Raw genomic sequence first — 121,896 nt, 5'->3', positions numbered from 1 at the left:
TGTAAGTTTAGGTAACTTATCTACCTCTCTGGGTCTCAGTTTCCTGGTGCTAAAATGGTATTAAGGACAGAGCCTACCTCACAGGGCTATTGTGAGGATTCAGTGAACTGACATTTGCAAAACATTGAGGCACAGTAAGTGCCGGCTGGCTGGCGTTGGAGTTGGCAGTAGTTGTTAGTATTACTATTATTCCAAGGCACGGGAAGCACAGCGAGCTCCCTGGATCATCTACTTCCCATCCCCTTTCCTGCCTCCCTCCCCAGCTCTTGCAGGACCCTGCACCCAACAAGAGTGCCCAGCAGGGCAGAGGGGGATGCCCTCTCCTAGATTCTCTCTCCTGAACCATGCCCTCAATTTCCCACTTCTCCACAGGCCTCCTCACTGGCCTCCCTGCCTCCAGGTCCAGCCCCATCCTGTAACGGAGGGAGCTTGGAAAGGTCCCACCAGTCCTAACTCCCCAGCCCTATATTCAAGGCACTGCAAGATCTGATCCTTACTTACCTCTGAGGCTGGACCTTTCACTCCCACACCACTCTCCTGAACTTCTACGTTATTCCAATTGCCCCGGCCTTTGCTCCAGCCATTTCCCTCCTTAAGCAAGAGCGGTCACCTCTGCCTGACCCTAGACTGGGTCAGAGGCTCTCTTTCGCAAGATGTTTTTCCACCCCCAGGCAGGCTGAGACCCCAAGTAGGGGGCTGAATCAAAGTATCCACTGCCTCAGGGGGTTCCTTCCTTCTTAGGAAGGGCCTCCGCCCTTCCCTTAGCCCCGCCCCTCGCCTGCAGCCCGAGGCCGGCGAGTGGATAGATTCTCCAGCCCCCTTCGGGCTCCGCCCCTCTCTGATTTCAGAGTCCCGCGCTGGAGGGGGCGGAGACCGGGGGCGGGCCCTGCCTAGGCCCCGCCCAGGACCCGCCCCTCGAAGTGGGACCCTACCGGGGCTCCGCTGACGCCGCACTTCACGTGACGCAGGAGCCGGGAAAGCATGGCGGCGGCCACTGGGTGAGTGCTGCTGCTGTCCCGGGCCCTTGCCTCACGGCGCGGAGCGGGACCTCCCGGCTGCAGAGTGGGCGAGAGCCCCGCCGCCGGGCCGTGTCCTTGTTGGCCGCGCTGTGTGGCCGCGGGCCTCGCTTCTTCGCGAGGGTTGGGCGTCCGAGCGCCGGGCAGCAGGCTGCGTGTCTGGCCGCTGACCACTCCCCTCGGGCTCTTAGCCCCTCACCCGAACTCTGCAGCCCAGGTGGGGCCTCGGGTCGAGCGTGCGTTCACGGCCCCAACCCGCAGATGGGAAGACGGCGTTGCCAGGGCACCAGGACCCGGGTGCTCTCGGGCAGAAGGGAGTGTTTGAGATGAGCTTGGAATCCCCTCCCCAGCGGGATGCTTCCCTCCTTACTTCAGGGCCCAGATGTCAGCCCCTCAGGGAATCCTTCCCTGAGAACCTAGCCCACTCTCAGCACCACCTGGTAAATTATATCATACATCCAAAAAACAAAACTTGTTTCTCGGCTTCTCTCGATTTAGAGTGTGAGGCAGGGTTTTTGTCTGGTGCACTCCTAGGCATCTTTAGCATTTGCCTTGCACACAGTAGATGCTTCATAAATTCTACGGTAAATTATACTAATCCATGCTAAATGGATCTAGTAGACGAAAGTGTGGCTAGATGGGCTCACTGAAGCATTGGAGGATGTTCCAGATGAGGGAATATCTGGGCAAAGTTTGAGCGTTCAGAGTGCTCTGGTGACGGGACAGTGGAGTGCGTCCCTGTGCAGGAGGGCGTGGCGTCTCAGCCAGCGTTTCCAGACTTTGTCTTAAGGGACTGGAACCTTTCAAGGGGTCTCATCTGCTCAGATATGCCTTTTAGACAGTTATGCCCTGGGCTATGTATGTGTTCAGGGCAAGGCCCAATTATGGGGACATCATCTGGGCCTGGAGTTGCTGGGGGCTGGGAAGGGGACTGGTAGAGAGAGGACACTGCCCCAGATGCCAGGCTGGAATTGAGATCAGAATGGGGGAACCGGTAGACTAAACACATGTCTCTTTTTGGAAGGGAGGGAGAATGGCAGCAGAAAATGGCCCCCTCGATTGGCCCCCGAGGTTGGAAGAGCTTAGAACATACAAATCAAACACTGACTAGGCACCTCCTGTTGTATTCCAGGAACAGTACTGGGTCTACCCTTAGATGTTCATGGTCCACTGGGGCAGATGTCATCTGTCTGCCTCCAGTCTTGGTATGTACCATGGAAAGTTGTGGGTTCTGAGCTCAGGGGAGAGTGCAGTTAGGCTTCATGCCCTGGATGACATTTGTGCTGGTCCTTGAGCACCCCTAGGGCAGAGAACTGTGCTTGCAAAGTCCCATGTGAATGTCAAGGAATCCAGGGTAAGATCCTTGAACTCAGCCTGTGATCCTTGATCACATCTTAAAGAGAAGAGTGAGCAGTGGGTACAGGCCAGTGCCCAGATGTGGGTGAATTACCTCTATGGGTCACCAGGTGGTCACAGGACATTTGGGTTCAGGGATCCCTGCTGGCTTTGAGATCTGGTGCTCTCCTGAGGGTACAAGGGAGCCAGGCTGGTGATTGGATGGGTTGAGCATGGAGCTGGTTGGCTGGAAGGAGGGCCTGCTGAGTCTCTGGGCCACGGGGCAGTGAAACTCGGTGACAGGGGTCTTGGAGAGGTGTGTAAATTGAAGGGAGACCTGACAGATGCGCGTAGTTTGCAGAACTTAACAGGGTCTCTTTGGCAAAGGCCATCCTGGGTTGGTATGGATCGCCCTGCTGGACATTTTGAGCCCAGCAATTCCCATAGGTGGAAGAGGCTTTGAATATGTTCCAGCAAAGCCTGGTGCCCAGCTGCACACACAGGACAGGTGAGAGCGTCAGGCATAATGAGACACCGTCCCATCAGATCACAGCCACAGGCTCCCTGGGAGTTGGATCTGGTTGCCTGTAGAGTCCTTCTAGATCCTAGGCTGGGGGAAGCCGCGAGAGGCCAGGGAGACTGATTGTGTTCCATGTGACTTGGGGAAGAGTGGAAGCCCTAAGCTAGCATTTCAAGTTCAGCGAGAAACTTGAGATGCTCTTCTAAGGAGTGTTTCAGGGTTGATCCTGCTCTGTCCTGCTAGCCTGGGCAGGGACTTCGAGTTGGAAACAGAGGGTCGCACAGGCAGCCCCCAGAGGGTCTTCTGTGAGTTCATACCCTCCTGTACCCCCTCTCCCCCATCCCATGGTACTTGGTGAGGGGGGCCCTGCCTTCTTCTTGGGTTATGCCTTGAGCTTTCCATAGACAGAGTTGAGACTTCTCTGCTACAGCCAGACCTGCTGCATCTGCTTCCACGTGGCTTTTTCCGTTCTCCTCCTTTCTTTGCTCACTCACCTGCTGGCCCTGGAGTGCCCTCATTCTCTGACATGTTGTTCGCGTATCTGCAGGCCTGGCTCGGATGGTTCCTTCTCCTAAGAAGCCTTTCCTGGCCCCCTTCCCTCCTGACCTCCAGCCAAGGCTTCCGGTTCAGAACTCCAGAGAATCCCAGTTTTTCCCACTGGCAGGCTGCCCGTCATGATTGGAGGAGGAGTTGCCCCCCTTCCTGCCTCTGCCAGCATCCTTGGAGTGCAGGGACCGGTTCAGTTTGTCTCTCCAGGGCCACCTTGTGATTGGTGCTAGGCTACAGTGCCAAAAAGAATAAAAGGATTTAGTCCTCCACCTAAATTAGTCCACCTTTCCTGGCTTTCCAGGGGACTCTCAGTGATTGCAGAAAGGAGTTGTGGGTGGGAGTGGGAACACAACTCTCAATAGGATGAAGAAATATCTTTAATTCTTTTTTTTTTTGGTCTCTTTGCCATTTCTTGGGCCACTCCCGTGGCATATGGATGTTCCCAGGCTAGGGGTCGAATTGGAGCTCTAGCCGCCAGCCTACACCAGAGCCACAGCAACACGGGATCCGAGCCGCGTCTGCAACCTACACCACAGCTCACGGCAATGCCAGATCCTTAACCCACTGAGCAAGGCCAGGGATCGAACCCCAACCTCATAGTTCCTAGTCGGATTCATTAGCCACTGAGCCAGGACGGTAACTTCGAAATATCTTTAATTCTTTGAGTGACTCTCAGGGAACTGCTGCCCAGAGGGCCTTTGACTAGTGTGAAGCAGCAGGTGAGCTGCCCTTGGTGTGTACCTGTAGGGGTCATAGGTCATGCTGGAGTCAGCATTTCTGGAGAGCAAGTGTTTGGAGGATTCAGGTTATGGATCAAAGCCCATCCCCACCCTAAGATGAACTTTGTACTTGGAGCAGAGGCATCAGGCTGACCGTGGGGGCTGGGGAGGGGTGGGTCTGTGGGAGGCAGGCTGGCCACTGAGGGCCCCTTTGCCCTCCCAGGCCCTTCCCCAGGCCTGGTGTGACTCCACACAGGTCCCTGTGTGCACTTAGCCCCCTGACCCTCATCAGGAGAAAGGCAGGGTGACAGCAGCCACAAGGCCCCTCCAACCAGGGTGAGTGGGCTGGCCTCGCTGACAGTCAGCTAGAGGGCTCAGTGCCTGGCCTGAGCTGGAGGCTGAGGGTGAGGGAGCAGGCTGGTCCCTGGGCTGATCTCTCTTGCTGGGAACTTAGCAGTATGGTCCAATCCAGAAGGGGTGACACATTCTGATGCAGGGATCTTGTCCCTTGTCTGTGCTGTGGGCCCCTTGGGCATCAGTGAGGCCTTTGCATCCTTCTTAGCATGATGTTTTAAAATATATGAAATAGGGAGTTCTTGCTGTGGCACAGCAGGTTAAGAATCTGACTACAGTGGCTTGAGTTGCTGTGCAGGTGTGGGTTCAAACCCAGCCCAGTGCAGTGGGTTAAAGGATCTGGCATTGCTGCAGCTGTGGTCCCAGTTGGGGCTCGGATTCAGTCCCTGGCCTGGGAATTTTCCATATGCCATGAGTGCGGCCATTAAAAAAAATATATATGTGTGTGAAATAAAATACAGAGGATTACAAGGGAAGCCAATTATGTCGAAATTCAGTTATCAAGATGTTAAGGACCAGCATCTGCACACTATTGTATGTGGAATGGATGGTCAACAAGACCCACTGTATAGCACAGGGAACTCTAGTCAGAAATAACCTGCTTATATGATAACCTATATGGGAAAAGAATCTGAAAAAGGATAGGGGTATATGTATAACTGAATCACTTTGTCGTACAGCAGAAATTAACACAACGTTGACAATCAACTATACTTCAGTAAAATTTTTAAAAATTAAAGAAATTTGTGGTTAGTAATATACGCTTCTTGATTGACACATTTAGTAAAGACAGCAGGTCTAATAACCACCTTCATTTTGAAGTAGTGGGAGCAAAAGTCATATTTTGAGATACTGTGACATCAGTAATGTGACATGAAGAGTTCCCATCATGGTGCAGCGGAAACGAATCCAACTAGGAACCATGAAGTTGTGGGTTCGATCCCTGGCCTCGCTCAGTGGGTTAAGGACCTGGCGTTGCCGTGAGCTGTGGTGTAGGTCACAGATGTGACTCGGATCTGATGTTGCTGTGGCTGTGGCGTAGGCTGGCAACTGGAGCTCCAATTGAACCCCTAGCCTGGAAACCTCCATGTGCTGCAGGTGCAGCCCTTTAAAAAAAAAAAAAAAAAAAGAGTTCCCGTCGTGGCGCAGTGGTTAACGAATTCAACTAGGAACCATGAGGTTGCGGGTTCGGTCCCTGGCTTTGCTCAGTGGGTTAAGGATCCGGCGTTGCCGTGAGCTGTGGTGTAGATTGCAGACGCGGCTCAGATCCTGCGTTGCGGTGGCTCTGGCCTAGGCTGGCAACTACCGCTCCGATTCGACCCCTAGCCTGGGAACCTCCATATGCCGCAGGAGTGGCCCAAGAAAAGGCAAAGAGACAAAAAAAAAAGTGACATTAAAATACTTCTGATTTCTCTTGGTGATTGTTTCACGTATTGCTTGCTGGTACTGTTGTGGTTAGTTGCTTACATTAATAATTGAAGGAAATGTTAATTTGAATGTGATTAGGAAAATAAAAATATAATTTTTTTTTTCCCATCCAAGTAGATGGAGTCCCTAAATTCCAAGGGCCTTGGGTGAGAACACTACATGTGGCCACTGAGGACAAAGGAAGTGGTGGCTCAGCTTGTTCTGTGGGTCTCTTTGATACCCTGGAGCCTTTGCCCCCCAGCCCTGCTCTCTTCCCTGGGAGTTGCATGTGCCCTTGGCTGCCTGCAGTAAAGTGCGCCTTATTTACACTTGGACACGGGATGACCTGGCGTTTGCTGTTCCAATTCTAGGTGCCAGTTAACAGAGGCTCCAGCAGAAATCAGTTGGGGATGTTTTATTAGTGCTGCTTTTGCTGAACTTGCAGGGAAAAGCCACCTGCGATGGCTCTGGGCCCAACATTCTCTCTGAGGGGTTGGTTTATGTCACAAAGAATCAAAGGGCATGTCTCTATAAGCCTTGATTCTGGGGTGCCCTGCAGTAATGAATGACTGCAGCCATCGGCCTGCCTGGGGGCTCCCTGTGCTCTGTTCTGGCGGAGCCCTGTGGAGGATTAGCTAGTATTGTAGATTTTCTTTGCAATAGCAGCTGAGGATCACAGGGAGGGTACCTTATCAAGTCGCCTGTGTTGACCTGTGCTGCTTGGCCCTTGGGCCAGAAGGTTCCTGTCTAGGTGCCCTGAGGAATTTAGGTCTCTCAGAAGTTCTGGATAAGATGAAATCGGCTTCTGGGTGGGGACGTGGTGTGGTCCAGGAGGAACGAGTGGTACCCGGTGTGTTTAAGGAGGAAGCTGAGGCTTGGGGGTGGGGGAGGGGGAGTGAGGTGGGCGCGGCTCTGCAGGCGGAGGGCTGAGGTGAGTCATTTTCAGGCAGTTGTGCTGTTGAGTCTGCATCTCTGGCCCAGGCCATCTGCAGCAGTGCCTTGGTGGCATTCCCTCTGTGTCTTTGGGAGTCTGTAGAGACAAGGTTCTTCCTGGTGTCCACACCCGTGGGCTTTGCTGCGTAAGGGGAAAAAATGCGGGGCGTGGGGGACTCTGGACAGAGGTGCTGGTGGCTGCACTTTCAGTTCCTGCAGCACGGCCAGCTGGGTTGCAGTCCTGTTTCTAAGCTGTCACTGTTGCCCTTTCATCCTTATGGCTGAGCGTAGCAGGAAAGCCGCCTGCTTAGAGGAACCCTGGCCACTTGTGTCCCCCCCCACCCCACCCCCGACCCCACCAGGGAGTGAGTGAGGGCACGTGCTGGGGAGGGGCCCCAGAGGGAGGCTCTAGTCCTGTGATCATATGTGGGGTGGGCCAGGCCAGCCCAAGCGTTCAGCTTCCTGTCCCACTGGGCTGATGTAGCAACTTCTGATCAGCACAGCTGTGTGGGTGGCCCCAGGCTGTGACAGCTGTGCACTCAGCCAATATTTATTGAGCCCTTGCTGTGTGCCAAGCACAGTCCTGGGCCGGGGGCAGTGGTGACCAGAGCAGACCCAGATCTCCGTCTTCATGGGGTTTGCATTCTGGAGGGAGGAGTCGGACCTCACCAGTGAGCACCAGTCAGCATATATGTTGGAAGGCAAATGTGTCCATTCAGTAGAGACCTACCAGGCGGAGCCTCACTCCAAGGGCCGACTGAATGTGGGTCTGTTCGCAGATCTTTGGGCAGGTTAAGCATACCTGGGAGGAAGAGGAGACAAGCTCATCAGGAGCCAGTGAGGCCCCTGTGTGGGAAGGGCTGCCTGGCCCCTGCTGTGGCCTTGGTGGCCATTGTAGTTCCGGGTTCCCCCAGGGAGGGAGCTGGGGAGTGGATTCTCTGTCCAGCCCCTCCCCACACCCCACTGAGGATGTGGGTTCATTCCCTGGCATCCCTCAGTGGGTTAAGGATCTGGTGTTGCCATGAACCGTGGTGTAGGTTATAGACTTGGCTCAGATCCCACATTGCTGTGGTTGTGGTGTAGGCCAGCAGCTGTAGCTCTGATTTGACCCCTAGTCTGGGAACCTCCTTATGCTGCGGGTGCGGCCCTAAAAAAAAGCAAAAGAAAAAAAAAAAAAAGGAAGCCAGGGAAAACCATCCTGAGAAAAGCATTGGAGCCAAGATGAGCAGGACGTGTCACCTGCCTCTGAGGGTCCCTTGGCCAGCTGAGTGCCCTGAGGGGAGGGTCCATCTGCCCAGCTCTCACTGCTGTCCCAGGTAGAGGCCCCTCCCTCACACCGGCTCTGGGCTGTCCTTGACCTCGACCTCTACGCCCTCTGCCCAGACAGTCTGTAGGGCCTCCCTCTGCACATACCACACACCCCTGCCCAGCTCCTCCACTCTGGCTCCGGCCTTGCTAGGGGACTGGCCCGGGCCCTGGGACTGCACTTCTTCCATTTCATCCTTGATGCCGCACTGTTTTAGGTTCTGGGAAGGAGACAAGGTCCCTGCCCTCACAGAGTGGGCATTTTACCTGGAGAGACAACGAGCAAGTACACGAATACGGTCAGGCAGTGAGGCGTGCTCTGGAGAGAGGTGAAGAGTGTAGGGGGAGGTTTGGATGGTGTTGTTGGGAAAGCCTCCAGGGAAGAGGGGGCATTTCTGCAGAGGCCTGGTTCCCACGGGCTCTCTCCCGGGGGGCAGCAGCAGCAACGGCCCCCAGTGGTGTGATTTTGGAGTTTAGGGAAGAGCGAGACGCCTGTGGGCTCCCTCTGCACCTTGCGGCTGGAAATGAGCCTCCACTGTGTTCTAGGTGCACTGGGAAGCGGAGAGGGGTCGAGCAGGGGAGCACCTACTGGGACGTGCCCTTTTTAAGGTTCCCTCCACGGGGGTGCAGACCTGGCTGTGGGGGAAGCTGGGATTGGAGCAGCAGAGAGTTCCTTGCACTTGTCCGGGTGGGAGATGGAGGTGAGACGGAGGATGGAGGGGGGCCTGGAGGGGCTGGTGCTAGCTAGGCAGGGTTTCAGCAGAGACTGTGGCCTCCAGTGTCCCTGGCATCCAGGCCCCCTGAGGACTGGGCACCCACCTGCAGACTCAGGAGTGTGGGGTCACTGTATCCCCTACAGCGTAGGGAGGGGGTGGGCTGGGATCTGGTGGGGAGGGGTAGAATGAGGAGACCATGGGTGGCCAACACATGGGGACAGGCTTGGGTGACTTTTCAGAGGGTGTTGACGGCAAAGGGAGAGAGGAATTGACTGCTGGAGGGCACAGTGGTCAAGGGCAGTGCTTTTATTTATTTTTAGGATGGGTGAGGTTCCTGGGTGCCGGAATGCTGAGAATGATCCTGAGAGCGGAGGATCGATGGGGGAGCAACCCAGGAAGATGCGAGGGGGTGGGGCAGGCACCATCCCATCTGGGGGGAGGGAAGCTTCCAGTAGAAGCAGTGGCGTGAGGGGTCCTGAGGCAGGTGGGGTTTGGGGAGTGGGTGCTGGGAGGAGAGGCAGTATTTTCTCAGGGAAAAGGGAAGCCGGGGTGGCGGTGGGGAGAGACACCCACCTGCCCTGCAGGCCTGGCCCTGCCCGGCTGTGAGGTCTCAGCAGCTCACCCCTCGCTGGTGCTCGCCTCGGGGTCAGCACCCCAAGGGCTGCCACTCCCGGGGCCTGGACTCCCCCTCGCCCTGGGTTCCCCCTCCAGCCCGTGGTGCATACTAGCCTGGCTTGCTGAGTGCCCTGGGGTGTGTGTGGGGAGAGGGGAGGGATAGGTAGGTGTCCTGGCTCAGGTGAGGCTGCCAGGTCTATGATGTGCAAAGATGGCATCCTACAGGCATGTGGGCAGGGCTGCATTGTCCCCTGGGCCAGATGTCACGTGGATGGGAAGCTCCTTGAGGGCGGGAGCCGGGGAAGGTGTGCGTCTCCAAACCATTGCAGGCTCTCCCTCTGTGGGGCCACCTGCCCACATCACCACTTGTGATCCAGGGCTCAGGGACAGGAGGGGAGGGCATGGTTGACAAGGCTCTGTGGTTCTTGGGCGGCCCAGTGAGGGACAGTTTCTGGGTCACAAGCAGATGGAGGCCAGCCTGCTGTGTGCTGAGAGGGGTCCTGTGGTATGAAGGGGTCCGGTGATACTAACGGAAGCCTGCCTGGCTGTGTGTGTCTTTGCAGACCCTCGTTTTGGCTGGGCAATGAAACCCTGAAGGTGCCGCTGGCGCTGTTTGTCCTGAACAGGCGGCGCCTGTGTGAGCGGCTGCGGAAGAACCCCGTGGTGCAGGCCGGCTCTGTGGTGGTGCTGCAGGGCGGGGAGGAGACGCAGCGCTACTGCACTGACACTGGGGTCCTTTTCCGCCAGGTGAGCCCACCAGCAGCTTCCAGCATCTCTGAGTACGCACTGGGCTTCCTGTCAGCTGTCTGCCCTCCTCCGGCACCGAACTTGGTGGCCCTGGGCAGCTCTGCCCCCTGGGAGACCCTGAAGAAGCTCTCTGAAGGCAGGCCAAGGCTTGGGTCCCCAGGGAGGCCACAGTCCAGGGGATAGGGTGGGGTTGGGTGGGGCAGGCAGAGCCTTCTCAGCAGTGGCTGGGGCAGAGCTGTCACCAGCCAACCTCAGCTCTCTCAGGTCGGAGTACAGAGAGGTGATGGTCCAGGGGAGCAAGCAGGGATCTCTCAGGCCAAAGTACAGAGAGATGATAGTCCAGGGGAGCAAGCAGGAAAGGCTTCCTGGAGGAGGCATGTGAGCAAGGTCTGAGCAGGAGTCGGGGGCCTGGGCATTGGTCCCACTTTGGCTAGTGCTGACCCCGTGACCCTCTCTGGGTTTCGTGTCCTCCCCTGGGGAGTGATCCAGGGGCCCCTCGAGGTTCTGGAACCCTGTGGGGCAGCAGGTGGCCCAGCTGCAGGGAGCCACCCTGGATGTGGTTGCCTTGGCTGAGAATTGCTGGCACACTCAGTTTCTGGGAATGGGAACAAGGACAGTCACCAGGGGGCTCTCCCAGAAAGCCAGGGTGGCTCCGAGCTGGCCGCACTCATTGATCCTAGCATGGCAGCCACTTTATAGAAGAGGTGAACAGGCTCCGAGGGGAAATGACTTGCCGGAGGGTGAATTAGAACCCCATCTCCAGATGCCAAGTCTAATGCCCTCTTGTCCCTGCCACGCCCAGAACAAGGGGTCTGACACACTGGAACTCCCTGGGTGTAGGCAGAGCCCAGAGGACGTGGCCATCCAGCATCCAGGTCCGGGAAGAGGCAGGGGAGCAGGAGGGGAGCTGAACGTGGAGAGCGGATGGCAAGGTGTGGCCTTCCCAGCTGGACAGTGCCACCCCCTGCAGGGCACGGGCTGGCCGAGCTCCACTGCTGGGAGCCATAGTGTGGTATTTTCTCGGCGAGGGGCCTCCTCCTACCCGAGGGCTTCCCCCTGCCGCATCGTTCCTGCAGCTGCAAGCCTGCCGTCCCCTGGTCACTGGAGACGTGGCGGTCTGCATAAGTGCTCTCTGACTGGTCTCCATCTCGAGGCTCGAGGCTTCCATATTCTGCGGTTTAAGAAGCGATCTAAATTCAGCCGTTGGCTCCCTTACTGATGTTATGCGAGATTAATTTTAGAAAAGAGCCTCCTCCACTTCATACCTTTATAACGTTATTTTAGCCCCGTGTTTAATGCTAAACACTGAAGTCATCCGCTGCCCCGGGGGTGGGAGAAGGAAGGAAGCCGGCCTAAATGGAGGAATCCGTTTCTGAGCAGACATCCGGCCTGGGCGTCTAAGTCAAGGTGGCATCTTGCGGGCCTGCAGAGAGGTGAGGGTGGCAGGGGGGCCTGGGCAGGGCCACGCCGGACCCATGGTGCTCGCGGGCACCTGTGTCCTAGCCTGGCCTGGCAGGGGCCTGAGGGCTGGCGAGGTGGGCCTGAAACCTGCATCATCAAAGGAGGCTCAAAGCAGGGTCAGAGCAGCCAGCCAGGCTGCCCCCTCCCCAATCCTGGAAAGAGGAGACGGCAGCCCACAGCTGGCGTTGGGGGCAGGGTGCCGGGGCGGAGGGTGGTGTGGGGCTCAGTGGGCCCCAGCTGATTCTCTGGGGTGCAGGAAGGAAGGCTTTCGGTCGAGGGCCCCACCTTACTCCTTGCACCTCATGTTTCTATCCTGCTGACTGGGTGTACTATGTCCCCTGTTTCTGCCACAGGAGTCCTTCTTTCACTGGGCGTTTGGTGTCACCGAGCCAGGCTGCTACGGCGTGATTGACATAGACTCTGGGACATCCACTCTGTTCGTGCCCAGGCTTCCTCCCAGCCATGCCACCTGGATGGGAAAGTAAGGAGCCGTTCGGGGTGTGTGACCTGTCTGCTGACTGCTTGACTGGCTGGGGATGGGGGTGGGTACAGGGCCCAGCCTGGGGGTGGCAAAGGGGGAAGAGTAGCAAGAGGGCCCTGCCTATTAACAGCCTGGCCTGCTCTGGGCCAGAGACCTGTGCCCTTGATTGAGAAGGGGTGTCAGGGCTGGAGCCACAGACTGGGGTCCTATTTGTTCGGAATCTTGAAATTCTGCATTCCCAGCTTTGTCCAGAGATGCCTGAGGCTTGGACCCCAGTGGACCGTCACCTCCTGCATGGCGTCCGTGAGAGTGTGGTGGGGGCTGACTTGGATCAGGGAGGGCAGCCTGGGGCCCTTCTTTGAGGCCCATCACTGATGTTTGGGGTGTTATCGGATGCCTCCTGTGTGCCTGCTTTAGGGCTAAGCTACGCAGGGCCTGCCTCACTCGGCTTAAGGGAGACTGGGTCGTGCTCTAAGATTGTGCTCTAGGGTTGGGCTGTGTGCGAAGTGTGGGGCCAGAGGCCTGGGTGAAGCTGGAGGCTGCCTCCCCCATCATCTGTGATGCCTGCTGGCTTTATGGCCCTTGGCTGCGTCCACCTGTCCCCGGGGCCATCCTGCCTGCTCAGAGGCACTGAGGTGGAACTGTATTTAATTAGGGATGCTTGAGGTGACCAGAGGATCCTGCTAAATGCCCACCACCTTCCAGCATGTCATTTCTGCCAGGGGAGTGCTTATTCTGGGCTAATGTATAAATTGCAGTCTTTGCTGTCTTCCGTCCCCAAATACTCATTACCAGATAGGCTGGCAGGTCTGCGGTGGTTTGAATGACAAGGCACCTGGCTGCTGTAGGGACGTGGCTCTGTGCAGAGAGCCAGGGCAGGGCCCCCCAAACCTCCTCCTTTGTGTGCTGCCCGGCCCCACTGGCCCTTCAGTACAAACACCACAGCCTCCATGGTTGACCTGCTATGTACCTCTCCTGCCATCTCGGGGTAAGGGTTTCAGCTTTCAGTGGTTCTGCTCTAAGTCCACTTGGCAGGATCCCTGGCCCTGGGCCTTCAGCTTTGCTTTTTAAGCATAATCAGCAGCAGAAGAGAAGTGGGCTATGCTTCCCTTGGCAGGGTGTTTTCCTGGCGTGGCCTTGGGGAGGGATGGTGGGAAGTGGACCTGCCCCATCCAGCTGGCCTTTGGGGTTGATGGCTGGGTGGCCACATAGGTTATGGCCCTCCTGGAGGCCCCTGGGGCAGATGGCATAAATGTTCACCCCCAGCAGAGCGAGCAGGTGTCTAGGGACCCCCATGCTGGCTGAGGGTTGGCGCTGGAAAGTTGTACCGCCTTCTTCCCAGAGGGTGCGGCATTGGAGTGGCTGCAGGGGGTGGGGTGGGAGGAGGAGAGCTCCGTAGGCTGGATGCTACCCAGGCCTGGGGTGGGGTGGGCTGCATAGGGGGCTGGCAAGGGAGGTGTCTCCTCTGTCCTCTGGACCGCCCTGCGCATTTGGCTGCAGTGTGTCTGCTCCTGCAGAGTAGCCGGCCTCGGGTTTGGCCTGGGGTGGGCCCTCAGTGTCCATTTTGGTCCCTGCAGCTACATGAGCAGATCAGGAGATGTGCGTGCTCCTGGGAAGGCGGCTCCTGCCTCACCCAGCTCTTGTGTCCTCATCCTGTCGGGACCTTTTCCATCGAGCTTTATTTCTGTCTGAGTCCTATGATGAGTTTTAAAGAGGAAATGGGCTCAGTGTGGTGGCGTGGCCTGTGCAGTGTGGAAGCTTGCCTGAAGGCTCAGTGGGCCTCTTTGGGGAGCGGGTCTGGCCACCGTCTGGGCCTCTGATGCCCGATGTGTGGACCAGCAAAGATGCTCTGCATGAGGCTGTCGTCACGGCGATGGTCACTGGGGACAGTTATATTTGTGACACTGAACTGAGGCAGGGTGCTGGGGACAGGCAGCTTGTAACGTCCATAATGTTTGTGGCCATTCCCTGTGGAGAGCTAGAATCTTCCTTCCTGCTTGACGCGGTCAGGACCTGGGTGCCTGTCTCCCTAAGTGAATGTGGCCAGGTCCCTGTGTGACTCCTGAGGCTAGACTGTAAAGTGCGCTGTGGTCTCCATTTGGTTTGGTCCTCACTCCTGGGACGCTCGCCCTCCACCCAGCCGCCACGCGGCCAGGGCCCAGACTCCAGTACCATCCACTGAGCTGATGACTCCAGGACCCAGCCCTCTCAGGGATCAGGACAGAGCCGGACCTTTGGTCCACGAATGTGGTAAATGCTTTGTAACTCTCCTGCGTGTCAGGGTGGTTTGTCACAAAGCCCTGGTAACTGGAGGAGATTCCTGGTGAGAGTTTAGATCTGGTCTTGGCAAGAAGATTCTCCCAGAGCTCTTCCTGCCAGTAGTGTGTCCGGGAATAGCTGGGCCCCTGGGTGGCACCCTGGTGTTGGCCTGGCCGCCCTCTCAGCCTCCCTGGGGCCCTGCCTCCTGGCTCTGGGGCTGAGATGCCCACCACTCAGAGCAGCATGGCAGCCAGAGATGCTGCACCTGAGACGTGGGCGTGGACACTGGGGCGTTTCTGTCAGGAGGGGCTCTTCTGAGTGTCTGCTGCCTTTTATGCAGAGCTGACTCTCCCAAGAAGTCAGGGAGCACCTGTCCCCGGGAGGGGTGGGCAACCTCCAGGGCGTAGTCCCTGCCTCGGGAACTCCACTCTCCAGTGGGAAAACCGAAGCAGATCTCACCCTGCCTGCCCACAGCCAGCATCTGGGGACCCAAATGGTACCTGACTTGAGGGTTTAAAACCCAGCACCTGATTGCTCGGGGAGCAGCTGTTGGCACTTGGTTACCCTGGAGTGTCATCTTCAATAATACAGGAATGACATTCTGTGCTTTGGTCACAGCTAGGTTTCTAACACTGCTGTTATAGTTTCTCTAGTCTGTCCCTGCTTTGCCAGGGTGGCTGATTGTCCAGTGTGGACCTTTGAGGGCACCAACGGGTCTGCAGGGTGGGTCTCCCTGACGGCAAAGCTCCACATGCATGCTGAGCAGGCCAGTCCCAAGGGGCGCTCCGGCCCTACAGTGGAGAGCTGGCTTCTTGTCTTCTGCAGACCTGGCTCCCCTCCCTGCCCACCTGCACAGGCCTTTCCTTCCCTCTGCACTGGGGCCACCCTCTCCTAGTCCCCATGTCCTAAGCCTTCGGGGGAGGAGGCCCGATGGGAACAGGGCAATAGAGGGGGTTGGTTGTCTGGGGCTGGAGGTGGGGAGCGGCCAGATCTGATGTGTATAGCTGTTTCCAGACACAAATAATCAATAGGGCTGGAGTGAGCCTGATGGGATTACCTGGCCTTTGCAATCAAAACCCACCAGACTGAACATTTGACCTTCAGCTCCTCAGCTTCCTTTTGAGTCTCTATCTGACGGCTTTTGAAAATCCATCTGGCAGATAACTGCAATCCAAAGTCGCCCGGGGAAACAACACCCCCGTCTGCAGATCTGCCACTTCCTGTGTAAACAGCCTGTCCTGTTGTCAGGGTTGCAGACGCCGAGGCCCGCGCTCAGCCTGTTCCTCACCCCGGGCCTTTTTGGGGGCGAGAGTGTGGTAGCTTCTAATTTGTTTGTGTTTGGACTCATTGCTTACAAACGTCTGGTGCCTTTTTGGTGTGAGGGTATTTCCCAACATTTTGGTCAGAATCAGGCTCAGCGGATGGCAGTTTTGGCTGCTGGGGTGTCTGGGGTCCTCTGAGCAGGCAAGAAATCCCCTCTGTGACTCAGCACCCTGGGCAGCTGCAGCACCAAGAGAGGACGAGCGACTTGGGCCCGGCTGGAGCCTTTGAGTCTGGCCGTGCTCTGCTCCTGTCCCTGGCTGAGACCTCAGGCTTGGAGCCGGAGACAGTGTGGCTGGCAGGGGGCAGGGGTGGGGGGGGCGGTCTATGGAGAGGAGGGGGCTCTCTCCAGGGCTGAGGCCCTGAGCACAGCACTTTCTGGTATGGAAACCAAAGCGTGTGAGCTCTGGGGTGTGTGTATGCGTGTCTGCACTGTGTGTGTGGGGGGTGTGAGGAAGTATAGCATGGTATGTGTGGTGTAGTGTGTGTGGGTGTGTGGGGGGGTGGGGGGTGTGAGGTGGGGGGTGGGGTATGTGCCGTGTGTAGTGTAGGGTGTGTGTGGGGGTGCATGCTGTGGGGTAGGGTGTGTGTGAGGGGGTGGGGTGTGTGCCGTGTGTATGTGGAGAAGGGTGTGTGTGTGTCGGGGGTGCATATTGGCAGGGTGTGTATGTGGAGGGTGTGTGTGTTGCGAGGGAATGTGTGTGTGTTGAGGGGGGGTGTGGTTTTTCACACTCACTGCCCCCGACTCCGTACCCACCCCTAGGTTGCAGGAGGAGGCTGCCTCAGCCTGCCTGGTAGCCTGGCCCTGGCTCCGTCTGTCTTCCGGGAGGGTGCGTGGGCACTGCCAAGGGTGCAGGTTCAGGAAATTCCTTTGGCTCTTACCCCAGGCGGTTTGCAGGGAGCCCAATCCCGTGCAGCCCCAGGCCTGGCCAGGCATTTGCCAGAACTCTCAGCCGGGCACCTCTCCCGGGCTCCTCTGACCTCAGGCCTCCTCTTGATCACCTCTGCCTCCGGAGCGGGCCTCTCTGAGAAGTGCTGCCTTGCCCTCACAGTCACGGGAGCGGCTCCCAGGATCAGGCGCCCGCATAGCTCTGGAGAGCTCTGCTTTTCCCTGACAAGCTAACAGAGCCCCGAAATGGTTGCTGACTTCATTCCGGAACAAGTGCAGGGCATTGAGCAGGATGAGAGGCCGCGACGCTGTTTGCAGCTGCAGGCAGACTCTGGCGGGTGGAAATTGATAATGATGGCTGCAATTTGGTCCTATTACTTATTCATTAACCGTGTGCAGGTGGTCAGCTAATCGGCCAGACCTGCACTGGGAAGTTTTTTTCTGGAGGGCTCCATCGTATGTGCACCATGGGCATTAATTCAATGTCTCCTTTTCCCAGGAGGCCCCTCACAGGGTATTGACACTCACTGCACCAGCCCTGACCCTGAGCTCTGGGAAGGGCCTCCCTCATCCTAGTCTGGGCCCAGCTGCTGGTGGTGGAGAAGCCCGCCCCTGCTGGGTCTTCAGACACTGGCTTGCTTTCTTTCTTTTGTTTTTTTTCTTTAACTTTTTATGGCCACATCCATGGCATGTGGAAGTTCCCAGGCTAGGGGCTCAAATCAGAGCTGCAGCTCTGGCCTCGGCCACAGCCACAGCAATGCAGGATCCGAGCCGTGTCTGCGACCTGCACCACAGCTCACGGCAATGCTGGATCCTTAACCCACTGAGTGAAGCCAGGGATTGAACCCGCAGCCTCGTGGGTTCAAACCCCCAGTCAGGTTTGTTACTGCTGAGCCACGATGGGAGCTCCTTCTTGACCACATGAACCTCTTTGAGTGGAGCTCTCCCTCCTCTCTCCTGCCCAAGCTGTCCCTTCCTTTTGAAAGGAGAGTTTCTGGGCTGGGTTGGGCTTCCTGGCTGACCTACCCTCTCTCCTCCGGTTGCATCTACTTGGATCTCCCATGGGATGGGCTCCAGCCTGAGCTGCCCTACTGGACCCCACACTCCAGCCGGACAGCACACTGTGTGGCCACTGCCAGCCCGGCACTCAGTTGTCATAGAGCTGCCCAGGGACCTCTGCAGCCAGCTCTGCAGGGATCGTGTGAACCCACCACTCCTCCCGTCAACTCCAAATAGTGGCTGCCAAGCCTCTACTGTCTGGCTCGACGTGGCAGCCTGACACACTTATCCCTCAGGATGACATTTCAGTGATTTTTACTGTAACTGGTCTCAAAACAGGAAAGATAAGTACTGTTCAAACCTAATTATCGCTGTCCTTTAGGGAAAAAAAATGTGACATGCAGGGAGTTCCTCTTGTGGCTGAGGAGTAACGAACTCGACTAGCATCCATGAGGACACAGGTTCAATCCCTGGTCTCACTCCAAGAATCCGGCATTACCATCAGCTGTGGTATAGGCTACAGATGCAGCTCAGATCCTGCATTTCTGTGGCGGTGGTGTAGGCTGGCAGCTGTAGCTTCGATTGGACCCCTAGCCTGGGAACCCCTATATGCCGTGGGTATGGCCCTGAAAAGACCAAAAAAAAAAAAAAAAAAAAAGAACATGCAAAGTGCCAGAAAAGATGCCCATAGCTTTTAGGTTGCCAATGTCAAATGGCTATTCCTGATGAGATTCAGGCCTGTGGCTAGTTGAGCAGCTTGGGCCCTTGAGGCCCAGGTTGTGCTCTGGACTGTGTCATCCGATCTCACCGAGAAGGGCAAAGGGTGCTTGGTGGGGCTGATGCCTGAACTCACTTCCTGCTGGGCACCAGGATGGCAGCAGCTGGCTCTCCTGTGCGCTGGCTGGCTCTTGCCGTTCGTGGCCAGTGAAGTGGCTCACGGCTGGTAGGCAAGGGGTGGACAGGTGAGCGCATGGCCCTGGGACCACTCACAGATCACAGCTGCCTGTGTTCCCCTCTCCTTCGTCCCTCCTCCCCCTGCCTCCTTAGGTTCCACCTGGTTCAGACCTTGAGCTCAGGTCAAATGCAGGGCCTGTCCCCAGTTTCTAAAGTCTCTGGAGTCTCCACTGGGTCCTGGCTGCCGAGACTCCCGGGCAGGGCAGGCAGGCGCACATTTTCCAGGGACTCCCTTGCAGGATGGCTTGGGTGAGCTGGGAGGGTTAGGGTCCCTGAGGGGAGGGGAGGTGAAAAGCTCAGTGCCCAGTCTCACGACTAAGGCGCCCGCTGTAGGGATCTTGGAGGCTGGCCTCGCAAGCAGGTCCTTGGCTCCTCCTGAATCTTTCAGGAGTTCGCTTTTAATGCTGTCACAGCTGGAGGTGATGCAGAGACTGGGGACCAAAGGGGAACTGGGGACCTGCGGAGGATGCTGGGCTTCTCTCTTAGAGCTGGGACTGGAGCCGGGCAGTCAGAGTGAAGGTGGTGGTGCCACTGATGGCCCTGCCTCTTTCCCTTCTGGCCCAGGCATTTGTGCTCTGCTGAGAGTGCCACCCCTCAGTAGCAAAGGGTCAGTGAGCTCTTTGCAGTAAACCCAGGCACTGGGGCCTCCAGCATCCAGGCGAAGGTACTTATCATCAGTTCCTGCCCCACGTAGCTGCTTCAGGCAGTGCAAATGGAGGCACCAGACTTGGGCCATTTAACTTTGAAGTCCTGTCTCAAACAGAGAAGCTCATGTGGCTGGATTGTGTGGATTTATGTAATAATGGGAACGTGACACCCAGCGCCTTCTTCAGAGAAGCCAAGAGGGTTCTGGGGCCTGGTGTCACCCACTGGGGTGACCACTGCCTCCTAGCTCCCCTCCCGAGGCTGTGCATTCCTGCTGCTGGTCCCCGAGGCCCACCCGCATGTCTCTGGGTGGTGCTCTGTGCTCCGGCCACAGCCCAGTCTGGAATGCTTGTTTGGGTGGAGAGGAAATGGTGCAGGGCTTAGAGCGGGGAGTGGGAACCTGTCTCCTGGGCAGTGATGCTGGTCATTGGTGTTTTAAGGGCTGGTGGAGCCAGCTCTCAGAGCTGGCCATCTCCCAGTCCCAGCATGCTGTGCCTCTCTGGCCCCCCTGGGTCTCGCCCAGGCACACTGTCCTTGGCATCTCCATCTCCCTGTCATCCGCTCGCCCTGCAGAGCCCAGGAAGCCCGATCAGAAAACCATCTGCTGCTCCCTCTGAGGCCTCTTTCGGATCTGACACTCAGTGACTGGAATACCATGTGATCACAGGCAGGATGGGGCTGAATCCCCTGTGCTGATGTGGTGCTCAGGCGTGGGACGGCGCAGGACGGCATGCCTATGTCCCTAGACTTGGCTGGTGCTCCTGATGTGAGCTCTGTCACCAGCAGTGACAGTGACTCATCTGCTGACCTAGAGGCTGGGGGGTGGGGCTGCCATCCAGCATGCAGCCAGGACCAGGAGCCCTGCGGGAGGAAGGCAAAGGCTACCCAGCCTCCCCTAGCCTGGGTCTTTGTCTTTTCACGGGCTGATTTCTCAGGGACGATGAGTAAGCTTGAATGTTCCTCATCGCTGTGAGTAATACTGGTACTGACTTCTTTAAAGTGTTAATTTTTAAACTTTCCATTAAAGAGGTTCCGTGGGGGCTTGGGAGGCAGCTTATTTCACGCCCCAAAGAGTGGGGTGTGCTGGCTGGCTGCCTGGTGGCCTCTCGGTGGCAGTGGAGGGAGGTATGTCTGCAGCTGCTTACCCCGAGTGGCCAGGGTCACAGGCTCCAAGGAGGAGCCAAGGTCGGCTGGGGGAGGTGGAGGGAGGCAGGTGGGGCTCGGCCGTCACTCCTCACTCCATGGCTTAGTGCCCTCTGCCCCCCGAGCCTGTGTTGGGCAGACTGGCTTGGTGCCAGGTGCTGGGCTTGGTGCCAGGTGCTGGGCTTCCTGGCCTGGGCTTGGGGTGGGGAATGCAGCCTGGGCACCCCTGCTGCCAAACTCTGACCCTGGTGTTCCTTGTGCTTCCCTTTGAGGATCCACTCCAAGGAGCACTTCAAGGAGAAGTACGCCGTGGACGACGTCCATTATGCGGACGAGGTCAGTGGTGGCCGACCCCTCCTCTCTGGCGGCATAGGGCTTCCAGTCACCCCTCTGCTCCAGATTCCCTCGTCTCCCACTGCCGCAGCCTGGCTGGATGTCGCGAGACACCGCAGCCCGGCCACCAGCTGCTGTGGCAGTGCCCTTGTTCGGAGGGCGCTCAGGAACCGTGCTCCTCAGAGCTCCCCAGGAGGCCCCTCCTTTGCCCCAGGCGGTGCCTGACTCCGTGGCTGGAAGTGTCTGGTACCTGGGATGTGGCTGCTGAGCTGCACATGGGGTCTGGGGATTGGGGAGGGTATGTCTCTATGAAGGTCTGGTCTAAGGGCTCCCCAGACTCAGCTGGGCCCTTCCCACCAGCCCTGGCCAGCTGCAGATGCTGCAGTCAGAAAAGCCCCAGACTACGAGTGGCCCGGAGGAGGAGGGTGGGGTGGGGTTGGAGGTCCCTGGCTTTCATTGTCTTCCCAGCGTGGTTGCCCAGTGGTGTCGTGTGGCCTGGGTTGCCATGTGACTGTCCTCCCGGGGCTTTGAATCTGTCCCCAATCCAGGCAGTCAAAGGGGGCCACCCCTGACCTCCATTGCTGATAAAGCCGGGTTGTGGCAGAGGTGAGAGCATAGCCACTCACCTCTGTGGTCTCCTTGGAAACCAAGGGCCCCCGACACCAAACCACTGCCAGGCACACTGGAGGCTGCTCTGCTCTATCCCTGGATGCTGTCTTTGTTGCCTAGAACATAAACACTGGGAGGTGCCCTGGCCTGGCAGGATCAGCTGGACAGGGCCCCTCTGTACCACATTTGCCCAGACAGAAGTCGTCATACCCTGAGAGCCGGGGTGCAGGGTAGAAGCTGCTGGAGGAGCCAGCCAGCCAAGGCCCAGCAGCAGCACCCATGCCCCCACGCCTTCCCTTGGGCAGGACACAGGCTGTGTGGGAGAATGACGGCCCTGGGTGGGAGGCTGCTTCCCGGGCATCTAGGTCAGATACGCGGTGCTGGGCGGAACCAGCCTGGCTTGCTTGGGGGCAGACAGCTCACCTTGATGACTGCCCGTGCCCTGCCCCAGCAGGCTGGTGCCAGGACCATCCTCTACGGTGGACAGTCGTGCTTCTGTTCTGCCGTCCTGGAATGTGGTGCCCATTCTCTCTCCATGTCTACCCATCCTTCTGCCCCTCTGCTTTGGCAGGCGTATCGCTCCTGCCTCTAAACTGCATCTTAACATTATCACCTTTTGAGACCTTGACTCTCCAGGCCTTTTCCAGGGTGACACCTGGAGGGTGCAGCCTGGGACGGGCCCTGGGACACGGACCTTGTGCCGCAGCCCTCTGCATCCCCTGCCGACTCCCGTCTACACTGGCAACCCTGCCCTGCCTCTTGGGATCACTCGTGGACATGGTGGATCCTGGCTGTGTTCTGGTCTATACCCTGCCCTTTCCTGGTCTTTGTGGCTAAGGCCCAGTTCTTTCCCCCCAGAGTCTAGCGTCACACTCTTCCTGCCCAGTCCCCGGGACATGTGGGCATCAGAGCTGGTTGGGGTGGGAGCTGAGCTCAGTAGCCAGGGGCACACTCTGGTGCAGAAAGTGACCACACGGGCGGTTGGTCCTCCGTGTGGTGATGCCCAGTCAGCAGGGGCTTAAGAAGGAGTGCTCTTGACATCCCCAGGGCCACGGAGCCTGTATCTGCAGCACTTTCTGCCGGATTGAATTGTAGCGTGAAGGGGGCTTTTGCTGGATCTTTATTTTATGTCATGTGATTCAATCCCAGGTTTTTGGGGGGTGACTCATAGCATCAGAAGAGTCTGTTAATATACACATGATGTGTTCTCTAAGCCTCTTGGGTTTAGGATCTCAAATAGTCTGAACATTTATTTGTGTGCTTCTGATGAGGGCATTTGCCTCTTACCTTATGTGTCTTTCTTTTTTTTTTTTCTTTTTGCCTTTTTTAGGCTGCACCTGTGGCATATGGAGGTTCCCAGGCTAGGGGTCAAATCAGAGCTGTAGCTGCCAGCCTATACTACAGCCACAGCAACGCCAGATCCCAGCCACGTCTGCGACCTACACCACAGCTCAGGGCAACACTGGATTCCCTAATCCACTGAGCGAGGCTGGGGATTGAACCTGCAACCTCATGGATCCTAGTCAGGTTCTTAACCCGCTGAGCCACGGTGGGAACTCCTCATCTTGTATTTCTAAGTGCTGGAGAGGGAATGGTGCCCATCCTCAGGTCTGATTTTCTTCTGCCCCTCTGCTTTGGCAGGCGTATCTCTCCTGCCTCCAAACTGCATTTTAACATTATCACCTTTTGAGACCTTGACCCTCCAGGTCTTCTCCAGGGTGACACCTGGAGGGTGCAGCCTGGGACGAGTCCTGGGACACGGACCTGCCTTGCCTGGGACTCTGCCCACAGAGTCAGAATGTTTTTGTGCCACAGCCTCCCAGCCATAGCCTGACAGTGTTGCTTTTATGACTGGGGGAGGGAAGGGGAAATCAACTCCATTCACCCTGTGATTTCTGGGGCAAAGGAGAGCTGGCCTTCAAATGAGATGACACAGAGGAGGTCTTGAGTGTCAGAATAGGAACGCCTGTAATGATAGTGTAGAATTAGAGCCCACAGGCCAGCTAACTCTGAGTCTGTGTTTACGAAGCGGAATCCTAAGCTTCATAAATACAGAAGGCTTCAGCGGAGCTGAGAGCACAGGAGCTTTCTGCAGCCCCCGCTGTTATCGCTGCCACAGTTAATCGGTTTTGTCTTGGCTATTACCACCATGGTTCTTCTTGGAAACAAGGGCCCATGTGGACTGTGAGTCAGGTGCTTCACTCCAGGGTGGCACCTGCCGGTTCCGGTAACCTTGGCGTCTCCCTCTTGCTCTGGCCCCCGGTGGCCGCAGCTCTCACCCCATTACAGAGGAGGCCAAGGGTCAAAGCGGCAAAGGGCCCCGTCCACAGTCCCACAGCCAGGGCATCCCAGAGTTGGGATGCCAGCCAGAACCTTTGGACCCTGGAGGCTCTCCCTGCACCTCTGCTCCTGCCCTGTCAGCAGTGAGGGGATGCTGCAGGACACACCTGTGAAGGTGACGAGACTCCTAAGTGCCTTTGATTTTCTGTGGCTCGGATGGAGCATGGCAGTACAGACACCTGGGCTGGGAGGCCCTCGAGGTGCCTAGGGCCATTCCATCATGTGACAGGAAGCCCTTCGGGGATGGGCTCCCTGGCCAGGTCTAGGGTGCTCAGCCTGATCCAGCTTTGGGCAGCCGTGGCCATCCATACAAGTCACAGACTGGGAGCAGCTGACCCTTAACGCCTCTGAAAGAAGGCAGGAAGCCCCCCACCCCAGGCCATGCCTGTTGCTGGGTACCATGTGTAAAATACAGGTGTCTGAGGTAGCGAACCTGGCTGTCTAGTTCCCTTCCTCCCATAAGTGATCCTGAGTTTAACTATTGAGAAAGGAGGGGAGGCTCAGGAGAACGCTGAGAGGTGCTCCAGGCATTGCAGTGCAGACACTGGTTTCTATCAGGGGATAGGAGCTGGCCAGGTGGAGGGCACGTGTTGTGTTTTCCTCTCTGGCACCAGGCAGGTGTTGCCAGGGTCCCTGGTGCAAATGTAGGAGACCTTGGTGGCAGCACAGTGATGGATGCCCCTTGGCCCTTGGCCTCGGTAGGTAGAGGTATCAGGGAGTGGTGGGGTCTGCTCTCAGCCCTCTGAAGGGTCAGCTGGCCCAAGGTTGCTAGATACTCTGAGTGATCATGAGTAGCTGTCAATACACAGTGTTGGTGGTCTTTCCCGATGTTTACCTTTTAGAAACAAATCGAACGTTTAAATACCTTGCCGGCCACCAGTGTGCAGTCTTGTTTCAGACTGCCCCAAAAAAGGCTCACTTTTAAAAGCTTTGCTTTTAGCATGGTGAGGCCCAGCTCCTGGAGCAGTGCAGGCTCTCTTGACAGCACTGGTCACGGATTGTCCAGCCCCTTTTCCTGGATCGTCACCCTTGAAGAGTGGCCTCCAGGCCTGGTCGGAGCCCTGGGCACGAGGGTGCTCAGAGGGTCCGCGGGAAGCCTCTGGTTGTCCGCGGGGCTCTGCAGAGTTCCGTGTGTGCTGTCCGCTTTGACCTGCCGGTGCGGTGAGACTACCTGGGAAATTGGTGCTGAGGCTGGAAGCGAGGCATGGTTGTTTACCAGCACCGGTTTGTGAGAGCCCATGGGTCCCTGGTGACCACCGCTCCATGGAAATGAGGCTTTGGTTGACAGAACCAAGCTGTCCTGTGTGTGAAGCTGCTTTTCCAGCTGGGACGCATAGCTGCCTCGTCGCCTTCATTTCTGAGACACGGAATCAGGGTGTGCTGATGAGAGGGGAGCGCTAGTGGGTCTCCGTGGGGAAGGGCGGGTGCAGCCGCCCGATGGGGGCAGGTTTTGCAGCCGCAGTGGTAACTGGGGCCCACTCGAGGGGTCGTGATCAGTAATCGGCGCTGCCCTGCCAGGACCAGCAGACACCCGGCCTGCTGCGCTCGGCCTCCCTCCGGCTGCACATGGGGCAGCGCTGAGAGCAGGCTACGTTCTCCTCCATCATCCCCACCAGCACGTCCAGACTCGTAGCCAAGAGAAAAACCCATCAGCCCGTTATCCTGCTCCCCTCTCCCAAGGACAAGAGCACACACAATCCCCAAGGGCCTGCTCGCTCTCCAGTTCTGCCGCTGTAATTGATGGACCCGCTGCGTGCTGATGAATGCAGACCCTTCGGCCAACGTCACAGCACACGCAGGGCCTGACAGGTGCGGCTCCGCTTCCTTGTAATGGGCCACCCCCTCCTTGGGGAGTGCCAGCCACGCATCACCACGTGCTGCTTGTGCTCTGGTCATTCTCAGAGCAATTACTGAGCAGACGGGGTGGGCCCAGGGGGATGGAGCGCCAGACCTGCTGGCGGGAGGGTTGTTGGCACACATCCCGAGTCATCTGGCCGTGAGCATCAAAACCTTGACGGAGTATGGGGCTTCGCACCCAGCAGCTTCACTGGGTCACTTTTTTTGTTGTTGTTGTTTTTTCCCCAAGGGAATAATTTTCTTTAAATTTATCCTTTTTCTTTCTTTTTTTTTTTTTTCTGGCTGCCCGCAAGCCTGTGGAGGGAGATCCCTGGCCACAGTTGTGACCTACACCACAGCCGTAGCAAGACCGTATCCCACTATGCCAGGCCGGGGATCGAACCTGGGTCCTGGCACTGCAGAGGTGCCACCAATCCCGATGCGCCACAGTGGGAACTCCTAAGGAAATAATGACTTCTAAACCAGGCGGTGCATTTGGGCCTTGTTTATAATAATCATCATACATAATGTCACCGTCCAATAGAGGAATGAATAGATGAGCTACACTGAGCTGTCAAGAGAATATAACATGGCCACAGGTGTAGCTCTGGGCTGTGCTCTCTTTTGACTCTGAACCTGGGCAGATTAACCCGTAAGCTTTTTCACCAGTGAAATCTGGGCATTTGCAGCGCCAGCTTCATGGGTGGTTCCATGAGATGAGTCTGCAGTGACTGGCACAGGCCATGATCCAGGGCTCCCTGGACATTTATCTTCCCCCACAGTAGGGACTGGTAAAAATGGCGTATTTGAAGAATATTTAGTGACAGGAAATAAGTGTGTAACTCCATATGATCCAAATGTCATTACAGATCTCTGTTTTTATGTGTGGAGATAAAAAGTCTCAGGGGGATGGTTTTGTAGGTGTATTTTATCTTTTTATAGTGTTCAATATCTTCCAGGTTTTCTCTGGGAGCCTCTCAGTATTAAAAAGCACATACATACATATGTCAAAACTTATCAAGACGTGCATTTAAATATGTGCAGCGTGGAGTGTGTTGGTGATAGTGGTGATAGTGCAAGAAAGCTGTTGAAACAACAAACAAGTCCTCCTCACTCGCCCTGTGTCAGAATGTTAGAGTTTAGGGTGGGAGCGTAGGGAGGGGGTGTAAATACAGAAGGCCCTGAAGTGGCCAAGATGCAGAACAGACTGAAGGATGGGCTCAAGAGAGGAAGAAGAGGAGTTCCCACTGTGGCTCAGTGGGTTAAGAACCCAGCTAGTATCCATGAGGACACGGGTTCGATCCCTGGCCTCCCTCAGTGGGTTAAGGATCTGGTGTTGCCGCGCACTCTGGTGTAGATCACACAAGTGGCTCAGATCCCACGTTGCTGTGGCTGTGGTGCAGGCCAGCAGCTGTAGCTCCGATTTGACCCTTAGCCTGGAAACCTCCACACACTGCAGGTGCAGCCGTAAAAAGAAAAGAAAAAGAGAGAAGAAAGGGGTCCCAGGGGGATGGCAGGTACCCACAGGGTATGGATGTCATGGCTGATGCAGCATCGTGGGCACTTTGCCAAGGGAATGAGGGCAGTTGGGGGGCCAGTAGAGGCGGGGTGAACCAGCCCGCTGGTCCTGAGTACCAGTCGGTGAAGGGGCCTAGGTCCTGAGTACCAGTCGGTGAAGGGGCTCAGTTGGAGAGAAGGCATCGCGGGCAGTGGTGGGAGCCCCGGTGAAGGTGTGGGGACATGAGCTGGCGTGCGTGCTCGGTCAGAGGGTTGAATAGGAAGGGACCAGCCTGTGGGGGCCTGCGTGGGCTGTGGGAGGGACGGAGAGTGAGGAGGTGGGGTTGGGCCTGGCCAAGTCCACATGGTCAAGGAGATGAATGGGAGCAGGGAGGAGGGTGTCTGTCTACCTTGGGGACCAGAGGCTGGTTCAGCCAGTGCCTAAGAGATTTCACAGAACAGATTTTTCATGAGGGAGCTGGCAAATGAACAGAGGTGCTGGCCTTGGAGGGTGGGTGGGGCCAGCTGTTTGGAGCTGGGATCTGCCAGGGGCCTGGAGGTAGGGCAGCACATGGGGCCGTGTGCCAGGTTTAGGTTTGAATCCCTCTCTGCCACCTGAGAGCTGTGTGGTTTTCCGAAGTCCCATATTCTCTGTAGACTTCCTCTTGTAAGGATCTGTTCCATATGGACTCCGGTGTTCATTGCGGCACTATATCCAATAGCCAAGACATGGAAACAACTTAAATGCCCATCTACAGAAGAGTGGATAAAGAAGATGTGGTACAAAATACACAATGGAATATTATTCAGTCACTAAAAGGAAAGAAATAATGGCATTTGCAGCAACATGGATGGACCTAGAAATTATCATGCTAAATGAAGTCAGCTAATGAGACACTAACGTCATATGCAATCACTGACATGTCAAATCTAAAAAAAGGACACAGTGAACTTCTTTGCAGGACAGATGCTTACTCACAGACTTTGAAAAACTTATGTTTCCAAAGAAGACAGGTTGTGGGGGGTGGGCTAGGGGTTTGGGATGGAAATGCTATAAAATTGGCTTGTGATGCTCGTTGTACAACTCTAAATGTAAATAAAATTCATTGAGTTAAAATAAAATAAAAAACTATTAAAAAAGGACCTGCTCCATCCATGTGAGCCGTGACTGTTTAGTCATGCGGGTATGTCATCTCTATGACGATTCATCGGACGGCGCTAAAGTAGATTCTTCTTTCTGACCTTTCAGATCGCCAGCGTCCTGACATCACGGAGCCCCTCTGTCCTCCTCACTTTGGTGAGTGGCTGGCATCCAGGGACCGGGCAGGGTTTGAGTACAGGGAGGGAGGGGCTTTAGGGAGCCACTTGCCCCGGCGGAGGTCGGGCCGGGGGAAGGACTGAAAACTGAGAGCGATGGTCAGTAGGGACACCTCAGTCGGACCGGCCGAATGGGTCCAGGCCCACGTCCTTGATTCTCTAGTCACCCTGGGCTGGGCCGTGTCCTGTCCCAAGGCCCTAGTGACAAGATACCACATTCACTGCACTAGAGGACGTATTGTGTCCAGCTGTGCTCTCGGGGTTTGTGGATGGAGATTATCGGTTTGCTTCCATCCTGAGTTTCCTCGAGTGTTAATAGATTTTGATAATGACACCCTTTGCATCTGCCTGTGAGGGTGCGGGCTGTGTGTCATCAGATTTTGAACGTGGGGCACCGGGGGACCGAGGGCCTGCCGTAGCCTGGGCCGGGGCCGGGCAGGGGTGCACGGGGCACCCCAGCAGGGCAGTGGGGCACTTGGGCTGTGAAATGGTTCTGAGAAGAAGCCCGTTTTCTTACACCTCTGTGACCTTGGGGAGCTTCATCCATGAAGAGTGACCCCTCTCTCCTTGGTTAATTGATTTTTACAGAGAGAGTTTTTCTCGGTTATTTTTGTTAGCACTTCGCCTGGGGTCCTGTTCCCGCTCTGCTGTTTTAATGGCTGAGAAGAAAGGTTATGTTAGATGATTGTGGTCACGGAGGGGCCGGTGTGTTTTATTGGGGCTGCAGGGGATACAATTAGACAGGACCTGAAGGTCTGGAGGGAAGAACAGGTGTTTGAAAACTGGTGTTTTCCGCCTCCCCGGGCGGAACGACATTTTCCCCCGAGTCTTTTGTTTTGTCTAAGCTCCTCAGTTCCACTTGGAGTCTCCTTACACTTAGGAGAAAGGGGAGTCATGTCACACCGAGTCCCGGTGTCCCTGAGAAAGAGGCCCGTCTTGCCTGAGTTGGGTCACACCCGCCTCTCTGGAAGGGCTGGATTTGACAGGGCTTAGCGGGACACTGTCCATGGGGAGCGGGCCAGCTGGGAAGGTGGGGTGTGGTCGGCGGTGGTCCCAGCCCGAGCTCCTCTCACGCAGATGCCGCCTGAGCTGGGTCAGCAGACGGAGGAGGCCTTGCTTTCCCTGCTTTTCAAGTTGTAGCAGAGGAAGGAGGGCTGCCTCTGTGCTGGGACCCAGCTTAGAGTTACCGGAAAGGCAGGAAGGGATGAGTTGGCTGGGCTGGGGCGGGTCTTCCCCCTTCTTACCCAGTCCCCGTGGGGCAGGTCTGTGTCCTCACATTCCCTCTCTCTCCCCAGCGTGGCATCAACACCGACAGCGGCAGTGTCTGCAGGGAGGCCTCCTTCGAGGGCATCAGCAAGTGAGTCCTGGGCCCCGGGAACTGCCTCCTTTTGTCCTCCACCAGCTCGCACCCTTGCTAGTGGGCCTGGCCTCATCTACAAACTCCACCCAACATGGGCAAGGAGGAGGGGTTTGAGCGGGTATTTTGAGGAAATGCTTAGAAAAATAATTTGCCTGGAGTTCCCGCTGTGGCGCAGAGGGATTGGTGGGATCTTGGGAGCACTGAGACACAGGTTTGATCCCTGGCTGGGCACAGTAGGTTAAAGATCCCGTGTTGCTGTAGCTGCAGCTTAGGTCACACCAATGGCTCGGATTATCCCTGGTTTGGGAACTCCATATGCCACGGGGTGGCCAAAAAAGAGAAAAAAAAGAAAAAAATGGTTTGCCTAAATTCACTTTGACTTTAGGGATGGTTGTCGCTTTCCTGCCGAGCTCCATGGTGAAAGCACAGGTCCGCTGAGTGCTTCGGGAGCTCCCGCCCCAGGAGGCGGCTATTTTTCCTCCAGAGACCTGTCCTCAGCTCTGTGGGTTTTGTCTTATCAGTCCCCACCCCTCGCTCTAGCCCCTGACCTCTCCCAACCTGGCCCGCAACTCCTGGGTCCCCTGCTGCCCTGGTCCCAGTTTGCCGCCCTGCTGTCCGAGGAGCCCTTGAAGGGGGAGGCACCTGTCCCTCCGGGCTGCAGCGTCTCCATCCCCCGCCCCTCCCCTGGCACACGTACTCTGCGCCACCGTGTCCTCTGTTGTCCTTTGGTGGACCGAGGCGGTGGCAGAGGAAGCGCCGTATAATTATGTATGAGCCTGAGCCATGGGAGTTTGTGCGTATGTGTGATGTAGGGTGATTAGGAGGGATTAGGAGCTCATAAATATGTATCACTCTCCCCAGTGATAAGAGCGAGGGAGCTGGGGGAGCGGGTATCAGGTTTGCTTCTTTTCATCGCACAAATCTCCGTACCCCCTTGGGAGTTCCCCAGAGCGCCCCTGCCTCCCACACTGGTGGTGATGAGCCCAGGCCATGGAACTGCTGTCTCTCCCCAGGCCCTTGAGGGGGGTGGTATGGGGCGCAGCCGGCTGCTGCCTGTCTGAGTGAGCCTCCCCTGGTCCCCCAGCACTGCCTGGTACCGGTGCTCCTGTGCCCTGCTTCCCTGCCTCAACCAACACCGTGGGATGTCTCTGCTTCCCTGCGCTGGGCCTTTGGTCTCTGTCTTGTGGGAGGAAGCCCTGGTGGCTGCCACACCGATCGGTTCTATGACCTTGGCAGAACTTGCCCTCTGAGCCTTAGCTCCCCACCATGAACCCCGTGTAGCATGGTGCTGCTGGGACTTGCCCTGGGATGAAATAAGATCCTGCTCATCCAGAGCCTGGCATGGAGCTGGTGCTTAGTAAATAGTTGCCTGCAAGCAGATGCCCCCCTTGTGCTTGATGTCCCACTGGGCCTCAGTTTCCCCAGCTGTGTAGTGGGCTTGTGGACTCGAGGGTCTCTGATGATGACATTCCTGGATGTCAGTGAGCTGTGGGGCTTCTCATCTTGGCTTGGCACCCCCACCCCCGCCGCCAGCTGAGGTCTCTACTGCAGAGAATGCCTCCTCAGCACCCTGGGCACAGGGCTGGTGGGGGGTATGTCGAGTCTGGCTCCTGGCTGCTCCCTAAGGTTTTCTGGGGGGAAGGTGGGGGACGCCAGTGATGTCATCACTGTCAGTGGCTAGATCCCACTTCCCTGGGAGGAGTCCCCCTGTGAACCGGCCCCCTCCTCTGAGCAGACCCCAGCCTCTGTCCTTTCCTGCTACCTATGTACATGTGGCTTCTGCCAGGAGCCCAGAGAAGCCTGTGCTTGGCCAATATCCACCCCCTCTTCTCCCCATCCAGGCCATCAGCATTTGGAAGGCTTCTGGGAGAGCCCTAACTTTGCACAGCCCCTTAGGCACTGGGCTGGCCTGCTCCAAGCCATGGTCCAGCCCAGACTACAGGCTTCTCCCCAGGTGCCTCACTCCTGGGCCGAGCACCTGCCTCTTTGCTGAGGGGATTTGTGCCCACACCCACAGGTCGGCCTGAGTTGTCTGACTTGGCTGATGTACTGCAGGCGAGAGCCCTCCCGGGCGTCTCTGTCTCGGAGTCCCCTGGCCTGGCCATGTTACGCCCTCCCTCCTGTCCCCTCACAACTTGCTCTGGGCCTCACATCCCACTGTGGCACCCTTTGTGTGGCTCCGCTCTTAGAGGTCACTCCCCTGGGGTGCTGCTCAGGCCCTGCCTCCTACCCATCCCACTGCCAGCACCTCAGCGTGGCTGCCTCCTGGTCCGTGTGCCAGATGAGAGAGGCCCCTGTCCTCCAGAGCCAGGGTGACTCAGTGACCGCGTTCACCTGCCTGCTGTGAGCATCTGCAGCTGTTTGCAGGGATAATAATAGCCTGTTTGCTAAGTAAGATGAATCTTGCTGTCGTCCCACTTTCCAGTGCTCAACTGTGTCGATCACTGGTCGCTTCTCACTGCCCTAGTGAAGTGCCTTATTCCTGGAATTTGGGGTTTTGACCCTTTTGGACTTCCCTGCAGCACCTCCCATCAACCTGCTCTGGCACAAGTTTGGACTTTGGCCTCTTGATTTGTCAGCTGGCCCACCCCAGGCCACCTTTATCCCTTGGCCTGGGGACAGCAGGGAGGTTGTGGTGGAATAGTGGTCTCACCTGTCCACCCGTGCCAGGCTCTCCAGGCCCTGGTCTGGTTGGGTGGCCGGCCTGTGACCTTCAGGGTTGGTTGCTGCAGGTTGTCACCTTGCTGGGGCTGTGGGTTTGGTCCTGGGAGACCTCCGACCTCCCTCAGCTTCCCCAGATCAGGGCCAGGCCACCCGCTGCTCGTGGCAAGGAGCATGCCAGGTATCACAGTAATGGGGTCGGTAGAGGGCTGGGAGCAGGGAGGCAGAGGGGGATGTGGGGGTGTGGACATGCACTGGGATCTCCCCATGGTCTGGGGCCCCTGGACTCACTGAGGGGAGCTGGGGGGGCGGGATTATGCTGGGCTGAAAGGAGCAGGTAAGGACAGGCCTCGTGCCAAGTTTGACTGTGCTGGAATCGGCTCAGGGCCCCCGCTGTGGGCTCTGGCCAGAGGGTAGGGTCGGGAGCTCACTGCCAGGACCTGGTCCTCCCCTCAGCCCCAGGGCCAGGGCTGATCTGTTGGAGAGCATAATTCTGCAGAAAAGACAGCTTCTTCCTGTGGGCTGCGTGGTCCACAGCTGCCTGGAGCAGCTGGTTCCTGCAGCCCGGGAGCAAAAGCTGCACGATGAGCATCTGAAGAGGTTGGCTTGAGAGCAGGTTTTCCTGAGAGAGACAGACAGACAGACTCTGACTATGAAGGGAAAGAGATGATCTGTCGGGAGCCAGGTGGCCTGTGGGCCCTTCTGGCCTGAGACAGTTCTCTCCAAGGCAGGCAGACTGCCTGGGAGCCCTGGGTGGGGGCAGTGAGTCCAGACCGCTCTGTTTTCTGTCCTTGTCTGACAGTGAAATATGGTTGATGCTCTACATCAACCGGTTATTCAAGATAAGCGTATTTCTTATCTTTTGGCATTTACTGAAACTGCCTTGCGTATTTGAAGACAATTGGTTACAAATTAATTCAATTGAAATGAGCAGTTAAATACGAAATTGCTGAATTGGGGGGTTATTAATGCAAAAATATTAATATCCAGAGATGTGAATTTTTAAATCCAAGAAAGAGAGGGACATTATTAAAATTTGGCAGTTACAATAAAATGCCACTCCATGGTCTGGGGGCCAGTGGCTTTCTGGTTACTATTAACTTCTGTATCAAATTAACATTTAGGATTGGGCTTCTGATTATGGCCCATGGAAGCTTTATGAGTCTCCTGAAAAGACAAGAACCCACCCTAGCCCCCCAGCAAGGGTGGAAAGGGGGCCTTCCAGGGTCTCTTCTCCATTCTTGGGTTAGAAACTGCAGAGACAAGCCCACAGGCCAGGGCAGGGCTGGCTGGGCCTCCACTCTCACCCTCCATCACCTGGCCTGCAGGTAGAGCCCACCAAGGAGTGACCCTCTGCTTCCAGGACACTCCCCTGCCCCCATGGGGCTTTGGTGGGCTTTGTTGTTGTTGCACAATTTTTACATGCCCTTTGTAGAAAGCTGTAACTAGCACAGAGGCAAAAGCAGGGAATGTTCAAATTGGATTATCCCAAGTTAAACGGCTAACATTGTGGTGATTGTCTTTTGGGCTCTTCTGTGTCTGTCTGAGTGTGTTTTTGTGTCTGAGTGTGCATTTATGTAAGTGTGTGGGGTTTTGTATGTGTGTCTATTTTGGGGTAGGATCTTTGTGTGCTAATCTAAGTATATGTTTGTGGGTATATGTGTGTGTCTGGTTGTGTCTACTTGTGTCTGAGTGTGTGTGTTTGTGTGTGTGTGTGTCTGCCTGTGTCCATGAATATACATCTGTTGTCTCTGAGTGTGTGTCTATTGTCTACACATCTGTGTGAGTCTGCGTGTGCCTCTTTCCTAAGCGTATGCCTGCCTGTGTATGTCTTTGTGTTTGCATCTGTGTCTTTGAGCTGGGTCACTTTGCTGCTCGTGTGGGTGGGTGCATGTGTGTATTCATACGTACATTTTGTAAAGTGAGATTTTACTGACGTGTTTGGCTTCTGAGGAGAAAGGGCATTGCTTTTCCTAGCATCAACGTGACATTTGGCAGAATGGGAGACAGTCTATATTGCCATCTTTATTTATGTCATCTGCTGCTCTTTTCTTCACTCTGAGCCACAGTGGTTCTTTTTGCTATTTCACAAGTAGGGCTTGATTCTACAACATTTTGGTTGACCTTGAATTAAGCAGTGTTAGTTGTGTAGTTAGAGCTCCCCAGAGCTTTGAGGATCTGGGATCCCCCCAGCCTGCTTCTCTCTCCTCTCCCCTGTCCCTCCTGCAGCCAGGAGTGGGGGTGCCACCTGCACAACCATAGTATTAGATGGGTGTTTTCAAACACTGGTCAGTGAGGTCATGGAAAGTGCCCGGTTGGTCACAAACCTGCATGTCCTGTGTGTCATATCCTGACCCAAGCTGGAGCAGGGCTCGGAATTCTGAGCTTATAAAAGCTTCTCTGCTGAGGTCCATGCATGGTGCTGGGCTATGTTGCACTTCTCCAGTTTTCTCACTGATGGCTTGAGCTCTGGGTCACACGTGACACAAGCATCAGGGGTATCCCTCAGCCTGACCCTTTTGTCTCCTTTTTTTTTTTTTCCATTTGTAGTCTTCTGATTGAATAATAACTTGCAGCTTTGTAGATTTTTCTGTTGGATTTTATTGATTTCTGCTTTAAAATTTTTCTTTTATTTTCTTTAGGTTTTATTTGTTCTTTACCTTCTTGAGAAGAAGAAAGGGAGTAGGAGTTTAGATCATTGATTTTTTCAATGTTCTTTTCTACATTTATATATATAGTGTTTAGGGCTGTATATTTTCTTCTAAGCACTGCTTTGGTTTCATTTCACCGGTTATGATATTCCATGTTTTTATTCTCTAATGTCATTGTTATTTCATCTTTGAACAGTAGGTATTTAGAAGTTTATTGCTTAATTCCCGAGCAGTTTTGGATTTCATAGTTTTCTTGCTGTTAACAGTTTTCTGGTTTAATTCTACTGTAATCTATGTACTTGAACCCTTTGAAATTTATTGAAACTTCCAGCATATGATCATTTTATGCATGTTTCGTGTGTACTTGAAGAGACCATGTTGTCGGCAGTTGTTGTCTGTAGTGTTCTGTGTATATCAACCAAGTCAAGCTGGTTAATTATATTATTCCTACCCTCTACCTCTTTCTTTACTAATTTCTCTCATTCTGCCATCAGACGAGGTATGTGAAAATCTCAGACTGCTTGTGGATTTATCTGTTTTTCATTTCTGTCAGTTTTTTAAAATCAGTTGTATTGGAATCAAATTTACATACATAAAATTCATTTTATGTATAATTAAGTTTTTAAAAAGAGCTTAGGATATAGTTCACAAACCTTACAATTGACCCACTGAGACTGTACAATTAAATGCTTTTTGAATTTATAGATCTGTAAAATCATCATCACAATAACTTTTAGAACACCCAAAAAGAAACTCTGGCCCCTGGCAACCACTTAGCTACTTTCTGTCTCTGTAGATTTGCCTATTCTAGTATTTGATATAAATGGAATCATGCCGTATGTGGCCTTTTATATCTGGCTTCATTCACTTAGCATGTTTTCAAAATTCATCTGTGTCGTAGTGTGAATCAGTCACTTTGCTCATTTTTATGGCTGAAAAATATTCCAGTCTAGGGATATATTGGTTTCTGTTTGCATAATCTTTTTGTATCCTTTCACTTTCAATCTAGCTGTGTCTTTGAGTCTAAAGTATCTCTTTAGAGCGTATAGTTGAATCTTTCTTTTTTTCATCCATCCTGCCAATCCCTGCCTTTTAATTGGGAAATTTAACCCATTTACATCTAAAGTAATTACTGATTAGGAAGACCTTCCTTCTGCCTTTTTGTTATTAGTTTTCTGTATGTCATTCATTGTTTTTGTTCCTCAGTTTTTCTGTTAACTCCCTTCTTTTGTGTGTAGTCTAGCTTGCATCCATATCAACTTTATTTCAATAGCACACAAAACATAGGTTCCCTTTGTGCTGTTATTGAATACAGAGTGCATCTTTGTACATTTTGTGATGATCTGCACAGGTTTATACTTATTGCTTTATGCAGTTCTCTTTTAAATCAGAAAAAAAGGAGTTACAAACAAAAAAGACATTTACACTGTTCCTTTACTTGTGGTGTAATTACCTTTACCAGCACCCTTTTTTTCCTCATGTGGATTGCTTTGGGTTATTCTCTAATGGCCTTTCACTATCGTCTGAAAGAGTCCCTTCAGTATTTCTTACAGGATAGGTCTTCAAGTGATGAATTTTCTTAGTTTTTATTTATCTGGGACTGTTTTAATTTTTCTTTCATTTTCGAAGCATAGCTTTTTACTGGATATGGAATCTTGGTGACAGATTTTTTTTCTTTTATCACTTTGAATATATCATCCCATATTCTGCCTTCTGGTCTCTATAGTTTCTGATGAGAAATCAGCCATTAATCTTATTGAAGATCTTTGTAGGTAATGAATTTATTTTCTCTTATTGCTTGCAAGGTTTTCTTTTGACAGTTTGATTGTATGTCTGGGTGTGAATCTGTTTGAGTTTATCCTACTTGGAGTTCATTGAGCTTTGTGGATGTTTACATGCATGTTTGTCATTAAAGTTTTTGACGATTATGTTTTCAAATATTCTTCTGTTCCATTATCTCTGTCCTTTTCTTTTGGGACTCCTATTATGTATATGTTAATAAACTTTTTTTTTTTTTTTTTGGCTGTGCCCACAGCCTGCAGAACTTCCTGGCTGAGGGGTTGAAACTGAGCCACAGCAGTAACCTAAGCCAACACTGAGTCCTTAACCTGTGCTACCAGGGAACTCCCTGTATGTTACTATACTTAATGGTAGAGGCTATGCTGTCTGCCTGGTGAGGGTGGAGGATGGTGTTTTGCAGCCAGGCAGCTTGTTCTCCAACTGACTATACTTGGAGGACATGGCCCAGGCTACAGAGTTTGCTGCAAGAAATGAGCAGCAGGCCTTCTATTGTCCAGGGACTAATGCAGTTAGAACTTGGGGCCTTCTCTCAGTCAGTCCTTCTCTTGGTATATCCTGAATGAAGTATTTCTTCCTGGGGGATGATAGACCATTGACCAAATGGGCTTTAACTTGTTTTCTCTCCATAGGTTCAATGTCAACAATACCATTCTTCATCCGGAGATTGTGGAATGGTGAGTACGCTTGTGGCTGTTTGTTGTGCTCAGATCATGAAGGTGAGAGACCTGTTGTTCCCTCCCACTCCATCTCAGAGAATCCTTCAGACAAGCTGGTCTCTCTTAACCTCTTCTGGTTTTATTTGTTTGTTTGCCAGTTGGTCTGTTTTCCCAAGAGGGCATGAGTCACTCAAATGTCAGTTAAATTTCTCTTTTTCTTTATTTAGGAGTTAAAAAGAAAATTTACCATAAATGAGCCAAACTTTCATAGTTAAGTAGATAGTGAAAGGAATAAAAAGAAACATCGTATATAATCATATTACCAGAACGGTAAACATGTCTTCCTCATGTCACACGTACGTCTTGACTAGTTGGCATCCTTTATACTGTCATTTTTTGCCTACATTCTTTCCTTTTGTTACTGGAACCCCTACCTGCAGCATGGTTTCCATTGGGTCACAGCAGGGCAAGCTGCTTCCGATTGGGCATCACTTCTGTGGGCCCTGGAAGAGGCCCTCCTACTCTGATGTGCTACCAGCTTTCTTCCTAAGCCATCGAGTTGCTTTTTGATAGCACTGAAATGTGTTTTAGTTGTATGGCTGGTTGGGGACCTTGCTCACCTAGTCTTGGAGCTTGGGGTCACTGTGACCTGAGGATAAGTATAAGTTGGCTGGTGAGGTTGGGCGAAGCACAGAGTGGGGGAGAAGGGGAGTGTGATGCAGCTGAGGGACCACTTGTTCAAAGGCTGGAAATGAAAAAGTTTGGCGGCCAGCATAGAGCCACCTCCTGGGGCAGTGGCACCTGAGGTTGGTCAGAGAGGCGGATAGGGGCCAGCTGGACCCATGGTATCTGCCTGGACTTGGTCTTAAGACAAATGGGAACTGGGGAAAACCTTCAAGGACTTAAGCAGGAGAGTGGTAGGAGCAGGTTTGCATTTTTAAAAGTTGTGGCGCTGGAGTGGGAGTGGGCTGCCAGTTAGAAGGCTGCCGTGGGCTCCAGGTGGCCATGGAGTGGTGAATGACAATATTGACAGGAAGGGCAGGTAAAAGGAATGCTCCTGGGAGGAACTAGTGAAAGGTGGCATTGAAGGTGACTCTGGGTTTTTGTCCTGAATAGCTCGGTGGTGTGCCACCAAGATGAGGAGGTTGAGGGACCTGTTTGGGGTGTGTTGAGTTTGAGGCAGATGCCAGTGGGAGAGAGGCTGGGCCGGAGGTGACGAACTGAGGGCTGTTGACAGACATCGGCCTTGACCCTTGGAAGAGCTGGAGGGCAGGCTGGCCAGTAGCTCCGTCGGCAGCCCTGGCCCAGTGCCCATCACAGCCGGCCACACATTCTGAGCATGAGGGCCTGTGTCCTTGCAGTAGACGGCCAACTCTTTGTGGTTTTTTTCGTTTTTGTTTTTTTGCTTTTTACGGCCATACCTGCAACATATGGAAGTTCCCAGCTAGGGGTCAAATTGGAGCTACAGCTGCCAGCCTATACCACAGCAACAGAAACGCAGGATCCGAGCCGAGTCTGCGACATACACCAAGCTCATGGCAATGCCGGATCCCTGACCCACTGAGTAAGGCCAGGTATTGAACCTGTGTCCTCATGGATACTAGTCAGGTTTGTTTCCACTGCACCACAATGGAAATACCCCTCTTCTCATTTTTATGAAATAACAAATACCTGGCCCTTCTATAGCCCCTAGTTGGCAGAAGACTAAATCCGGGGTACTCGAGAAGGGGCCTGTGTCCCCTCATGCCCGAGCTGTGACATCCCTTATGGCCATTTGCACTCCGGGTGCTTTGGGGAGCAGGACTGGGTTGTGCCCCCCAGTGTCTCCTGGGGGACAAATCATAAGTTCGTCACTTTGGAACAAACACCCTTTAATTCTGGTGACATTTCCAAGGCTCTGAGGCAGATTCTGCGTTCATAAGATACTTACCAATTTATTAAAGCCAGCAGCAGAAAGGACTTATTTGGCATTTGATGGCAGTAGAACTATTTTAGAAATGTCACATTGTCCTTACTGCCTCAGGGGTGTGTTTTAGCAGCGTGGGTTCTGGCCTCTGTCATGACTGCAGTTATTCTCGGCGAGATCCATGGAGGTCACCAGTCATTGCCTCCTCTGGTCACTGGAGGAAGGATTCCGGGTGGGATGGAGGGAGGGTAGACTCCTCATTTACAGGAGAGTCTGAGTTTCCATGGTGTTAGATTAAGACGCATTGGTGTGTCTTTGGACCCCTGTGTCCTGGATGCCCCATCAGAGAAGCTGCCTGGGATAATGGAAAAACTCCAGATTCTAACCCCAGCCTGCTCCCCCCCCGCCCCCCGGGGAAGTCTCTTAACTTTTCTGAGCCTCAGCTTCTTCATCTGTAAAATGGGATGTGGTGGGAGTTCCCATGGTGTCTCAGCGGGTTAAGAACCCAGCTAGTATCCATGAGGATGCAGGTTTGATCCCTGGCATTGCTGTGAGCTGTGGTGCAGGTTGCAGATGCAGCTTGGATCTGGCGTGGCTGTGGTGTAGGCCAGCAGCTGCAGCTCTGATTCAACTCCTAGCCTGGGAACTTCCATATGCCATGGGTGTGGCCCTAAAAAGAAAAAAAAATGGGGATGTGGTGGTGCTTAACTCAGTGTAGACATGAGGATTCATGCTGCCTCACAATTACCATAGACCAGGTGACTTATAAACAACAGAAATGTATTTCTCGTAGTCCTGGAGGCTGGGCGGTCCAAGGTCAAGGCATATTTAGTGTCTGATGAGGACCTGCTTTGTGGTCCTTAGAGGGCTGTCTTCTTGCTGTATCGTCACATGGCAGAAGAGGGGACGAACTCTCTAGGGTCTCTTTTATGAGGCTGCCAGTCCCATTCATGAGGGAGCCACCCTCATGACTTAGGCACCACCCCCCAAATGTCATCACACTGGGGATAGGTTTCAACCTGTCAAATTGAGAGGAATAGGACATTCAGTGTATAGCACCAAGCCTCCGTTTCCTCACCTGCAGGGTAGAAGTGCTCCCCCTTGACGGATGGCTCAGGGTTTGAGTGATGGCATAAGTCAAGTACTGACATATCCTCATAATCACAGCTGTCACCTTTGGAGACTTCTGTGTGCAGGGCATTGCGCTAATAAGCACTTGACATGTCACCTTATTGAAAGAGGCCTTTGTAACCTAGGGACTCTGATTATGCCCATGCTGCAGATGAGCACACTGAGACACAGGGAAGTGATTTACCCAAGAGAAGGCCAGGAGCTAAGCTCAGGCCAATGGTTCCAGGCTCCTGTGCTGCCATGTGCCTCTGAGGAGCACCCTGAGGGGACAGGGGGTGCTGCCTGAGTGTTAGCCTTCTTCTCCGTTCCTTCTTGGCCGCTGGACCCACTCAGACCCTCTCGGATCTTGTGTGAGGCCAGGGTGGGGGGCGGGTGGAGGACTGGGAAGAGGTGGCTAAGCTTCTTCCAGCACAGCGCCCTGCTCCTTACATGCACCCCAGCTCCCGGGTAGCAGCTGGGCTGGGGCTTTGGGATCCTTTCCAGAGCCTCGCTGATTGGGAGGCAGCAAGCAGCCTCTCCCAGCACAGGGGAAGCTTCCTTTCTCATTTGTGTTTGGGTATCATTCATTTCCTGTCTCTGACTGCTTTATTGTTTTCCATTCTCTCAAGCAGTGCCTTTTTGATTTCCTGTAAATTCCTCTATAATCATACTCTTCTTCCCCACAAACATGAGATCATAACTGATCATTGCTTTCGTTGCGCGCAGGGGCATTGCAGTTTGAATCTGGAGGTCAAAAGTTGAAACTTAATAAGAATCGGCATCTCACTTCCATAATCTAGGCTGTGGTGCTGCTTTCCTGTTCAGCAGATGATTAAATTGATCTGAAGGTGGGGTAGGAAATAAAAGGAGATACTTCTGTACTATCTTAATAGCTCGGCACTGTAGATTTCAGTTAAGCGCCTCCAGAAGCATCACAGAAGAGTGAGCGTGTCCGCCATTGCCATGTGCCTTCTTGTTTTATTATTTTTTGTTTTATTACAGTATAGTTGATTTGCAGCGTTCTGTCAATTTCTGCTGTTCAGCAAAGTGACCCAGTCATGCATATATATATATATATATACATACATTATTTTTCTCATATTATTTTCCATCATAGTCTATCCCAAGAGACTGGATATAGTTCCCTGCGCTCTACAGCAGGACCTCATGGCTTATCCATTCTAAATGTAATAGTTTGCATCTACTGACCCCAAACTCCCACTCTACCCCTCTCCCTCTCCCTCCCCCTTGGCAACCACAAGTCTGTTCCTTCTTGGGTTTTCAGTGAGACTGTTAACTTGAGTCACACGCCAGTATGAGAACTGTTAATTACATGGAGTGAAGGTGGTCTCGTGTACTCCCCAGGCCATGGGGAAAACTTGTCTATTTCTCTTTCCCTGCACTTCCGCTCACTGGAGATGGTGAGGTGTGGATGGTTTGGGGCACCAGGATCCTGTGTCCCGGGTAACGTGTCCCAAATTAGAAAAGGAACGTAGAGGATGACCTAGATTCTTGGTGTGTCTCTATGAAAAGTATTCCAGGAGCTTGCAGCCTTGTCTCCCAGTGAATAGGCATTTAACCCCCAGTCACTGAGAAAGCCAGTGAAAAGTGGGAACCCGAGGTAGTAGGGGCCAGTGCAGCTTGCTGTGCGCCGGAAGGCTGGACACAGGCTGGCGGGGCGTTGGACCCTGGTTCCAGCTCTCCTTGCACGTGGCCCGCGACTGCCTGACCCTGGTCAGGTCGCAGGCACCGTAGCTGAGCTAAACCACCATTTTCTTCCTGGCTCTGGTTTCTCTGAGAAGACTTATTGATTGAGCCTCAGAGGATACGTCATTCCAACCAGCTCTTTCCCTTCCGTCCTTCCTGTGGTCCTGGGATTTTTACCCTTGGTGTCACCGGGTCACAGGCCCTGTGGTCCTGTGGTCTCGAATTCCCGCCCATTTCTCCCTTGGAATCAGCCCCTGTGCATTCATCTCCAGGAGAGTTCCTATCCCATCAAATGGGTTTTGTTCAACACTGTGGCACTTTGATGCTTCGAGACTGATTTTGGAAATCCTTCATCCCGTCTTGCTCCTGTTTTAATCACTGGAGCGTTCAGACCTCGCTTAATTGATGTCTTAATCCTGGGTTTAAAGCCCAGAGGCAGTTTTGTGACTTGTAAATATTTAAGGGGGAAAAATAAATCTCAGCCTGGCCTGGGTTTTGTCATTTCAGGCCTGTAGCAGGGGACTCTGGGCCTGTGGTGCCGCCTTTCTCCTTGAGCAGCTGCCTTGATGTGGCCACAAGCCGGGGACTCTGCCTCAGTGCCCGTGTCTCCCACACACGTCAGGCCTCTCCTCTTGCTGGTGGAAGAGCCCAAGCTGTCTTCTGCCCAGATGTCTTTTTTTTTTTTCTTTTTAGGGCCGAACCTACAGCATATGGAAGTTCCCAGGCTAGGGGTTGAATCAGAGCTACAGCTGCTGGTCTACACCACAGCCACAACAATGTGGGATCCGAACCACATCTGCGACCTATGCTGCGGCTCAGGGCAACTGAGCAAGGCCAGGGATCGAATCCGAGTCCTCAGAGACACTGTGTCAGGTTCTTAACCCACTGAGCCATACCAGCTACTTCCCCACCCAGACTTCTTAAGTGGCATCATTGTTACCCTGTCCTGAGCCTTGGCCCCTGATGCTTCCTGGAGGAGGCGGCCTTTGTCCTCTCCTGGGGATGGAGACCTTGCAGATGATATTTCTAACCACCGTCCTGCACACCCTCAGGCCGGACAAGGCTGGGGCTGAGTGAGTTGCTCAGCATCCCTCCTCCAAGGCCGCTGGGCCTCTGGAGACTGAATCCCCTCTCCTTGCCATTTTGTGCTCAGGAGTAAAGGAAATCGCCTCATCAGATTCAGGGCGGGAATTCTTCCTGCAGATGAGGAGAAATTGCAGAATGCTGGGACGTCTTCGTGTTCTGTGCAGTAATCTTGAACACGGTTTCTGGTGCTTGTGTTGTGCAGATGAGCAGGGCCCGGCTGGGGTGTCTGGGCTGGGGCGAGCCTTCGGCCTGCAGTGCCCTGTGGATTGGCGGAGCCAGCACACCGAAGCCATCTCCTTTCAGGGCCCTCAAAGCTTGGATGAAACTGGGCCAGGCCAGTGCTCAGCCAGGCCAGCTTCACTGGAGATCTGCCTTTGTGGGGCAGTTTGCCTTGGTTCAGTTTGATCCCTTCTTCTTTTTCTTCTTCTTTTTTTTCCAACACGACTGCAAAAATAAGTCCAGAGTGAACCAGCTCTAGAGGCCTAGTTTGTCATCTTTCCCACGGTAACATTGGAAAAGAAAGCAGGATTCTGGGCCTCCGTGGCTACCATGCTTATTGTCTCTGATGAGCAGGGAGTGTGGCTTGAGCTCCAAGTGTCCTCTCTCTTGTAGCCGATGGCAGCTTTCCACTCCCCCTGGCCCCCCACTCATTTCAAGACCCAGGTGCTCACGCTGGAGGGAGGAGGCTGATGGAGAGTGTTGGGAGGTTGGAGCCAAGACGAGAATACGCCCACCTGCTGGCTTCATGTGCCCTCCCTGAAGTAGGAGATGAGTTTATTCATCTGAGAAGGAGCCCCGGGAGGGCTCCGAGGTGGAGAAAATTGAGAGGAGCCTGCATGCTCCCCTCCTGGCAGAGCTGGCATGTGCGGAGGCCCGTGGCAGCTCAGCCCTCACGTCCGATACACACAGGCTCTGGGGCATCCCTCGTGGGGGGTTGGCCAAGCCCATGCTAATGGAAGAGCACAGGGCCTCAGGGTCTGAAGTGCTGGCGAGGGTGGTAGCTGGGAGGCTGGACCGGGGTTCTAGGCTGAAGAGAGAGGCAGAGGGTCAGAGGCGGTGCAGCCTGGGCCTGGTTCCCACTCTGGTCATCCCCCCGTCAGGAATAGAGAAGCCCACTTCCCACTCATGGTTCCTGGAGTTGCTGCCGTGCAGGGCGTGAATGAAGCCCCGGGGGCTGTTAGGTTATCCTGCAGCCCCTCCAGGCCATAGGGAACCAGCTTTCCGTTCCCCCAGGGGGAATTGCTCTCAGCGCCCGGAGGCGGAGCCAGAGCACTTGAATGATGGAGAAGAAACTCACGCTTCAGGGTCTGCTCCTTGAGAAAGAAGGCACGTTCGTGTGGAAAAAGCCTCAGTGGGTTGGGGGTTTGTCTTTCCCACATTCCCTGGAAGGTTTTACAATCTCAGGAAGGTGTCCCTGTGCTGAAAGAGGCCTTCCTCCCTTCCCAGTGACAACTGGCCAGCTGTCCAGCTGGGCACCGTGGAGACAGCCTGTGTCAGTGGCCGCCTCTGATGGTGGCAGAAGGGCCTTCCCTGCATCCTCGCCTTGGCTGGGGCCGGCTCAGGGCCCCAGGCTGCAAAGGTGGACAGTGGCTGGATGAGAGATGTGCTGTGGATGGAGGGGCAGGCTCTGGTCTGCCGTCATAACATGCCACTTTGCTGATCTGGAGGGGGCTTGAGCATGTCCCCTTGGTGAGTGGGAGAGGTGGCCATGTGGGAGTTTTGGTGAAGGTGGGTCACCTTTCATACTTTCATACCGGGCCTAGAATCAGCCATGAGGGACGCACGATGGACTCCATGTGCTTAAGGACGGGGCTTGGCTGCCACTTAAATGCCCTTGACCTGGGTTGCTTATTTGCAGTGGGTGGAAGCAGAAAAGAAATATTTATTTAGCTTCTCTGCAGGAGTCTTACTTGCTGTTGAGGTTGATTGCAAAGACCAGAAACCTAATCAAACTGGCGATTTAACATGCGTTTCTGTGAGGACCCCCAGGACCCCCCTGGAGTCCAGCTGGTAGGAGGCCCAGCTGAGCCTTGAAAGGACGGCAGGGTCTCTGGGTTGCATCTCCCTACCCCGCAGAAAGCACCCTCCCTCAGTCCCCTCTTCTCTCTGTCGACCTGCTGTTTCCACATTTACACCTGCACACGGGGCTGGACGTGGCTGCACTGCCCCACCCCCCTTCCCTACCCCCACCCTGTCTCAGGTTCCCAGGGTGGCGTGGACAGGTGGGTGGGGTGGGGAGGAAATGGGAGAACTGCAGCCATCTGGACAGAGTCCAGGGAGTCAACACACTTAAGATTCAGGGCCAACAGCCTTGCTGTGTAGATTGTATCCCTGTTTTATGGATGAGGAAACTGAGTCGCAGTGAGGCAAGGTGTGTCTGGCTGCAGAATTTGGGCTTCCACATCGTAGAACTGCAAACAGCCTGCTGGCCTTGGGTTGGGATGGGCCGTGCTAATGCAGCTCATCCCTCCTGGGGCTTGGCCGCCCACTCCCTCGCCCGGGCAGCCCACCTGCTGCCCTGGACCCTCTCCCCAGTGTGGAGGTCTTCCTGGAGGGGTCCGCCAGCTCCTGCTGGAAGTCACTGACTTGCTGCTTTGTTTTCCTTCCCTGTCTGCAGCCGGGTCTTCAAGACGGACATGGAGCTGGAGGTTTTGCGCTACACCAATAAAATTTCCAGCGAGGCCCACCGGGAGGTAAGCGCTGGCTCGCTGGACGTGCTGCTCTGGGGAAGCAGCATTGCTCTGTGTGGGGCAAGGGGGCAGTGTAGAGATGGGTGGCTCTGGTCCAGAGCCAGCAGGAAGTGTCCCTGCAGGTGGGAGATGCCACGCTGGCTCTGTACTGTTCCCCAGGGCAGGGGGCGCGCAGAGGCTCTGCCCCAGTTCCTCACCGCAAAGCCCCGAGCCTCAGGGAATTTCCCGGTGAGAAGTCCTGACTCCCAGAGGGCTAGGGCTCTTCCTCCTGGCACAGTGGCTGTCCCAGCTCCTTTTTAAAGAATCTTTGGTCCCTAACCGTGATTCAAGCACATTTATTACTCTCATCATTTGCTAAAAATGCTCTCCCATGGTTCTTTCCCGAACCTTCCCAATTACCTGAGGAACAAGAGCAAATCAGGAAGTATGTATATGTTTTTTCCTGTTAGGGTCACAGGTGTGGCATATGGAAATTCCCAGGCTAGGGGTCAAATTGGCACCACGGACGCTGGTCTATGCCACAGCCAGAGGCACGCCAGATCCGAGCCATGTCTATGACCTACACCGCAGCTTGTGGCAATGCTAGATCCTCAGTCCACTGAGTGAGGCCAGGAATTGAACCCGCATTGTCTTGGATACTAGTCGGGTTCTTAACCTGCTGAGCCACAGCAGGAACTCCAGGAATGTAGTTCTTGAACAGGTCAAGCGGTTGGGAGAGCCCAGCGCCTGCCTCCTGACATTTGCAGCTTTGTGTCAAGAGCTGGATGGGGGTTATTGGGAGCAAGAGAATCTCTCATGTGAGTTCCTTTTCTCCGTGTTTCGTAAGGGAGGAAACCTTTTAGGCTGGTTGCCATGGCCTTCCGAGCATCATGTCTTCACCAAACATGTCTTTGTTCAGTTTTTACTTGTCTTCGAAGTGTTTATCGGCTTCTGAATAGCAGTGCTCTGAAGTGGTTTAAATAAACTGCATGGCTTTGGAGATTTTAAAAAGTTCTCATTTGTCACATTTCTGCACTGCTGTGTGTGCATATGATTCTTTTTTTTTTTTTTTGGAAGAAGAGATTCTTTTGAAAAAGTGCAATACATTATGTATAAGGCAGTGTTGCTTATCTCCTTAATACAAATGTCTTTGCTTAATATCCATCCTCCAGGTAATGAAGGCTGTAAAAGTGGGAATGAAAGAATACGAAATGGAAAGGTAAGCTGCTGTGTTTCTCTGGGTAGAGATTAAAATGTAAAAAACAGTCATTGGCGTTCCCTGAGCAAGTAACAGATGAGGCGCGGCCGCGGTGCAGCACACAGATTGAGTGGGAATTAGGAGCAGGGCCTCAACATCCTGGGCAAAGAGGATGTTTCTTCCAGCTGTGGCCACCTCCCTGGCTCTTGGCAGCGTGTTGGATGGGAATGGTCTTTGATTACTTTTCAGCGTGGTTTCGTGCCCCGTCATTCCACTCTTGGACCTGGTTTCTGCAGTTTGCAGGCAACTTTAGCAAATAGCTGCTATTGTGACTCTGAACGCCACTAGTAAAACAGCTTGCCATTTTTATGTGTAAACACTGCCATTATGTCTGCTGTGCTTGAACGACTGGGTCGCAGGATGGTTAAGTGGCCCATAAAGCGTTCTGGAGAGATCTGTCGTCCTTTGGTTCCAATTACGCCGGCTCCTCAGCCCCGCTCTGGGACCCGGGGCTCAGCATGCTGCTGCCCACGGTGTGAGGAAGCCCTGGGCTCAGACGCAAAGGGCCCTTTCTCCCCCTGCGACATAATAATGAAGGTGCCCTTGGTCTCTGCCCCAGAGCTTGTAAACCCCTCGAGATGCCCCGAGCATCAGAGAGGAGTGTCTGCTGGTGTTCACCCGGCGCCCCTCTCCCCGAACCTGAGTTTATGCTACTGAGGGGCTCCAGAGGATGGGAGCCTGTTGCCAGAGGAACCGACCAGGTGGCTAGAGGGCTGGAACTGAGCGGAGAGGGACTGGAGACTGGGTTCTGACCAGTGATTTAATCAACTGTGTGTCTGAGGAGGGAACGGAACGTCCGTAAACCCCCTAAACCACAGGGTTTGGCGAGCTTCTGGGTTGGTCAACGAAGGCAGCACCTAGACAGGGTTTGGTAGCTCCATGCCCCTCCCTGCATACCTTGCCCTGTCTTTTTTTTTTTTTTTTTTGGTCTTTTTAGGGCCACACCCGCAGCATATGGAGGTTCCCAGTCTAGGGGCCAAATTGGAGCTACGGCTGCCGGCCTACACCACAGCCACGGCAATGCCAGATCTGAGCCGCGTCTGTAACCTACACCACAGCTCACGGCAAGGTGGGATCCTTAAACCACTGAGTGAGGCCAGGGATCAAACCTGCAACCTCATGGATCCTAGTCAGTTTCATTAACTGCTGCGCCAAGACGGGAGCTCCAAGGCCTGCCCACCTTATCTGTGCCAGGTGAGGGCCAGGTGCGGGTGGAGCTGGCAGCAGGCTTCATAGGCAGCTGTGGTCATGTGGCTTGGGGGTAGGTGTCTATTTCAAAAGGCTGATAACCTTTAAAGGAGTCCTGAGCAGGCCTCTGTATTTCTGACCCTGGGAGGTAAGAGGTTAACATGGCCTCAAAGGCCATGCTGCTATGATTTCCCTGGAGGCCACATGGAACAAGTGAATTGAGGACCCAGCTCTTGCCTCCCTGTGGTCTCCTTCGGTGTCTGCTTCAGGATTCCCAGGATCCTTGTCCCACCCCCACCCCACCCCTGGTCCGGGGCTGGAAGAGTTCTGGGGGGCTACCTCGGAGGTGGGCTGTGCACAGGGTCCCTCAGATTGGCGCTGCCCCAGAAGCCTGTTCCAAGTGAATCGGCCCATAGTGACCCACAGCTGATGCTTCAAAGAAAATAACCCAGAGTCTGGAGCAGGGCTCCCTCGCCCCAGTGTGGAGAGTCCAGCTCTGAAGGCGGCTCCTGGGGGCGGGGGTAGGGTGGGGACTGAGCCGTCCTCCGTGTCCCAGAGGCTGATAAGCTTGCTTGTGAGGTCTGGGTCCAGGCTGGCCCCTCCGCATACCTCCCCCAGTTCCCTCCCTCCTCACCCAAGGTAAGGGAGGTCTTTTTTCGCTTTTAATGGGAAATTTCAAGTATCCCCCTGCCCCCACAGAAGACCATAATGAACATCCAAGTCTCCATCAGGGTGTTTTGTTTAGTTTTGTTTTGCTGGAGTATTTAAAACCAAACCCCAGACATCGTGTCATCTCACCTGTAAATACGTCAGTGGGTGTCTCACTTGGGTGAGGTAATTTTTTTCCTTCTCACATAACCACCGTGTCATTATCACATCTAAGTAAGTTAACAATAATCCTTCATATTATAAATATGCTCTGTGTTGTCTAAAACTGTCTTTTTAGAGTTGATTTGTGTGAGTTGGGATTCAGAGTCTGCACATGGTGTCTGGCTGTTGTTTGGAGAGCCTCTTATTAAGCTGAGCTCTGGGGAGATCTTAGGTTTGTCTACAAACGGCCCAGCCTCCCCCTCCACCCTGTCCCGGGTTGGCCCCACTGCTGCCTCCTCTGTGGACCAGGGGCGGCTCTCGGAGAAATGATCCTGAGGCTCTGGGCCAGAAGCAGTCACCCTGAGGGTGCTGAGTGGCCTTAATCCAATTCGCCTTGCCATGTGTCTGCACTATTGTGCACCAGCTGTGGGCCATCCCCACCCAGCAGCTGGCCGCAGGGGATTCAGAGGAGCAGCAGTGCCTGCCTTTGCAGCCTCAGTCTGGCAGGGGGGCCCTCTAGCTGTGGGTCCCTGGGAGCAGGGCACGTCCTGGGGTGGATGGTGGGGAGGACTTTCCCTCTAGGGAAAAGCTGAGACAGATGATGAGAACGAGAGACCTAGTCTGGGAGTTCCCGCTCTGGTGCAGTGGGTTAAGGATCCGGCATCATCTTTCTGGTGGCGTGGGTTCGATCCCCTGCCCGGTGCAGTAGGTCAAAAGGATCTACTGTTGCCACAGCTGTGGCTCGGATTCGATCCCTGGCCTGGTAACTTCCATATGCCCCCCCCAAAAAGGAGAGAGAGACAGAGTCTGTTCCTAAAGGGAAGATGATGTCACCCCCCAGGGACGGTGGGAAGATGATTGTCCTGGGACACCGTCCCAGTGTGGGGTGGCCCTGGCCAGATTTGAGGAGGGCGCCGCCCACTGGCAGTGCCAGCCGAAGTCTGGGAGCATCTGCCATGGTGAGGTGGGCTGACATCTCTGCCTCCAGCTCGCTCTCTCCCTAGGGACACATCTCTGTCACTGCCTAGGTCACTGGGGGATGCCCTTTTGTGCTCTGCATCCCCGGAGCCTGGGGCTGCTTCTTGGAGACCCTGTCTCGTTAATCTGCTGTGTCTGCCCTACAGTTGGTGTCAGGAAATACGTGTGGGTGGGTTAGATGGAGGGTCGGGAGAGAGAAGATGTCCTGAGCCCCCTTTCCCCTGTCCTCTCTGCCACCGAGACCCTCCGTCTTCTCTGAACCAGGCGGGAGTAGGAAACCTCACCTAACGTGTGCAGCGGTTCCCCGGGGTGCGTGGTCCTCTTCACACAGGCTGGACCCATGCCCGGGAAGGGCTAGGGCAGCGACCTCTGGGTTAGAAGAGCAGCCCGAGCACCTTCCGGAAGTTCTGGCCCATCTCAGCCCCACAGAGGGACACCCAGTAAGGGGGGCAGAGAGTCTTGCGTGCCAGGGTGGGGACGGGGGTGCGGGGGGGAGACGGAGCTGATTTTATGGAAGGAGGGCACCCCGCTGCGACCACGGGGCTCGGACTCCCACTGCGGCTGCCGGCCAGGAAACCTAGTTCGAAGCCTCATCGTTTTGTTGTGTTTCATTATCCAAGGGCTGTCGTCACATCTTGAGAGCATGTTAGAAGAAGAGGAAGTGAGCTGATGGCATTTATTAAGACTCCTCCTGCTTTGTGCTGCGCCTGTGAGCGGGGTTCCAGAGGAAATGAAAATCATTTCCCGCAATTGAGGCGTAGTAAATTGTGTTAAACCAATAAGACGCTAACGTTTGGGTAAATGGGGCGCTCACGGCCTCTGACTGCAGGCCCCATCAGGCAGGCCGCTTTGCCGCCTCGTGTTATTTAATGTTCGCCGCATTGCCGGCTTGTAGCCAGGCCGGCGAGGGGCTGGCGGCTGAATCAATTACCTGCACACACTAATTTAGAGCACGCTCAATTGGCTGTGTAAGCAGGTCCCGGTTCACATTTGCCACAAGGAGATTAATAACTGGATGTTTTTGACAGTCGGGGACCTTAATTGAAATGATGCTCTTTCTCTCCAGGCTGCGAGGGGGCGTTTCGGGGCCTGTCCTGGCAGCTTCCGCGGGGGGCATCGGAGTCAGTCAACAGGCAGCGGGGGCTGTGAGGTGTCCTAGGGACCTACATGGCGCTGTCCTCCTCCCGGGGCTGGGCTCCGTCCTGGCAGACACCCCGATCCCATCTGGAGACCCCTGACAAGGCCTGGGCTTCCCCTCTGTGATCTGTCACAAGCAACAACCCATGGGAAGGGTCTCCCGTCTCCTTTCGGTTTGGTGATGACAAGCTGCCCAGCTGGGCTGCTCCAAGCTCAGCGCCGCCTTGCTTTTCCTGCCCTTTGGCCGCATGGATAGAGTTGTGATTCTGTGTTCAGCCCACCTGCTGGGCCTGGACTTGGGGTGGGAGATGGGGCCCGGCCTGAGGGCCTTCTCCCCAGGGCTGGAGGGTGGGGGTCTCCCGTGTACATGCCCCCTAATATGCACACCCCGCACACACACCGCATACCACACACACACACACACAGCCCAGCACACACACTCTCTCCCCCTGCATACCCCACCATTCACACCACACACCACACTCTCAAACATGCATACCCCACCACACACACACCCCCACCACACACACACTCACACACACACACACACATTCCACCACACACTGCACCACACATACACACCACACCACGCACACACTCTCACACACGCACACACTCCACCACAAACTGTACCACACCTATATACTGCACCACACATACATTGGAACACACACACACTCTTTCACACAATCTCACACACACCTCAGCACACATATATTCACACCCACACACCACACACACACACCTCACCACATATACAGACTGCGACATACACACTACACCACACATACACACACTTCACTACACACTCACACCCATACACTGCCACTGGCACCACACAACACACTCACACACGCTGCACCACACACACAGATTCCATCCAAGCCATGTGGTGCTGGATCAGGTGGTCGGTCTTTCAGTTTGCCCACCCCAGGGAGCAGGCTGCAAAACCCCTGCTGTGTTCTTGTTAAACAAGGCCCTTTATCTGTTTGTTTTGTTGTCGGGGTTTTTTTTTTTTTTTTTTGGTTGAGGATTAGAAAATTTAACTCCGGTGAGGATAATTGGAAGGTGGGAAAGTTTATAGGAAACCCCTTGGCCCTCCTAACCTGCGGCAGTTGTGGCTGCAGAGGACACGGGCAGAGCTTGCTCCTGCCCAGGCCACCCCTCCGTCTCTGCGGCGCGGCTGATCTGGAGCAGCGTCTCTGTTAGAACTGCAGGAGCTGCGCTCCCTACTCTCAGGAGACGGCCGAGCCCTCTGGGGTCAGTGCCCTGGTCCTCTGTGCAGCGCCCTGGTGCGCTGTAGCCCTGAGGGGCCATCTCGCAGGGGCCTGCCCTGCCCACCTCCTGCTCTGGATCTTTCCTGCCTCTCTCCCTGCCCGGACTGCTGGGCGTGGTGACCAGACACGGCCCTGTATGTCTCTGGTCACCCTGAGTGTGTCATGCCGAGGATGCAGGTTTCATGGGTGATGGATGTCACCAGGAGGCCCTATTTTCCGCCTTCCTGGAGGTTCTGGAGATTTACAGCTTCCTGTGGTCCGGGGGTAGTCCGACCTAGTCCGGTCTCAGCCGAGGCAAACCTGGGCCTCACTGAGGCCTCCCTCAGTTTACCTTCCCCAGGAAGGGGCTAGAGTTTTGCCTGGGGGCCTTGGGGGAGGTCTGGGTCCAGGCAACCTCTGGGACCAGAGCCCCCGGTAGGAGCAGATGCGGGGGCTCTTCTCCGCAGGCCTGTTCGCTCTCTGGGCGCCGAGCGCCCCGCACCTGCCATAGCAGACACATTACTCTCTCACTCTCGTCGGCCACCCTGAGGGCCGAGGTTGTGGCCTGGCCCCCTGAGACCCCCAGGTCTGGGTGTGGCGAAACTGACTCTTGGCCTGGGGGTTTACTGCCTCGGCTGCTGGAGCCCACCACGAGAGGACCAGGAAACCCCCATCTGCTTGGGGTACCCCCTCAGGAAGGTGGCCCACGAGTCCGGCACCCTGCCAGCCAGGTGCGCCTCCACGTGTTTGAGCCGAGCCCTTTCTGAGAGTCAGGGCTGAGTGGGTGGAGAATTCCTGGGAGTCCCGAGGAGGCTGTACCTCATCCTGGGCCACCAGGCAGGCAGGTCCTGTGGGGCCACCGGCCTGCTCTGTCGTAGACCTGACATCAGAGGAGGGTGCCGTGAGGTTCGGTAGGGCCTGGTATCAGAGTGTAGCTGGCCTGGGGGGTGGAGGGGCTGTGAGGATAGCTCATTTTGCCTTGAAAATAACTGAGAAATGGGCACATTGGGGGTACAAACTAGCCTGATAATCCAGCCAGAAAGCTGGGCAAAGAACCGGAGAGCAGGGCTTCTTGGCAAATGTGCAGGCGGCTTGATGGAGCCCTACGTGGAGCTTTTGGGGGCAAAGCCAACAGAAATAGGCATTTTCTGTTCAGATGTCAGGGAAATCGCCATTAAGTAAAACTGTACAGCCTGCAGGCGTCTTTGTGGACTTGCCTCTAGTGTTTCACCATTGAACCTGGTGCTGTTGATTTTCGATAAATATTTTATCATCAGTTTTTAGGAAGTAGGGTTTTATTCCTGGCTTACGAGGAGATTTTTATCAAGAAAGGATGTTGAATTTTATCAGCTGTGTTTTCAGCATCTCCCTTGGCCTTTTATGTGTGCGTTTTAAGCAATTAATACATGTTTTACTTTGGAACGGTTTTAGATCACAGCAAAGTCACAGGAATGTTCCAGACAGTTCTCGTTCTCCCCTGTCGCCTTTGTGACAGCTCATGAACAGTAGTGATGCCTTATTATTATCCGAAGTCCATATTTTATTCCACTTTTCTTAGCTTTTTTTTTTTTTTTTTTTTTGCTTTTTAGGGCCGTACCCATAGCCTGTGGAAGTTCCCAGGCTAGGGGTTGAATCGGAGCTACAACTGCCAACCTACACCACAGCCACAGCCACTCGGGAGCCTTAATCCACTGAGTGGAGCCAGGGATGGACCCTGCCTCCTCATGGATGCTCGTCGGATTTGTTTCTGCTGCGCCACCATGGGAACTCCCAGTTTCCTTAGCTTTTTGACCTAATAACCTTTTGCTATCCCCGAGTCCCACAGGACATTACATTCAAGCTCCCCTGGGCTGCGGCAGTTTCCCTGACTTGCCTTGTTTGCAGTGACCTCCACGGTTTCCAATAGTACAGGTCAGGTGTCTTGGCGACGGTCCCTCCATCTTGGTTTTTCTGTTTTTCTCGTGGGTAGACCGGAGATAGATGTGTCACTGGGAGGAGGATCCCAGAGGTCAGGTGTCACTTTGATCTCATGGTTTCAAGGGTACCTGCTGTCAGCCTGACGTATCACTGCCGTGAGCCTCCATCACCAGAAGCAGTATTTGTCAGCGTTCTCCGCTGTAAATGTGCCTTTCCCCCCTTTCCGTGCTGTATGGTTCAGCCCACACTTACGGAGCGAGGAGCTGTGCTCTCTCTTCTTGAGTGGAGCGTTATCCACATATGCTATTTGTAACTCTTCTGTATGAGAGCCCTTTTTTTTTTTTCTTTTTTTAGTTTATTTCTCATTAGGGTGTGGTTGCTGACAGTGTTGAGTCCGTTTCTGCTGTGCAGCAGAGTGACCCAGTCATGCACATATATAGATTCTTTTCCTCACATTGCCTTCCAGCATGATCTCTCCCAAGAGACTGGATATAGTTCCCTGTGCTGTACAGCAGGACCTCGTGGCGTATCCATTCGAAATGTCATAGTTTGCATCTACCGACCCTCCATTCCCCATCCACCCCACTCCCTTCCCCTCCCCCTTGGCAACCACAAGTCTGTTGTCTATGTCTGTGAGTCTGTTTCTGTTCTGTAGATAGGTTCATTTGTTGCCACCGTTTAGATTCCACATATGTGATATCATGTTATTTGTCTTTCTCCTTCTGACTTAGTTCACTTCGTATGAGCATCTCTAGTGGCATCCATGTTGCTGCAAGTGGCATTATTTTGTTGTACGAGAGTCTTGTCTCATGTCTCCTGTTCAGCTTATGTGTTCAATTGTGGCTTGACTTACATCTGTGTGGACTCGTGGATATGTAGCTTGTACCTCGGGTGATAATCCAGTGTGACATTATCTCTTGGCTTAAATCGTTTCAGCTTGGCCATTGGGAAGCTCTTTCTGCTGGTTCCGGTGTTCCTCTGACACGCCTCTTAATTGTGCTTTTTGCACACTTCCTTACTTTCTGGCCTGGCGAGATGCTCCAGGCTCATCTTGTATGTCCCTTGCTCTAGCCATCTAATCAGCCACTTCTCCAAGGAGCCCTGGTTCCTCTGATGGGAACGTAGAGCTTGAGCCTGAATTTGGGCACTGAGTTGTCCCTTAGATGAACTCTGGGACCAGACTTGTGGTGTGGAGCCAGCGTGGCACCCCCGGCTCTGTGGTGGTGGGTTACTCTGTGAATAAGCTGTAGGCCTGGAATGGGGAGGCTGTGTACTTTAGTGCTTAGGGCACAGTCTCTGGAGCCTGGGGTCCTGGGTTCGGGTCCCAGTTGTGCTGCTTACCGTGCCTCAGTGTGCTCTTCTGGAAGGAAGGATAATAATAGTACTTCATCGGGTTGTTGGGAGGAGTTGAATTAATATGTGTGCATTCTATAGAACCGTGTCTCTGGTAAGCATCAGGGTTACTACGATTGTTTTGATTATTGTTTTACTAGCGTTGTGTATAGGCTCAAAGTAGGGGGCCGAGGTATACATTTTTTTTTTTTTTAATTTTCTTAGACGTATTTTGAGTTCAGAGTTTTTGAGATCGTGACTTAGGAAGCTCTCCACATTTTTCTGTTTTTTGGAACCCTTTAGAAAGCATAGGGGCTGGCTGTTTCTTGGAGGTATGAAGACATCTATAGATACTGTCAGAACCTATGTTTCCTTGGGGAGAATTCCTTTGATACCTTTTTTGGGTTTTCCTATGGGGGTGTTTTATTCTAACTTTATCCCTCTTAGAGTCATTATAGTACATTGTCCTGGAAAGTTTGCATTTTCATCCAGAATTTTAAACTTCTTAGAGCCAAGTTATTAATTTTATTCTCTTCTAAGGCTTGAAAATATCTTCTCTATACCTGTAGTTGTCTTTCCTTTCTCATTCCTAACATTATGTATGCGTTTTCTTTTCCTATTGATTAGCGTTGCCAGAATTGTATCAGATTCATTGGTATTTTCATAAAATCAGCTATTAGATGTGTTTATCAGTTCTGCTTATGTAACTTATGGATTCCCAATTTTATTATTGATTCCTTCTCTCTCCTGACCTTGTTTTGAACATCTGTCTTAGTTGAATCTTAGTTTTTAATTTTTTTCTTCTTCAGTAATAAGTGATTTTTAGCTAATATACTTTTTAATGCTGCCTAGACCATATCCTAAGAAGTTTTGATTGATTTGTGGGTTTTTTTTTTCCCCCGTGCCATCACCTGTGGTATATGGAAGTTCCCAGGGCAGGGATTGAACTCGGGTTGCTGCAGTGACAATACAAGGACCTTTAATCCACTCACCACAAGGGAACTCCTTGATTGATTTGTTTTTTAACCCAAGAAATGAACTAAGAGCCTTTCTTTTCATTTCTAGGTAGATGTAGATGTGGTTGGTTAACTTTTTGTTATTAGTTTCTGGTTTTATCATCAGTGTAAGTGAGAGAATGCAGTCTATGTAAATTTTGACATTTTTCTTTGTGGCCGATTTAGACATTTTTTTCAATGTTTTATGGAATACTAGAAAAATGTTTATTTTTTTATTTGTAAAGAATACTTTGGTGTACATCAGTTACACCAAAATAAATGAGGTAAATCAGGTTTCTTACCATATTGCCATTCCTCTGCCTCCTTCCTTATTTTGTATATTTAAGGTTAAGAAAGATGCTTATTTGGATTCCTCTTTGTGATTCTTAGTAGCTTTTGCTTGATTCGTCGCCACACCAAGTTGTTTGACACATAAAGGTTGATGATTAAGACTTTATTGTAGGCATTCTCTTGTGGCTTATAGAAACGAACCCGACTAGTATCCATGAAGACATGGGTTCCATCCCTGGCCCTGCTCAGTGGGTCAAGGATCCGGTGTGGCCATGAGCTGTGGTGTAGGTTGCAGATGGATGTGGCATGGTGCAGGTCGACAGCTGTAGCTCCTATTCAACCCCTAGCCTGGGAAGCTCCATTTGCCGTGGGTGTGGCCCTAAAAAGCAAAAAAAAAAAAAAAAAGACTTTATTAGGATGTTTTACCTTTTTACAGCTTTTAAGAACCTTTTTGACTTAATTCTTTTTTGTCTTGAGTCTGACTTTGATACTAGTTTTGCTATTAACTGTTTTCTTTTGTTGCATTTTCCTTACTCTGTTACTTGTAACTTTGTCCATTGGTTGCAGTTTACTGGTTCCTGTTGGAGCCCCTTCCAGTATCTGTAGCCATGACCACTGTGTTTTGTGTCTTATCCCAAGTCTCCTTTGGTGCTTTCTGGTTTCTATTCTGGCTTTGAAAATTCTTTTCTGTCTTCAAGTTGGTGAAATTTCCATTGTTCTCTTTTATATGCATTTCCACTTTTATGGTAGAATTTACTTTTATTTTATTTATTTATTTATTTTTGTCTTTTTTGCCATTTCTTGGGCTGCTCCGGTGGCATATGGAGGTTCCCAGGCTAGGGGGTTGAATCGGAGCTGTAGCCACCGGCCTACACCACAGCCACAGCAATGCGGGATCCGAACCGAGTCTGCAACCTACAGCCCAGCTTGCGGCAACGCTGAATCCTTAACCCACTGAGCAAGACCAGGGATCAAACCCACAACCTCATGGTTCTTAGTTGGATTTGTTAACCACTGAGCCAAGACGGGAACTCCAGAATTTACTTTTAAATTAAGAAAAAATGACCTGTATTTCTCTCCATTTTCTACCTCTGTTAAAACATTAATCATCTTGGAGTTCCCCAGTGGCCTAGTGGTTAAGGATCCAACCACTGTGGTTCCAGTCACTGCTAGGGCACGAGTTCAATCCCTGGCCCGGGAATTTTGGCGTCACAAGCATTCCCCTCACCCAGCCCAAAGTTAATTATCTTAGTAAGTTATTTCGACTTCACTGTCTTAGTGAATCCAGTGTGGACCCTTACTTTGTACTGTCTTCTTCCCATTCCTCTGATTCCTTCAGTTTGACCTTGCCTGTTGGAGAGTCCTTTTGTTCCCTCCTGTGTGAAGAATGGCTTTACTGGGTATTGAATCTTTGTTTTGTGAAGACATGTCCTCCATTGTTCCTGGAGATCTTAGGCAAATCATACTCTTTTCTTCTTTTTTTTTAATCTTTTTTTTTTTAGTCTTTTTTTGCTTTTTTCTTTTTAGTGCCGTTCCTGAAGCCTATGGAAGTTCCCAGGCTAGGGGTTGAATCAGCGCTACAGCTGCCGGCCTACACCACAGCCACAGCCACACAGGATCCAAGCTGCATCTGTGACCTACACCACAGTTCATGGCAACATCGGGTCCTTGACCTACTGAAGGGACCAGGGATCGAACCCACGTCCTCATGGATACTAGTTGGGTTTGTTTCAGCTATGCCACAGTGGGAACTCCCTCAGGGCCTCCTCTTAAATTCCTGTTCCATGGGTATTGGATCCCTGGTCACTGCCTCCACCCTCTGATCTTTTCTCTCCCAAACCCCACCTCTACATCCGTGGGACGTTCCCAAGTTTGTCCTCCCGTTCACTTCCTGTAACCCGTTTCCGGAAATTCTGCTCCTCCCTAATTAGGCCCGCTTTATAATTGGCCACCACATCTGTCACTTTACAGCCCCCGCCCCCCAGCCATCATGGCCCCTTCTCCACGGGTGACTGTCTGCTCTTGCTCTTCAGGTGGGCACGCCTCGTAGATCCCCTGAACACGTGGGATCAAGGCTCTCTTGACATTGCCTGTCGTTTCCCGCAGGAAAATGATTTTTCTCTGGCTCCTTCTGCACAGCTGACTGAGAGCTGTCCGGCTGATCCTGAGATGGGGCTTGCTGTTGAGATGGCTCAGGCCGAGGAGGAGAGGCGAGGACGGTGTGGGCTGCGTTGTCGGGATAAACCTGGCACAGTATGAGCCCCACGCAGGTGCAGCAGGGCCAGGCCACCAACTCTCTCTGGCCCTGCACCTCCCTTGCACGGGCCGCTGCTGGGGTTGGCTTTGGTCACACCCCATTAGCTGGCCTTCCTTCCCCGGGGGCCCCCATGGATTTCCACAAGCTTCTGTCAGGGTAGGGGCTTCTCGCTCCCCAGGAGGAATTTTCTAGCAAGACAAAGTCTAGAGGGGGTAAACCAGTAGGTAACCTTTGGGCTGAACCCAGGACACAGGCAATGTTAGTGTGGCCCACGCAATGGGATTTTTTTGGTTTGTTTTGGTTGTTTTCAGTCAACACTGAAAAATCAGGAGACAGGGAGTTCCCTGGTGACCTAGTGGGTAAGGATTTGGAGTTATCACTGCTGTGGCTTGGGTTTGATCCCTGGCCCAGGAACTTTAGCATGCTCTGGGCATAAGCAAAAAAAAAAAAAAAATCAGGAGACTTTTCTGGGTTTTTCTAGAAACTGAAATTGGTAGTATCCTTGGGCTAGAACTCCCACAGAGCAGCAACCCAGTGGGGGCGCAGTAGCCTTGGGGGCACACGCCATAGGCCCCACCCCTCCCTGGCGCCTACCCAGGGCGAGGCAGACCCTTTTCTCATGGCTGTCTTGCTTTTGGTTCCTTCATAGTCAAGAAGGATTTCTCAAACCAGTGTCTCTATCAAAAGAAGGAAAAGAAGGGATAGTCCAAAGGGTCATGTATTTTAAGAAAGTTGGGAGTGCCGTGGAGGGAGAAGAAAGGACTGTTCTGTCTCATTTCTTGTGTGCAAATCTCTGATCCACTTCACTCCTTTACAAGTTACCTGCCAGGTGCCCCCAGGCCTCTGAGTTGCTCCTGGCCCTCATCCCCCACCCTGAGTAGCTTCTCTGCTCCTCCACACACCCTGTGAAGGAGCCTCAAGGCAGATTGGAAGGGACAGGGGTGCGGCGTGTGGAGGGGAGTCTACCCCGTCTGGTCCAGCGATCGGAAAGCATTGCGCCAGGTCTCAGGAGCGTCCGCTGAGAAATTACCCCTTGGGAACCAAGATTTTGGTTTGGCTCCCAGAGCAAGCAGACAGCTGTGATGTTGCTGCGAGGTTTGGTGCCGGTTTTTAGAAAATCCTCATTCAGACCTATTACATTCTGGTGCGGCGAGATGCTCCCTGTGGGAGCAATTATTCTGGGCTGGGAGTTTTTCCCTCCTAACTCTGAATTCTGTAGATGTCATGAAGGGTTTAATCCAGGAGCTCAGAAAGCCTGTTTCCCTCCCTGCCAGTAGACACGAGTGCTTTCCCAACCCAGAGGTAACTGGTGATGGAACCCCAAGGGGGTTTCCCGCTTAGAGGTCCAACAACAGGTGCCATGTCCTGGGGCCCTCGTGAAGGCAGAGTTGTGTCCTACAATACCCCCCACCCTGCCCCGGCCCAGGCTGGGCCGGCCTCTGCCCTGTGCCGGGGCTCCCCTTGGTCCATGACGTGAAGGGTGGGGGCTGAGCCTTTTAGCTTCCACGGTGGTCAAAGGGCCTGCCACGGTGCTGGCCGCAGCCTCCTCCTCCTCCTGCAGCCGCCCCGGTACAGGGTGGGGTAGATGGTCAGGAGATGGGCTTCTGCAGTGGTTGGACTCTCCCCACACAGTGTTTGGGGTGTGGAAATGACAAGGATGCCTGGGAGCCAGGCGGCTGCCTGCCTGTGGCCATGGCTGGTGCTGGTGACAGGCTTCGGGCCAGGGGTCTGGCCTAGCATGTTGTCACTCTGGAGCGTCCTGGGTTCTTTCTGGCCCCTGCACTGCCAGGAGCCAAGTCCCTTCCTGTCTCCCACTTCTCTGAGCGGAATGAGATGATGGTCCCTGCCTGTGGACGAGGTCCTGGCCTCGAAGGCTGGCTTCTCCCGGCTCCAGCACCTGCATGAACCTGGAGCAGGACAGCTGCTCATAGACCCAGCTGGCTGTGCTTAGGCCGATTCCACCGTTTTGTTTATAAAAGTGGGGGAGTTCCCGTTTTGGCGGAGTGGAAATGAATCACTAGTATCCATGAGGTTGTGGGTTTGATCCCTGGCCTCTCTCAGTGGGTTAAGGATCCATTGTTGCCGTGAGCTGTGGTGTAGGTTGAAGACACAGCTTGGATCTGGCGTTGCTGTGGCTGTGGTGTAGGCTGGCAGCTGTAGCTTCGATTTGACCCCTAGCCTGGGAACTTCCATATCCCACAAGTGTGGCCCTAAAATCCAAAAAAAAAAAAAAAAATGCGGGTTCTGCAGTGGCCAACCTCCCCATCCCCTCTGCCCCTGGGCCACCCTCCATGAATGTGCCACACCTGTTCCAGCCAGGTTTCATGCACTTTGGGTCCCCTTGCTTGTGAGTGACTGTCACCTACCTTCTGTGTCCCGCCCTGGGACGGGGCTCTTCTCACGTCCTGACCTTCATGAACAGCACTGTGGCCCGTCTGGCGGCTCTCCTGGGTGTCTGGCCAAGGCCAGGTGCACTCTCGCCATCCTTCCAACCTACGGTGACCCAGGCTTGTTGGTGAAGAGCCTGGGCCATCCAGCTCCCTCCGCCCACATGGCAGATGCCTGGTGGCTGTTCAGGTCGGGGCCTGGCTGGCCTTTGTCTTCGCTGATCTGCTTTTGCTTGCTGCTCATCCCAGTAAGAGAAGTGGGGTTTGACGGCTTGACCTGGAGCTGGTGGTGGCTGTGGAGATGGGCTCCCTTGGGTGGGGTAAGGGTTCCCTGGGAAGGAGGTCCCTGTTGCAGGCCTGGGGGAAGAGGGTCCTCCTGGATGCACAGTCAGCAAGTGGAGCATCTTGTTGGTCCCACCAGCCACAGCCAGCTGGCGTGTGTCCCTGGGGCCCTGGGTCACATTCTGCTGAGGGTTGAAGGGGCTAGACTGAGGCATGGGCAGCTGGTGTTGGCTGCAGCGGGACAGGTGTTACCATCCTGCCAGTGAAAAGACACAAGGAAGCGTGTACAGGTGCCTGAGTGAGTCTGGGGCCCGGCTGCCAGCACAGCCCGTCCAGTTGAGAGTGTGGTCGGCGCCTTTCCCCCCAGTGTGGGGTTATTCAGAATACGCTCCGACACAGTCCATATATTTTCAGCACGAGCTGGAGTCTCTGAATCATTTATCTTGGCAGCTCTTCTTGAAACTGGCGAAAGGTAAAAATTCATCTAGGTGCTGAGAAAGGAGCCTGGAAGAAAAAAGTGTCTGGTGGCTGCCGTGATGGGTGGCGTGCCTGGAGATAGTGCTGGTGGCTCAGAGATCAAACAGCTGAGAAATGGTTTCCCAGGAAGAACCGGGGAATTCTAAGTAGGTAATGAGTAGTGACTTTCTTTTGATTTACGGCAAGACTTGGCAATCAATCTATAATGCTTTGAAGAGGAAAGAAATGAATCTCCGAGAGGCTGCAGTCTGGATGGTTTGGACTAGCAGCCCTTCCTTGGGGTGGGGGGTGGGGTGGGTGCCAGACTCCCAGCCAGGGCTGGGGGGCAGAGGGGTCTGCTTCTTTCTTTTGCCAGGAAGACACAGGCCTCTCCTCTGCTGGCAGGTGACAGAGCTGTGGCTGGAGCTGGCCTGGGGGAGGGGCTCTTTGCAGCTTTTCTCTGGCCCCCAGGGTCTTGGCTTTGACCCTGGTAGGACTCTGGTTCAGCTTTCAGGCCATGGACAATTTGGGCCCCAGTGGTCTATGGCCACAGCCTTCCTGAGCGCCCTGGGGACCTCGCATCCCCTTGGCCTGAAGGTGCCTATATTAGCCCACCTTAATAAACCCCCACAGACTGGGGCCTTATGCAACAGAAATTTTTTTTTTCTTTTTTTTCCCCTTTTTTGGGCTGCGCCCACAGAATATGGAAATTCCCAGGCTAGGGGTTGAATGGGAGCTACAGCCGCCGGCCTGCATCACAGCCACAGCAACGTGGGATCTGAGCCACGTCCGCAACCTCCACCACCACTCACAGAAACGCTCATGGATGCTGGTCTGAGTTGTTTCTGCTGCACCACGATGGGAACTCCCAGAAATTAATTTTCTCATAGCCCTGGAAGCTAGAAGAGACCAAAATCGAGGTGTAGGCAGGTTTCCCCACTGAGGCCGCTCTGCCTGGCTTGACGGCCGCCTTCTCCCCGAGTCCGCACGGGTCTCTCCTCTGCGGGCGGGCATCCTTGGTGTCCCTGTGACCTCATCGTCTCCTGTAAGGCTGTCGCTGCTATTGGATTAGGGGCTCCTAACGGGTCTCAATGTCATGTAGTCCCCTCTTTAAAGGCATTATCTCCAAAAATAGTCATCTTCTGAGATACTGGGGTTGGGGCTTCCACCTAAGAATTTGGGGGGCACACAGCTCAGCCCATCACAGTGCCTTTGCGGCCCAGAGAAATCAGAACTGGTTCTCTGTCTGCTGGTTCACACCCAGTGGTGTAGAAGCACCTACTTTCCAAAGGGCTCAGGGGCTCGGACCCCCAGCTGACATTCGAGAGGAGGGGACAGATGAGCGGGAGAATTGCACGTGGTGATAAGGTGGAGTCCAGGGAAGGACAGTATGAGCGTCCAGCTGAGGCCAAGCAGGACCGATGAGCCAGCCTAGCACCAGCCACTTGGTGAGAGGGCACAATGAGTGGGGCTTGGTGGATAAGAGAGGAGTAGGTGTCAGGCCCGGTGTCAGTGAGATGCCCCTCCGAGGGTTCTGTGAGTGGGGTGACTTGACCTGCCGAGGCTCTGGCTTTGGGTGGTGAGTGGACAGAGGTGGCCGCAGGAGGGCCATGAGGGGGCTACCACGGGGTGGCAGGGCTTTGGGGGGAGAGGATGTATTGGAGGATGTTTGGAGCTGGAGCCAAGCACTGTTGGGGGTGAAGGAGAAGGAATGGTGAGGTTCCAGGCTTCTGACTCCCCATCAGGTAGTGCTGGGCCACGTTGTACAGACCACGTCACGCCCCCCAGATGTCCCTTGCCTGCCCCTTACAGAGAGTCTGATCCAGGCCCCTCGGGGTGCTGTGCTCCCAGACAGCCTGCTTCTTTCTCTCCTGCCTCCTAACTCCCAGGCTGTGTGGTTCCTGCCTGAAACGCAGAGGCGCTGCCTTCAGGCTGTGCTTTTATGAGTCCATGAACTTGGAGAGCAATCCCTGGGCCCTGGCACTGCACTTTTATTCCGGGCCTGGCTCTGTTTCATAGCCCCGCCTTGAGTGTGTGCATGGGGTGGGTGGAGGTGTGTGTGGTGTGTATATGTGTGTGGTATGTGGTATACACACCCCTTAGCCATATCCCCTCACTCTGCCCACCCGAGAGCACACAGGCCTGGCCCTCGCAGGTCCCCTTAGGCCCTGGGCAAGAGGTGGGGTGGCTCGTACTACAGCACTCAGACAAACCTCCAGAGGGATGGGGCCATTCGGGGGGCTGCCGTCCTGGTGGAGAAGTGAGGAGGAACTGGGGCAGCGGGTCTGGGGTCTTGGAAATGACCCTTCAGTGACCTGTGTGGTCAGGTGGTTTTCGAGGGGGGGCCAAGGAGCGTTGAGGATGAGGTGTACATGGCCCAGGAAGTAAAGCACAAAACCTTTGAGGCTGGAGGCAGTCCCCTGAGTCAGACTGCTCCTCTTAAAGCCCATTTGTTCAGCAGGCATTTATTGAGCACCTACTGTGTGCCAGACATTGTTCCAAGCCCTGGGGATGCAGCAGCAGAGGGGAGGCCCTTTCCCTGGAGTTCGTTCTGGGGGAGAGAGGCCATGGGCATCAGCCAGGTGGTGGCCCAGGCCCTTCACGATTCTGCCCTCGGATGGAGGCATGACGATGGAGTTCCCTTGTGGCTCAGCAGATTAAGGCTCTGGCAATGCCGCTGAAGCAGCACAGGTCACACCTGTGGCGCGGGTTCAGTTCCTGGCCGGGGAACTTCCACATGCTGCGGTGCAGCAGAAAAGAAAAAAAAAAAAGTAAGAAACAATTGAGGATATGATACAACCTTCTGTGAGTTGGGACTATTGTTAAGCCTCCTTTAGAGGCAGGGAAAGTGGCGAACAAAGAGGCTGAGTAACTTGTCCAAGGCCGTATGCTGTTGACAAGTGGTGGAGCCAGGATTGGAGTTGTAGCCAATGGCTCTAGAGCCCGTGACCTCACTGCCTGGCCATGGTGACCTCTGCCTAGTGGATGGGGGCCTGCGTCTTTCAACCTGGCTGCAGTCATTGTGCAGTGCCGAGTACCAGCAAGGCTCAGCTGTCTTTTGTGGGAGTTCTGATTTTTAAAATGACTGTACAAATTAAAAATGACAAATACCTATCGCTTTCGGAATTGTGGTGACGTACAACTGAATGCCAGAGTCGAGGGGGACATCTGGCCAACTCCAGGTAAGGGAAAAGGTTCTGACTCCTAAAGTGGAAAGAGGCTGCCTGAGAACAGCGGGATGTTCAGACCTGCTCCCTAGCCCCTGAGTCAAGGTCAGCCTCAACCAGGGAGCCTGGGGGCCATTGTCTAGAAGCCAGGCTGTGGCCTTCAGAGGTAGCTCCAGCCTGTTCTGTGTGGCCCTTTAGAGACCACAGGTCCAGAGCCAAAAAGGGACAGGCTGGCAAGGGAGAGGCAGAGCAGACATGGGGAGGGGAGCAGAGGTCACCAGCAGGCAGAGGTCACCAGTGGGACGGATGGTCCCGGAATGTAGATAGGGCGGAGGGAACAGACCCTGCTTAGGGGCCTACGGCAGCCTGGTACACAGCAGGCGCTCAATAACCATTCCTGAGGAGGAGGAGGGGCACTCAGCAGGCTCCTCACTCAAGCAGCCCTGGGAGGAGTCAGGGTCCAAGGACTATCTAGCCTGGCTGGGGCCAGAGTCATGCATGTCAGAGCAAGGTCACTCCCCACCCCACAGCCACACACTCTCCAGGCGGCCTCTCTTCCTGTGGATGTGGTCTCTGGCCCTAGTGAACCTGACGGCCCAGTGGCTAGCGAGGAATCGGATCTGTGCCTCCGGGCCAGCAGATAAAAGGCTGGCGGTGTTGCAATGGGATGTGTGTGGCAATCCTTCACAGGTGGTCTCTGGGCCAAAGGCCAGCCTCGCCGGAAGCATGTTCAGATGGCAGGCCATCTCTAGAGGCCTGGGAGAGCCTGAGCTGACCTGGGGCTGGGTGGCACCTGCAAAAACCAGCTCCACTGTCCCTTCAAGGTCAGGAGTTCCCAAAGCCATTTCCAGATGCGGTAGGTCCAGCCAGCACTGGCTGGGGATTAGATTTAGGGTTGTCCATTTCACACAGCTCCGATCTGAGCATCCGGAAGGTTTGCCTGGAGGATACTGGTCTTGGCCGAGCAGTCTGATTGAGGTCCCCCAGGCACTGACTGTCCTTGGCAAGCAGGCCACCCCTGGGCCCACCCTGCTCTCCAGCCAGCACATATTGGCTCATTCCCAGCTTGCCTGTGCCAGTTTGTCAGATTACAAACATTTATTGGGGAACTAGAGGTGCCAAGCAGTGTTCTAGAAGCAGAGAGAGACCTATTCATGAAGCTCTAGAGGAAGGAGAAACGAAATAAATAAGTAAAACATACAGAATATTCAATGGTGACAAATACTACGGGAAACAGAAAACCAGGAAAGACGACAGAGGAGTCCTGGGGGTGATTTCCACTCGGGGTTGGGTGGCATTGCAGAGAGGTTGAGTGAGACCCAGAGGGGCGGCGGGGCCGAGCCCTGGGGTGTCAGAGCAGGGGACAGTGGAGATGGAGGCCCGCGTGGCGGGGGTCGGGGATAAGGACCAAGAGGCCATGGGTTGGGCAGCAGAGGGACTGTCCGATGGCAGCTGTGCTGAGCGGAGATTGCAGTTGCGAGGGTGGCAGTGGGGCCCGGTGAGGCGGTCCCTGCAATGGTGAGAGGTGACAGGGCCCTGGGTCAGAAGCAGGCAGGTTGTGGGCATATTTTCTGCCAGACCTGCTGAACCCAAAGGCTCAGTGGTTATCAAGGGACCTGGCCCCTGTCTGATTTGAAAGGCAGGGCCAGCAGGATTTGCTGTCAGGTCAGGGGTGACTGCGGAGTTTTCAACATGAGTACCTAGAAGGAGGGAGCTTCTTTTCAGTGGTGGGGGGAGACCGGCTGGGAGAAGAGTCTGGACCACCTGTGCCTGGGGAGACTGAGGTGGCAGAGGGGAGAACCGAGGCACTGGCTGGGAAAGGCTCATCTCCAGCCAGGGTCGCCCATCATGGAGCAGGTCCCACTGGACGTCTTAGAATTTGTATAAATGAACCATTGCTATGCTCGAGGAAAAAACCAGCATAAAAATCATTCAGAATGTTTCTTGGAACCACCTTGTGGCGTTTGGCATTTGCTCCAGGAAGCCTATGAAAGGCATTAATCAAGACCCAGGGTGGCAGCCCCTGAGAGGCTGGGATCTGATGTAGTCACGGAGCTGACAGATGGGGGCTCCAGCCGCCCTTTAGGACCATGATACCGGGCTGCATGGCGTCATCTCTTGGCCAGTCCCTCTCACCTGGAAATCCTTTTTGGAGAACCTCCAGAAAGCTAAAACCAACTGCCTGCCGGCCACCCTCAGAGATCCAGCGGCTTGGGGAGGTTCGATGGGCATGCCAGCCTGTCCGTGCCCCATCTCCCTCTCCATGGCCCCTGTGCACAAGGGAGAAAGGTTTGTGCTGACCTGCCTTTGTCTGAGGCTTTGGAGGCCAGGTGCATCTCCCCAGTCCCGCAGAAGTCATGGCCACCAACAGCTGGGAGCCCTTGTCTTAGGTGCCCAGCCGAGAGGAGGCAGGGCTGGGAGGTGTAGGACCCAGGCGCTGCCAGTACGCTCTGGGGCCACGTGGGTACTTGTGAGGCGGGGCAGGTTCTGGGAGCCCTGGCAGATCCTGACTTTCTGTCCCCGGGCCATGACCCATCTGGAGCAGCCCCTCCACCCTCCGCTCCAGGTCTCCTCCAACAGTAGCCTCTGGTGCACTGCCAGCGAGGAGACTGTGTCACTGGCCTGTCCGGGAGCACAGGTTCCTCTTTGCTAGAAAGCATTCTGCTTGTTTCCTGAGTTCCCATGAAGAGCACCCTCAGTCCAGAGGCATCACCGGTTGGGCCCCACAGCCCTGCTCCCAGGACTGTGACCAGCACGGGGAGAACAGGGCGGCTGCTCTTCCAGGACAGCTGCCCTGCCAGGTGGCTATTGGTGCAGGCAGGACCCAGGCAGGGGCCACTCCGGGTTGGCCTGGCCGGCTGGCCAGTGGCAAAGCTCAGTGGCAGACGAGGTCGGGGGCCTAGCAGAGCCTAGCGAAGGTCTTGGCCTTGTATAGACTAGGGCTAAGGGGTGGCTTTTGACCCGCCCCTCTTCTCAGGACCCTTGCGGTTTCCATTTTTGCCACCATAAAGCAGGAGGTTTAGTTACTTAAGATGGAGCGTGATAATGCGAGAAAAAAGAACATATACATGTATGTGTAACTGGGTCACCAAGCTGAAAAAAAAAGTAATGTATGGGGGCAATAAAAAATAAATAAAGCAGGAGGGTCTGGCCCAAGAGAGGGAGCAGCCTGGCGTGTTGGCTGGGGCTCTGGGCCGGGGCAGGATTGTAAGACGGGCCTTGTTTATCCTGCATGCCCACAGCGTGGGAATTGTGGTGTGGCGTTCCTGCCTCCAAGACAGTTTTCCAGGCCCTGGGAGCAGATGGGTCTGTTCACCCGTGTCTGTGTAAAGACCAAGCAGCTAAGGGGAAGGGGGCGGTGGGGCGTCCTCTGAGCAGCCGCCCTGGTTCCAGGACGACCCAGAGTCTTGTTGGTTGGCAGCATCCTTGGGGCTGCCTCTGTGCAGTACGCCAGCCGGCCAGCGATGTCCACTTGTCTAGAAGGCTCACCCATTGCTTTAATGCGCCTCTCTCCTTGTATTTCACGGTGAGACACTTCACTCCATTATTCTTCCTGCATTATTTTTTCCTGCCCCTTCCATCGGCTCTGCCACGACTCAGGTGTTGGGAAGAGCTGGGTATCAGACCCCATGTCTTATCAAGGGTTGGGAACCCCACCTCTTTCAACAGAGAGATGACAGGACGGGAAGTGGCGGGAGCCGGCCCGCTCCACACAGCCCACGCTCCTCCGGAAGTCACTGTCCGATCACACCACCACCCGCTCATGTCGCCACCCGCTTACCTGCTATGGGCAGTTTGGTTGGATTTATTCCGATGGGCTTTATACACTTAGCTGTTGAGAGAGATATTTGTCATTTTGCTGTGCAACATCAAACACACCGTGGCCTAAACGATTGTGACAACAGAGAGTTCCACCACAGTCTGAGATTTCCGCATTATTTATGACACTGAGAGGTCCCGTGTCTACGGTATCTCCTTAATCCAGTCTAAATCTGGAGCCCCGTCTCCCAGGCCTGCCCGTGTGTCTCTAATGGCTGTTAATAACAGTCCTCCAGGCGCCCCATTTGCCGACGGAAAATCCATCTGAAGCTTTTGCATCTCATGTGGCTGTTAAAAATTGACGTTTCTTTATTGATGTAACTGGTTCCTGCCAAATACTTGGGGACAAATAAAAGTGATTGAACTCGGAGATAAGCAGAGAACCATTTGTTCAAGGAATGGCTGGCCAATTGATGTTGGTAGTTAAACAAGCTATCATTTAAAAGGACCTTGAAAAAAAAAAAAAAGAGTGTCTCTCGAAGTTAGCGTTCAGAGTGCCAGGGCTGGGTGATGCAGCTCTTTTGAGGGTCAGACCCCCACCCATCCCCACCCCTGCAAGCTCTGGCTGCCTCCTTGGCCCCTGCTGCTCCTCTCATGTGCCCTGTTTCTTCCCGCCTCTGCATTTCCTGCTTGCTCTGCCCCCTGCTGAGACCCCCTCCTCCTGGAAGTCTTCTGTGAGTCCTGTCCCTTGGGCTGTGGCTCTCCCAGCATGTGGCTTCTGCTTGATCCGACTTCTCACCATCACCGTGTCTCTCCACGGAATGAGGGCTCGCTCACCTGTGGTCACAGCTGGTGCGTGGCAGGTGTGCGATGGTGTTGCCCGCGGACCTGATGGGCAAGCCGGGGATCAAGCTCTCCCAGCAGCTCCTCTACCTGGGCCCTCCGGGGGGTACAGGGGTGGGGCGGGCGGGCGGGCGCTCTGGGGAACATGGGCCTGGTTTTGGCCTGTCGCCCTGTGGAGTGATTACTTCAGACCAGCAACAAGTGTGGAAGATCGAGGAGGCAATATCATTGATTTTCCCATAAAGGTGGAATTTATAGCGAGAGAAGCTTCCTGGCAGGTCCTCATGCATCTTCGCCGATGGGCCCCGAGCTCCTGCAGGCAGAGTGGACAGGATCTCTCGGGGGACCTCATCTGGGGCAGCCAGCAAGGTCTACCTGGTGGGCACCAGGCTCATGGCCCACACCAGGGGCAGCTGTCTCCTCCGCATGGGGAGGACCCGAGCTCTGGACTCTGTGTTCTCAGTCAGGCAGGGGCGTCTTGTCCTAGGCTGGTGGCGGGTGGGGGTGGGGGTGAGAGAAGGCGCAGTCCAGCCCCCAGGTGAGGTGCTGGGGGCCCCTTGGGAAGGAAGGCTGCCGGCCACTCCCTTCCTGCTCAGTCTCTTCCCCCACTACTGCCCTTCCTCTTCCCCCACCTGCTTCTTTACCACCCCTCCCCTCCCTCCTGCTCCCCCCACCCCCTCTTCTCCCTTCTCCTCCTCACCCCCCCTTTCTTCACCTCTCCCCTTCACCCTCCTCCCCCTCCTCCCACTTCCTTCTCCACCTCTTCCTCCTTCTCCTCCACCTCCTCCTGCTCCTCCTCTCCTGATCCTCTTGGCCAGAAGCAGCCCTGAAACCAAGCCACATTGACCTCAGGCTTTTTCCTCTCCTCCCCCAGCTCCAGCCCAGCTCTCCTCCTCCTCCCTGCTCCCTGGAGGCCACCCTCTTCCTCCACCCCTGCTCCCCCGCCCAGTCATGTTCTCAGGGATACTCAGTGCCAGGCACCAAGCAGGCCGAGGACCTGCTGAGAGCCTGGGGCGGGGGCCCATCTGCAGACCGGTTTCAGACTAGCCGGGAGCGCCTCAGTCGGGTGGAGCTCGGAGACCAGGCAGGGAGGTGTGGTGTGAGGGCCCCGAGGCAGCCCGCTGCCCGCAGCCCTTGGGGATTCTGACCCTGGGATGCTGGTGTGAGTGGGAACACTTGTCAAAGTGTGGTCGTCATTCCCATTTCACAGGTGAGGGCACCCACCTGGACCGATCGAGACCAGGACCCCTACCTCCAGGGTGGGCTGACTTGGGACTGAAAGAGGAGCTGGGTTCTGGGGGCCTTTGTCCCCCAGCCAGACCCAGGCCCTGATTGTTCTTTATTCTGGGCTGAGGCCAAGTGAGGGGCCTGGGCACTCCCACCCCCTGACTACCTAGCCTCTCTCATGGGCTGTGCAGCTGGAAGTGACCGGGAGGCCCCTTGCTGAGTCACCCACCCCAGGCCTCTGCTTGGCTTCCAGATTCTGTTTTCCACCACATCAATTGCATTTATTATTCATAAACTTCCAAAACTGGCTTCTGGGGCCTTAATTTTCCAAGCCCCCCAGGCCGGCACAGCTGAGGCTGTGTCAGGCTTACCAGGGATGTGCTGTGGCTTCGAGTAGTGATCAGATGCAGGCTGATGCCAGCCCAGGGCCCTTTGAATTTGAAAATGAAAACAAAGGACCTCGGGCTTGGTGGCTTTCCGGGGAGCCCCCGAGGCTGGACCTCTTCTCTCCTCTGCCTGGAAGTGCCAGCTGCGTGAGAAACTGTCACCTCAGCCACCTGCACTTGGTCTCCCCCGGCGCTAGGGGCCTTCTGCCTCCCTCTTTGTCCCACCTGGTCGCTCAGCATCCATGCCGGCATGTGCTCTGGTCTTCCTGTCCCACGTGCTGCAGTGCGCCTGCGCCGTGGGGCTTTTTCCCCAGGAAGCTGGTGACTTTCTCTGGTCCCTCTCTCCAGGTTGTCCTCAAGACGTTTGGACCTGCCGGCTGTCAGTGTGGCCCCTAGCTGCCCTGTCTCAGTTCTCCCTCAAAGCAGAGCTCTCGCAGCCACTCCTGGACACCCCCAGCTTTCTCTTTTAGTTGAATGTTTTGTTTTTTTAAAGGTTTTTCTTTTTTCTATTATAGTTGATTTACAGTGTTCTGTCAATTTCTGCTGTACATCAGAGTGACCCAGTCATACATACATATGTGTGTGTGTGTGTGTGTGTGTATACACATGTACATTTTTTACTCCCATTATCCTCCATCATGTTCCATCACAAGTGACTAGATGTAGTTCCTAGTGCTGTACAGCAGGATGTCATTGCTTATCCACTCCAAATGCAATAGTTTGCATCTACTAACCCCAGACTCCCAGTCCCTCCCCCTCCCCCTTGTTCAGTGGGTTTTCGTTTTGCGCTCTCTCTGCCTCATCCTCCATCACATTTTCATTTCTGCACAGGTCTCTCCTCGTAAGTGATGGGGCATCCCAGTCTGTCTGGTCCCGCCTCTGGGATTGGGGGTGTGGGATGGGTCTGGCTTTAGGAGAAGGCTGTTCCAGCCTGCTTTGCCTGAGATGGCCAGGGAGCCAGGACTCAGGCCAGCCTCCCACTGGGATTCAAGCCTCTAGTTCATAAAGGGTTGGGCTTGAAAGTTTCTCCTCTGCCAGGGAAGAAGCAGCAAACATGAAAAACAGAGACGGGAACCATCCCTGGAGGACTGGCAGCATCCACCAAAGCCGGGCATTCTCTACCTGGCAACCAGCCATCCCACCTGGCACCCAGCAGACACACAGAAAGCCATGTGTGAGAACATTGTGTATGTGGGCTGGGATTTCTCTAAAACAGGGGGGACCTGAAGCCCACCTGTGGGGGGGATGGACGGTGGTGTGTTCACACAGTGAGTACCATTGAGCATGAGAATAAACACAGGAGACTGGGGCTGGGCGGCTCCCATGGTGGGCAGCGTTGAGAGAGAGAAGCATCCTTCTGCTACGTAAAGTTCCCAACTGGCAAAACCTTGGTGATGGAGAGGCAGGGGGCAGGGAGAGGGGACTGCAGAGGGGCCTGCCAGGGCACTAGAAATGTTCTAGATCTCATTTATTTATTTTGTATTATTTTTCTTTTTTTTTTTTCTTTTTAGGCCACACCCTCGGCATAAGGAAGTTCCAGGACTAGGGGGTCAAATCGGAGCTGCATCTGCCCGCCTACACCATAGCCACAGCAACGGCAGATCCGAGCCACATCTACGACCTAGGCTTGCAGCACTGCTGGATTGGTGAGGCCAGGGATCGAACCTACACCCTCAGGATGCCGTGTTGGGTTCTTACCCTGCCGAGCCACAGCGGCAACTCCCACGTTCTAGATCTTGATCTAAAGGGTACATCGTGAAATCACCTCAGTCTGGACACCTACAATGTGTGCATGTTACGATATGTGTATTTCAATAAATAGGTTTACAAAAAAATAGATATATACCCCAAACCAACTCTGCAAAAGCCAGGGCTGCTGTGGCGACAGACAGTCTAGGCAGAAAGGCTGCCCACATCTCTTGTCCTGAGGTCCTTGTACCTTCCAAATTTATAGGTATCTCGGGAGCTACAGGCTGACACAGTAAGATGACAGTTGGTGTGCTTTCGGAATTATTCTGTTGGCCAGTGACAGAAAGAAGATGAAAAGTTAAGTGTGATTTGGGGAAGTACCACTCGGGCTGTCTGGTCAGGCCAGGACCTGAATATTGAGTCTATTAGAAGCAATTATAAAAGGGACAGCATTTTTTAATGTTTCTCATTTGACAGGAAGGCTTTTAAATATGGGGCATTAGTTAATAAAAAGTCCCCAGAAGCCTATCGTAATATATTACCTAATTCCTAACAGTTCATAGTCACAGAAATAGGTAAAAGGGGAATGTAAAATTAATATATAGTTATTATTAAAATTGCCTTATAAATTAGTTAAGTCCCCTGGAGGTGCCAAGAGGGCATCATTATTCTAAGACGGTCTGAAGGGTCTTGGTGTGCCCTATGCGTGTGTCGGGTGGGAGTGACCAGCAGGGGGGAGGGGGGTGCCCAGGCCCCTTGCTCAAGGGTAAAACCTGCTCATGCTGGACGAGGCGAGAACTAGCAACCAGATCACAAATTTCATAAGGAAATCTCTTCCTTTGTTCTTGAAGTTTCTGGGGAGACTGGCACTTTGTGGCCTCACCAAAGCTTGTCCTATGCCAGAGGCAAGGAAGGCCAAGACACATAGCCAGATTCACATGGGGTGGAATTGGTTAGGAGCCACATACCAGTGTTACTGTGACTCCTGGGGCCCTCAGGACCACCACTTGTCCCAGAACCTGGGGAACAGGTGTTTGGAGCAGAAACAATCCCCTTAGCATGTTGTCCCCCAGAACACCCTGCTGCAGGCAGGCAGGCAGGAGGGTCTGATGCCACAACTGCAGGTGGTTCCACAGAGGGAGCCCTGGGGGCCTCCGGGAGACCTGTGTGCTTGTGACCCAGACAACATCAGGGCCACTGTCTCCCGGCCACAGGTGCAGGGCGCCCCAGCATCCCACCTTGGCCGTGCGGCTGTGCATTGCATTGGCAATTCAGACGCCATGAATGGACATCCATTTAAATCTGAGCCATTCAAGTCTGAGCCGTTTGCTGAACCTGAGTGTTCTTTCTGGGGGCATTTGGTGAGTGTCATGCATTATACTGAATCTGTTTACGGCAGCAGGCTCGCCTCCACGGAACAGCACAGTTCTCCAGGCAGAGATGCTTCCTTCTGCTCCCAGGAGAGATGGAGAGAGCTGGGGTTTCTCAGCAGCAGTACCAGGGGCAAATTTGCTTCTTTTTTTTTTTTTTTTTAGGGCCACACCCACAGCATGTGGAAGTTCCCAGACCAGGGGTTAAATTGGAGCTGCAGCTGCCAGCCTACACCACAGCCACAGCAATGCTCACGGCAACAGCAGTCCTTAGTCCACTGAGCAGGGCCAGGAACCTGCGTCCTAATGGCTCCTAGTCGGGTTCATTATCACTGAGCCACAACGGGAACTCTAGGGGCAGATTTTCTTCTCAAGTTGGCCCTTCGGAGCTGCAGGTGTGGCCCCATCCCGTCTCTGGCTCCCTCCCCTCCGTGGGAGGCCAAGCCCTCTGTTTTCCTGGTGGGGGGTGGACTGCGGAGGGCAGCGTATATGGTGTGGGCAGCCGGAGGAAGCAGGTGAGGCTGTTTCCAGCCGGTCTTAGACATCCCCAGCTCACACTGCCGGAAAGATGCCTCCTCGTGCAGACAGAACCCCATCCCAGAGAAGACGGATAAGTGGGCTTTTGAAGCAGGGCTGAGCAGACATTCTTGGGGTTGGATTCTCCACAACCCCGTACCAGAGAGTCTTGCCGACAGAGTTCCTTTCTGAATTGTGGTCCCTGGAGCCAGACTGCAGGTCTCTCCAGGTGCTCCTTGTGGGTGTGTGCACTTGCGACCCCTTGTGGCAGCTTCGCAGGGTCGTCCTGGATCGCAGCCACTGGGCCCAGCCACTGGAAAAGAGGCCCTGTGGGGTCACTGGGGGCCAGGCTGGGTCCAGGGGAGTTGGTCTCCAACAAGTAGCTTTCATTTCTTCCCCCCCAAATGAAACGAAAACCGCTTTCTTGAATAAAAAGATATTGCATGTGCCAGCAGGAAATTAAGTCAGCACAGAGAATTGGAGGCAAGATATGAAAAGAATCCTGTGATGCAGAGGTTCACAAACCCCTGCTGTTTTAGCAGTCGTGCTTCAGGACCTCTCCAGGGGCCCAGACAGGACAGACTTGGTCTGCTGGGATCACACTAGGTGGAGTTATTCCCCCTCCTTTGGTGAAGTGGGAATTTCTTCCCTCCGTGAACTGGGGTACCTCCACTGTAAGCCGCTTAGCAGCCCTCCGCCTCCTCCGGGGCGGCCAGGTGGTTTCCGACTTTACAGTGTGAACGGTACCGTGATGAGCAGCCTCATCTAGCCGCGTCTTGGGTGTTTAAGTGGAAACCTCTTTGGGGTAAATTTCTGCAAATGGAATTCTGGAGCGGGGCGGGCGGGGGATTTTGATGCACAAAGCCCACTGCCCCCTGGATGTTGTTCTCCCACACAGCTTGGGTGGCGTTAATGTCTCCGGTGAGCGGTGAGCACGCACTACGTGCTTCCTGGGGATTTTCTCATCTCATTCCATGAGGTGGGAGGTGGCCAGCCTCTGCGCTTTGCGGCACACACAGCCAGGAAGGCTTTAAGGAACTGGCCCAAGATCCCACAGCGGACAGATGGGTCTTGGAAGAGCCAGGTGGCCTCTCTCCAGAAACCGAGTTCTCAGCTCCTGAGCTGGACACGCACGCGCACGCACACACACACCCACACACACACACCTGTGAATGCTTGGGTGCCCAATGGATTTGTTTTTATTATGAATGCTCTTTACCATCCTGATAAGGGAAAAGTAATATCCCGACTTTCTTTGTACTTACTTGATTACTGGCGGGGTTAAACTTCTCTTGCAGGTATTTCCCGGGCATCTGCCTTTGTGGTTTATCTGTCCTTGGAACAATTTGCTATTGGGACATTTGTGAGTTGACTTATTGATCTATAAGAACACTTTAAATAGGACCCTTGGAGTTCCCATCATGGCTCAGTGGTTAACCAACCCAACTAGTATCCTCGCTCAGTGGGTTAAGGATCTGGCGTTGCCATGAGCTGTGGTGTAGGTCGCAGATGTGGCTCAGATCCCGCATTGCTGTGGTTATAGGCTGGCAGCTCCAGCTCCAATTCGACCCCTAGCCTAGGAACCTCCATATGCTTCAGGTGCAGCCCTCAAAAGACAAAAAACAAACAAAAAAAGGGGGGCTCTCTATGTTACTGTTCTCTTGGTTAAAATATTTTTCCCTGTTTGATATATAGGAATTTTAAATATAATAGTCAAATTGACCCTTTCTTGTGTAGTTTATGCTTTTTGCCGTGGTTACATAGACTGTTTCTGCCACCTCAGTACAATTCAGTTGTTTGCATGTGTTTTCTTCTGCCTTCACGATTTTAAGAAGTATTTTCTGTGTGATTATGAAATATTTTGACACCGGTTTGTATAGTTTTGTGTCCGTGTGATTTCGTTTTTTTGTTTGTATCTAAAGTGCACTGAAGGGTGATGAGCAAGCAGGGATCCTGGCATTTTTGACTTTGAGAAGTGACTAATCGATCCATTGTCTTTGGGATAATGTCTTTGCCCCACTGACTTAAAATGTCACCTTTGCCTTATTCTAAACTCCTATGTGTGTTAGTCAGCATAGGATAGCCTTTGCTGCAGTAACAACCAAACCCCAGATCTCAGTGGTGCAACCTAGTGACCATTGATTTCTGGCTCATGCTGCAGTCTGAGTGGCCCCGTATCTCTCCCCCAAAAGTGTTGGGGCTGCTCCATTGCCCAACTCCACCCCCTTTGAGTGAGGAGAGAGAAAGCACGGAGAATTTACATCCATGCTGAAAAGTCTTGCTGGGAAGCAGCACATAGCCTTCCCCTCATACTCTTCTTGGCAAGAGTCAGTCCTATGGTCCCAGCCTAACTGCAGGGAGGCTGAGAAATGTGCCCAGAAAAAGGGAGTGGAGTGGTGACCACACGGCCTGGGCTCCACCCTGGGCTCCACCTGGACAGATGGGGTTGAAGGCTGTGTGTGTGTGCATTGTACGTGCTTGCGTGTGTGTGTGTGTGTGTGTGTGTGTGTGTGTGTGTGTTCTGTTTTGATCATTAGGCGAGTGTAGGCCCATCATCCCTGTTGTCAGTTACCCTTTCCCCCGATGTTTCCTGAGGACCAACTATGTGCCCAGCTTTGGGTATAGGGCGACTTAGGCCTGCCTCTAGTGCCCTTTGAGACTCACAGGGCAGACAGTGTGGCACAGCCATGCGCCAGCCTAAAAGCCATGAGCCTGTATGTTGGGGGGAGGGGCAGGGCCCACCTATGAAGGACTTTTGATGGGAAGGGGAGAGAGGCCACTGGGTGGGCAGGTAGGTCCGGAGGGACCTGGTTAAGGCCAGCAGGGCAGCCAGGTGGCCTGGGGGAGCCGTGAAGAGGGGCTGCAGTGGTCCTGGGGCAGGACCTGCACCAGGCCGTGGGTGGTGCTGGGGGCGGAGCCTGGGAGGAGCTGAGGGCCTGCTGGTCTGGTCGGGATGAGGATGCCCCGGCAGATGGGAAAGCATGCCTCTCACAGAAGCCCCCTTTTCCTCTTCCTCCAAGCTCTCACCAGGCTTGGTGAGCTTTCTGAATGTTGGCAGGCAGTTTGCTTTGCTTACTTGGGCCTCGCTCTGGTGAGATGCTTTGCAGGACATGTAGGGAGGGAAGTGGAGAATTCAGGGGCTTTTCTGCCTCGTGACTGCACAGCAGAGGGGGAAACCCAGACCTTCATCACATAACGAGTGCGTCCCCCTTAGAGAGTAACTCTTACAGGCCGGGAGCCAGGAGAGTGCTTCCAGACCAGGCAATTCTCTGTAATTAGATTGCCGTTAGCCAGGATGAGGGCAGAGAGGCCCTGCAAGTACCTGTGCTGCCGCACGGCTCCCTGAAATGGGATTTCACACGCGGAAGAATTCCTGCTCCTTGGCTGCTGGCTTTGGCTGGCAGTGTTAGTGCCATGAAGAGAATATTTAACTTTGCATCAATAGGCAAAGACTAATTAAAATATAATTAAAAGCATGAATTCTTCTAATTATTGGCTTTATATAATGTGTATTTAAAAACAAGACATCTGTTAAGGCTTTCTTTTAAATCTATCCAGAGACCAAGAGTGGGTAGCATTTTAATTAAAAATGGATTATTTCAAAAACAGTTTAATCACCCTGTCATCATAGGGCTTAGACCTTATTAATTAGCTTTTGATAAATAGGTTTAAGTTACCAAATTTTTCCTTCATGGGGGTTAGAAGAGTCTTTTAGGAGCCTGCCCTGCAACTCTGGGGTGTCAGCAGGAGCAAGGATCAGAGCCCAGGGTGAGTTTTTAAATCCCTTCTTCTGCCCTCTGTGGACCCAGAGTGGACATCCCGTAGCAGGCTGGGGACAGTGGGGAGCGGCTGTGGCTATCTCACTTCCCTGTCTCCTCCCTCTGTGGCATGAGCAGGTGTGAGGCCCCAGACGGTGACATTTAGCCTGATCGTCTATCTCATCGCTGTGCTGAACGGTGGCCGAGGCCCTAAGTTCCCGAGGGAGCATGGATGCTGCCCTCCACCCGCCGTGCTGGAGGGGCCACTGGCCAGGCCACGCCCCCTGCCCCTTCGCACCCCCACCTCCACCCCATGCTTGCAGAGGGTCCCCCAACCCTCAGCACCTCCTCTTTTCAGGGGTGATCTTTCCATAGCGTGAGTGCAAACCCCCATTTATCATCTTAAGTGGCTGATGACTTTCTAAGTGATAAATAGCACCCTCATTGTTCCTTCAGCCAAGTGTGACTAAAATAACGTTTGGAGTCGTGAGTGAGGATGAGAGGCCTCATTAGAAGAGGGATCTTGGGCAGCTCACACTAAACAGCTGATATTCTGTCATGAAACACAGCCTCGTGCAGCGTGGGAGGGGGTCATTTCTGCCAGGGACCCGCCCAGGCCCTTCTGGGCAGTGTCCGGGCCGCCCTCTGCTGCCGTTTTGGCTTCAGCCTGAGCTTTGTGTGCCTGGGGGCTTGGGAGAACCTTCTCAGAGAAGGGACATCATGTCACAGGTACCTGAGGTAGCGGTCATCTGGTGAGACAGCGGTGGTTATCGCTTCCTGTGGGTGGTCTGAAATCCTGGGCTGCAGGGCCCCAGCTCCCGGGTCCCTCCTGCTGCACAGATTGCCTGGGTGAGCAGTGTCCTGCATTCAGTGATCCGTGCTTGATGTACCTTGAGTGGTTTATGCGCAGCAAGCCCAGCCCGGCTGGGGCAGCATCTGCTGCTCCTCCCCCTCACCCCCCGCCCCAGAGCTTTGAGCAGAGGGCAGCCGGGGGGGGGGGGGGGGCGGAGGGGGTAGGATATGGACACAAGACCCCGAAGATGAACTGGAATAAGCCGGGGCCCAGCTGCGGTTCACCCACTCAGAGGACGAGGGCCATGCGGGCTCCGTAGTGCCTGAGCTGGGGTTGGGGAGAGGCAGGCTGGGAGCACCACGTTAGAAAGGCCCTGATAGAGGGTGATGCTTTCCAGAGAAAGTCCTCTCCAAAACCACATGTTTATTTTAAGATTGTAAAGCTTGTGTGGAACCAAAGTAGGCTTGGGCTCTGTAGAAACAAAACCCGACACCTTAGAGGGATGTGGAAAGCAAAGCCCAGGGGGATTCGGGAAGAAGGGAGCGTCCTGTCCTGATGCACTGGGTGGACCCAGGGGCCCTTGTCCCCTGCAGGATTGGCATTTAGGAAGCACTTTTTTGGTGGAAGATTTTGGGTTTCGTTTTCTGTACCGGGGGGCAGGAGGGGAGGCTGTGAAGTAGAGTTGTGGCAGGTAATGCCCCCAAGGACACTCCGGGCTGGAGTAGGGCAGCCACCGTGCACCCGAGGTGCTGTCCAACTGTGGTCCCACGTGAGCATCCACGCGGTCCCTGCCCTTACTGGGCTCCGCCCACTGACCTCACCTCACAAGGAGCTAGTAAATACAGGAAGATGGAAGCATTGCCAAGCGAGGTTCCAGCCAGCATTTTGGGCTAAGGGGAGGCTCTCACTTGCCCATGTTCAGGAGTGAAGCAGAGTGTCGTGGTAAGAGCCCGATGTCTGCTGGTCCAAGGCCCTCAGCAGCCAGGTTTGCTGGAGGTGGCTCTGTTCCCCGAGACCCCTCAGCACTGCTAAGGGCAGGGGGCCCGCTTGGCCTTGGTCCACCGGGTCCACGCTGCCTGGAGTCCAAGGCGGCTGAGCTGGAAACGGGAGCAGGTGGCAGCACAGGAAAGCCAGGTTCTATCAGAGTCCATCCTGCCCACTGCTTTCCAGAGACCAGCAGATGTGGGGACCTCTGGGGCAGGGAGCTTCTGGACAGCATCCTCCCACCCAGAACCCCAAGCAGGCTTTTCCTCAGAGAACTTCTGCCAGATCCTGGTATTATTTGCTTAATAGTTGATTTACTTGTTTTCTTGTCATCTATTCTGAAAGAAAGCTTTGTATTCCTGTCATGCGTGAAACCCAGTATAATTTGCCATAAGTGGAAAGTAAGACTTTAAAATAAATACCTGATGCTTAACGCCTGTTTACCGGTGTCCCCTATAATGTCATCCCATGGGCCCTTGTCATGCTTTGGGAAATATGAACTCAAAGAAAGTCGCTTTCCTCCTCTCCCTAGAAGCTTCCCAGTGTCCCAGCTTCCCTCCCCTGTGCCTCCCAGTGTGTGGGGGGGGGAGTTGGGAGGGGTGCTGGCCTCCCTTGGAGGGAAAATAGCCTCTCGATCACACCGAACAAGGATTGCCTCCCTCCACCCCCTCCTGGTCATGTGGTTTGAGCCTCCCTAGCTGCTTCTTCAGGCAGCCTGGTTGATGCATTTTTAAAGGGGGAGTTTGAAAAAAAAAAAAAAATGAGTTTCCCATCCTGCCTCAGCGGTAATGAACCCAACTAGTATCCATGAGAATGCAGGTTTGATCCCTGGTCTCTGTCAGTGGGTTAAGGATCCGGTGTTGCTGTGAGCTGTGGTGTAGTCACAGACGCAGCTTGGACCCCGTGTTGCTATGGCTGTGGTGTAGGCTGACAGCTGCAGCTCCGATTCAACCCCTAGCCTGGGAACTTCCATATGCTGTGGGTATGGCCCTAAAAAGACAAAAAACAAAAACAAAAAAACAAAAAACGGGGTAGGGGGAGTTGGGGGTCTGAGTTCAAAAGGGGTGTTGTTGACATCAGCGACAACAGTGAGATGGGTCAGACCAGAGCAGATGGGGATCTCCAGTGACGACAGAGAACAGATGGCAAATTGTGCCTGTGTTTACGCAGCTCTTCCAGGACCTTCCAAGGCTCAGGCCTCTCACTCGCTCGAGAATGCCAGCCCCAAAGGGTCTGGATTTACACAGCTAGAATCTTCCACTTGAGCCAGGTGCTTCGGGATCCAGGTTTCATCCTGTGTGTTGTCATCATCCTGGGAGCCAGTCGTGTCCTGCCTGTGTCTGTAGCGCCTGCCCCAGGCACCTCTTCTTCCAGACAAGGAGGGTATCGGAGAAGGTCCCCACAGGCCAGCTGCTTGCCGTGTAGGGACAAAACCACTTGCTAATACCCTTCATCTCTAAACCCCTTGAAGATCAGTGTGGAAAAGAGAAACATTCTAAATAGAAGCAGGAAGAAATGCAGGGAAATAAACGTAGGAGCATGTTCGGACTTGCCAGCTGGTAAAACAGCACAATGCTTTCTGTCTTCCTACCAGATCCACATCTGGGGGGCAAACAGACCCTGTGTGACACTGGCCTGGACCCTGAAAATCCTGATAGGGTCCCTTTAGAACATGTCCTGGGTCTCAAAAATGTGCCTGTGCCCAGGAATTCTCCTTCTAGGAGTTTAGCCCGAAGACAGTGCGATGGCCTATGGCCACGCGTGTCCATCGTAACACGGAGGCGGAAGCAACCTGCATATCTCACAGCGTGAAATCGGCGAAGTAAATTATAGGCTCTGGGCCTCCTCATGCCACTGATGACTTATTCAGTCCTTCAACAGAGATGTGCCAAAAACCCCTTGTGTGCCAGGCACGGTTCCAGGCTCCGGAGAGGCTACAAAGTAGACAAAACCCCAGCCCGTGGGAGGTGAGAGAGGATGGATGGATGCAGGAGGAGGGGGGATGGATAAGAGGTCAGAGGGAGGGGAGGGCGAAGGGAGAGGGAGAATTCTTTGCCCAGGGGACTCAGGACAGGCGTCCCTGAGGAGGAGAAGCCTGAAGGAGCGAGAGCAAGTTGGGGACCTTGGGGACAGATGTTCCAGGCAGAGGGAACAGGATGGTCCTGAACATGGCTGGCAGTCCCATGAGTAGCAAGGAACCAGGTGGAGAAGATGGGAGGAGCTGGGGGAAGGCAGGGTTTGAGCAGAGGAGTCCCGGGAGCCTACCTACACGGCAGGGGGCCACGGCTGAAGAGAGGAGCCAGCGCCCCCATCACCCCCATCCACCTGACAAGAGAAGATGGTGGCCCACAGCAGGGATGAGCAGCGTTGCTGGGGAGGAGTGACCGATTCTGGACACGGTGGCCATGGCGGAGACAGGTACCTGTTGACAGGAGCAACGTTTTTGCTTTAGGAGGAACCTTGCCTGGGACATCCCAGCCCTCGTCCCGACCCGGGTGGGGCCCCTGGTCCTCGCAGAGCCTCCTCAGCTCATTTGGGCTCCGTGCACAGGCATGATGTAGAAAAAGTGGGGAACACGTGGATCCAGCCACCTGGAAAGACTATTTGGCTTTATCTGCTAAAGCTGAACCTACCGGAAAGCCCAGCGACATGAAGCATTTCCACTCCTGGCTTCGGAGGTGCGCCTGCACATGCCCCGAGCGACGCTCGAGAGTGTCCTCGGCACCCACGATGGCGACGATCCAGAAACAGCAGGGATGCTCACCCACTGGAGGATGGCGCCCCCTCATCCAGTGGCTCACTGCCAGCAATGGGAAGAAGCAAGTGACAATGACTCACCAGTGGGGAGCTGGCGGGGGGGGGCGGGGAGGTAGGGTTACCAGCGTGACATGGAGCAGCACTAGAAGCCAGACTCAGAGGGGTCTCCTCGTTCAGTGCCACGTGCATCAAGTTCATAACCAGGCGAAACTAACCTGCGGTCTTAGAAGTCAGGCTCCCCATGGTGAGGAGGAGAGGCCTCGGGGTGCTGGGCACAGGGACACTCACTTTGTGACAGGCCATTGTGCCCGGTCCCTAGGATTTTGGTCCTTTTCTGTATGGATGTCAAGAGGTGTCTTTTTAAAAATAATATTATTTAAAATAATAATTATTTTAAAAATCAGTGTTTATGCATTTAAAAATTGGAAGGATATTCAACAAAATATGTGATAGAGGTTATTTCTGGAGGGTAAAGTTATGGGTGATTTTAAGTGTTTTTTCTCTTTGTGTAGAACATTCCTAAAATCTCTTCCGTACGTATCTACATTTGAAGTTTATTAGCAGTCTGATGCAGCCACGGCTTTGACAGCTCAAAGGATATGGTGCTTTCTACGGGAACTGATACCGAGGGGCTCAAGAACTCCGCCTAATCAAGCATGCCAAGAAAAAAGGGGAATATTTGTTAATTGAATGTCATGTTACGTCCTCAGTTATGCCTCATACAAGATAGGCAATTCAGAATTCCCAATTATCCAATTAAAATGCTAATTATCTCGTACCTTGATAAGGCTGCTCCTGGGAGGAGAGAGAGAAGCTTCTCCCTGGCGCTGCCCCCCGCTTCCTGCCCTGATCATGCCGTCTTCCTGCCCTTGTCTCTGGTGGGTGGGCTGTCCCCTCCCAGGGTCTCTGCACCCCGGGGGCCTCTGCTGGAGCTTCTGCTTTCCACCAGCCCGCCTGGGGCACTGGCCCTGAGATCGTGGACCATTCATCCTGGCAGATGTGTTTCCGCTCAGGCGGGGCCCCCACGCACAGAAGAGAGGCCAGGGCCCTGGAAACACCACCCGCCACCAGCATTTAGGGACCACAGGGCCTTGCCGTGCCCAGGCACGTGCTCTTCCAGGGCTCCCACTGCTGATAGACCTGAGGTTTGGAGGCTTTGGGCTCAGAAACCCCAGTGGACTCCAAGATCAAAGGGTTCCATTCAGGGGCTTCTCTGACCCAAGCCCATCACTGCCCTGGCCCACAGTTTCCTCATCAGCAAAGTAGGAAAGCAGCTCCTCTGGGAGTGGTTGTCCTGAACGCCAGCTGCTCCAGGTGGCTGCTGGGTCTTTTTCATGGACCTGTGGGAGGTCCCGGGTGGGAAGGTGGCAGCGTCCCCAGTCTGGCCAAGGTTGCAGATGGTCCTGTGTCTCTGATGGTGCCACATCGGTGCAGCCTGAGCCTTGAAGCTATGCTCTGAGCCCTGGTTTTATTAATAATGCATGTCCGGGTTTAGTCCAAGGCTTTACGTCAACCTCTGCTTGATGTCAGACCCTGTGATGCTACTTGCTCCCTTAAAATACATGGGGCGCCTCAGTGGTGGCTCCCTGGTGTGCCCTGTCTTTTCTAACCAGGATGCCTGAGGACAAGAGGGACAGGGCAGCGCCCCAGTTCACCACTGAGTCCCAGTACCCACTTCCCGCAGAAGGACCACACGCTTGGGCCCCTGCCCACCTTCATCCTATGTCCTAGCTGCCTGCTCCCCTAGACCCTCTGCTTATCCACGTGGTCTCGGCCACCCTGTCCCATCTTCCCTTCCACACTCCCGTTCCTGGTCAGCCTCCTGGGAACCTGACATGCATTGAGGCCCACCTGGAACAGGGAGGAGTGGTTGATGTCACCCACAGCCCCAGCTGACCTCATCCGCCAGTGCTTACTCTGGCGCTGAGAGCCCGGCCACCCTTGTGGCCTGGGCCAGCTCTCCTGCCATTATCTTGGGCAGCTAATGCCTCTCTGTGAGGCTGTGGCCATCTCCTCATCAGATGGTAAGCCTCAGAGGGCAGAAGCTGAGCCGAGTGCCCCAGATGGCTGCATGGGCTGGATTTGCAGGCCCCTGGGGAGGCCAGAAGTATTGTCCCTGGACAGGCAGGCGGTTCCTGCAGATCCAGGGCTCAGGATCTGCTGTCCCTGCCCCGTCACTCGTCTCCAGGCACCGACGAATGGGCCTGCCCGCTGTCACCGCAGGAGCTCCATCCACGCCCTTATTCAAAGCACAGACTCTCCCAAGTTACTTAAAGCTTATCATTTATGCCTGGATACAAAGCACTTTCTGCCCACGTCTCACTTGGGAGAAATTGTAGGCAAGAGTTTTGGAGGGATGGCCATGCCGGGGAGCTTTGGGGACCACTGCGAGGCGGGCGGCAGGGACGTGGGCAGACCCTGCCCTTCCCTCAGTCATCAGGAAGCCCCTCCTGCTGCTGGGGAGGCTGCAGACCATGCGCCTTGTCACCTCGTCGGGGTGCCCCCCACCCAGCCTCCGTCCAGATGAGCGGAGGGAGGAGGGGTGCTCAGGACCAGCCTGGCCCCTGCGCTGCACGTGGGCGTCCAGTGGTTTAAGAGGGCAGCCGGATGGTCTCTGGAGCTGCTGCCTGTCTTCCTGTCTGCTGTCCTCTGATGACAGCAGCAAGACTGGTCGTTTCTAGTTCTTTGCCGATTCTTTGTAAAATCTGCCTGTTCCATTTTCATGCTGTACTTTTAGGTGTTAATTATCTTACGTGTTGAGAGTCTCTCTGACGGTTCTGACATCAGAAGCCCTGGTGTCTGCTGCGGCTGACAGCTCTTGCAGACTATTTTTAGTGTGTGAGTTCATCTTCAGCCTGTGGGGGTGTGTATATACGTGTGTACATGGAGGCGCCTGTTTGTCCTTGTGTGTGTATGTGTGTACAGATCGTAGCCGTCCTGCCTGGGTTGAGTGTGTGGCCACCCAGTTTGACTTTGTCAGTTTGGCTCCGGGCATCACCAGCCAGGGACTGAGTTCTTTTGTTCAATTCCTGCCTTCAGAGTTTCCAAACCATGCAGTTTGTTCCCATCTGAACCTCGTGGAGGACAGGCTTAGGCTGTGAGCTCTGAGGAAATGGTCATTATTTTTTTCCCAGAGTCCAGGAAAGCGTCCCGATTGCCTCCTCAGATGCCGGCGAATTTTCTCCAAGTCTGGGGGTGCATCCCTGGCCAGGCTTCCGCTTTATGTGGGGGGTGGTCTCAGTTCCAACCTCTGGTTTGCCCGAGGCCCCGTCACTGTCCCCACGTGGCAGTGAACACCCAGGCCTCCAGGTCAACGAGACTGCAAGCTCCCTCTTCTCTTCCGGCCAACCTCTCCTTCCTGCCCTGTGGACGTGGGTCTGCTTATTATGTTTGATCATCACTCTGAGTGTTGGGGTGGGGGGATTTCCGGCTGTGCCCTCTGCCTCCATCTCAGTGGGGCCCCAGCTGGGGCTGACTGGGGGCTCACAGCCGAAGGTGGCCATAGGCAGGTGTCTTCAGTAGTCAGGCCTCTCCGGTTATGTCAGCTGGACCCTCACCTGGCTCACAGGTTGCCTTATTTTCCATAAAGGTCTATCGGGGTCTTTCTCAACCTTTTTTTTCCATAAAGGTCTATTAAGGTCTCCCCTCTCATTGCCGCCTGGTCTGTGAACTGTCCAGTGGGACCACGGTGGTTCTGCTGCTGTGCTCTGTCCTTGAGGCCCCTTCTTGCCAAGCTCTGACTGGGCTGTGAGGGATCCTCAGGACGGTCCCAGTGTGGAGCGTCCTCACTCCTGACCCCTTTGAGTCAGAAGTACGTCAGGGAATTCCCGTCATGGCTCAGCGGTAAAGAACTTGACTAGTCCCTTGAGGACATGGGTTCGTTCGCTCCCTGGCCTCGCTCAGTGAGTTAAGGATCTGGCGTGCCTGTGGCTGTGGTGTGGGCCAGCAGCTGCAGCTCCAATTCATCCCCTAGCCTGGGAACTTCCATATGCCACGGGTGTGGCCCTTAAAGAAAGAAAGAACGGTGTCAGACTCGGGACCCTGGGCCACTGCACTTGCTCCCAAACTAGACGTGGGAGTCCATGGTCCAGGGCTGAGGTCCCAGGGAGGGGGCCCCTGAAGCGTGTGAGCAGAAAACGGGGCCCATTGCATCCACCTGTTACACCAGCAAAGCATTGGTTTGTCCTCGTATCCTGTCAGTCAGGTTCACTTGAAGCAAAATGAGGTGCTGAAGGTTGAAGGAAAGACTTAAACCTTCTCAAGGTAGAGTGAGTTTCCAGCATGTGGCATTTCCCCTCCTCTTTCCAGACCTTCCTTGTGGTCATGCAGTCTGCATGGTTGGCTGGTGTAAGTGACCCGGGCTGCAGTTTGCAGATGAAAACTGGGTCGGCCGTTCCTGGGTCTGGCCCTTCTGTGAGCCATGCCTTTTACTCTAAAAGGCTTTTCACTTCAAGAAGCGGGGACCTGCGGTGCAGCCTATTCCTACTGCATAGATTACAGGGCAGCGAGACACCTGCTGCTGAGACTGGCTGCAGGCAGGGAACCAGCTCCACTCTGTGTCCTCAAGCTGCTGTGAAGCTTTGTTCATCCCCTCCCGGCCCCCTTGCCTGTCCCTCACCCCAGCAGAAGCTTGCTGGCCCCTTCACCTGGAGAGCAGCTGCTGCCTCCGAGGCCCACTTCTGTCCCGGCAGGGCTGCATCCCCCAGGCTCGGGGTGCCCGAGGCCCCATGGCCTGTCGTGTCCCCCACTCGCCGTGGGCTGCTGTGCGGAGTCCTGGTGTATGGGACTCTGCATCTAGACAGGCTGTGTGGAGCCACCTCAGGGCCTTGACCTGGCATGGCTGTCCTGTGGCCTCGGAGACAGGCTGAAGTTGATGGCAGCCGCCTGAGTGCTCCCAGCGCGAATACGGGGGCAGCTGTTGCCGTACGCGGCTTTCCTTGCCTCCCTGGCAGCTCTTGAAATCCTTTGTGTTGAGGAAATATTTCACTTGCAGATACCCAATTATCCTGCGAGATTTGTAAAAGCAAGTCTGAAGGCTGATTGAATATAGCACAACCGTTCCTGCATAACAGCCCCGTAATACCCAATCATAACAATTATACATAATTTGTGTTTACAGTGCCTGGAAGATTAGACTCCTCCGTACAGACATTCTCTAAAACAGGCCTCGAACATGTAGGGCGGGATTGTCACTTAGTGGGCCCCGCGGGCGGCCTCGGCGTTCTGAGCACAGCCCCGCGGTCCGTCTCCCGCTGCCCTGGTGGTCAGCGGAGAGGGTGGGGTCCAGCTGGGCACGGTCCTCAACCGGGGCCGCCCAGAAGGCTGGACTCGAGCTGTTGCCCAGGCCTCAGGGAAGGTAGAGGGTAGCCCGCCCCCCTCGTCCCCCTCCCAGTCTGGGTTCTGCAGAGGCCATGCCAGGCCCTCGGAGCACCGAATCCCATGCCCAGGCCGTCTCCCACCTTCAGGTCCTGGGGCATATGGTGGGGGGAGGGATGGGGTCCTGGCTCTCAGCAGCGAGGTCTCCTGGAGGTTCAGCTGGTTGTGTTACTGATGCGGTGCTTCCAGTCCCCCACCCACCGCGGTTGCCTCGAGCACCTGCCCCAGGGAGAGGGGGCGAGGCCCAAGCTGCCACGAAAGCTGGCTCACCCCTTGACCTCCACTGTCACACTCCCGGGCTTGCTGGGCTCTGTTGACCTCCGAGCTCCTGGGGTTCTCCCCTGGTTCGGTTCTCTCTGGGCTCAGCCTGCGGGTGGCTACTGGCTGCCCACTCTGGAGGCTCGTCTTTCTCTCCAGACCTTGCTCCTGGCCTCCCCTGCTCAGGGTGGGAGCTTGTCCAGGGGCTGACCAGTTTTTGCTGCTTGTCGCAAATAGGGAGAAGCTGGGCCTGCCCCCAGACCCTGCCTCTGCTCCCTCCCTGGAGCTTGCCCAACCCTGTTCTGTCTGCCTGCGGGCCTGCCCCTCAAGTCCATCTTCCAGGCCAGAACCCAGCGGCTGCTGCTCTCCCCTCCCTGCATCCACCCCTCCCTGAGGTCAGGCTCAGGGCTTCAACTGAATCTAGTCCTGGGGCTGGGAGAGCTCGTGTGTTGTCCCCCCGCCCCCAGCTGTGCATCCAACCCCTCCCGGTGGCATAGCATGTGGCCTTGCACCCCTGCAGAAACAGGAGGCCCCCCTACCCTGGCTCCTTTCCTCAGAGGACCAGGGCTATCCTCCTGATGGGGCCTGCAAGGCTGGGCAGCGCCATGGCATTGGAAGCGGGTCCGGCAGCCTTGTCCCCTCTGTGGGCTGAGCTTTGTACGTCTGTGGCCTATGGCTGACCCCCAGGCTGCCAGCCTCACAGAGCCACACGGGAGCTCAGGCCTTCCAAAGAGCAAAGGCCGGGCTGAGGAGTTGCGGGGGCCAGGGGGCCTGCAAACTCTGACCCCTCCACCCTGACTCTGCTTCCATCCCCACAGCCTCTTCGAGCACTACTGCTACTCCCGGGGCGGCATGCGCCACAGCTCCTACACCTGTATCTGCGGCAGGTAAGAGGGCCTCCCGGGCCATGTGGGAATGATCTCAGGAAGAGGGTGGGGGAGAGGGAGGGACCCCGCTGTTCCTCCAGCCTACACGCACCTGTCTGCTCCCATGCCCACAGCAGGGCCCACCTAAGCCTAGAAGTCGCTCTCCCCGCCTGAGGCTCTGGGAGCAGAGGTTGCTTCTGCAAAGAGGGGAGCCTGCCCGCCACGCCCTGCCCTCCCTTCCCATCTCCAGCTGGCAGCTCCTCCCACAGCTGCCCCCCTTGCCCCCGCCACATGGGCACACTCCCAGCCTCAGGCTGGGACCTGGGCTTCGGTGTACAGTGGGGGCAGAAGGAGCTGCCTCAGTGCAAGAGGCCGTGTGTGTGTGCGTGTGTGTGTGCGTGTGTGTGCATGGAACAGCACACCTGTGGGTGGGCCGGGGGCTCTGTGGTGGAGGTGTCACTCTAGGCGTGTTCATGTGTGGCACATTGTGGCTGGGGGTGCACGTCCTGTGTGCGCCTGCACTTGGCAGGGTGAGCTTGGAGGCACAGGATGGAAATGACGGTGAATACAGGGGCAGCTCGTGGCCATGAGCGTGCACAGCCGGGTGTCTGTCTGGATCGCTGTAGGTGTCTTGGAGGGGCACATCCTGGCTGTGGGTGGCCCCCTCGTCCCCCAGGCTCCCCCCTGTCTGGTCTCCCTGTGCTCCCTGGGGTCAGAGCCTCTGGCCTCTGCGCAGCCAGGCTGGAGCCAGCAGCTCTGCTGATGTGCACGTCCTTGGTGCATGAATAATACATGTGAACATCTCAGTCCTTGGAGATGTTCTTCTCTGGTGGATGGAGAGAAAAATCATTATTTCTACTTTTATGATTCCTGAGACTCCCGAACGGGGCCATAAATATTACACCCAGGTGGGTTTTTTTTTTTTCCTTTGGACAGACTTAAAAGTCCTTTTTTCTTAAAGGCATCGCTCATTAGGGAAGCGCTCTCAGGCAGAGAGGCGAGGAGCCGCTGGCTGGCTGTCTCTGGCCCCCGCCAGCAGACCTTGGCAGCTCCCAACACAGCCCGGGCCCTTCCCATTGGCCCTCCCCTCTGCCTTTAGCCACCAGGAAATGAGGGCTTCTTTGGGGCCCCTTGCCTGGGCCTGCAGGCCCACATCCCCAGCACCTACCTGAGCAGCATTCAGGATACGCTGCAGGTGACACTGGCACGAGCCAAGAGGTTGGCCGCCAGCAGTGTGGTTGCAGGGTGCCAGGGCCACCTGCCCCCACCTCAGGCTGTGGACCTGGCCCCGCCAGCCCTGGGCCCTGCTGCAGGGTGGACGGTATTGCCCCCTGGGGCGGGGGATCGGGGCGCCAGCTTCCAGGGCCTGCTGGCTGAGGATGGGCCGCTGACTTCTGCCTGATGCTCTGCAGTGGTGAGAACTCGGCCGTGCTGCACTACGGACACGCCGGGGCCCCCAACGACCGGACCATCCAGGACGGGGACATGTGGTGAGTGAGGCCAGCCCCCGAGCTGCCCTGGCTCTGTGTGGGAACGGCGGGGCCATGGTGGGACTCAGCCCCCAGGGGGACTGACCAGGGCCTCTTGGACCCACCCTGAGAAGCCGGACTACAGTAGAGACCCCAGGTCTGCTCTGGGCCCAGACTGTCCTGCCAGAGCCGCTGGCCTGCACAGTGCCTCCTCTCCAGGACCAGTGAGGTGCCGAGAGAGGGGGCCAGGGGACCCTGTGCTGTGGGGGTGAGGCACCGCCTCAGACAAGGGCCTGTGCGGTGGCCCAGCACCCACCACGCGCACATCTCTGGCTCAGTGCTGGGAGGGCAGGCTTCTCCGTTTAGAGCAGGGACGACCCGAGGGAGGCCCCACCCTCTGAGCGTACCAGCCTCTGCCTTGGGTCTTCTTGGCGTGAGCGGCCATTAGTTCAGGAGGACGGAGGTGGTGCTTGGCCCCCGAGGCTATTTGCAGGGCTGTCCTGAGCAGTTGGATGTGCTCACCACTCCTCATGCTGTGACCAAGCAGGTGTGGGCAGGACCTACAGCGTCCAACCCTCTGATGGAGGCTGCCCGGTGGGCGGAATCGCCCCCCCCGCACCTCCAGACCCCCGGCGTGGAGGCCTCCCAGCAGGCGTGCGCCCCAGCTCTCTGCGCGGCCGCTCTGGCCTTGGCAGGGGCCTCGCTGGCCTGGACCAGCTCTGTCCTCAGCTCACGGGCACTCTTCCCCTGTTCTCTCCGTCACCAGATGTCAGGCAGGGCTAGTCCAGGCTGCTGTGGGCTTCTGAGAGCCATCCAGAGGCCGCAGGCCACACAGGGCCACCTAGCCTGAGCTGCAGACATCGTGCGGTAGTCACCGACCCGCAGTCGGGGTGGGTGGCGTGTGCACACTGTCCCACCAGGCCCTTTGATGCCTTTCGCTCCTGTCCCCGAGGCACCTGAGCCTGGTCCCCCAGCTGCTTCTGGTCAGGGCTGTGCTCTGCTCAGGTCATGCATGTCGCCCTGCTAGGCACAGTCCCCAAGCTGTCATTCGAGTTACACCCCCATGCTGGCCAGGACTCAGCCACACACAGGGCGTGCGGGTAGGCTGCACACAGGGGTCCCTGGCACACAGCCGCCAGGGGGCATGCGCCAAGAGACGCTCTGTTCTCAGCTGTCACTGCTGAGTATTTTTGGAAACCCGTCCAAACTCAGGGTACCAGGCACCCGACTGGCCACAGTGTCCCCTCACCCAGGTCGGTTGCTGGACAGGATGTTCTGGCCCGGGCCCTGTTGGCAGGAGCCCAGCTTCTGGGAGGAAACGCAGCCTCTTCGTTCCCTCTCTGAGCCTCAGTTTACTTTCTGTCGGTGGAGAGAACACACAGCACCCAGCCCCATGGGGGGCGGCAGCAGGGTGTAGGGCCTACCGGTCCCCGGGCGCTCTCCCAGGGTACTGGGCTGGCAGGGCAGGGATGGGAGCACGCGGAGGGGGACACCTAACGTGGACACAGAGGCACGGCCACGCACCGCAGCCCTCCCAGGGTGTCCGACATCCTTCCCGGTGCAGGGGCCAAGGGCATGCAGTGACCTTGGCAGGCTTCTCCGCCGTGCCCGGTGCCAGGGCCAGCTCCCACAGGTGGGTGTCTCCCCCTCCCCTCCCATGTGTAGGCAAGGTGACAAAACACAAGGAGCGTGCAGGTGCAGAGCCAGAGGGCTTGGGGAGGGGGTGTCCGCTGCCTCCAACTCCACGCAGCTGGAGACTAAGGGGAGGAGGCGGCCTGCCCTCTGGGCCCCGGCTGAGGCGCTGGTGGCCCCAAAAGGAGGCCACCCGGTGTCTTCAGCGACTCGGGCCTCCTGGAACTTATCCTAACACTTGTGACCCATTCTGGCTGGGCCAGGAGGACAAGGCATGGGAATCCAGCCCCCATGCCGAGGCAGAGGCCCAGCTGTCCCTGCTGGAGGGCCCTGCGGCAGGACTGTACAGGCCGAGGCTTTCTTCTCTGTGAGTTCGGCCCACCCCAGAGGAAGTGGCTGCTTCCCCCTCTCCTCTTTATCCGTCCCAAGAGAGTCCTCGCCCCGTGAGAGGCTGTGTTCTGGGGACTCCTGACGCCATGGGGCCTGGCTTACTGGGGGCACCAGGCACCAGGCCTCCACACGTCCAGATGCCATGGCCTCGAGCCTCCTAGGCAGCGCCTGGCACCTGCGTCTCCTGGTTGCAGCTTTAGAGACAGGAGTGATCCAGGGAATCCCACGGATGTTAATGCCAAGCCCAAACTGGTGATTTTATTTTTCTAATGCTAACTTTGAAATGTAGCCAGTAGAATAATTATGAGTTTATTATAGTCCATTTATCATGCAGCATTTAGAACAACATGTTTTGTTGATTACTGCTACTGCCAGATTGCTGAAGGCATTTATAATCCATTGTTTTATTGAAATTGATCTGCCGAGGGCCTCCTGTGTTCGGTAAATAATAAATCACTCTGTTACCCCAACATAAAAGTCACGATACTTCATCATCAGGTAAGAAACTAAAATAAGAGCGAAGCGCAGAATGTGTCCCGAAGCTGAGCGGCCCCCAGCGCCGTGACAGTTTTCCAGTGCCCGTGGGGGAGGTACGCTCGAGGTCTCAGTCCTGGATGTGGGGTGCAAATGCCCCAGAGACGGTTTAACGTTTAGGAATGGGGCTCCCCAGGGGCCAGAACTGGTCCAGGGTAGCCAGACTCTGCCAGAGATGACGGGGAAATGGGTGTTGATGGGCAGCCAGCCCTTCGCATCCCTTTCTCTCTCCAGTCCCAGAGGTGCCCGCTGTCTGACCATGATCACAGAGGGTCCCCCGTTCAAGCCCCTGCCTCCCCCTCTTTGGCTGAGGGGTCACCCCTCCGAGCCCCAGTTTCTCCATCAGCCACCAGGGCTGAGAGCACCCAGCTCTGGGCGGGTTCACTGATGGCCACTGCGTGGGGTGTGGGGACCGGCACAGGGGGCCTTCAGCGGGAGAGAGCTGCCACACGGCGGCCTCCCCAGAGCTGGCAGCCCACCCGTGCCCCTGAGGCCTGCCTTCCAGCAGCTGCTTCCGCCCTAGAGACCCGACCTGAGGCGAGAGCCGCAGGCAGAGCCCAGTTTATTGAGACCACTCTGGGGTCACGTGACCTGCCTGCCCCATGTTTTTGGCCCTCAAACTGTCTCCGAGACATGTGCCAGGTAGAGCTTGAAGCTGGCCGGGGCCACCTTCCACCCCTCTGCCCTTCCAGTACCAGGCGCCTCTCAGGAGCTGGGCCAGGGACTTGGGACCTGTAAGTCAGACACGTTGGTACTTAGCCCACGTCAGATGCATCACCAGAGCTGAGAAGGGTGTTCCGAGGAGCTCTTCCTCCCCCGCCAGACCCTCAGGCCCCTCCCTGCGTCTCTCAGCTGGATGCTGCCCCACTTGCTCCGCCTGGATGCCCAGGCGGGAACTGGACTTTGATGTGGCCTCAGATCTCCTCCGCCCTCCCTCTCGGCTGCTTCAGAGGCACAAGGCCTCTTGTGGGGCTTCTCGGGGCTTCACTTTTGCCTCCGAGAGCCCTTTCCTGCTCTGGCCCTCGGGGTTCACCGTGAACCTCATCACCAAGACACTGTCCTAGAGAAGCCATGGGTTGCTTTCCATTTTTGTTTGAAGGATGCAGACAGACCTCCTAAAACAGAGTTACAAAGCGTGGCCCCAGATTTCCCATCGCGGCTCAGTGGTTAGCGAACCCAACTAGCATCCATGAGGACATCGTGGGTTCCACCCCTGGCCTCACTCAGTGGGTGAAGATCTGGCAGTGCTGTGAGCTGTGGTGTAGGTCGCAGACACAGCTCGGATCTGGGGTGGCTGTGGCTGTGGCACAGGCCGGCAGCTGCAGCTCCGATTGGACCCCTAGCCTGGGAACTTCCATATGCTGTGGGTGCGGCCCTAAAAAGACAAAAAAAAAAAAAAAGTGTGGCCTACTTGTAATAAACACTCACCAAGTTCACATGGGATGGTCTGACATCATGAGAGGCCCTTCCTGGGAAGGAGCCCAGAAGACCCCTCCACACCAGATCAGCCGTGCGAGCCCAGGTGTAGCCGGGGGCGGCGGGGGGGGGGGGGGGGGGGGGAAGAGGCCCTCTGAGTCCGCATCACTGTCCTGTCCCCCAAAACCAGCCTGGGCTTTGGAAACCAGAGTCTCTAAGGGGGGCGGAGGCGCCCAGGGCTGGTGCACCGCCCATGGGCCACCAGGGAGCGCCGTGGTCCGTGTTTAGGTCCACCTAGAAGCAGTGCAGCCAGAACTGGGCCCACTACAGTACTGGACTCCCCACCTCCCCTGGGCCCAACAGGCTCCCTCTGGGGGGCAGAGGTGGGAGGTGGGGAGGGTTCAGCGTGCGCCTCCAGTGGGCCCTGATTTGGAAAACAGCCTGGATACCCCTCCTCACCTGCCATCTCCTCCTTCTCCCACTATCTGATCAGGTGGCAGGGGGAGTGGTTCCTGGGGCGGGATACCCCATGGCTTCTCTCAGAACCTTCCCGGCTGCCTAGTCTGAGGATGCCCAGGCTGGGTTGCCCAGCAGCTGATGGGATGCGGCTGGTGGGTGGCGAGCCGTACCTCCCAGCACTGGCCAGAAGAGGGCAGCATTGCCTCAGGACATGCTGGCCTGGCTCATCCCTGCTAGCGCTGTCTTGGTGTCCTGGGGCTCCGGATGGGAGAGGCTTAGTGGGGGAGAAGCCTGTCCCAGCGCGTGCTCAGCAGTCAGCCCGTGTCATCCTGGGACTTATCCCGGGACGGCTGTCCCTTCCGTCTCCTTACCTCATGGTGGTCGGCCTGGAGTCTTGGCCTTGCCCTGCTGACTGGCAGAGGGCTGACACAGTTCATGGGGACCAAAGCCCACAGAAGTCAGAGCTGCCTTGTTCCTCCCAGGGGGCCCCAGAAGACACCTGCAAGTGTCAGTGGCGGGTGGGCCGTATGTGCCACTGCTCCCTGAGCCGAGGCGGGATCAGACCCTCTCTACAAGGCTTCCCTGCTGCTCCTTGGCTTCCTCCCGCAGACGGAGCCAGGCCTTGAGAGGGCACGGCCCGGGCAAGCTCTTCCCCGCCAGCCCCTCCGTTACCTGCCTGCTCTCCCTGCCCCTCTCTCGAGTTAATTCCCTGTTAATTCTGCAAGTTGTTGGGGACTAGACCTTAGTTTAAACTCCTGGGGAAGCTCGCCCCCACCTCAACCCTCTGTCCTAGGCCACTGTGCCTCAGGCAGGGGCCTGCGTCTCTGTCACAGACACCCCACCCCTCCCCCACAGGCTGCAGGGTGCCCGCCTCTCGGGGGGGCCCCCTCAGGCAGCAATGGGACAGTTCCGCCTGCTCCTGGTGGCTAAGTTTGCTGCTGTGCTGCTGCCCCACAGAGGGGCGAGTCTGTATCTGGGGCTCCCTGCTGCCCCACTGAGGGGCGCCCAGCCCCCACTCGTTCTGGCGCCTGAGGTCTCAGTCATCTTTAGAGAGCAAGTGTCACCTCCAGGCCTATCTCCCTGAGACCAGACCCAGCCCAGACCCGCCACCTCACCGTCTCCTCAGAGAGAACTCGGTTGTCTCGGACCAGCCCCATCCTGAGCATTTGATGGCCTTTTGGCCTTAAGGACATGCTCCCGTCCTGCGGGCAAGATACTCCTCTCAGGGGGCGGGGGTGAGGCACAGACCTTGGTCAGCCGTCGGTGCAGACCAGTGGCCGTGGCCTTCAACCTGCTGACCGGGTTGAGGCAGGCTTTACATTCTAACCCAGTACCGTGTAAGCAGAGACACCAGATAGTGACCAGACACCCTCCCCACGGGGTTTCTGTCCATCCTGTGCCATCGTTTGTGCCTCTTCCCCACACCCCACGCGGCTGACGTCACAGCCCACAGTGTGAAAGCGCCGGTCCAGACAGTCTGTGCGCTCACAGACACCATGGGACACTGCTTACGGAAAAGTGAAACGAAGCATGTGCTGTGCGTGTGACACCGACTCACCGCCTCCCCCGCAGAGGCCACTGCCGTGATGCCCGGCCCTGCCCTCCACTGTGCTGTGGTGGCAGCACCCCCCGGGGTGTGTGGCCACTGTGTCCCGCCCACAGGACGGGCCCGGGGACACGGCCCACACTGGTGCTCTGCTTCTTCCCACATCACCCCTAAGAAGGTAACAGCAGTTCCATGCAGACGCACAGCAGGCCCTCGTCACCCCGCGCCCTGGGGAGGGCTGGTTGCTTGGGTGGCTTTCCTGTCTGCCCGGGCCCTGCATGAGCAGCTGCCCTGTGGCTGGATTGGGGAACAGGGATGCCCAGAGGACACAGGGGAGGGGTCGGCTAGGGGAGTCAGCCTGTGGCGCTGAGGGAGCCTCCAGGGCTCCGAGTGGTGGCCTTTGCCCCACCAGTCACACCTGGGGCTTGGCACTGCAGGGAAGGTCTGGCCAGGAGCAGTGGGCCTCTTCTGGAGGGGCTGCCCACCGCGGCGCAGCAACAGGCAGGGGAGCGGTCGGCCTTGCCCTCTGTCTCATGCTGAGGTCTGCAGGAAGCCGGAGTTTCCTCCGGCTCAGAAATCCCCAGCTGGGTCTGGGACGCAGACTAGGGCGGGTGCACATTGGGGTCTGAAATGCTCCTGCCATGGTGAGTAGGTCTGTGAGCAAGTGCCGACCTGCCGTGAGAGGCAGCGGAGAGCTGGACCCACAACCTGGAGATGCAGACGCAGCCGCGGGCCAAGTGCACGGTGGCCCTTGTATCAACACTGGAGCATTTCCCCCCAACTCTTCCCAAGGCTCACATCACTGGCCGAACTATCTCATCGGCCGCCTGCCGGCAGTGGGGCCGAGGGAATTGAGGGGGGGTCCAGGGAGGGCCTGGGTGGGCCAGTGGTGGCAGGTAGCCCGGGCCTGAAGCTGCCCAGGAGGAGCCAATGGAAGACAGAGCCTCTCATCCGAGCCAGAAATAGAACCAGATGAACACGTGTGAGGCAGGAGACGCCAGCATATTGCGCGGAGATGTGTAATATCTCCCCAGATGTCTTTGATTATCACACGCATCCACTCGGCCAAAGCTGGTAGGGTCCCCGGGGGGTGTCCCCAGGCAGCCGGGGAGGAAGGATCCTGCGTTGTGGGTTGAGCCAAAGTATGAGCGAATCCTGCGTCGTCAGTGTGCAGTCAGGGGATGGAGTGGACACGGAGGAGCTGGAGGGAGATGATTTATAAAGGAGATGGCTGTCGTCCCTGGATTCCAGAATGGCTTGAATCTGAATAACTTCTGCATGTAGGAACTCAGAGGGGGATTTAAGAAAAAAAAAAGGCAGAAAAAGATAGGGAACTGAGAGCACGAAAATAGACCTCAGCCCCGTGGCCCCGCATCGCTGGGCAGGAGGGAGCTGGCCGGCTGGGTGTACACTTCCTTCTCCAGAAAGCGGATGATCTTAAAACAAAAAATACAGCGGAAGTCTTCTAGAATCTGAGCGCGAAAGCCAGGCTGGCAGAGGAACTCCAAGCATGCCCCTTCCCATTTTCTTTTTTTGAGGAGAGCAGGGAGGATTTGGTCAGGCATCTCGTCTGTCCTGGGGAAGAGGCCTGCTGGCGCTCTCCCGATGGCTCCAGCGGTTGGTGCGCTCTTGTGGGCTCCCCGGCTTTTTCAAGAGCACGATTTCTGGTTTTCTTGGAGATGTGCACGGTCCAATAGAAGGTTCTGCCCCAGGCGCTACTACAGGTCGCCCTCTGAAGTGGTGGCCCCCCAGGAATCTGTGCCCACACTCTTGGCTCTGTCCTGTCTGCTCAGGCCCTTCCTGGACGTTCTAAATCAACAAACCACAGACCATTTTCCTTTGTTGCCTCTGAGCAGCCCAAAGGGGAGTGCTCTGCTCCCCGGGTGAACCCGGGCCACGGGCCAACTCCAGGTGCCTGCCTGCACGCTGGCCCCAGAGGACACCAGCCTGCCCCAGTGGTGGTAGAGTCTGTATTTTCTTTTCTTTTTCTTTTTTTTTCTTTCTTTTTGGTCTTTTCTAGGGCCGCACCCATGGCATATGGAGGTTCCCAGGCTAGGGGTCTAATCGGAGCTGTAGACTCCAGCCTACACCAGAGCCACAGCAACACAGGCCGAGCCACATCTGCAACCTACACCACAGCTCATAGCAATGCCAGATCCTTAACCCACTGAGTGAGGCCAGGGATCGAACTCGCAACCTCATGGTTCCTAGTTGGACTCATTAACCACTGAGCCATGATGGGAACTCCCGCCTGCCTTTTCAAAGGGGAAACACGGAGGCCCTGAAGGCTGAGCTCCGCAGCCAGGACAGAGATGCCCATCCCTGGGCCCTGAACTGCCAACCCCCAACTCGGGACTTAGCTGGACCAGTGTTCAAAGCCTCGGTTTCCCTGTGGTTTAGGGCCAAGCTACACCCCGCCCGCCTGGCCAGCTGGAGGGAGGACTGAGTAAACACCTGCAGGCAGCTGTCAGCCCAAACACCCTGGTGCCTCTGCCTCTGCAGCGTCTGGGGACTGGATGCCTGGGCGTGTCTGCCCGGGGCCGCTCACCGTTTGGTCCTCAGCTCCCACACAAGGCCTGGGCAGGTCTCCTCAAGTTGGGCCGCCCCAGGCAGGGTCTCCCCGGAGTCTGTGACCCAATCCGACATCCCCTGCCGTGCCAGGGAAGCTCTTCCCCCGCTCCTAAGAATCACCTGAGTTGTTATCTGGTGCTTTTTGCACTGTTGACATTGTTTATGGTGTTTTGCAATTGGAAAAAAGACAGCAGATTAAAAAGTGCCTGACCGGGGACTTTGGATTCCAGCAGAGCGTCCTTTCCTTTAGAAATCTTTCTGTGGAGTCGCTGGGGCTGCCATCAGGCTGTATGGCCTGACTTCTTGCTCCCCCTTGTAGGGCACGGAGTCGGGGTCCCCAGAGACAGGCACAGGGGCAGCCTCTGGAATGTTGGTTGAGCCATTGTGTTTACTATTAGAATTAGGGTTTGGGTGAGAGGCCCTTGTCATGGGAGGCGTGGCTCTGTCCCTGGGCTCAGATTTGCCAGGATTCGTGTGGCCTCAGACTGCACTACACGGACGGAGCCAGGCACAGAGGGGAGCCGGGCTCTAGCCAGTCACAGAGGGCAGTGCCCGCTGCCACCGCCTCCGCCCCATCTGGCTCTGAAACACGGCAGGGGCCCAAGCTCTGGCACTGGAGTGGGGCCTCTCAGTCGGTTTTGTCACCATCAGCATCATGACTTGACTATGACCCCAAGAAGGGGACAGGGGGCTGGTGGGCCTCTGCTCTGTGCGTGCCCGGGTGGGACCAGATGAGGAGGCCACTCCGTCTCTGCACGCCACTCCTCTCATCTGGGGCCCCCATCATCAGGCCTGGACCCGGCAGCCCCTCACTTACTGTGTCTCCTCCTACCACGGAGGGAGCTCGGGCTAGGATTCTCGCTCGACTTGCCCGTGACTAGGGGCCATGAGCACACAGTCAGGTGGCAGGGGTGTGGGGGTGAGGCTCCCCGCCCCCCGTTCCCTCCCAGCCCCCCTGCAGCCGGACCCTGTCACGGGGTGTCCGGAGGCCAGGCTCAGCTGGGCCATCCCCCTGACTCAGCAGGCTCGTGTGTCTGTCCCCGCGGCATCCAGCCTCAGCCACTTTGCACTCCCAGCTCTGGGCTTCTTTCCTTCCACTCTCTGCTCCTGCCATTCGTGCCTCCTGCCCTGTGACCTGGGGGTGCTGGGAGCCAAGAGGTCCCCAACTTGGGGGCTTGGCCGGCCAAGCAGAGCACACTGTCCCACCCCACTGGGGAGAGGGCCACTCTCCTCTGGCCAAGGGGACCCCGGAGCTGTCAGCTAGGTTTTCACTCCGACACCAGGGCCTGCAAGAGATGGGTGGTGCGGCTCAGCCCACATCTTCTGTCGGGTGGGTGTGTCTGTCCCAAGGTCCCCTCCAGCTCTGGTGAGCGGCCCCTCATGAACTGCAGCTGTGCCCCACGCTGGGTGCACGGCGGCCCAGGGAGGGTCTGTCGGAGGGCCGGTGTAGAGGCCAGGTCAGGGCCGGGGACATCTCTGCTCCTTCCTCAGGGAGCCGCCTCCGCCGTGCATCCCGAGGCCCAGCCAGGGGAGGGTGAGGTGGGTGGGCAGGGTTGGTCCCACGCCCACAGCCTTCCTGCTCTGGAGTCGGAGGTCTCCCAGGATGCCCCGTGCGGAGACCCTGGGGTGAGAGGGCCCCGAGCTGCTGCCTGCATGGGCCGTGTTTCGAGAAAGCTCGGGCCCAGCGCCCCTGAGGGAAGTAGGCCGGGGCGGGGGCAGGGGTGCCCCTGCGCGTCCCCTGGCCTCATGGCCGCTCTGCCCGCAGCCTGTTCGACATGGGCGGTGAGTACTACTGCTTTGCCTCGGACATCACGTGCTCCTTTCCCGCCAACGGCAAGTTCACCGAGGACCAGAAGGCCATCTACGAGGCGGTGCTGCGGAGCTGCCGGGCCGTCATGAGCTCCATGAAGCCAGGTGAGGGCAGGGGCGGCGCCTGCGGGGGGACACACCTGGCGTGGGCACGCGGGGGGCTGGGCGGCCAGATGCCTCTGCGGAGCAGGTCCTGCGCCCTGGGACCTGAATCTGCTCCCCTGTCATGCTCAGTCAGGCTCTAGGTGGAATCAGGTCCACAGGGTCACTCCTGGAAAAGGGCGCTGCCCACCAAGCTGCGACAGAGCTGGGATGGGGGAATCTCAGCCCCAGGTCACCCCGTGTCCCCTCTGACCTCCTCCACCTGCACGTCCACCTGCCCACATGGGCCCCTGGGATGTCAGCAGGTCCCCTACCCGGCCCCGAAGCAGAGTCTGCCCCGGGGAGGGCCTGGCTGGCTTGGACACTGGCATCTGGTTGGGTGTGGAGGACGCTCTTGTTCGGGCCTGGCGGCTGTGGCTGGGGTGGCGGGAGCCGTGACTCCCCAAGGGTTTAGGAAATGGCGAGTGGAGGCTGCGGGCCCTCTGAGGACCCTGAGTTCATACTGAAACAGGGGAACCGTGGCAGTCAGGTTTGCCTCCCTCCGTGAAGCTTTTATTTATGAAAAGAAAAAGAAGAAAAAGGAGTTCCCTTCGTGGCGCAGCAGAAACGAATCCGACTAGGAACCATGAGGTTTCGGGTTCGATCCCTGGCCTCGCTCAGTGTGTTAAGGATCCGGCATTGCCATGAGCTGTGGTGTAGGTTGCAGACGGATCTCGTATTGCTGTAGCTGTGGCGTAGGCGGAAGGCTGTAGCTGTGGTTGGACCCTTAGCCTGGGAACCTCCGTATGCTGCGGGTGCGACCCTAAAAGGACAAAGAGACAAAAAAAAAGATCCCAAGTCGTCAAGCTGTAAGGGCCCTGGGCTCATGGCTCAGCTGGTTGGTGCGGCTGTGAAGGCTCCTCAGCAGCTGTCGCCTTCAGGGGAGGCACCCGGAGAGCAGGGCTTTGCCCGCCCCCTCAGCCAGCCCTGGGGCCCGCCAGAGGCCAGGGAGCAGTGGACCGATGGGTCGGGGGCTCACACCCTCACTTGTCCAGCGGAAACAGAGCTTGGTGATCAGATCAGCCCAAGGGTGGGGGACTCACATGTGCCCCCAAGGGGAAACACAGAAGGACACCTTAAAGCCAAGCTCCTGACAGGTGACAGTATCAGCGGGACTTGGCTGATTTCGCGGCCAAGGAAGAAAACGTCTTGCGCCAAGTGTGTTTGAAAAGCAGCAGCCCCCATGAGAAGGATTAATCCAGACACCTCCAGGACGGATTATTACTTAGAGAAGTGCAGGATGGGGTGGCCTCGGGCCCCTTTTGTGCAAAAGAGGACAGTAAAGACCTGGATTCACCTGTGCTTGTAAATCCCGGAGGACGAGACAGGGACAGATGGGGTGGGGTGTGGGGGGAGGGACAGTGCTCCCCAGGAGGCTTTTTATGCTTTTTGACCTTTAGTCCCTGGAATGTGTCACCTGTTACCTGTAAAACCCGGCCCCCAGGGAGCAGTCTCCACCCCACCCCCCGGGGGAGGGGCACATCCCTTCCTCTTACCTTGACCCCTCGCTTAAAGAGGGGGGGGAATAGAAGGTTCTGCTCAGCTTTGAACATGGGTCATTGTAGTGATAAGGGTTTCAGATGCAGCAGAAGGCTTGGGCTGGTGAGAGGGGTGGAGGGGCATGGCCCCCCGGGAGGGGTTGCTCGCCAGGGTGAGCCCTCTGGGTGAGCCCTCTGGGTGAGCCCTGTGCACCCACGCCCCGCAGCGGGCCCCTCCGGGTATGTGGGGTGGGCCTGGGTGTCCAGGAAATAGGGAAGGGGGGCTGTCTACCCCACCCCCACTGGAGACGACGGGGTGGACAGAGTGAGGCCGAGGCATGGCCAGTGGTTGGGGGCGTGCTGGCTGGACGGGCTGGTGGGGATCTGAAGGGACATTGTCTCCCCCAGGGGTCTTTGCTCACCTTGCAGCTCCGGGCTTCCAGCCCCTGGCACTGCTTAGCCCCAACCCTGGGCCGAGTCGGGGGTGATGGCCAAGGCCTAGCCCACCCCACCTACCCCCAGGAAGACTTGCTAGGACCTGGGTGGCGCCTCCCCAACTGGTGTCCTGACCAGCTCAGTTGGCCAGTGAAGAACCCCAGTTCCTCCCGGAAAGTGGCCAGGCCCACAGACAAGACCCGGGGCCCCACGTCACAGTGGAAAGGGCCTGGTGCTCGGTCCTGAGGGCTTCCTCGCTCTGTCAGTTTGGGGGCAGTCATAAGGCCACAGGCCCAAGCTCAGCTGTTCTGGTCCCTGCCGACTCTGGGGCAGGCCTCCCTCAGCGCACGGCAGGCATAGGCCCGGCCTCGGCGTTCCCCTGCATAGGGGGGTGGAGCAGGTCCCCCACAGCTCCCCTCTCCCTCCACCTCGTACTTTAAGGTTGTGACACACAGCTCCTTGGGGGTCACATGCAGTGCAGGCCCCTGCGGGATGGGGGTCCTGTGCCCACAGAGCTGCTCTCAGATGGGGACAGGTCGCCTCCCCATAGCAGCGCAGAGGCCGTGGCCAGGTCAGTCCTGTGCCCTGTCCTAGCGGAAATGCCCCTGGTTTGTGGGTTCGGCTCCTGGGCCAAGACAAACACCAGCTGAGACTGCACGGCTGCTTCCTGCGCCTTCCGGGGAAGAGTCAATAAAGGCTGCCGGGGTCACAGCGAGATGCCCAGAGGAGAGGCAGAGACCCCTGCTCAGAGCGCACACGGATCCCGGGACTGAGGAAGGCTGGCCTGGGCCGCTCAGAGACAGCGGGGGAAGGAGGGCTGAGCTCACTCCCAGGGGCCACACGAGGGCGGGCCAGGCAGCTGCAGCACCCGGGAGAAGGCCACCCTCCCTGGCCCCGCAGGAGGGGACGCCGTGACCACAGGCTGGCTTCTGGCTGGGTGCAATCAGAGCTCCCGTGGCTTCTGTGTCAGGGCAGGCGCCCAGCCCACGCAGACCTCCAGTCTCTAAGGACACCCGGGAGTTTGCCGATGGGACCCCAGGCCCCCATGGGGGGAGAAGGCGCTGTGCGGAGGGCTGGGGCCAAGGCTGGCGTCCGAGCTGGCCGCGGCCGCAGGACAAAGCCATTCTGCGCTCCCAGGGTCAGGGCGCCTTTGCTGGCTCTGCCTCCCTCCCTGGCAGGTGCGGGGGCTGCGGTGGGGGGGGGGGGGGCTAGACGCCCTCAGGCCTCTCTTTAGAGATGGTGCAGATCCCAGTGTCCGGCAGGTGGGGGGGGCGGGGACAGGGCGCTGTCCAGACCAGGCGCGCCCTCTGGCAGAAGCCAGGGCAGGGAGGGCTGTGTTTGGTGAGGGCCCTGTGTACCCCCTCTGGCCAGAGAGGCCCCCTGCTGGCCGAAGGGCAGTGGGCGAGTTCCCGCCCTGCCTGGCCTGCCTGCCAGGATGTAGGGGGAGGGACCTCTCAGAGACTGAGGGAGGTAGCCATGCTCAACTCTGCAGCAAGGCGCCTTCTGAGGGGTCAGTGGGTCCCCAGAGGTCCTGATGGCAGGCAGGGGTGCGAGGTGGGGTGGACCAGAGGCTCTCAGCCCCGCACCAGCCAGGCTGCCAGACAGCTCCCTGCAGCCTGCAGGCCTGCCCTGGGACCCCAGCCCCGAGCCTTTCCTGCTGCACCCCCAGGGCCTGGCGCGCTCTCCTCCCGTGAGGGCCATTGTCTTCAAATGAACTGATTCTTTGTCTGGACGTGGCTGTAAGGGGCCCTCTGCTGACTTCCCGGCTAGGCTCAGGCCCTCGGAGCCCCCCTGGGCTGTCACGCTCCAGGCAGGAGGCCTCAAGACTGTGATGGATGCTGCGGAGGCTACAAGGAGCCGGCCCAGGCAGCAGGCCCGCAGGCTCCAAGGCTCCTGGCCCATCAGGAGAAGGCGAGGCCTGAGGGGGGCCAGGTGGGCACAGAAGACCAACCAGCCAGTGACTTGGAGCTGCTCTGGGCATATAGTAGGGTCTCTGGGCACTGGGACTCTGATCCCTCTGAGCCAAAAGGCAGGTGGTAGAGCACAAACCCATTTGCTACCCGGGAATCCTGGGGTCCGAGTGCATGGAGGAGCAGGGTTGCAGAGCACACCTGAATCCTGAGCCCGTGGGGTCACATCCCGGGCTGCAAGAGAGCCACAAGGAAGGCTGGGGCTCCCGCTCAGGCCACTCGGTTTCCAGGCTCGGAGCAGGGCATAGGCCCCGCCCTCTCAGGGTTCAGAGCCCATGACTGGCCGTGGCTGTGCCAGTGTGCTAGGCTCTGGCAGCACAGGAAGGGGCAGTCAAGGAGGGCTTCCTGGAGAAAGCTTCAGCACAGGCCTACAGGAGGAATGGAAGTGAGACTGGGACAGTGAGGGAACAGCAGGTGAAGGCACCAGGGCGCCAGTCTCAGGGCCCTTGGCTGTGCAGTGGGTGAGGGAGGAGGCTGGAGTGGGAAGCAGGGCCAAGAAGCTCAGGGCTCTGTCCCTGGAGAGAGGGCTGGCCCGGTCTGACCCATGTTCCAAAGAGATGGCTGGGTGTCCTGGCCTCATGCAGGATGCTGTGGGGGTGAGGCATTGCGAGGAACAGGGAGGAAGGCAGGCAGGGGTCCAGGAGAGGTGAGGGCCCACAGAGGTGCCAGGTTCAGATGTTTCGGGAAGACGCAACAAGACTTGGCGGCCACTGGAGGTGCTCGGGCAGGCAGGGCAGATGGTGCCTGGTTTCTGCAGGGTGATCCCCAGTGTGGCGTCCCCAGTAATCAGGCTTGGGGGACCGCCAATGGCTCTGGCTGGGCAGATGGGCTCCAAGGTGCCACGGGCCGCAGGGGCTGAGGAGCTGGGACACCAGTGCATCAGGCAGGCAGGGAGGCCCTCTGGCCCTTGCCCACCCCTCGAACCTTGCCCGAGGTCGGGAACCTCCGCATACTTCAGGGGCCTCTGCCCCTAGCCGTGGGTGTCGTAACCACCATCCGGGCCAGACGCTGGGGCCAAGTTGCTGGAGGTTTAATCACTGTCACAACCCTAACCACACACAGGCAGCAACTCCCACTCCTGGCCAAGAGAGCTGTGTGCAAGGCCTTCCCCAAGGGTGTGCAGGCGAGGAGGACTAGAGGCGCCGTGGGGACCGTCGGGGCCTGCACGTCCGGCCCCCACAAGGGGCCACGAGGACAGAAAGGGAGCCGAGCTGCCAGCACGGAGCTTGATTTATACCTGATTCCCACCCTCCGCCAAGGCCAGGCCGAGACCGCAGCCCCGCGGTGGAAGTTAGCCAGGTTTGAAGTCAGGCTGCTTCCCGGGCCTCTCCCTTGGTGACCGGAAAAGGCCCTGCCCAGGAGAGGTGGAGCTGCTCTGGGCTTGGGGCATCAGCCCTCCCTCAGCCCCCGGGGCCAGGCTGAGTGATGGGAGCTGCTGGGGGCTCTTTTAGGCCCAGAACCGCTGGGCTGGAGCAGGCCTTAGAAAAGAGCGTGCTGGAGTTCCCGTTGTGGTGCAGTGGAAACGAATCCAACTAGGAACCATGAGGTTGTGGGTTCGATCCCTGGCCTCACTCAGTGGGTTAAGAATTCTGCATTGCCATGAGCTGTGCTGCAGGATGCAGACACGGCTCAGATCTGGCGTGGCTGTGGATGTGGGGTAGGCCACGGCTACAGCTCCGATTGGACCCCTAGCCTGGGAACCTCCATACGCCAAGGGTGCAGCCCCAACAAGCAGGAAATAAAAGAGTGTGCTGCAAACTTGCCCTTGAACTGCACCCAAGGGCCCTGGTGTGACTGGGGGAGGCAGCTGCCCTTCTGGTGGGGAGACCCGAGAAGCAAGTAAGCACAGCTGCCCGGGCAACCAGGTGCAGCGAGAGAAGTAGCCAGAACAGCAGAGCGAGAATGACCGGGGAAGGGCTCTCCAGGAGGGGCTGACGTTTATGCTGAGACCCCCAAGGATGAAGAGTTGCAGGCCAGCCGGGTCTGCCAAGGATCTGACGTGGAGAGACCTGACGTGGAGTCTGGAGGTGGCCTGGCTTGGGGAGGACGAGGTGGTGGGTCAGTCATAGAGAAGAGCAGTGGCCGAGGCTAGGGCAGGCTTGGCTTGTGCCCCAGGAACACAGTGAATGTAAAGGGTCTGACAGGCCACGAGTGATGGATGAACAGCAGCTAATCACAGTTTGGGGGTTTAGTGACCTGGTCCTCCAGGAGACGCCAGAGCCTCTGCATCCAGCTTTCCAGGGCCACTGTTGTGGCCTCTTTGACAAAGGTGGCATCTGAGGCTCATGGAATTGAAGGCTTGCTCAGGTCACACAGCAGATGTCAGTTACCCAGGTGCCCATTTCAGGATGCCAGCCCATCAGAGAAAAGCCCCCCGTGCTGGCTGGCGCTCAGGAGTTCAGACCCAGCCGTGCAAGCTGCCCTGCTCCAGACCCCTGGTCCAACTGGGTAGAACGGGCTGGACTCAGGAGCTGGACCCCAAGGAGGCTGTGTCTACGGACAAGGGACAACACTGGGCATCCTGTATCCTTGGCCTCCATGCACTTGAGCTAGGGGCTGGCCACTGACTGCCCTGTGAACTGGCCAGGGTGCAGCACCACAGACCTGCTTAGAAGCCAGGTCCCGGGGGTGCAGGAGGTTGGATCAGCCCTGTGCCCCAGCCAGCTCAAGACCCCAACTGTGTCCCCCTTCCCCATCTCTGACAGGGAAGGGGCCCCTGCCTGGGGGACTGGTGCCCAGCCAGAGTGTCTGAGAGGGGATGGCCTGTGTCCCAGGATGGGCTCTCATCTCCCTTTACGTAATCCTTGGGCCCATCATCTGCCTTTTGCCAGCCACAGAAAGTCAGACCCTAGAGGCCTGAGCCCTGTCAGTGCGGGGTCCAACACGGCCCTCGGGGTGTGGAGCCACAGCACTGCCGTCTTGCAGCAGCAGCATCGGTGATGGGGTATGTGGGAGCCAGGGTCACCCTCCACGAGGAGGGGCCGTGGGGACCAGCACTGGCCACCCTCTCTGGATGCAGGCCCCCACCCTGTCCACCTGGCCCTGCCTGTCCTGGGGCCACTGGCTTCTGCCAGCACATGGCCTGCCCCCCCACCCCCTTCAGGGTGGGGCAGGGAGCTTTGCCAGCCAAGGTCTTTGTCTGATGCTTAGGCTGAGCACCCAGTGCCCTTGAGCGAGGCTGAAGGTGGGGACTTCACGGAGCCCGGTGGGCAGGGCAGCCATGTCCTGGTGATGGCTGAGGCTCTCCAAGAGCCATAGGCTCCAGCCCCCCAGGTCCCCCCTTAGGGCCAGGAAGGGCTGAGTCCTTGACCACCCACAGAGCCTGTACTTAGTGTCTGAGGACACTCTCCATGGTGACCTTTGCCCCAGAAACAGGGGTGTGGCCATGGCTGAGCCTGGGGAGAGGATCACCTGGTGCCAGTAGCAGACAGGGTCACGAACCCCTGCCAGGTAGCCTGTGAGGCTGTGCCAGCCACATCCTCACCCCAGAAACCTTTGCTCCCCACAGAGACTCCAAGGCTGATTCAGCCCCACGCGGGGTGTGCATGGACGCCCCTGCCCTGCCCCGCTGAGGCTCAGAGGCAGCGTTTGTGTTGGAGCCTGAGCCTGGGGCTGGGGCTCACTGATGCAACCTCACATCCACACGTGGGGACCTGGGGACGTATGCTTTTCTCCTCCTGCTGCCGCCAGATCTTGCTCCCTGGGCCCAGGCATGGACATGACCTGGGCTGAGCCCCTGCGGGTAACCATGGGTGACAGGAGCTTACCCCTGAAGGCATAGGAGGGAGAGGAAGGGTCTCCAGTCCAGAGCTGTACTGGGCAAGTCCCGCACGGAGGGCCACCTGGGCCGTGTCACTCTTGCCCCTCACCTCCAGCCCTGTGGCCTTGGCCAGTGTGAGGCTTCGCGTGTCCCCCACAACCTCGCCCTGGGAAGCCCTGGCCAGGCCGCCGGTCTCCACTGCTCACTGCAACCTCTTTTTGAGCCACAGGCGTCTGGTGGCCTGACATGCACCGCCTGGCCGACCGCATCCACCTGGAAGAGCTGACCCGCATCGGCATCCTGACCGGCAGTGTGGACGCCATGGTCCAGGTCCACCTGGGAGCCGTGTTCATGCCTCACGGGCTCGGCCACTTCCTGGGCATCGATGTGCACGACGTGGGCGGCTACCCTGAGGTCAGTGTGGGCGCAGCCGCTGAGTGGCCTGCCTGTGAGCCGGAGCTGAGCCTGGCCCTCCTGGGGACTGGGGTATAGAGGGCAGGGCTGCCATGCCCTCCACACCCAAGGGCCTCGGTCAGGACTAGGGGTGTTCCTGTGAGTGGCCGCCTCCATGGGACTTGGTGTGGCACGGGTGTGATCAGCACAGAGCCCCGGGCTGTGCACTGGATGCAGTGCCCGCCTGGAAAGGGGGCGGACAGTCCGTGTGTGGCGCATGGAGCCCCCACAGGGTAGCGGGAGCTCCTCCGGCCTCTGGCTTCATTCAGACGGGGGTGATGGGGCTCCACCAGCTGGTGGCTGGCCCCGCTCCCTCCTGGGACTAGCTGAGCCCAGTGCCCCTCCCTGGTGCAGCCTCTGCCCCGCAGGTTCCTAGGCCAGCACGCCTCTGTGGCCTCCTTGTCTCCGGGGGGTGGGGGCACCCTTGGCAGGGAGGGAGGCTTGTGTGGGCATCTCCAGACCAGGCTTTCCCCACCCCTCCCACTGACCGACCCTTGGTAGGACCACCCAGAGGGCGCTTGCAGCTTTGGGAGGCCCTGCCCACTGGGCAGGTGGCTGCAGCCTTCCCAGCCCAGCGGGTGGGGGTGGGCTGGGCCCTGCTGCCTGGCCTGGTGCCCACGGTGCAGGGGGTGGATTATGCAATTGGTGCACGCCCTGGGGCCCACCAGCCAGTTAGCCAAGACCAGGCTTGGCCTGTTAGCTGCAGGGTATTTTGAAAGCGCTAAGAACGATTTTGGGGGGAAAAAAATTGCTCAAGAGAAGCATTATTATTCCATTATTTTTTCCTCAAGTGTAAACAGTTAAATTTGGAGAAACAAAATCAGTTTTAATTTCCTAATTTCTATCCATCACATCGTGTGCAGGGAGCCAAGAGCAGGGCCTTCCAGACATTGTTAACTGAGGTTCGTTATTCATTAGTCGCCAAAGTACTTTTTTTCCACCAGAGAAAATTGGCAGCAAACTGTTTTCATCTTTTCCAGTAAGCAGCCCTTTGTGCTCACAGAGTCTATTCTTCTGACAGATAAACATTGTGGAAAAAATATGGCTTTTCCTATAAAAGTCATTTGTTTTATTTCAGGCCTACAGACACATCTGGGTCTCCTCTGCTGGGAGCCCAGTAAAGTTGAGGCCCCATCAAGCCCTGGGCCCAGGCGGAAGCAGCTGCAGACCCAGCCTGGGCGGGTGCCCCCAGACCCCCAGCAAGGCTGCAGTCCCCTTCATGGGGTCTCCTCCCCGCTCAGCCCAGTCCCCATTCCTCTCCCAGCCCCACCGTGGCTGTTCTTGGTGGGCCCCGAGGCGCGGACTCTGCGAGCTTGATGCTCGGGAGGGGTCATGGTCAGTGGCTGGGTAGGTGCCCCCGGGGGAGCCCCCTGCCCCGTTCTCCCCACCCACACTTTGAGAGGAGGTCTTGCAGTCTTCTGGAGGGAAGCCTGTCCGTACAAGTTTGCGCAAACCCCTCGCCCTTGGTGCACACGCCCAGGGCAGCTCTCTGCCTCTGCCACCGAGCCCCTGGCTTTGACGACCTTGGAGTGGAGGGAAGGGGACGGCACTTAAGAGGGTAGCATGGAGGGAGGGGCTGCCTGGAGGCAGGCACAGGCTTCAGGAGCCAGGCCCCACCCCCGCCCCACAGGCACCTCACCTGGGCACGGGTGTCATCCCCGACAGTGCCCTTCTATGTCCCCTGCCCTTCTGCCGAGCCCCTCCAGGCAAAGAGCGCTGTGGGGTCAGGTCCCACACCAGACGGGCGACTGTGCCCAGAGCATGACCCGTCAGGGGTCGCAGAGCCTTGAAGTCCCTTCATCACCTCTGTCGCAGCCTGGCTCACACCAGGTCAGGGGGCTGTGCACCAGTTTCTGCATGCCCTGCCATCCCCGCCCTCATGGAATCACGGTCACAGCCTTCCCGCTGTGCCCAGCCGTAGATGGAGGCTGCACCAGCCCGTTTCTGGTTACCTTACATGAACCACTAATTGAAGTCTGATGTTCTTGGCTCCCAAACAGTCAGAAATGACAACTCCCTCTCCAGCAGCTGGGCTTCCAGGGGAGAGTGGCGAGCAGGGCAGGGCAAGCTCAGAGCCCAACCAGAAAGCCTGCCCGCTGCCCACTCGCTAACAGGCCTTGGCCGAGGGCCAGACAAATGCCTCAGGGACCCGGGGGAAGTAGGGAAATTTCTGCAAGTGTCCTAGGCACCACCTGACCTCACAGCCCAGGTGGCCCTGTTGGCCACACTGTGTGAGTGTTGGTGGGGGTGCTGCCTCTGCAGGGCTGAGAGCCGGTCCCCAGCGCTCAGTCGGGGCCCAGCACATGGGCATGGTGTGGAGGCACCCCCACCTGCCCCGGCCATGCATACGGGGTGAGCGTGCATCCAGCACACACCCACCAGAGCTGGCAGGCCCATCCTGCTGACAGCACCTGTCCCTCCTCCTGGAAGGCCACTTGGAAAACCTTAAGACGGCTTGGGGGGGAGGGGACGAGGCCCCGAACTTCTGGGGCTGGTTTCCACTTAAGCTGCCGGGAAGAAGAGATGCAGCCTGGGGGGCCCAGCAGCCTCCTTAAGAGCTTTTTTGGCTTCTACTGTTCCCCTCACAGGCAAAAGGCCCGGGGGAGGCAGCCAGCCCCGTGGGCCAGCAGGGGCAGCTCGCCCTGCATGTGTGTGCATGGGCGTCCATGGGGCGCAGTTCTGAGGGTAGCAAGGGGCAGGGACACGAAAAACCCGGGGCGGGGGGGGGGGGGAGAGGGCATGCAGGGAGCAGAGGAGCTTATGTGAAGCACCGTGGACAGCAGAGCAAGCCCGAGTCTGGCCTGGAGACCCCCATGGGCACAGAACCCCGCAGCTCCAGGGGGACCTATGGGGCTCGAGGCAGGCCCCTCGCTGGATGCCTGCAGGGGAGGGTGTGCTGGGGGGAGGCTCCCCATCCCGGTCCTGCTCACTGCCTTCTGCCGCAGGGCGTGGAGCGCATCGATGAGCCCGGCTTGCGGAGCCTGCGCACCGCTCGGCACCTGCAGGCGGGCATGGTGCTCACGGTGGAGCCGGGCATCTACTTCATCGACCACCTCCTGGACGAGGCCCTGGCGGACCCGGCCCGCGCCTGCTTCTTCAACCGCGAGGTCCTGCAGCGCTTCCGTGGTTTTGGTGGGGTGAGTGCCAATGGGCCCCGTGTCCTTGCTCCCACATCACCCCCTCAACTGCTGCAGGTCCCCTCTTTGTCCTGGATCTCCTCACTTGAGAAGGACCTGGCCCGCCCTTTCTCGTAGTCTGTCACTGGGCAGGGGCCTCAGCCCTCAACATAACAGATTCTACAAAAACCCTGCCATCCACCCTGGGGCAAGGCCAGGGTGGGCAGGTGGCACGAGCAGATGGCCCCGTGGGAGCAGACTTCCTCCCAGCAGCTGCCCACTGCTCTGACTGCTCCTCAGCGGGGGTCAGCCTGGGGCCATCGGGTGGCTGGCTCAGAAATAACATGGGCCCGTCGGTCTGACCCAGGTCCGGATCGAGGAGGACGTCGTGGTGACCGACAGTGGCATGGAGCTGCTGACCTGTGTGCCCCGCACAGTGGAGGAGATTGAAGCTTGCATGGCAGGCCGCGACAAAGCTTTTGTTCCCTTCTCTGGACCAAAGTAGAGCCTCAGCCTCACAAGCTGACATCACGGAGGGCCTGCAGATTGGCCCTCCAGCAGCGAGCAGGGGTCCGGTGCTCCACCGTCACAGGCAACATTGGCACTTGAGCACCCCATTCAGTGCTGTTTCCTAGGGAGAAACTTTTTAATTACTCTTCTGTGGGGATCACACCCTGAAGCTGTTACTACTTTGCTTAAATGACAGTGGCTTTTAAATGCTAATTTTCAATTATCCTATTCTTTATTTTCAATAAATCCTGTTCTTTACCAGCAACTCAGTGTGTGTCTTGCCATCGTTTGTATTCTTCTCAAGAAAGGTGTATTTCCAGTGTTTTCTCTCAAACACCAATATGCAGAATGGAATTTGCAATAGAAGCTTTCCTAAAACGGTCCCTTGGGCCCAGCTCCCTCTCTGTATCCCTTTGCAGGTGAGCACTGCATGCTTAGACCTGGAAACTGGCCTTGCAGAGATCACGGGGCCCCGGGCACAGGGGGTGGAGCTGTCCTGCCTCTGCACACGTGACAGGGGGACCAAAGAGTAAGAAGCCTTTTTGATATTGTGACTGCCTCAAAGCTGGATTTCCAAAGGGGGCAGACTTATGTGGCACTTCAGTTATTTAAAACTTGAGACTTAGAGATTCCTCGTCCTTGATTTCCTTTTCATGTGCGACATGCCAGCAAAGCCAGCATCTGTTTGAGAGACACTGCCACCTAAGGCAGCACCATGGTAAAGGTGAGCCTTCTCGGTCCTTCCACGTTGGCCGAGTCCATCTGTCTCCTCTAAGTGGAGCATCCAGGGCCAGTCGGCCTGGCCCCCGCCAGAGGCAGAACCCATTTCTCCCACAGCCGTGCAGAGCTGCCCCCAACCCTGCGGCGTCTAGAATTCTGCACACCATTCCAGGGTTCTCTCTGCACAGAGCTCAAATCCAGGAGTTTCGGAGCCAAGAGGGAGGACAGATGAGAAGGACAGGCCATCAGAGATAAAACCCTGACAAGGCAGGGAAACTCTGTAGCCCAAACCAGAGACCGTTTAAGGCACTGAAGAGTTTAGGACAAATTAATTCCTTCCTATGGCAGTGACACCAAAGTGCTCGTGATGCAGTCCCATTAAAATGAGGCAATATTAGGAGTGTCCGTCATGGCTTGGTGGAAACAAACCCAACTAGTATGCATGAGGACACAAATTTGATCCCTGGCCTCACTCAGTGGGTTAGGGGTCCAGCGTTGCCGTGAGCTGTGGTGTGGGTTGCGGATGCGGCTCAGACCCCGTGTGGCTGTGGCGCAGGCTGATCCCTAGCCCGGGACCTTCCATATGCCTCGGATGCTGCCCTAAAACGCAAGGGGGAAAAAAAAAAAAGACTTGGGACACATATGAACCCTTCAGACAGGCACAGGCCACCAAAGATCAGTAGGTCTGAAGGGCATTCATTAAACAAGAGCTCAGCAGTAATGAGCCTGATTAAGATCCACGAAGACACGAATTCGATCCCCGGCCTCTCAGTGGATTAAGGATCCAACATCGCCATGAGCTGTGGTGTAGATTGCCGACTCGGGCTTGGATATGGTGTGGCTGTGGCTGTGGAAGAGGCCGGCAACTGCGGCTCTGATGCAACCACTAGCCTGGAACTTCCATATGCCACAGGTGAGGCCCTGAAAAGCAAAAAAAAAAATTACAACTGATTCATAAAAATGAAACAGGATGAACACATTACCCAGAGAACTAATTACTGTCCCGCAGTTTTCATTAAAATGTGATAAATAGAAAGCTGTTTCCCAAGACGTGAGAGTAACGGAAAGATCATGGAAGACGGGCTCTAAACAGCATCTTCCCTTGAAACACTCGAGTCAGCTTCGAGGACTCTTACTTATGACATCACGTCTACAGACACGCACGGCATCATGTACATGGAGACCATGTCCGTGGTAGAAAATGGATGGTCAGGGGACAAGCCTCACTTTGACCTTCCCGTTCACCTTGAAGCCTACGACCTCATTTCCTACCACTCCGTGGGCGGAAGCCACACACTTAAGATACCAGGTGTCTAAGAGGATGTGAGTTACTGCTCCTCTATGCTGCTGTTTGGCTTCCCGTTAGACCAGGTGACAAAGAAGATAACTCAAGAGGCACTAGCTTCAGAGAAGACCGTGTTCCTCTCATGAAGGCAAGTCCAGACCCAGACAAACGTGGCCCTGCCAGCCCCCACGCCTCTCACCCCTGCCCTGGGCTGGGAGCAGAAGGGCAGCAGGGCACTTGCCTGCTCCTCAGAGCTGGTTAATGATCAGACTGCTTTCTTTGTATTTAACATAAAGAAACCCACAATGAAATACAGTCATTACTCCAAAGTGTTTTTTTTTTTATTTCAAATTCATTGAAAGAAATAAAATTATATTTAAAAAAATAGAGTAATCTCACAAACTGAGGAAAGCTAGGAACAAAAAGAAAAAGTACTTTTTCCTGAGAAGCAGATCTAACAGCTACAGAATGGATTTTCTTCCTTCCTAGCTTTTGTCAAACAAAAATTTTTTCCTGTTTCGAAGGCATCAAAAACACTCTCCGAGTGCTTTAACTGGGTTGTTCAGGTCTCAAGCCCTCTAATGGGGATTAAGAAACATCAAAAGCTGCTACAACTTCCTTTAATACCAAATACTAAATTGTACATACATCTTTATGTAAATTTGGGAATTTCACACTCATGATCTGAATTTCAAAATTCTGATCATGTTATTAAAATCTTACCCACTTCTCATTGTAAATTAACTATACTTCGATAATTTTTTTTAATCTTACTACTCCTTAGTAAGAATGTCCAAAGTTATCTGAGCTCACCTCTCAGTGTAAAAGAGGCCAGACAGCAGGACAGGCTGCTCTGATCGTACACACCACCTGCAGCCAAGACCAGTCAGAAAGCACCTATCCCGGAAGACTCCGATGCAGTCAGAAATTTATAGTAAACCTAATTCCTAAACCAGAGACCTGCCAACCAAGGCAGATCATTCCTAATGGTTCATAGGTAACCTACAGAACAAAAGTTACAAAAGGCATTTACAATTCCCAAAGCTCTAAACTAACCCATCCCCTGTACTTGGCTTCCCTCAATTTTATACTGATAGACTAAAAACTTCCATGCCCAAACACTTCGGTAAGGTAGTCAAGACAACAGTTACATTTCTGTTCTATGCATGACTGCTTGTGCTAGCTTTGATTTGCACAGGAAAAAAGACAGCTTAAATCAATTTTTTCCCAAAGTTACGATCTGATTTTCTTCTTTGAAATAACTGAGTACACACCTGATGATTTCCCTAAAGCTTCTCTTCCAAGACAGCTAAGTCAGTTCATCTAACTGGTAACAATAAATTCTGTGGGGACATCAATTTCTGAAAGATAATCCTTTAGTAAGTAAGAGATTTAAATGTCTGTAGCACCCCTTACAGGTGCTTAAAGATTCCAGGGGCCTAAGTGCATCTCCAATGAGGGCTATTAAAGACTCAGTAGGATTCAGGTGGTATCTCCTAGTTAGTTACTGAAAAACATCTGTCAACTTACAAGTACACTGAGACCCCAACCAAGAGTAAACCGATGTTGGACCCTAACAGAAACCCCTACTGTCTCCTGGCTCTACAGGGAGCTAACCCTACTGGGACAGTGGCTCTCACCGAACAATACAGGATTCCTGTCACAGGCAGAAAGGCCTTGCTCCTGGCCTTTAATCATGGCTTTGCTGAGTGCCAGGGGTCTGTGATGTCCTCCCGCCCAGGAGAAGGGCACAGACAGCACTCTTTCCCCAACTCAAGGGCACCACTTGAGTTACATCCTGATGACACTGTCCCGGGTCCTAGTACAACGTGGCCCCAAATGACCATGTGCAAGTGAGATACCTGGCAACACAAACTTTAATCAGATGGGATTCAGTCTCTTATCACCACCACCACCCTCACCAAAAAAAAAAAAAAAAGGAAAAAAGAAAAAAAGACAGACACCAACAGATTTGAGCTAGGTTTGTGCTTAAAAAAGTCAACAAGGACAATGAAAACTACCAACAACATTGATATAAGCCAGACCCTAGAGATTCCTGTCTTTAGAGACTGCCATTTTTTAGTCTCAACAAAAATGTCAGTATCCTGAGATATTATCAGTATTTTCTTGCTAAAATAATTTATGGGACATATATGCATACAAATGAAAAGTGGTACAAAAGTCTCAAAGAACAGCCCCACTAACTAGAAAAGGAAATGTCACAAAAACCATATAAAAAGATGTGTTTAAGTGAAATAAATTAAAGGTTAAACTTTATACTTTCAAGTTTTCTTAAACTATTATTTTGGGAGATGGCATGGAGTTGATATGTTTTTCTAATCATCAGGTCATTAAGATCAAATAGCATATGATCCTTCACAAGAAATTTTTGCTTTTAAAAACTACGGTCCCGATACAGTATATCTGAACACAGGAGAAATTACCTGCTGAAATTAATATTCAAAATCCTAATCAGCAGCTTGGGTGGTCATAACTGTTATGACATTTTGTTTACTAACCTGGCTGTCCAAATGGTTTTGTCTTAGAAAAAAAAAAAAAGCTTACTTTACTAGCATCTGTAGAAACTAAGATTTTGGTACACAAGTTTCTCTAAACCACTGAATTGTTTTGGCTTTTTTTTTTAACAAAATAATGCCAATTCAATAACCCAAAGGCATCCTAAAAGTGTAATTCTAATATGATCTGCTTTTATTTTTTATAAACCTATTTGCTTCCTAAATGCTATTTAAGTTTTTAAGCCAACTGGCTGCATACTGCCTTTAAAATGCAATGGGGTTTCTTTACTTAACCTGACATTGTTATTCAAAAGCTTGTACTTGCTGGGGAAAGCAGTACCAACGATGCTAAAACGAGGTTTATACTATACATAAAATCACTCCACATTACAAAGTGATTGGCTTCTATAGCCCTAAGCATTTTTAATACATAATTTAGAAAAAAGTCACAAATGGATTAACAGAGATGGCATTCAACTTGTCTCCATCCAATTTACCATATCGATGAAAACCAAGAACTTACTGCATGACTTGCCAGTTCCCCATTCCTTTTGTCGACCTTAAAAAAAGAAACATTCCTTGGGAAGTCAGGATGTAATTAAGAACATAAAGGTCCAGGGAATTTTTTTTTTTTTAATCTATCCTTTAAAAATGTTTTTTTTTAATCCCCAAAGAAATCCTCATAATTTAAAACCAGATATTCAAATTACATGGCTAACGTTTTCAGCTAATCAACTCTTCAGTGATGATCCTAGAAAACAACCTTCAACGCATCTCTAATGGCACAAGACAAGGTTCAGCTGATGATGTGAGTGGTGTCGGCCGCCACACCTTTTCCGTTCCAGCCACAAGCTGTGAAGTTTGGAAGGGGGGAGACCTACTGTCCTGCACTATCCGAATTCGTTGTGTTTTCAGTGCTACTGGGTTGCACATTATCTGCAAGGTTGTGTGCATGCTCAAGAAACAAATCCTTCAGTACACTTAATTCCTTAGTCAGCAATTTAATTTTTGCTTCCAACCGTTCATTCTCTTCCTTGAGTTGATTCACTCTCTGCAGTGTATCCTGGGCTTTCTGCTTGCTTTTCAACCGGCTCTTTTTCACAGCCATGTTGTTCCTCTCTCTGCGCTGCCGGTACTCATCACTGTTGCGATCCATGGGCGAACTCTTCTTGCTCTGCTTGCTTGGAGGCGCAGCTTTGCCTCCGCCCCCAGGGCCGGCGGGTACCAGCTGCGGAACCTGCTGTAAGCCGCTGGCATGCGCCTGCGTGTGAGTGACAGTTAGCCCGTTCAGTACCGGGGGAGCACCAGAGGTCTGCGGCGACACCCTGCTCATTTGGGCGCTCTCCCTCGTCAGCCCAGAGCAGGCAGACATCCAGGCCAGGCGGTCAGATCAACGGTCTCCACGCTAAACTGCCAAGAAATCTTCACATATACCTAGTTCAAAAATAAACTGCATTAAAATATTTGAAACGACAGGATCAAATGAGACCTTTACAGCAGGCCAGTCTTAACGGATCATGCTGAGAAAGCCGGCGGCAACTGCCTTCAGAAGCCAAAGGCACTGCATTGAGAGCAGTCCCTCAGCACACACACACCGTATGGCCAAATTCAACCCACCTGAATCCCCCAGGGTCTTGCCCCTCTGTGACTGTGATCAAAAATGGGAGGGAAACCAAAGACCACCACTAATTAGGGAGCACATAGGAACGAACCACGCTGGGCAACTCGCAAGAGAGCAATGTGAGTTGTTTGGTTTAAAGGCAGAAAAGGTAAGGTCGATTACGACAGGAGAGACACCTGCAATAAAGCGGGAAAGAAGTTTCAACGGTCGGCTCAACTCCGAACAGAAGGCTGGAGCTGAGCGCCCGGCCTCCAACACACATCAGGAACACGCAGGATGACCTCCGCACGCTCCGTACGCGAACAGGCAGGGAGCCCGGCATCAAAGGACGTGACTCTTCTCCCAGAGTAGATCTTTCCGGGTTATTTTGCTTTTTGCTTGTTTTTATTTTTCTAATGCCCTCAAATGATAGCGGGTTACAGAGATTCCTAAGTTAGTTTCCTGCATCACAGATTTAGGAGCTCTGAGGGACCCCATCCCGCCATGCTTCTAACAGTGTTTTTTACTCTTGACAAGATTAATAAATACATCTTAACACAGTCAACCTGAAACCACAAGGAAAGAAACCAAAGCCCCAGTGATGCACCCAAGGAAGGGCAAGCACTGGGACTCAGGCTAGACAGAGACGGAGCAGAAGCAGTGCTGGCGCCCACCTGCCACCGCTCGAGGAGCGTGGAGGAAATGCCAGTTCGGAAGTATTCCTGCAGAAATGAAGCCACGGTCGCAGGAGCTAGTCATATCTGGGTTACTGTGAATCCAACTAGGTCACCACAACTGCCTCAAGATATGTCAAAAGCCTTCTATCCTATCACCATGAAGCCACTTCAAGACCAACTGATTACGCTGAGTGACCCATACCCACCAAGAAGCACAGCACTATTGAGAAAGCAGTTAAGCACCAAAAAACCATTCCATTCTCTTTTCACAAAAACTGCTAAAACTACATGAGTGGAAAAAACCTGCAGCCAGAATTATGAACTGCCTCAAATGAGTGCATCTCACCCTTCTTAAGAAAAGCTTAGTCAGTCAAACACTATTTATTGGTCTGCTTTTTTAAAATCTTTGCTTTTAAAAAGAACGTAGATGATTACTTTCAGTTGTTTTTCAAGCCACATAGGCAGCCCTGAGCTAGTGGGTCATCTGCTCTCACTCTAGGACTAAGGCAACACCAGAAGCTTCCTTGCAAACCATGATGTATCTACTCCAAGTCTATCTTCAGTAATGCGTATTTCACAACTTCCCTTGATAATTTATCATGTTGCCTATTTTATCTTCCAGTTAAAAAGTGGGAGCTCTGTATTAATGTGAGACACACTTACCACTAATAGTGTTAGTAACCACCTATATTCTACTGCTTATCTATTTAGTAAAAGTGAAGTAAGTGTTTAATTCAATTTTTAAGAACTTGTTTGACTCAATACCTCTCCTGGGACTGTCTCAACAATCGCAACTACGCTCAATTTATTCACCTTCTTTTTTATTTTTCATATACCAGTATGTTTTTATTTAGTCTTTAAGCTAATCTCCAGTAAACTCAGAGATCTCAATGATCCACAAAAGTACAGACGGGAACCAAGGCAATTCTTGTCTTGGCTGTGCCTCCCCCCGTTTCACTCTGGACATATCCCCTCCCCCTGTGGGCCTCGACTTCCCCATGTACCTGCACATGAGGGGCATCCATGGTAAAATGCTTCTGACTCTGACAACATACCATGAAGTTCAGTCACTAAAAACTCTTGTTACAGGCTCCAAATGTAGTGAAGTTCATTCCCATTTTGGTTCTCGAAGATACCGGAACAGGGAAGGGTGCTTTGACCTCAGTCTGAGTCACCTTGCCAAGGTACTAAGCTGAACACAGTAGGCAAGG

General features: G+C 55.3%; 2 protein-coding genes across 2 annotated transcripts in view; one reads left to right on the top strand and one right to left on the bottom strand.

Annotated features, from left to right (window-relative positions):
- Positions 1 to 894: 894 nt before the first annotated feature.
- On the top strand, positions 895 to 114,152 carry PEPD (peptidase D). Its single transcript, XM_047794024.1, has 15 exons — positions 895 to 998; positions 10,033 to 10,216; positions 12,031 to 12,158; positions 20,640 to 20,703; positions 28,232 to 28,279; positions 29,595 to 29,656; positions 37,401 to 37,445; positions 45,854 to 45,929; positions 47,078 to 47,124; positions 90,151 to 90,219; positions 91,611 to 91,688; positions 101,981 to 102,129; positions 110,038 to 110,222; positions 113,207 to 113,398; positions 113,745 to 114,152. Exons 1-15 carry the CDS (start codon positions 982 to 984, stop codon positions 113,880 to 113,882), a joined length of 1,482 nt encoding a protein of 493 aa, XP_047649980.1. The 5' UTR covers positions 895 to 981; the 3' UTR covers positions 113,883 to 114,152.
- Positions 114,153 to 118,806: 4,654 nt separating this feature from the next.
- The window catches only part of CEBPG (CCAAT enhancer binding protein gamma), a 5,870-nt gene continuing 2,780 nt past the window's right edge, over positions 118,807 to 121,896 (bottom strand). The window contains exon 2 of the mRNA XM_047791385.1: positions 118,807 to 119,842. Within this exon, the coding sequence (XP_047647341.1) occupies positions 119,286 to 119,780 (495 nt within the window). The 5' untranslated portion in view covers positions 119,781 to 119,842 and the 3' untranslated portion in view covers positions 118,807 to 119,285. The remainder of the gene's footprint in view (positions 119,843 to 121,896) is intronic.

Source organism: Phacochoerus africanus, chromosome 8, assembly GCF_016906955.1.
Source record: "Phacochoerus africanus isolate WHEZ1 chromosome 8, ROS_Pafr_v1, whole genome shotgun sequence".
NCBI lineage: Eukaryota > Metazoa > Chordata > Mammalia > Artiodactyla > Suidae > Phacochoerus > Phacochoerus africanus.
Note: the sequence above shows the minus strand (reverse complement) of the source record. Positions and strands in the feature narration are given on the sequence as shown.

Bases quoted from the DNA above. Each gene is read 5' to 3' on its own strand.
- PEPD (XM_047794024.1), top strand. The intron at 37,446-45,853 runs GTGAGTACGCTT...CCCTGTCTGCAG, and splicing joins CATCCGGAGATTGTGGAATG to CCGGGTCTTCAAGACGGACA. The intron at 90,220-91,610 runs GTAAGAGGGCCT...GATGCTCTGCAG, and splicing joins TACACCTGTATCTGCGGCAG to TGGTGAGAACTCGGCCGTGC.